This window comes from Zonotrichia leucophrys, chromosome 1 (assembly GCF_028769735.1).
Source record: "Zonotrichia leucophrys gambelii isolate GWCS_2022_RI chromosome 1, RI_Zleu_2.0, whole genome shotgun sequence".
Classification (NCBI taxonomy): domain Eukaryota; kingdom Metazoa; phylum Chordata; class Aves; order Passeriformes; family Passerellidae; genus Zonotrichia; species Zonotrichia leucophrys.
This window is the reverse complement of record NC_088169.1, coordinates 5,603,433-5,728,591: the sequence shown is the minus strand read 5'-3', so window position 1 is coordinate 5,728,591 and position 125,159 is coordinate 5,603,433. Positions and strand designations below refer to the sequence as shown.

The 125,159-nt window shown below is 44.2% G+C and overlaps 3 protein-coding genes across 9 annotated transcripts; 1 reads left to right on the top strand and 2 right to left on the bottom strand.

Moving 5' to 3' along the window:
- Nucleotides 1-16,274: 16,274 nt before the first annotated feature.
- On the bottom strand, nucleotides 16,275-24,640 carry NDUFV3 (NADH:ubiquinone oxidoreductase subunit V3). 3 transcript variants are annotated; one of them, XM_064705906.1, is made up of 5 exons: nucleotides 24,543-24,640; nucleotides 24,366-24,444; nucleotides 22,438-22,558; nucleotides 20,199-21,046; nucleotides 16,275-16,556 (listed from the first exon to the last, which is right to left on the bottom strand). In XM_064705906.1, the coding sequence occupies exons 1-5, from the start codon at nucleotides 24,591-24,593 to the stop codon at nucleotides 16,405-16,407; spliced, it is 1,251 nt and encodes a 416-aa protein (XP_064561976.1). In that variant the 5' UTR covers nucleotides 24,594-24,640; the 3' UTR covers nucleotides 16,275-16,404. The 3 variants fall into 3 exon arrangements, with proteins under 3 accessions (XP_064561976.1, XP_064561986.1, XP_064561995.1); XM_064705916.1 differs by lacking the exon at nucleotides 22,438-22,558 and having other exon boundaries at nucleotides 20,199-21,125; XM_064705925.1 differs by lacking the exons at nucleotides 24,366-24,444; nucleotides 24,543-24,640 and having other exon boundaries at nucleotides 20,199-21,125; nucleotides 22,438-22,551.
- A 56-nt stretch (nucleotides 24,641-24,696) lies between these two features.
- On the top strand, nucleotides 24,697-47,584 carry WDR4 (WD repeat domain 4). The gene is made up of 11 exons (XM_064705890.1): nucleotides 24,697-24,827; nucleotides 27,637-27,699; nucleotides 28,481-28,627; nucleotides 31,314-31,470; nucleotides 31,970-32,082; nucleotides 34,846-34,906; nucleotides 36,503-36,601; nucleotides 41,561-41,625; nucleotides 42,278-42,461; nucleotides 43,348-43,417; nucleotides 46,439-47,584. Exons 1-11 carry the CDS (start codon nucleotides 24,706-24,708, stop codon nucleotides 46,618-46,620), a joined length of 1,263 nt encoding a protein of 420 aa, XP_064561960.1. The 5' UTR covers nucleotides 24,697-24,705; the 3' UTR covers nucleotides 46,621-47,584.
- An 18,691-nt stretch (nucleotides 47,585-66,275) lies between these two features.
- On the bottom strand, nucleotides 66,276-124,150 carry PDE9A (phosphodiesterase 9A). 5 transcript variants are annotated; one of them, XM_064705838.1, is made up of 18 exons: nucleotides 123,455-124,150; nucleotides 108,093-108,163; nucleotides 105,561-105,638; nucleotides 104,647-104,690; nucleotides 97,444-97,498; nucleotides 96,500-96,570; nucleotides 91,959-92,043; nucleotides 87,035-87,116; nucleotides 84,795-84,869; nucleotides 80,799-80,885; nucleotides 76,298-76,402; nucleotides 74,387-74,469; nucleotides 73,048-73,204; nucleotides 70,702-70,815; nucleotides 69,964-70,068; nucleotides 69,074-69,202; nucleotides 68,781-68,876; nucleotides 66,276-67,273 (listed from the first exon to the last, which is right to left on the bottom strand). In XM_064705838.1, the coding sequence occupies exons 1-18, from the start codon at nucleotides 123,521-123,523 to the stop codon at nucleotides 67,223-67,225; spliced, it is 1,557 nt and encodes a 518-aa protein (XP_064561908.1). In that variant the 5' UTR covers nucleotides 123,524-124,150; the 3' UTR covers nucleotides 66,276-67,222. The 5 variants fall into 5 exon arrangements, with proteins under 5 accessions (XP_064561908.1, XP_064561935.1, XP_064561916.1 ...); XM_064705865.1 differs by lacking the exon at nucleotides 108,093-108,163 and having other exon boundaries at nucleotides 66,278-67,273; nucleotides 123,455-123,574; XM_064705846.1 differs by lacking the exons at nucleotides 104,647-104,690; nucleotides 105,561-105,638; nucleotides 108,093-108,163; nucleotides 123,455-124,150 and adding an exon at nucleotides 99,486-99,582 and having other exon boundaries at nucleotides 66,278-67,273.
- Nucleotides 124,151-125,159: the final 1,009 nt, after the last annotated feature.

Here is a 125,159-nt window from a genome sequence, read left to right as displayed (position 1 = left end):
CCCTTCCAGCCCCAAAGCTGCGCCCCCCCTGTTCTCCCCAAACCCCCGAACTGCGGGGTCTGAGTGAGGGCGGAGCTGCGCTGTCCCTCAGGATCCTGCCATGCTCGAAATAAAGATGCTGACCACACATCGGGTTTTTTCTACCGAAACTCCGCTTGGGAGGAACCACTGCTGTCACAGCTTCTTCCCCCATGAGTTACCTCTGTTAAATATTCCCCCTTTTCCCAAACCATTCCTATACAAGTGTCAGGAATGTGCTTTCAGAAGGGTGCCCTATGGCTTGACCATTTTGCTGTTGGGATATTTAAAAAGAGACTCTGCTGTGCAAAAGGGCTGGGATGCCTTTGAGTCATGCATGTCCGAGGTGATGGATCTGTCATCTCCACCTTGTTCCTCATTCTCAAGGCTTTTGAAGGATCATCCCCACATCACCTCGCTGGCTTTGAGAGCAGAGAGCAAGGGGAGGAAGAAAGTGACACATAAAAAGCAAATCTCATTTTAGGGAGCTCTGTTGAAACCCAAAGCAGTTTTGCTTTCAGGTCTTGTACTCTCTCTGCAAAGCCGCCGCTGGGAATCTACTTGATTATCCTGTTCCCATTAAACTGGGAATACCCTACATTTTTTCATGGTCCATGTCTTTCTCTCTGGTTTAACAGTAGCAAGCAAACTTTTTTTTTTTTTTTTTTGTTTTCTTTTGTTTTGCAGAACACTTTTCTGGGCTAGGCCACTTTTTAAAGATCAGGCTTATAGTTTGTTAATACAAACAGCTACTTAAATGTTCCCGCAAGCCAGGTCTGCCCTCAGCCTCAGTCCCCTGCACGTCACTGCTGTGTCCAGCCAACACAGTTGCTTCAGGAATCTTGTCACCCTGTCCACACTGCCACCATTTGTCCACTGACAAAACAGTTGCTCCATTCCCTTGCCAGACTGCCTGGAGCCTTCTCAGGAGTTCCTTTTCCATTGCCATTTTCCCCTGCACATTCAGAACCATGTGGACATCGGTCTTGGGAGCAGAGAGGGAACTTCTGCACCAAGCAGAGAGGGTGGAACTGAGCTGTGCTAATCCAGAGTGCTCAGATGGGTAAATTGTGGCTCAATCTCAATGGGAATGATTTATTTAAACAAGAGTAGGAAAAAAAACCCCAAAAAAACAACAAACTCAACCAACTCTTAGTTTGTCTCATTCACAGGAGAATCTCTGATTCTGCTCCTGTGCTGCGTAACTGCACCTCTCATACAGTTCCTGTGGCCAGGTTGGCTGCTCCTACCACAAGTTTCAGCTCTCATTATCCCTGACACAGTCATTAGTGACACATTCACTAAACAGTGCTTAAAATTAACTGCTTCCCATGTCCAGACCTGCCTCTTCTTCAAATTTGATTCTCCCTGCAACCCCTTTGTTCTCCTTCTGCCTCGCCTGCACTTCTTTGGATGGGAGTTCACTGATTTCTTTTGAGAGCGAACAGATTAAATTAAAACTAATTTAGTTTCTGTTTAATCTCTCCTCCCAGTGATCTTCAAAGCCTTTCTTGATGCCTTTCCCAACTTGAATTTTCTTTTCTCCTCCTGCTTCCTTTTGCTTTTCCTTCCCTTCCTGACTTTCTATTCCTGAGCTCCCCCCTCATGCACAACAGGTGTAGAAATTCCTCATCTGCTGTTCCCCCTCACCCCAGTAATCCCATATTTTGGTCGCCTTTGTAGTTAAAGTTACTCCATCCATTACACTGCTCAGCTTTTTACTCTTTATGTGATTTCACTAGATGTTTAACTCCCTTGAAATTAAAGCTTGTTATGAGAATGAAGAAAGCCTGGTTCCCCACACATCTGTGCCTCATCGTTTGTTAAACTTTAGGGTGTAAGGTGCAAGTTTTAACTGAAATCTCTTCCAAAGTTGTGATTTATTTAAGATTCTCTTAAGCCAGTGCATGCTGTTGCCCAAAAGTTCCTGCTGCAGATTTTCCATGATTAGGGGAGAACATGATACATCCTCCCTGCTCCACAACTTATTTTCATGAAAGTCACAGGAACTAAATTATTCTGTCAGATTTAATCCTGTCTGAAGTGAGCCAGTAGATTCAAACATTATTAAATAACATGGATACACCCTCAGATATACCTCTGCCTACATGACATGGCCATATAAACCTCATTCCCATAAGAAAATAACCTAAAAATCACTCCTGATCAAGCTTGTGACTTCCAGCTCACTGAAAGCTCTGATGCTACTCACTGTCAAGAGGTCCCTGCTTTTCAATTTGTCTTCAGTCATCTCTGATACAGCTTCTGCAGGCTTAGTTTTTAAAGGTTAAGCTTAATTTTTAAAATATCACAGCTGAAATGTCTCCAGGAGATGAAGATTTAAGAAAAGCTTTAAAAATTACAGGACCCTTGAGAGAAGCTGATAACTTGGAAAGCAGGAGCAGCAGGAGAAAAAGAATGAAGAAATAACTGAGATGAGTGATCCAAAAGCAAACAACAAAAAATCCCAACAAAACGAAACAGAAAGAGAAAGTACAGGTGCCTTTTCTTTCTGTTTCTGATTGCCCAAACAAACAGTGTTGTCCCTTATCAGTTCTGCAAAAGAACAAGGATCCAGTCCATGGGATGGAGAACAGGACTCCTGAGGGAATTCTCCATACTGCAAATCTTACAAGGATTATTACACAGCTGATGAGGTTTTGTGCTCAGAGCTCCCATTGGTATGGGTGCACTCACTTCAATGCAGTGCTGAGAGGGCTGCTTTTTTTTCTAAAAAAGCAAAATGTCAGGGTGGATGAAATGTCACTTTAATACTTTGTAATAGCAAATTACAAATACATAAAAATGGGGTTTACAATATTCAAGTAAATAACACTCAGGTTCTCTCACTTCTGTTACCTTCTTCACATTGTACATATTAAATGGAATTATTAAGTATAGCTCTATTTGAAGCATTCCCAGAGAGGTTTGTGGGGTCAGGACCTTACCTGACTACTCAGAACATCCCCCAATATGAGCACTTATTAATTAAGTATAAGAGCACTCCTCACAGCTGGCACAAATAATTGCACACACTGAGCTATTGAGGTCCTGCCTCATCAAATGAGACAAGCACTTTCCCAAATCCCTTCTCTTAAACACACTTTCAGTATCTCTTTAGGCACAGTAGGATTGTGTAAGTGTATTGGGGGGCAAAACTTTATCCTACATACAACTGCTAGAAAAATGAAGCTCACTCTGACATCCTTCAGCAATTACCAAGCTATGAATATTACAACTGTGTGCAAAACATAACATTCACCTGCATTTAACCTGTTCAGATCACTTCTTGTGCCTCTTGACTGTGTACTGGCAACTCTTTCATAATTAAGCTTTCAAAGGCAACATTTACATAAAGGTGAAGGATGGGCTTCCATGCAGGTGGCAGTAATCTGTACTCATAACTTGTGGAATAAGGCCTGTAATTGCAGTGATAAGACTGGAATACTCTAAAGAGAACAGACTTTCCCTCAGATTTCCATAAAAATCAGGTGAGTTTTTAAGTGTTGATCTCCTGACAATGGGAGGCCTCTGCAGAAAACCAGTTTCTCCTTTCGTCATTCCAAGGGAATAAGAGGATGTAGTAAGACATGGCAACAGCTTAGATGTCCTCTGGCTGTTTGGAGAGCATTCCCAAGAGCAGCCTTGGTGTGCCCTGTGTGCAGGCACAGCACATTCGCAGCTGCAGCCACAACTTTACGTGCTACAGGAGGAGCCTGGAAAAAACGTGTGATTTACTTTATGGTGGATACAGCTTTTAAGATCTTAAAGCCGAAATTAATGAGTTAACTCAGTCTAAATAAATGCTGTTGCCTGAACTAGATCATGGAGATCTGTGTAACTCGGCTGGGAACACTCCCTCTGGAGAAATTAGGAGCTCGTGTCCCACAGCAGGGCTTGGGCTCAGACCAAGAGCTGGCACTGCAGTGCAGCACTGCTGCAAGGAGTTTCTGTGCAGGCACCAGGGATGCCATCCTTTGGATCAGCTGTGTTATATCAGGCTTATATTTTTCTACTCTGTTCAGTAGAAAAACCAACCTACTTACAGCCTCCTAAAACAAAAGGAAAAATTAGAAATGTCTTATTCAATATTTCTCCTCATGTTAAATCAAATTTGAATTTTCCAGAGCTGTACATTAGCTGAATCACTGGCTGCACACTACTCACTCCATCTGTTTATACGGTTGAGTCACTGCATTACCAATATTTTAACACGTTACTTGGAAAGAATTTTGGGCGATCTGGAGGACAACCCCCCAGAGCTCTGTAAGATAATGTTCCCTTCTCTGGGCTCTGTAGCACCATGCTCTACTCAATGCTCCCTTTCTGCTACCAGAAGGATGTTAATTGGAACAAATGGCTATTTTAGGAATAAAAGCACAGCTTCCACTTAAAAGCTGAAGATTGAGCTGTGCTGTAGAAATCCACTGTCACCTCCCTGTGTGCCATGTCTTGCCCTGGGAACTGTGCAAGGAGTGCCATGGTGATGGAACAAACATCTTTCACAACCCAGCATATCTTTTTTCCACTTGAGATACTACAAACAGGTTATTTTCTGAGGGCAAACTGTTTTTAACGATGCCAAAAGCTGAGGGCATTTCACTGTTCAAAGTTTCTTCCAAAAATTTATGTAAATTAAAAAATCATTTAAAAATTGTATGTTAAAAAAATTATTTACCTCTGTGTAGAAGGTCAGGAGGGGCCAAAAAACAGGGCTGAAATACAGAGTCAGAAGGGCAGAGGTGGAATTGCTGACACGCATTTTATTTTACGAAAAACATAAAAAGAGAATATTTTGTATGAATGTCACCATGGAGGACTATGAATGCATTCATGTTATTCTGGGGGCTGAGAAGCAGAAAGTGAAACCAACTGAAATAAAAGAAAACCAGTGAGACTAGTTTTACTTTTCAGACCAGGAGTTAGATCCAACCCTCGCAGAAGTCGGTGGAACAATTCCCACTGGCCTGAGCAGGATTTGGATTCAGCAAAGTGAAATGCAGCAAAAATGACCAGGAAGCACTAATGAAAGGTTCTCAAACACTGCTCTACAGAACACTTTCTGCAGTCCATAGAGACGTGACTTCCCTCTCCATTACTCATTTACTTCCAGCTGCTTTTATGAGTTTCTGCATTTTGGAGCTCTGAAGGGCTGAGAGGTGTTGGTAGCCAGGAATGGGAATGGCCAGCCAGCAGAGCTGGCTCTTTTGGAGATGGAAGAGGAAAAGGAATAAAGAAGGGACTATCTGAAGGAGCAGAAGGCCATTAAGCTGAGAGGATTAGGTGGCCTTCAGTGAGGATTAGGTGCTTTGCTGCCTAATGCAACTGTCTAGCCAGGCACCTGAGCTCCCAGCACAAGGCAGAAGCAAAGCTGAGCCCCTCACAGACGTCTGCACAGAGCTGAAAGCAAATAGGAAATGCCAAGGGCAGAAGCCTTCCACAAACATTCCCCTTCTCCTCTCTGCCAAGGTGGGATTTGTGGAAACCACCACACACCCCCTCCCCTGGGGTGAAGGCAGCCAAGCCCATCTCTGATGGTCCTGGAGCACTTGCACATCTTCTCCAGGCCCACACTGACATCCCAGAGCTGACACACGCTCCTACCAGCACATCTGGCTGAAGCCCAGAGCTTTGGAGCAGCCAGGCCTCTGGAGCAGGCTCTGGATCAGCTGATGGGTTGTGTTTGGGGCAGCATTCCCATGAATGCTTTCAGGCTCTTCCTCAACACAAGGGGCTGCTGTCATCTGGGTACAAGAACAGCACAGGCATTAGGTCAGAAAAGACCTCCAAGATCATCAAGTTCCACTTTTATGGATGTCCCTCTTGTCAGCCAGAGCAAAGCACTGAGTGCCACATCCAGATGTTTCTTGAACACCCCCAGCGATGGGGACTCCAACACCTCCCTGGCAGCCCCTTGCAATGCTTGGCAGCTCTTTCCATGAAGAAATTCTTCCTGATGTCCAACCTGAGTCTCCCCTGGTGCAGCTTGCACCTTTCTGAATCAGAAGTTGCCATCAGAGCATCATATTCAATGGCCAGTGGCAGACTTCTACTCCATTAATTCCTTTATTCCCATTTTTGAACAGATTGCAATTCTACAATGTCCTTTTGCCTGCCAGTTCTCTCCTGGAGTCAGATTACCCAAGTCAGCCTTTCGTCACAAGAAAGAGCAGATACAAGAGACTTTCTAGACAGTTTTTCTAAGATTTACTGATAAGAAAACATTCTAGGAAAGAAAGGCTGTGTCAACACCTTGCAGAGCAGTAAGGTCCAGAGATCCCCATACTGGCTCTGCATGAAACAGCCTTGGATGTGGAAGCAGCAGAAGAAATGCCAACCTCAGGCTGTGCCTGGGTTAGCTGGGAGGCAAATTGGCCTGAGACTGAATGCTGTGCCAGCAAGGCAGTGCTGCTCCTGGGATCCAGGCTTGAATCCCTGCCAGGCTCTGCTTCTTCCTCTGAGGAAGACTGGCCCATTCAGCCCCAGGCTGGGGATGGGCAGCACAGAGATGCTTTGTGCATCCTCCCAAAGCTCTGCAGTGCCTGCAGCTACAGACCCAGCTCCCCCATGGACCACCAAACTGGGCAGTGACTTTTCAGTCCTTTCCAGTTTGCAGCATCCTATTCATTTCCCAGAGCAGGTCAGAGAGATTTAAGCCTCCTCCCACAGAAGGGGTGCACAAAACCCACAGATCCCACAGCCCACACCATGGCTGTAGGGCCTCCTGCACTGGGATTCCTCCTCACCACACACAACGTTTATTCACTGACCAGCACAGAAAACAACAGAACAATGCTCTGCAAGGGGATGTTTAGGTTGGATATCAGGAAAAGCTTTTCACCCAGAGACTGGTTGGGCATTGGAACAGGCTCTTCTGGGCAGTGATCACATCCCCAAGCCTGACAGAGCTCAAGAAGCCTTTGGACAATGCTCTCAGGGACATGGTGGGATTCTTGGGGTCCCAGCTCACAGCTCCAGGCAACAGCCAATGCAGCCCTGGAGAGGAGAGCTGTTAGCAATTCATTCCCTTTTACTCATGTAAGGAGCAAGTCACATCAGTAAGATTTTTCTTTTTTAAATCTAGTAAATGAAGTTCATGTAGACTGCATCTCTTTTCTAATATTCTGTATATTTTCAAAGAAACAAAGAATCCCAGAATGGTGTGGGTTGGAAGAGACCTCAAAGATCCTCTTGTTTCACTCCCCTGCCATGCACAGGGACACTTTCCACTAGACCAAGTTGCTCAGAGTTCCATTGAATCTGGTTTTGAGCACTTCCAGAGATGAGGCAGCCACAACTTCTGTGGGCAGCCTGTGCCAGGGCCTCAGCACCCTCACAGGGGAGAATTTCTTCCCAATATCCAGTCTAAACCTACTCTCTGTCAGTGTGAAGCCATTCCCCCTTGTCCTGTCACTCCAGACCCTTGTAAAAAGTCCCTCTCCAGCTCTCTTGTAGGGTCCCTTCAGGTATTGGAAAGCCACAATTAGGTCACCCAGCATATTTTGATAGCTTTACTGTCATAAATACAGCACTGATCATGGGCAGAGAGACTACACTGGAATCAGCAGAGACCCTCCAAAAGGTGTCAGAAACAATTCTGCTTCTGGCTTTGCAGGTTCATAGAGCAGGGCCAGCACTGCAGGCCATTTCATGACTAAACCCTGCTCTCCAGAAGTAGTTTAAATTAACAGGAAAGGCAGCAATGAAATCCACGTTTCATTGAGATGTGACTCTTGCTCTGCCCCCTCCCCATTTCAGGGATTTACAGTTCAGCTGCCTCCAGGGTTTGCTTCCCTCAGTTCTACTTTCTGACAACTATCACCAAACCCAGTCAAAATTGTGCTTTTGTTTTGCACTGCCTTCTCCAATTCTCTTCTAAAAATGGTCATGCTTTTGCTTTTCCAGTCACACAGGAATCAAAAAGCTGTTTCAACCCCAGCGTGTTTGTCTCAGTACAACATCCCACATATAAAATGTGTGCCTGCTTTGCATGTCAGTCTTCATTATTTTCTTTACAGATACAGGGAAACAATCATGAGACATGTAGTGTATTTTTCTTTCCTTTCTTTCCTTGCTTTTTCAGGATGCTGGCATTCCTTTGGCTCCCGTGCTCCAGTTTGTGCAACAGACTGCCTTTGCACAGTGAGATTCAATCCTGTCTGCTTTTTGGGACATTCTTGCTTTTTGAAAACTTGGGAACAAAGTTTTACATTATCAAAGGTTTGATGTTTTGTGTTTTTTCCCCCCAGTTGGTGTAACACAAGCTGCATGCAGCCAGAATCTGTGGTGAGTATAAATTCCAGCTGCTCCCCTGGTCAGTGCAGTGTAGGACACTACTGAGGCAGTTAAACATGGAAAAATAGAAGCTTTCAGAGCCTCCATTTTCCTGTCATACCTAGAGCCAGCCTTGCCCCTTTCTCATGCTCCTGTTCCGTTTTGTATCACCACCTCCACTGCTGACAGTCCTTTTTTCAATGGGAATATCACAGCTGCAGCCCCTGCCAGAATCCCTTGGCAAAGGAGCTGCTCTCTGAGTCAGAGCCTAATGCCATTACAAGGTCTGCAACAGCTGCAGCAGTCAGACATCTGCAAGTCATTTGAACATTTTATGATGAATAAAAACTATCCATTACATAGACCTATACATTATATATTAACCCTAATACTTATTCAGTTACACTAACAATAACCTTTTCCCTCTGCATGCTGTAAACTTCTTTGGCTGCAGCACATGGTAACAGGGATACTCAGAGCTCCAGTCTGGTGGAGCAGTCCCTGTGTACATATTACCTAACTTTTCTACCTATTTAACCATGAAATGATGGAAAGAAAGAAAGAAAGTGAATGCAAAGCTATAAAAACTCATACCATGCATAAGGAAACCATTTTTATATAATTGCATGAGACCGCATACGAACAGAGAGGATACAAAACAATGAGAAATGCAGAGGAAGAATGAGAACATGGACTCAAAATGTAGAGTGAAGAGATCTGATTATGATATGCACAGATCTCAGAGCCATCCAGATGTCTCCAGCCAGCAACCTGATCCTCAACACTGCAGCCAAACCATTTGAAATCTAAAAAAATCAGAATACCGATGACAGAGGAGCAAGGCTCATGGAAAAAGAAACTGGAGTTCTGAGTAGTTAAAATCCTTTAAAATAATAACGATAATAAAGAAACATAAATGTGGTTTCATGAAGGAAATATATCCACAGCCACAAATTATGAAGTCAGCCCTCCAGGACATTGCATTCCTCGTGCAACCTGCTGAGCTCGCTGCACATAAAGAGGTGTAAAATGCACTCACTGGCTGGGTGACTTCAGCATGGAGCCCCATGTGTGACTCCCTGCCTCTGAGTCCTCTACATATCTACACTTTACAACACCAAATGCAAACTGGGCAACACGTACCTCTCCCTGAGTTTCACCATCAGAGTTTTAAAGAGACAAGGAGAAAGTCTGGCATGACAGAAGTTACCATAAATTCTGCATGAGGTTCATCCAGAGCCAGAATTTTCCTAGCAATCCATATGCACATCAATATGATTTCATGTTTGTTCGTTTGTATCATTTGCAAATTCTTTGGGTTCTCAGAAATGCACCCCTACTGCTTCCCATTCACTTTTAATCTGTATTTCACGTGGCAGTTTGGTGCCCATCATAACAGCAGGATTGCTTTGGAAGCAGAATGTCAATTAACTTCCACTTTCGCACCAAGTTAAATGTGTGGATTAATAAACTGGAGAACAGTGTAGGTTTAAGTAAGAATCAGCCATTAGAATTGCCTTACAGTTAGAAAAGTGACTTTTAGGAAATGTTTTCTTGACTTGATCGGCTTCCTCTGTGCAGTCAGAGGCCAAACTGTTTATTTCACTGGCAATCCATCTTTATTGCTTGTGTTGGCTTTAATGTTTCCATTCAGACAATCCACACATTAAATATGAGAAAGGCCTTAATATCCTAAAATCCTAATAAGTTTACAAACCATTCATTTAAAGTGGATTCAAAGGGAGTCCAGCAAAGTTCTTTTTTTTTTTTTGAAGGGTCAGAAAAGCATTACATTTCAAGGATGAAAACTTTACCTCTGACAGATGGGACACTACTCAACGTGACCAAATCCCTGCTATCATTTTGTGGAGCACCTAAAAATCTTTTAAAAAAGGAACAAATTTTTTTAAAAAAGGAACAAAATTTTTTAAAAAAGGAAAAGAAAAAAAAAAGGGAAAATCCTGGCCCTTCTGATGGGGACAAAGATAACTTACCCAGCGTGACGTGACGCAATGATGCCTTTCTAAGTCAGCAGCCAGCCAGCTGTCTCCCTGCTGCTGCTCCTGCTTTTCCCATGCTCTGGAGGAGCAGGGCTGGAGCAGCCAGGCCACTTGCACAGCCGCTGTCAAGTCAAAGGGCAAGAGCAAAGCTTAGAATAAACACGTTGTTTTCACCCGCTCGCTTGAAGTGCTGCCAAATCTCTAAACATCAGCACGCATAAATCGGTGAGGATCACGGAGCCCGAGGCCCGAGCAGCAGCTGGAATCTTGTAGCTGTTACCTGGAATCCTAAAACAGCTTCCCCATTCCTTGGGGCTACGTGGAAAAGCTCAGAAAACACAATCATAAAAGTGCAGCCAACACCAAGGAAAAGAAACCCCCAATTATTTCTTTCCTTGGTTCTCTTTTTTTATAGTCATCTCAAATTTGCAGCGATGGAAGCAGAGGGGGGAGGAACGGGGTGTCCTTTTGGAGATCTTTAAAGATGCTGGTTTTCCAAGAAGAAAGCAGCCATTGATTCTAGAGATAAATACTGGAGTTATTCAGAGGGGAGGAAGACTGAAGATAAGCAGCTCTGGGCCCAGCAGTGAAACCCAAACAGCAGGAGCTGAGCAGCTGCAGGAAGGGTAGACTGGCCGATTTTTCTCAGTCCAATGGTGACCTTCAAGAGGCAGGAGTGGGGCAGAGTAGTGAAGTTCCCTCCCTGAACTCCAAAATTCAACAGCTTTGAAATGGTTCTTCAGCAAGGACTTGAGAGAAAAAGCTCCTTCTCCACATCCAGCTGCCAAGAGAAAAGGAGTTGAAAAACACCCATTTCTTATGGCTAACGGGAGGGTGATATAAAAGATGGAGTCCATTGACTGGTGTCCAGAGACAACAACCTGGTATGAATTCCAGCACCAGTCCACTTCCCAGCAGCTGGATTTCTCACCAGGGTGGATTGCTGGTTTTGGACACCTCCCCATTTTTTTCCTGTCTGTTAACAGTCTTCCACTAGTAAGTATTTGGAACAGTTGTAAAGCTTTTTTTGTATCTCAACGGCCTCGCCATTGCCTGAATGCAGTTTCAAAATCTCTGGCATTTCTGCCCAGCCTATCTGAAGTGTATTTTTGTCACGCTGTTAAGAAGCACTGCATCTCCTGGGAGAACCTCAGCTAGCTCAGAGCTCTTAAACAATGTGTGCCCCCAAGACAGAAGTTGTGAGGAAAAAATGTTTCCCATGTTTTCCTCGTTTTTATTCTGGGTTGCTCACTAAATAGATGTGATGTACAAAGAGAAAGTTGGGACCACTAACTCCTCATCTATAAAGTAAGGATGAGAACCTAAGGAATTATGCAATTTTCCAGGCAGCCAGAGGTCTCACAAATGATCCAGTCCAACACCTGAGTCATAAGGACTCATAAGGACTCATTAGGACCATCCTTGCTCTCAGTTCCTGCATTTTCCTTCTGTTCTCTGAGTTTCTTTCCAGCTCCCCTCCCTTTCCTCCCAGTCCTCAAACCATAGGATGCAGCTCACTTTTAGGAATACCCCAGGAGGCTTTGGGAAACATCCATGCAGTTCAGAATGGCCTTGTCTGGAATGATTTTAAGCTAAATTAAAAAAAGCATGGGAGATGCCTTTTGGAAAAGGAGCACCTGGAAATGAGCAATGGAAGTGTGGAGGGTTGGTGCTCTCAAGTCCCTTTCCAAGCCTCCAGGGAAGGGAAACTCTTGCTCCCTTCTTTGAGGCACAACATGAGCATTTGTGTAGCACAAGGTGTGCCATAGGTTGCAGATTTCCTCTCCCCTGCCAGAGAGAGGCTGTCACACATTTTAGAAACCAGTTGTACCCCCATGGACAAATGGAATAGCAAGAGCACCTCACTATCATGGACAGAACAGAAACAGAAAATGAAGCAAAATCCACAATCAAAACTAGCAAGCATAAAAAATCTACATGAGCTCATTTTTTACATTACTGCTTTAGGAAATGGCTCTTTGGGAAGGGGCACTGCCACTTGAACCACATTTCAGACTGGAGTAACAAAAACAAGCCCGTGAAGAGTTTTAGGTGTTGATTTTAACAAAGACATGTGGCCTTGGCTCTGTGAGTGTTAGAAGTTAAAATGCATATAGTCTGTGGTGCTATGGATTTACAGAAACTTGTTCCTGTCAATCTATTTTGCAGTTAAAAGTTTGTAAAGAGGCCAGGAGAGACCAAAACAAATTTTGAGACTGACTCCACACACTCAGCCAAAGTTTTTGGGATATTTCATTATAAATTCATGTACTTAAACTTATGTCTTTAACTATGCATTGATACATTCTACCCCAAAACTGCCACATATCCACGACTTCCAGAGGTGGGTATGAATTTCTAAGTGTAATTGAATGTGTGTAGGCAAAAATAAAAAAAGGAGGAGCTCAAAAATATTTGTAAATTGTATTAGGAGTGATCCTGAACTGAACAATGAGGATAATATCTAAGCATTGAAATAATAGAATCATAGAATAAATTATTTAAAATTGCACTAAAAAGAGCCACATGAGAGGAGAAGGAATATCTGGGAACTTGGTGGGATATTTTGTTTAAAATCCTAAGAGTTTAATGTTACTCAGAGGTCAGAGGATCTCTGGTTAAGGAGTCAATCACTCAGGTGTTACAGAAGTAGCCTGGTATGAAGGGGACAATAAAGGGGGATTCCTGCCTTTAATCACCTCCTTGGAGAGGGCAGAAAGGACAAAATCAGGCTTGTCAGAAATGTGGAGTAAGGAGCAGCATCAGGAGACAAAAAAAATTCTAATTCTAAAAAAATTCTAACAGGTAAAGGCTTTTTGTTTGTCTTTTAAATCACAGGAGTGTCCAAATGCTGGAGAAGGTGACCAGAGAGCCTGCAGGATCTCCATCCTTGAGTGTATTTGGAACTCAACTGGACAAGGTCCAGGACAAGCTGATCTAACTGCAGCTGCTGCAGAGCAGAGAATTGATCATCTCAGGATTTCCAAGCTCAGTCTGCACAATTCTGATGTTTTGATGCTACACTGGGTACTGGGAGTGTGTTTTCTGCTCACTCATTGCACATCAGCCACTGAGTTGTTTTTGTTTTTTAATTCCATCAGGAATTCCAATTGTTTGGAGCAGACAAGCAATGGCATTTCTTGTGGTGAGAGAAAAGACTGGGGCAGGTTTTTAGGGCTCAGTGGATTTGTTCTGGTTGTTGAACACTGGGGACATTCTGTGGAAGTTCTGTCAGTGCACTCAGTGAAAAGTCTCATTTGAAAGAAAACTTGAAGAGATCCTTATAGATTTCAGTTCTCATCATGACTGGAGGCCACAGGAAGCCCCAGAAGGAGCAGAAAACTCTTGAACTTGTAATACCTAAAGCTGTAATAGCACAGGCTGTGTTTGCAGTACCACTTCTGGACCTTGGATCAGGGGTTTCCAATGCCTGTCCAGAACCTGATGAGTTCCAAGTTACTTTGAAAGATCAAAATGTGAGAAAATGATGAAAAGCAATTTTGTGCAAAATTGCACTTAAAAAAATACATAAAGTTTAAAAACCATCCCCTTTGATAAGGAAAGTGGTAGCTTCATATTTCAGTGAGAGGAAAGTGAATTCCAATTTCCAGATTTTCTTGTACTCCCCCAGTAATACAATTTACATTGAAAACCCCACTTCTGATGTCTGTGCTGGTTCTGAACAGCTGGCTTTCACAGTAACTAAGCTGAGACTTAATTTCTTTCACATTTGAGGTTTTCCAGGAATTATGTTAGCATCCTGGATTATACATTCTTCCAAACAAGATCCCTGATTTATCTGACAAGTGCCTAGCACAGCAAGACAAAGTTCCTAACATTACAGAATTTGAGCATATTGTGTCACATCCTGCTTGAAATTTAAATGTTAGCATATGACTCAAGCACAGCAACATCTGATAATAGCCAAGGACAAAAACATGAAGCCTTTTTCATTGAAATCCAGGAAAACACAACAGTGGGAAAAAATTCTTGGTGCCTTCCTTGCACAATCTGCCTTCCCAGGGCAGACTGGTTCACTGAGCAGGGCAAACCTAAGACATGCAGCACAAGAGTTATGAGGTTGTTTGACTTCCAGCTTCATTTAGAGGTGCAGAAAGATCACCAGAAGACACCAAGGCAGGGTTACATGTAGAAAAGGCATCCACCATTAATTTCTGCTGTGATCTTGAAACAAGGGTAGCAAAATGCTTGTCCCCAAACCAGAGAGAATCTCCTTAGTTAGAAATGGAGCTGAGCAGAGGGTGGGAATTGACTGATTGCAAGATACATTTCTACCTCAACCCACTCCTCCTGGGCTGATGCAGTCTCTGTTTAGAACACCAACCCTCCTGAGAAATAAAAAGGGCACGAGGTGAGCAAGTCTGACTCCCAGCAGCCAGCGGTGACAGCTACTGTGGGCAGCCAGAGTAAATACACATTTCACTTTTACTGCACAGTCTGACAATCTGCAGCCTCCTTCTGCAGTCCCAGAGCAGCTCAGAGCAGTTCAGCACCAGTGCAGCTCTGGGGCTCAGGTAATAACAAATCACAGCAGCATTACTGGGGCCTCCTGTGGGCCCTTCACAAAGGAAGACCCCAATTCTTTCATGTTTTTAATGCTAGCAGCAAATTTCTCTCCCTTTTACAAGTACAGACTACATGGGACCACTGGTGTCTCCAAGTGACTTTCTGCTCTTTATTCCTCAGCACGTGGATTTATACATTAACAGATTTCTAAATTTCAGCTGGAGTCACTAACATGCTCTTTATTTTTTACAGGACAATAAAATTGCTTGCCAGGGGTTTCTGACTTAAAATTCTGCACAGCAAATTGATGTAGGCCTCTTGATCCTTCTTACCACATTTTTGCCAAGTTACAGTATAAAATATCTGCTCTACTAATTGCACCCAGGGATTCACATCCAATATCCAGATAGACTCCTAAAGCTGACTCTGTTTTCCCTTTGATCTTGCCTGGTCTGTTGCTTGAGAGAATACAGACAGGTGATGGAAAATGCTGGAGTTATTGCAAGAACTGCTTAAAGGCCAATTAACTCCAAAAAAGCCCAAAATGACCAAGAAGCCAAAATGGAACTAAACCCACAACAGCTGGCGGCCATCAAGGCGATTTTCCCAGAAGGCAGAAGAGTGTTACTAATAGGATGGAAACACAGAATTTACTGAGACCAACTGTGACTGCTGATAACGTGCACTGAGAAGTGCCTCATGGCTCACATTTGCTGCAGAGCAAGAATGAGGCTGGACAGCAATTTGAACTTTTAGTGTGGGGAAAAAAAGAAGTGGGAAATTAAACATATTCCCAACAATTAGTACCAGGAGTTGTTTTTACCCCTATGGTGTTTTCATGACATTTAAAAATAACAGTTCAAGTGTTTCTATCCATAGAAATAGGTTTTTTCCTCAAAGTTTAATCAATGCAGTAAAAGTCTATTAGGAACTGCCCACTGAGATTCTCATACATTTAAAATTATTTCAATTACTGCTGGAGCCCCCAACAGATGATTAAATAAAGTTGTATGTTCTGTTCTCCCTTTACAAGAGCAGAGGTTCTGAGATGTTTCAATCACATTACATAAACTTGCATTCCTCCACTAACACAAAACATTCACTCTTGCCACAGGAGACAAACACTTCTTGTGCTGCTCCCAGCCAATGATTTTAACTCCCAAATCCAGAGTAAACATTACCTCTTCAGAGCTGGGAGCACATTTGTGTGCAGGGAGCACAGCCCACTGCAGTACAGGGACACCCAATGAAACAGGAGCTGAACCCCACAGGAATCTTTGATGTGGTCCTGTAAGAATGGTCAGTATCCAAAGTTTGGAGACACTGAAAAGACTTTTTTACACTATCACCAAATAATATATATGGAGAGGTAGAAAAGATACTTTTATTCAGTGATGATTCATTTGCAGTTCACTCATAAAAGACAAGAAGTGAGGGACTCCAACAGCCAGGAAGAACTGTTCAAAAGCCCAAGTTATTAAGCCTTTATTATTTATTATCTGATTTCAATGATACAGATGAAGCAACAGTGCTAAACAGAACAATTCCCCATCCTGCCTGGGTGTTTGCTGTAGGTGTGGCTGTCTCAGTGCCTTGGAGATGGTCTTCCAGAGGATGGCTGAGGCTGCCTGTACTTTGCAAGGATGGCAACATAATCGTGGAAGGTGAACGTGTGGTAGTCGTGGTGCTGCAGGTTCTTGTAGGTGGAATTATCCCACTCCTCCTCTGGAGCAGGCTCTGTGAAAACAAACAGCAGCTGGTGACTATGAGGGTGTCACACCAGAGGACAATGTTTTTAAGCCCTGAGTCAGCCTTAATAAATTGTCAGATCCCTTATCCAGTCAGTATTTGAAAGAAATAAGTCAGCAACTTGAACAAAACTTGAAGAAAAGGAGAAGTTTACTAAGTCCAGCTGGTGGCTAAAGCAGCACATGCAGTGGGGAAGAGGATCAGCACAAGGAATCTCAGACAGGTTTTGAACCCAAACCACCACCCAATGCTGGGGGTGCACAGGGCAGAACATTCCCTTTATCTCTGCAAGACATATGGCTGCATTTCCTGGCTTTCTCATCTTTGCCTTGGTTTTCAGTCCAGCCAGAACAGTAGGTGACATTCTTAGCAAACCAGGAGGGGCAAAGGAGCAGTACAAATGATGTATCATCCTGTCAGACCACGAGATACAACTCCCAGAGCTGCTTTACAGATTGAGTTCTTGCCATGGGGAGAAGCAATGGAATTAGCAAGATCTCCACCATTTAATTTCAAATGTGGTTATACCAAACAGTAATCTTTCAAGAGCCTTTGATGTAAATTTATTTTCTTGTAAATATAATCTTCTAACCTTTGTATTAACTCTCCTTCAAAAAAGAATAACCCAATAAAGTTATTTAGAACTCATTACTTCCTCTAAAGCCAACATTAATTCTTGTGCTTTTAGAATATTATGCAGATCTAGGCAGTATCATTTACATAAAAGGTTCTTACACAGGCTGACTTTACAACCAAGCAAATTGCAAGAAATAAAACTTTACTCCTAGTGTTAATTTATTCTTGCATACCCAGAGTTTTAACAACAGAAGAAGACACACAGTGTAGTGAAAAGCTTTGTTGTAGAAATTTATGTGTGGTGGTTCAGGTTAGATTGTATTAAGCCCTTATTTTAAGAGGTCCATCTACAATAAAAACACAAGAACTTGAACACCAGGATTTCCCTTTACTCATGACACAAATACTGCAGTGTGGAGCTGTCAGATTAAGAGAAACATCCATAGCATTTAGCAAGGCTTGCTTATAAAACTCAAGGTAGTAAGTGATGGTTCCAGCAAAGCATGACAGGAAATATCCCTGTGCTGCTGCTCAGCTCTCCTGACACAGCTCACAGGAGGGAGATCAGGGAGAAAAGGCAGATGATGCTCTTTGCTGCAAAGAGCCCCAGGAACAGGCAGGGGGAGGCAAGAGCAGCTCAACCTGCAAGAGCCAGATCCAAATTCAGACAGATGTGCAGGAAGGGAGGCAGATGGAGCCTTGTTCTTCCTGCCCAAACACACTGCACTTGGCTTCTCAAGGAAAAATTTATTCCTGAGTTCATCCTCCCCTCACTTCACCCTTCATCTCTGCTTTGTCTCCTAAGGAGCAAGCACTTCTTGGGATGCTCTTCTGAAATGAATCACAGGCCCATTCCTGAGCTCCCAGCTACAACCTTGCTCCTCACTCAGCAGTTTTTGTTCAAGGCAGCAGTTTTTGCTGACTGCTCTACAAAGGGATGACATCACCTCAACATCCAGGTTTGCACTGAGAAAACTTCTTTTTACATCTTTTGTGTGGCTGCTGCAGAGATTGCAGACATAAGGACACAGGGGCAGGGCAGAAGTAGGAGTTACAGTGGGACAGTCAGCTGTGAATGTTCAACAAGGAAAAGCAGTGGCTGCTCTCAAAGAAGGAAGAGAGAACAGGATACATGTGGAGAAAAAAATGTTTGAGCATCTAGAACTCCACTGTGGATGAATGGTGAGAAAAGCATCATCTGTAGATAAAACAAAGAGCCCTCCCCAAATTTTTGTTATTTTTACAAGAAAGCTTATGCTGCTGACTGCAAGAAGGAACAAGCAAATCAAAATATCATTTGCCAAGAGTGCTGCATTTTGGTTTATAAACTGCAGATTTATTTAGGTTGGAAAAGACCTCCAAGATTGAGTCCAGTACAGAGTGCCAGTTTCAGTAATCTGAGCTGCCATCAAGGAAGAAGGAAAGGAAACATGAAATGATGAGCAAACTGACCCCTGAAACAGAAGGCAGGCCTTTTACTCAGCACCCTCTCCTGGAAGCTGACATAAAAGTGCAATTACATTGTCCCTTAACCTGGTCAGGCACTTCAGAGTCACAGAATGGCTGAGGTTGGAGGACACCTCTGTAGGTCAGCTGGGCCAACCCCAAATGCTCAGGCAGGGTCAGCTACAGCAGGAGCCCAGGGCCCTGCCCAGAGAGATCTGGAGTGTCCCCAAGGATGGAGACCCCACCACCTCTCTGTGCAACCTGGGCAGTGCTCCATCACTCACAGGAAAATGAGTGTTTACTGATGTTCAGGCAAAACCCTGTGTTGCAGTTTGCACCCACTGCTTCTTGTCCCACCACTGAAAAGCCTCAGCTCTGTCATCTCTGCACTCCCCTTGTTATTTCCATATATATGTTATTTCCATATCTGTCTAAACCTTCTCTGTTCTAGGCAGGACAGTCCCAGCTCTCTCAGGAGAGATTCTCCAGTCCCTCCATCACTCAGTGGCACTTTGCTGGTCTCTGTCCAGCATTCCCACATCTCCCTTGCACTGGGGAGCCCCACAGTGAACACTGCACCCCAGTGCACCTCAGCAGGGCAGGAGCTGCAGCTCCCTCAGCCTCCTCCCAGCTCACCCCTGGTGGCCTCTGCTGCAAGGGCACATTCCTGGCTCACTGCTGTTCCCTTGGCCCCCAGGGCCTTTCCTGAAGGATGATACTAATCAACCTTAAATTAATGCTGCTTTTACTTCCAGCAAGCAAATTCTTTAATTCAAAGTAGCAGTCAGAAAAGGGGTCTCAAGAATGGCAGATTTATATTGTCTAAGATGAAAAGCAGAATTTCAACAGATCAGGACAGAGAGACATCTGCTACTGAGAGAGACAAAATGAGATCAGCAGGAGCATCAATGAACAGGAGGGCAGGAAATGAGAAGGGTAGGTCAGACAGGGAAGCACAGCTGAGGAGATGATTGTGTGATGGTGTTTCCTGAAAACACAGCCCTGGCTCCTCCCAGCTCTCTACAACACTGACTCACTACTTCCACACGAGTTGCTTTTGCAACCTTCCAGGCTCACAATCAGCAGTGCCTGTTTCTGGCATTACACTATGGTTTCTCGAAGTCTTCTGAAATCTGAAACATTGACAGCTTGGGAAAAAACCCATCAAAACAAAGCCCCCCAAAAAACCCAAAACAAAACCAGAAAGATGGCAGGGTTTAAGCATCAATGAGATGGCACCAAATTTGACTCATGAGAATGGCAGCCACCAAAGCCTTCCAAGAAAAGAGAAGAAGAATGAAAACAAGTGTTGTCATATAAAACCCATGATTGTGCTCACAGTGGAAACAATCTTGTTTCCATTTTATAAGTAACTGTTTTATGAAAGTATAAATACAGAGAAATGAAACCACTTCCTTTCCCAGCATAGCTGGAGACTGAGTATTACTGACAGCTTATAACAATTAGCAGTGAACAATTTATCTTCCAGAGAGTCACTGCCACTCTGCCAGCTTCAGTAGAAAGATCAGAGAAGATGTAGAAACCCTTTAAAAAAGTCAAACCCTAGCCCAGATGAACCAATAGAGTTCAAACAATTGAAAGCTGTACCCTCTGTTGTGCTGCCTTCTCCAGCCTGGGCTCCTTCCTGCGTGGTCTCCTCCTTTGCTGTGGTGCCCATCACCAACGTTCTGCTTCCAGGAGCCTCTTCCACTTTAGGAGCAGTCACTTCTTTTGCTTCCAACTTCTGTGCCTCCTTCATCTTTTCCTTCTCTCCTCTGGATAGCAGATCTTGCTTTTTGTCTTCCTGAGTCACTGCTGAGGCTTTCAGTCCAGTGGACTTTTCCTCCACATGATCAGATTTAGCAGTGACATCGCTGAGGCCCAGACTTTTCAGCACGTGTGGTTCTAAGCCCGGCTTCTGATCTTTTGGAGGGGATTTTACTTTGGGGTCTCTTGCTTTGGGTTTTGATGTTTCCTGGCTGACTGATGTTTTAGAAAAGCTGACCTGCTTAACAGGAGAGACGTCAATCTCTGGTTTGCGTGGCAGCTTCTTAATTCCATATTCTTTGAGGGATTTCTGGGACAATTTCTCTTTTGTCAGTGTGGATGCCTTTACTGCTACATTCTCAGAAAAGATGGGATCTCGTCTGGGAAACTCAACTTTAGTTTTAGTGGCAACTTTTGAATCACCAACACTTTCATCCTCAGAATCTGAGCTAGAATCTGAGCTGGATGAAGATGAAGACTGTTTCTCAGCTAACTTTTTCCTCTGGCCTCCTCCTCTTGCAGGTGTGCTGAGCTTTTCCCCCTCACGGGAGGAAACAACTCCTCGCTGAGGAAACGCAACCTGAGTTTTTCTTGGCTTGGGCATCCTTGTGTCTTCAGCAGATTCTGCAGCTTCCTTGAGGGTGGTACTAGAACTGCTCTCACCTTTGTCTGCAGACAGCAGGAGAGAGCTGGAAGACAACATTTTACGAAATTCAACTGGTGCCTTCATGGCAAGCAGCTTGGTGCTCCCCTGTGGTGCCGCTACATCTAGGAAACGGCATAAAGAGGATTATCATCATTGGCTCTGACATCACTAGCACTGAGCTTAGTCACAGTTTTAACTTTCAGACATAATCTGCTACTAAAATAAACTGAAAGTAATTATAATGCTAGATACAGGCATTGCAAAGCAGAAAGGTTTTAGACTTTTTAAGTTAAGGGAACTGGAGTTCTACTAGCATGGAACAGTTTTTGCTGCTGCGATGCTGAAACTCGAGAGACAAACCCTTGTGTTCCTCTCTTTGCCAGACCAAAGCCAGGCTTTACCAAGAGCTGGTTTTCCCTGTGCCTCAACTCTGCAGCACTGGAAGAGGTCTGCAGACACTTCCCTATCCCAGGTGAGCATTAGGATGGCTCAGCCAAGCTCTTCAATGCTGCAGAGACAGCCCTGGTCTGTGAACAAGCCAGCGAAGCAGAGACAGTGAAGAGCCACAGCCAGAGCTGCTTGCAGGAGTTACCCTGGGAGCAGAGGCAGGGATGAGTCCCAAAAGGAAAAGCAGCAGAGTGAGAGACACTGAGGCCATCCATGAAAATGTTCCTTGTTCACTGCCCCATGAGCTGCCCCCACAGCTCAACACCATCTCCCCAAGCCCTCATCTCCTCCGGGCTTCACTCCCTATTGCTGCCTTGAGACCTTTGTTAAAGGGCTCACAGAAGATCTCCTGATGCTCCACGTTTGTTTCTGTCTCAGATTCTTCTCCCTCATGGATACCTGCACTAAACTAAACTCTCCAGACAAGGAACCAACACTTGAAGGAGAAAGCAGCAATTTTCAGGTCCTTTCAGGGAATACATAATATCCCTTGGATGTTTATCATCCTCAGGAGGCTGAGCAACAGCAAACACTGTTGTGGTTACAGAAAGCAGGAGGTGAAGGAGGGCTGGGAGCACACTGAGAAGATTCACCACAGCTGAAATTGGCTACAGCAAAGCCAACTCCATTACAAGTTGCACCCCTTCCAACCAGCAGCAAAATTCAACAGATTCCAGCCCATTGTGCAGATTTTTCTGCAGAGTTTAGAAATCCAGATCTACTTTATATGCCCATAAACCAAATACAGCTTTCCCTTCACTGGTATTGTGTGGTAATACCTTGTATGATTCAAGGAGTTATTACCATTAGTTCTGAACAGAAGCAAGTCTTTAGCAATGTCTAAATGAAAACATCACAGAAGAGACAAGCACATGGAAACAAAAGCAAAGTATTTAAGAAAGAAATGCAAAGACTTATCATAACAAAACACAGTAAAAGAAGGTATCAAGTTTACAGGTAGTATTTGGAATAATTTGAAGCACATACTTCTCTCTGCCAGATGGAAGGTGCAGGATGGGAAGGAAGGGCAGGGGGAGGCAGGAGGATGGGCAGCCACCTTTGGAACAGGTCTGACTCCCTGACCCAGCCAAACAGCAGCCTGGAGAAACTAACACGTGAGGAGGAAGAGTCACTCAGGATGGAAGAGCTCCTCAGAGAAGCAGAGAAAAGGTTAAACTAACACAAGGATGGCAAAGGAAGGATAGAAAAGGGAAAGCTGAGCAAAACCTGAAGAAGTATTAATGTTAAAACATCCTAAGAAACCAAGTAAGCAAGGAAAATTCAACTTGACCATTAGTGACTGGGATAATACTTTAAACAGTTCAGTTTGGATAAGTTTGGATAAATCTTTCATCATAAAGATTTTATGATGAAAAGCTGAAAGATCCAACACAACTGATCCACTTTAATTAGGGTATTTCAAACTTTGCACCAGCTAACCTGTACCTGCATCACTATGCCAAAAGAACAACAGCCCCAGATCAGTCACAGAAACACCATTCCCATGTGCTCCCCCTGCACCATCCCCAGCAGGAATCTGGGCTGCTCACACTCAGAGAGGTGTCAGGCAGAAATCACAGCTCTACTTCCCATCATTGACTCTGTGTGTAAACACAACCATCTTATCAAAGCAAGGAAAATGTGCACATCCTGTTCCAGCCAGAGTCTGGCAAAGGCAGCTGCATCCTATACATCTTAATTCTGTACATCTTAATTAACCTGGAGTGTTTGCAGGGGGAGCTGCTGGCCTGAGAGAGCTCCTGACACCAATCAGAGCTGCAGGGCAGGGAATCCAGAAACTGATACCAAAGTGCATCTCAAACACACTTAATGCAAAAAAATAAATCATAATAAAAAGCAATTTGCTGTTCAATCAATCTATGCAGTGAAGGCTTTCTTAATGCAACAGCCAGGTTTTTATTTGCTTTGGCATTTAAGGAGGTGGCAGAAGTCTGCCTTCAGCTGCTCTTTCAGTCATCTTTTCAACAGCAGGCAACAAGTCTGATCACTCCTACATGTGGTTCATGGAGCTTTCCTGTTTCAGCACCTGGATCTCTAATTTGGGACAGGAAACCTCACTGAACCACTGAGCCTCCTTTATACAAACAAAACATCAGTCTCTGAAATTTGTATTCCTGCTCTGACTCAGGGATAAAAAGGGCTCAAATACTCCTCAATGCAGGATGCAGGGCAGCATCCAAACCAAGGTTCAGCCTTGCAGATCCATGGGACAAGAAGCATTATAACCAAATTTAACACACAGGGCCATGGCAGCTTCTTACACCCCTGCCTGGAGCTGCTATTTGGGATATTTGGATTTTGGAAATCCTTTTCTAAGTCCTTTTATTTTTTAACCCTGACAACACTTCAAAGGACAAGGACAAACATCTAAAGTTAAAAACTAGATTTTACACCTCATTAGAAACACTTCCAGGGATGGGGCATCCGCAGCTTCTCTGGCCAGCCTGTGCCAGGGCCTCATTTTACTCTCACAGTAAAGAATTTTTTCTTGATATCTGATTTAACCCTAATTTCTTTCAGTTTGACGTACACATTGAACAGTCTGACACTGCCCTATCCAGCCTGGCCTTGAATATTATTAAGGTGAAGGTAAACAGGAAAGAAGTGACAAACTCATAAATATAAGACTCATAACTATAAAATTATATATATATATATATATGTATATATATATGGCTTATAAATATACTCCACACAGCCAGACCTTGACTTTTACCTTTATTACTACACAGTACATTTTATCAGGCACCCTCGTTTACATGGCGGTGACCTTTCAGCCCTTGTTTTTCCCAGCTTATGCAGGGCCTCTTCCGAGGCCTGACCTTGCCCAGCTCTCCTCACCCTTTCCTTTTACTGACACCCCGATACCTCTCACACCCAAACCCCTCTCTTACTCTTTGGCGGCGGCGGCGGCGGCGCCGTCCCGGTGCCCACCGGCTTCGTGCAAAGCCCCCGCGCCTCCAGCTGCAGCACCTGCACGGCACAACACAACACGAGTTAACAGAGCGGGAGGAAATCCCGAAAGCTGAGGGGGTGCGGGGGCAGGGGATCTCCCGGAGGAGCCCCTTTACCTCGCCGATCACCGCCCTCCCGCCGCCCCTCAGCGCCGCGGCCGCCGCCATCTTGCCCGGAGCCCTCACGGCGCCTCCGTGGCCTTCAGGTGGGCGGGGCTAAGGCGGGGTGACGTCACGGCGGCGCGCGGTGACGCAATCGCGCGCGTGGCGGCGCGGGCGCATGGCGGGCGGCGATGGCGGCGGGCGCAGCCCCGGGTCCCGGCCGGCGCTGGCGCTGCGCGGGGCCCTGGCGGTGGCGAGCGGCGGGGGGCGGCTGCTGGCGGCGCGGCCCGGCCACGGCGGGTCAGTGCGGGGCGTGCGGGGCCGGGACAGCGCGGGAAGCGGGGGGGCAGGGCGGGTCCGAGCGGCAGAGGCCGCCCGGTGCCCCCTGAGGGGGTTCGCAGGGCCCGTGTGGGCTGAGGGAGGTGCTGGGGTAGGGCAGGAGCCGCTGGCCCTGCTGCGGTTCGTGCCTGTCCCAGCTCCTCGGCAGCGTGTTCTGCTACAGAAACAGCGCTTTTAAACTTTCTAGCCTTGGCGGCTTTCTGTCACGGTTTGCTTCCCCAGGTAAACTGTAGCATAGAGAATATATAGATATACACACACCGTATATATATATATACAGATACATAGACACAGACACATACATATATATACATGTATCTTATAGGTATATAACATAGTGAATATGTGTATATAGCTTATAGAAAGCATATATAAGTATACATAAACCCACATTTTTATGCATAAAACCATATTATTATACATAAAATATGGATACGTTTTATGTATAATAATAATGCCTAGAATGTGTACAATATTACTTTTTATATATATACCCTATATATATGTACACACACATATTATATATATACCATAGTGTATATGTGTGCATAACTTATAGAAAGCATATATTGGTATACATAAAACAACATTAGTATGCATAAAACATGCATTATACCTAAAACTATAAATGCCTGGAGTATATACAATATTATTTTATATATATATGTACACCTACACGTATATATACATATATATGACATAGTGTATATGTGTGCATAACTTACAGAAAGCATATATTATTATGCATAAAACCACATTTTTATTCATAAAACATGCATCATATCTAAAACTATAAATGCCTAGAATGTATACTATATTATTTTATATATAGATATACACACACCCTATATATATGTATGTACATACACTCATATATGCATATATATTATATATATAGCATAGTGTATATGTGTGCATAACTTTTAGAAAGCATATAATATACATAAAACTACATTGTTATGCATAAAACTATATTATTTTACATAAAACGTGCATTATACCTAAAACTATAAATGCCTAGAATGTATACAATATTATTTTATATACAGATATTCACACACCCTATATATATGTGTACACACTCATATGTATACACATATATTATATATGTATGTACACTACATATATATACATTTATATATATATAGCATAGTGTATATGTGTACATAACTTATAGAAAGCATATAGTTTTATACATAAAACCACATTATTGTGCATAAAACTATATTATTATACATAAAACGTGCATTCTACGTAAAATTTAAATGCCTAGAATGTATACAATATTATTTTATATATAGATATTCACACACCCTATATATATGTGTATACACACATATGTATACACACATATATATGTACACTACATGTATATACATTTATATATATAGCATAGTGTATATGTGTACATAACTTATAGAAAGCATATAGTTTTATACATAAAACCACATTATTATGCATAACATAAAATGTGCATTCTACGTAAAATTTTAAATGCCTAGAATGTATACAATATTATTTTATATATAGATATTCACACACCCTATATATATGTGTATACACACATATGTATACACATATATATATGTACACTACATATATATACATTTATATATTATGTGTACATAACTTATAGAAAGCATATATTTTTATACATGAAACTACATTATTATACATAAAACCACATTATTATGCATAAAACTCTATTATTATACATACACCATGCATTATACTGAAAACTATAAATGCAATATTATTTTATATATATATACACACACATATATATGCATGTGTAATAATGGTCTGTTTTATGTCCTTAAGGAAGGTGGATGTAAATATCTCCAAGGTGGGTGCCAAAAGGATGGTGTCAGACTCTTTCCATCTGTTGCCCAGTGACAGGGTGAGGAGCAGTGGCCATGAAATAAAACACAAGAAGTTTCTCCTCAACAGAAGGAAGAAGTTCTTTCCATGGAGGTGGCAGAGCTCTGGAACAGCTGCCCAGGGAGGGTGTGGAGTCTCCCTCTCTGGTGACAATCCAGAGCCGTCCCTGTGTCACTGTTCCAGGGGGCCTTGCCTGGGCAGGGGGTCGGGCTGGGTGATCTCCAGAAGTCACTGAGTGATCTCCAGAGGTGCTTTCCAACCCAGATGATTCTGAGGTTCTGTGTGGTGTCTGAAGGGAGGTGTCAGAGGATGGGCCAGGCTCTGCTCCGTGGTGCCCAGCAGTGGGACAAGAGGCAAGGGGCAGAAAATGATGCCCAAAAAGTTCCACCTGAGCATGAGGAAGAACTTTGTTATTGTTAAGTGACAGAGCACTGGATCAGATTGTCCAGAGAGCTGTGGAGTCTCCCTCCCTCTCTGGAGCTGTTCCAGAACCATCTGGACACAATCCTGTGCTGTGTGCTCTGGGATCCTGCTGGAGCAGGGGGTTGGACCTGGTGACCCACTGTGCTCCCTTCCAGCCTGACCCATCTGTGATTCTGTGACTGGGTAAATGCTGCTGGCAGATGTGCTGAGTCTGACAGAAATACAATTCATGCAAAATGCTTCACCAGCAGGGGAGGATTTCCTTTTGACACGTGCACACAGCCCAAAATTTTATTTTGCCACAGCTGTAACACTCTGAGACCCACTTGGGCAGAGGTGGTTCTAAGATGGGGGGCAGTTGTGCCCAGTAACTAAAATAAGAGAGTTTTACAAAAGAGTTGTCACTCTCCTTAGTTAAGCATGGTTGTTCTAGTGCCAGTAATTTTAGGTTTGTTTTTCCTTGCAGTGATGAGAATCTCTTCGTGTTCGATTGCAGCAGTGCAGAGAAGCAGCCCTTAGGAGAGAAAGGGTGAGAAAATCTCCTCTTTTCTGGAGGGTGCATCCCTGAGCTTGTGTGGCTGTGGAGGCACTAGAAGGAAGCCACAGGATAACTCCATGAGCAGTGAAGGGTTGGTTTTGCTAACCCTGATGGATATATATGGATCTGTTTTTTGTTTTTATTTCATCCAGAGTTTCATTCCACTGTGCACCTTTTTTCTCTTTACTAGCAGTGGCAAAATCAAATTCAATAATTCTGTCTCTTGCCAGTCAAGACATCTGTGGAAAAGTCCTGCATTTTTTTGTTAGATATCAAAAACCAAAAAAAACCCACAAAACACTTACATAAGTTCTCCAGATCTATTCTGTAAGTCACAAGAATTCAAACCACACACAGACAAAAAAGTATTTTTCTTAGTTTAGATTCAGCCACTGGACATTGTTTTACTTGTAGCCAAACAAGAAACATTTTAATGTTTTCCTCATAATTTATATCAAGATGTGCCAGCATCTTATGTTTTAAATGTGCCCATCTGCTGGGCACATCTCATGTTTTTAGAAAAGTTCCTGAAAACTTTTTAGAAAATTTTTGTTTTCTAAACAGGCTTTGATCCAGGCTTAGACCTGTCAGTTTCCTTTGTCTTGGTTTATTTCTTTGCATTAATGTCCATGTTGGCTCAACATTTTAAGCAGAAATAAAACCATTTAAAGTTTTACTGTGTTCCTCACACTCCTGGTGGTTTGGGAATGACCTCCTGAGGGAATTTAGTGGCTGTCAGGTTGTGAACTGTTGGTCCCCTTCTCTCTATTAGGCAGGATGAAAAAGGGACAGATAAAGGAAGTGATGACATCCTGGCTTTTGCCTTCTCCCCATCAGGAGGTTATTTTGCCTTGACAGATGACAGCAAACGCCTGATTCTGTTCCAAACAAAGCCTTCCTGGGAATGTCTCAGTGTCAGGTAAGGAACTGCAGTTATGGCTGGTGGATTCAGAGTTCTAAAATGGGAGCATTTGGGATGTTGATATTTGTTATTACTTCGCTTCCTTTTTTTTTTTTTTTATTTCCTTCACACAAACAAATTTAATGTTTTTGGGAATTTGGAGTATTTGTCAAGGATTGATGTGTGGTCTTCCCCTCACCAAGAATGGGAGTGCAGATGTTTAATATCACTGTCCAAGGAAGGATAATCTCTTTCCTTACCCCAAACCCAGTGTTTTTTAGCTTTAAGAACTAAAACTCTACCCACTCTTGGGACACTGGTGTTGGGCCTGTGAGACTGATGCCCAGCAGTTCAGTGAGTGTGTTCCTTCTGAATCCCTCTGTTCCTTCTGATTATGAGGAGTTTTGGGGAGTTTGTGAACTTTTTCAAAAGCTGTCATCTTTTCAAGAAGCCCATCTTTAGAGATGCTGCAGCTGCTTTTCTTCAGTACATTCCTCTTGAGGAAACAGCCTGTAGCTGTCCACCAGAGGTCCTCCAGTTCCAAGTTTTCTGCTGCTGCTGCTGCTTGTGATAATTCTCTGTAGAAAAACCAGGATTGTGAAGGGATTCCTGAGAAAGTAGCTGAGCATGTGGCATCTCTGCTTCTGTTGGTCTCTGACAAATGTGAGACCCTGGTTGCAAACAAAAATAAATTCAAGTCTCTGTAGCTTGGGTCTGTGTGCAGGACACAGGATGCACCCTTGGTGTTAAACAGGGTTGTGGTGAGGAATGGTCATGGCATGAAGCTGTGCCAGGGGACATTTAGGTTGGATTTTAGGAAAAGGTTTTTCACCCAGAGTGGTGTTCACTGGAACAGCTCCCCAGGGAAGTGGTCACAGCTCAGGAAGGGCTTGGACAATGCTCTCAGGCACGTGGTGGGATTGTTGGGGTGTCCTTTGCAGGGCCAGGAGTTGGACTCAGTGATCTTTATGTGTCACTTCCAGCTCAGGATGTTCTGTGATAAAACCAGAAATGCCCAATTCTGTTCATTCTGTGTCCTGCTTTCCCTGCTGCCCTGCCTTGTGTGTCTTGCCTGTAACATGCCACTGGATAATGGTTTGGTGTTTAATTTCTGCTGAAAGTTTAACCAGGACCACAGATTTTTTTGGAATGTCATTACCTCATATTGGGAAAATGGGAATACAGGCAGAAGGCTTTCTGCATGGATAACAATGCCAAAGTTTGAGCAGTGTGACTTGTGTTGGTGTTTTGTAGCAAGCTCTATAAAGGTCTCACACAGTGCTGGCCTTTGTAGTCAGCTTGTGTCAGACAGAGAGGATCTTTGGAATCTTTGTGCTCAAGATCACAGGTGGTACAGTGAACTGGGAGTGAGACTCTGGTTGGCAGAGTAACCTTTTTTGGAACTGGGTTGCCTGTGATCCTGTTGTTGTGGTGTGTCACAGACATCTTTTATGAAAAATCCTTTCCTTAGGATTTTTCCTCCTGAGAAGCTGAGAGGCCTCAGGAACAAAGTGTAAACATTGAGTGTCTGCTGCTGTGGAATGCAACAGGTGCATCTGTGATTGGTCCCATGTTGGTTGTTTCTAATTAATGGCCAATCACAGTCAGCTGGCTCAGACAGAGAGCCCGAGCCACAAACCTTTGTTATCATTCTTTCTTTTCTATCATTCTTTCTTTTCTATTCTTAGCCAGCCTTCTGATGAAATCCTTTCTTCTATTCTTTTAGTATAGTTTTAATGTAATATATATCATAGAATAATAAATCAGCCTTCTGAAACATGGAGTCAGATCCTCGTCTCTTCCCTCATCCTAAGACCCCTGGGAACACAGGATCCCTGGTCCCTGTGACCCCTGGTCACAGTGGTGTTCCTTTAAACAGCCACTAAAAAGTCTGGGAATTTCTCTCTTCCTACCTGAAGCATTGTGTATTGTCCTCTTGCCTCCACGTGGCCACAGAATTTCAGAGTAGGTGAATAAAATATCCATTCCTATGATCCTTGGTGCCCACAGTCCTGTGCTAGCCCACAGGATGTGTTTTCTGGCATCTGTGCTCCTTATGTTTATCTGAGTAGTTGTAAGAAAGCTGATACCTGCTGCACTGGCAGCTGGAGCTATGAGATGGTGGCAAATGATGAGGGAAACTCAGAGTTCAACTTCAGAGCTTTGTCTGGACAAAGAACACAGAGCTTGTGCTTTTGACTTGGGATATGAGGAGAAAAGAGTTCCAAGGCTCTCCATCAATGGCTTCCCTTTGCAGCACAGAGTGGTAACTGGAGTAGCTCCTACACAGTTTTTAAAAGTGTTGCTGCAAAGGACTCCTAATAGGACAACTCCTACCTTGTCTTTTCTAGGTGTTTAACTCATGTTTTTATGATGTAGAGTGCAAGGAAGTCTACCAGCCTTCATTAGAGCCCTGGCATGCTGCCTGGATGAGGTGCTCAGTTGAGAAAATACCAAAGCAAAATGCAGTCATGCAGCTTTTAATGGTCTCCTGTTCCTCTCCCCAGCCCAGGTGTTTGCTGTTACATCAGTCACTCATTTACAGACTCAAGGTGCCATTTCAGCCCCTCAGTGTTACTCTCACTGCTGCCATTTCAGTAATGTTGCATCTGAGAATTTTCTGCCCAGCCTCTTGGTCTGTTTAACTCCAGGCTTGCTGAAGCTGCCATGCAGAGCTGTTCAAGCTGTGCCTTTTGTCTTTCAGGTTTGTGACCAGGAGATGCACATCCCTGGTTATCACAGCTGCAGAGGATAAGATTTTTGTTGCAGATAAGTCTGGTGATGTCTATTCTTACTCAATAACAGAACCTAAAGCTGATGGAAAACTTGAGCTGGGTCATGTCTCTCTGCTCATGGATGTGGTAAGTGTGTGTATTTGCAAACCTGCATTGGATCTCTCATTGTTGCTCTTGTCCCTGATTTGTGGTTTGCTCTTTTTTTTTTATTATATAAATGAAATGTGGTCCAGATTTCTTCCTACTGAGTTTGTGTTGGCAGAGTTTGGTAAGGAAGAAAGCTTTTGAGTGTTGAGGAAGTCTTCATGTTACAGTGACAGAAGTTTTGGTGACAGAGTGTCTAAGGGAGTTCATCCTCTCTGCCATGCCAGCTGAGCTCTTTGGTGTAATGAGTTTCTTTTTAAGATGGAAAGGGTCTTGCAGCTCTACTGCTGGGGCTCAGTGGCTTTCACTGGACCTGGAAGTCAGTGTTGCTTGTCACAAAGATTTATGATTCCATTGTTGGTGGGAAAAAGTGGCCTTGTGTCTATACCTACCTTTTGGGGTGAGGAGATTTTTTTTTTCTTAGCTAAGGAGAATTTCAAGCCTTGAACTGCTGGCACTAAATCTCTCCCTCTGCCAACAGGCCCTGAGTGCTGATGATCAGTATATCCTGACTGCAGACAGAGATGAGAAGATCAGAGTCAGCCTGACCAAGGCTCCCTACAGCATTGTGTCCTACTGCATGGGCCACAGAGAGTGAGTGCCTTGTGTGCAGCCATGCCCTGCACAGCCACCTCCACCCACTCCCAGTGGGTGAAATCTTCTCCTCAAATCACACTAAACAACAGCTTGGTCTGTGGTGGAGTCATGGAATGGCCTGGGTGGAAAGAGACCTTTAAAAGTCACCCAGTCCAACCCCCTGCCATGAGCAGGGACATGTTCAGCAAGATCAGGTTGCTCAGAGCCCTGTCCCAGCTGGCCTTGAATGTTTGCAGGGATTGGGCTCCACCACCTCTCTGGACAACCTGTGTTTCACCAGCCTCATTGTAAAACATTTCTTCCTTACATCTGTCTGAGTCTACAGTGAGTTTAAACCTGTTATCCCTTCTATTGCAACAGGTCCTTCTAAAAAAGTCTTTTACAGCCCCCTTTAGGAAGGCTGCAGTAAGGTCTGCCCAGAGCCTTCTCCAGGCTGAACAGCCCCCAGTTCTCTCAGCCTTTCCTCACAGCAGAGGTGCACCCCAGGAGCTCTCTGAGCTTCCAGCCTCTACATCAGCAGTCTCACACACAAGTTTGGGATGCTGCTGTGATTTGAGATGCTCATCTGATGTGAGCAGTTGTTTTGGTAGTGCTTGACATCTACTTTTGGTTTTTTTTCTTGTCATTTAATGTGGCATAAGACCAATTAGCAGTGCAATTGTCCTTGTCCCTGCTGCATGCATGGAATTAAACCACCCACTCATCTGCTGGGTTATTTGAGTTCTCCTCACCACCCATCCTGCTGTGTGGGATTTTTCATGTGAATCTCTAAAAACACTTCTCACTGCCCTCTGCTTGTTTTTGTGGCCTCCTCTGGCCCTGCTCCAACCGGTCCATGTCCTTCTTGTAGCCAGGGCTGCAGAGCTGGACACAACCTCTGGGGCCTGAGCAGAGCAGAGGAGCAGAATCATCTCCCTCCACATGCTGCTCACAAGAGGCTGCAGAAATGGTTAGCTCAGGATGGAGCCTGTCTTAGTCTTAGGAAGGGAAGTCCCTAGGAACTGTCATTAGAGGTTTGAACATATGCTAATTAAATTAATGGCATCTCAGAGCAGAATTCAGGCTTGTTAGGTTGTGTGGTAATACAAAAAAACCTGGCTGTGTCACCAGGGTGGATAGAGCCTGGGCACCAGACTGCAGTGTGCTGGAGACTGCACTGTGAAATAAATACAAGGAAGATGGAGAGAGTCTATAAGAGCTTGGAGTGACAGGACAAGGGGGAATGGGGGAATCTGCAGTGTGCTGGAGACTGCACTAATAAATAAATTCAAGAAGGTGGAGAGGCTCTATAAGAGCTTGGAGTGACAGGACAAGGGGGAATGCCTTTGAGCTGACAGAGAGTAGGTTTAAATTAGGTATTAAGAAAAAATTATTTTCTGTGAGGGTCGTGAGGCACAGCATGCCCAGAGAAATTGTGGATGCCCCACCCTGGAAGTGTCCAAGGTGTTCATTAGTGGTTGCAGAGTGAAAAGCAGTGTAAATTAATTGAAATGTATTCCAAAATTCAATATTTAAATTAGAAATTAATAAAAAAGGGTTACAAAAAGCAGTAATTGTCTCATTTCACAGTCCTGGATTTTTTTCTCTCAGTGGGGCTCATGGTGATTCTTGCTGGATCTGTTGTGCCTGCTTTGTTCTGGAAGTTTGTATTACAGTGACCAAATCTCTTCCTTTTATTTTTTCACTCTATGGCTTTAAAGCTGTGCCTGTTTTCAAAGGCAAGACTGTCCCATTCAGGTCATGTTCTGCTCAGCTCACTGTGTTTGAAGTTGGTGAGCTCTGAGATAATAATGATCCCCAGAAGTTGAGGTCACCACTGTGTGACGGTGGTCACAAGGGTTTTCAGGATGAAGAGAGAGACGAGAATGTTGATTCCATAATCAGAAGGCTTGATTTATTATTTTATGATATATATATTACATTATGACTATACTAAAAGGAAATAGAGAGAAAAGGTTCTCAGAAGGCTGGCTAAGCTGAGAATAGAAAAGAATGAATAACAAAGGAGCTCTCTCCAACTCTGTCCTAGAGAGAGCTCGGTCCTTGATTGGCCATTAATTATACACATCCAACATGAGACCAATCACAGATGCACCTGTTGCATTCCACAGCAGCAGATAATCATTGTTTACATTCTTTTTCTGGGGCCTCAGCTTCCCAGAAGGGAAAATCCTAAAGAAAGGATTTTTATGAAAAGATGTCTGCGACACCACTGCTCACCAAAGACAAAACTGGATCACCAACTTCTGGAAAACAGAACTTCTGGCTGAGTGTAGGCACTGGTAAACTGCCACATGAAAATTCTCTAAAGATTCCTTTTAAATCATCTCCCAACTGTGTCTGGGGAGATGTGGCACTCTGGAGGCTGAGCCATCACTTCTCTGTTTTAAAGGATCTGTTGATTCATGTTTTTAATGTGCATCATGAACCGAGAAAGGGGAATTTGCTACCTGAGTAAATCTGTCTCCATTGGCACTTTTTGATCTAAATGACAATGTTCTCAGCTGGGAGGAAGTCAGTAGAATTCCCTGAGTGCAAATGGGGAAATGAAATTCTTTATTAAGTAGAAAGTCAGTAGTTTGTGTAGTGCATGTTTGCTAAGTACTGCTGACATTTTCTTCTTCCTCCTAATTATCTTGCTGTGGAAAATCTGTTTGTTTATTGTAAGGTTCTCTTTCAAACTGCTGTTTTCTCTTACTGTGTGTGTTTAAAGACCAGGGTGTCAAGCAAGAGTTCAACTTTTGACTGCTTTTCCTTTAGGTTTGTAAGCAAAATACTTGTAATACCCAACTGTCCTGACCTGCTCTTGTCAGCTTCTGGGGTATGTATTGCAATTTCTTCAAAAAATACTGGGTTTTTGTATGTTTGGGTTTTTAAATTATTATTTATACTTGTGTTTAGGCCAAATTCCTTGGGATACTTGGAATAATCTGTCATGGTTTGCAGCATGGCCTCCCTCCTCCTCCTTTTTCTTGGTTCTGCTCAGTGTTCAGCCATTCTGTTGCTGGATCACTAAGAACTTTTTACAGTGCTTATAGTAAAGGCATCTTTGGGATGGTGAAATTACCATTAACTGTTGCTCTGGAGCACAGGCATTGCCTTTTGGTGAGAGCTGTAGAAATGAATGTTCCCTCCTTCCTCCCTGCCTTTTCCTGAACTGATGCATCCTGCCATGCCACACATGTACAGGATGGAGCTGGCCTAAAAGAAGGAACAATATTTGTTCCCCAGACTACCAAAATGCACAGGAAACAAATAATATTTCATGTGAAGATCACAGTAACTCCTGCATGTGGTTTCAGCTGCTGTTCTTGCTTCCCTAAGCTCTTGTCCTCTAAATTATTGAAGCAGTCCAGTGCTATGCTGCACATGGCTGTATTTCACTCCTAGCAAATGCTGGGGGTATGTATTGCAACTTCTTCCAAAAATGTTGGATTTTGTATGTTTGGGTTTTTAAATTATTATTTATACTTGTGTTTAGGCCAAATTCCTTGGGATACTTGGAATAATCTGTCATGGTTTGCAGCATGGCCTCCCTCCTCCTCCTTTTTCTTGGTTCTGCTCAGTGTTCAGCCATTCTGTTGCTGGATCACTAAGAACTTTTTACAGTGCTTATAGTAAAGGCATCTTTGGGATGGTGAAATTACCATTAACTGTTGCTCTGGAGCACAGGCATTGCCTTCTTGGGTGAGAGCTGTAGAAATGAATGTTCCCTCCCTTCCCTCCCCTGCCCTTTTCCTGAACTGATGGCATCCTGCCATGCCACACATGTACAGGGATGGAGCTGGTCTAAAAGAAGGGAAACAATATTTGTTCCCCAGACTACCAAAACTACACAGGAAACAAATAATATTTCCTGTGAAGATCACAGTAACTCCTGCCATGTGGTTTCAGCTGCTGTTCTTGCTTCCCTAAGGCTCTTGTCCCTCTTAATTATTGAAGCAGCTCCAGTGCTAGTGCTGCACATGGCTGTATTTCACTCCTAGCAAATGCTCTTGGCTTTGTTCTTCCAGAGAGGTGTTTAGTCTCTCTTCAGGAGGTTGCTAAATCAAATGACAATTTGCTTGATAACAAGAGCATGGGGCAGAGAAGGGCAGCCTGAAAGAATTGCCATTAAAATGCTGAGCACATGCATGACTGTGCTGCTTAAAACAGGCTTGAAATGCCCTCCTCCAGCTCCCCAATTTCCACTTCAAAAGGAGAATTAAAATTAGCATGATTGAATAATTTAGAATGCAGGGGGAAATTATGTTAATTAAAATGCTTTATCTGCAATTTGAGGTCTTAACTAAGTGACTATTTAGCAGCTTCTGTGGGGAGCTCTTCAGGGAAGGAGGGTTTAGCTGAAGGCCAGGAGTGGCCTCTCTTTGCCTGAGTGCTGATAGTAACAGACTTGTGTCCACTTCCATCTGTCCAGGACTCCACTCTGAGACTTTGGCAGTATAAAAGTGGAGAAGAAGTGCACTGCTGCCAGCTGAGTGCCATCTGTGGGCCCCAGGCAACCAAACCAGACCAGGTATGTCCATGAGTGCCAGAGCTTTTGCTGTGCTCCTGATCCTTGGCACTGCCAAATGTCTTGGTTGCATTTTCCCTTCTGTCACTGGGTTTAGAACTTAGAAAAGCTGTTACAACAGCCTGGGATTTTGAGAAGACAGTCCCTGAAATCCATTCCTGTGTTTTGTGTGAATTTCTAAACTCTGCCAAGCAGTGATCAAAAGAAGCTGCTTGTAATTCTTCCCAAATTCAAGTTCTGCACAGTGGACAAAGGCTTCACTTGAAATTTTTTTTCCACCAAAACCACAGGTGTTATAGTCTCCTAGGCAGAAAACATCCTGTGACACTGGGAAGACCTAAACATTCACCCATTTTTTTTAAATGCTTAGAATTTCAAGTCTTAAAGTTGCAGTTTTCCTGAGCAAAAAGAAGCTTTGTAATATTTTTAACCAGTGACCTGCAGTAGTGCCCTCTGGAGTCAAAACTCTGGGCTTGTTATTTTAGGTTCTCTCACAGCTGAACAGTGTCCAGAATTTAAATGTGTGAGTCCTACAAAAATTGGAGGTCTCCTGAGCTTCCAGCCTCTACATCAGCAGTTTCACACACACAGTTCTGGGGTGCTGCTTTGATTTGAGATGCTCACCTGATGTGAGGAGTTGTTTTGGTAGTGCTTGAAATCTAGTTTTGTTTTTTTTTTCTTGTCATTTCATGTGGCATAAGACCAATTAGCAGTGCAATAGCACTGTCCTTGTCCCTGCTGCATGCATGGAATTAAACCACCCACTCATCTGCTGGGTTATTTGAGTTCTCCTCACCACCCATCCTGCTGTGGGTGATTTTTCATGTGAATCTCTAAAAACACTTCTTTCCCTGCACACCACAGCTGCCTCCCAGTTTTCAGGTGACAACTGGAAGGGAAAACCACTGTGGAATCCATATCCAGGCAGAAACTGGATTTCAATTCTGCCTTCCCTCCTTTGTGCTGTGATTTTGCTGGTGGAAATGTGTTGTGCTTCACCTCCCAGCAGCTGGGAGCCACTTGGATCACAGCTGTCCCATTTACATACTGGGAATCCTGGCTTTGGCCAAGGGTTGGGCTCCTGGGTTCCTGCTAGCAGAGATTTGGGTGATGTCCATATGGACAATCCAGCCTGCTCCTTGGACCCTGTAGTCTTCTGGAAAACACACCTGAGGCACACACCTCTCACACACATTCACAAGGTCTCTGCCTCTTTTCAGCTTGATGCCAGTGCTTGAAATCTTTGAAAAAGCTGTTCTTGGGGTTTTAGGCAAGTGAAAAATGTACGAGATTGAGTGACAAGCCCATCTAGCTGGTATCCACTGATACTCTGGGTGCAGCATTTGTTTTAGAGGGAATAATGGGTTTATTTTAAAACAGTTTGCCTTCTAGATTTGTAGGATCACTGAGGACAAGTAAGCAACTAACTGAAGTGGGAAATTCTGTGACTAATATTAAAAATGCTATTTTGTTCCTTAGACTAGCTTAGCATTATTAAGATGACTTGTGAGTAAATTTACAGTGCTTGAGCTCACACTGAACCCTAATTCCACTGATTCCAAACAAGTTAATAAAAAAAAATATTGAACTGTATAAGAAACCTTGAATGTAGCATTGGATAAAATAACAAATGTCAAAAAACTTGTTGCTGCAGGTAGGAACTGATCTAAGAAAACCTCTCCAACTCTCTTAGAATGTTTTTAAATGTAGTTTAGTAATATTTGCCTTGTCTCCCTTCCATAAAATCCCTTCCATAAGATATTCCACATGTTGATACAGCCTCAGGAGGAATTGGAGGTGCCCTTTGCTTGAGGAGTTTCCATTGAGCTTCTTTACCCCAGTGTGAGTAAGCAGAGACAGAAAGGGAAAGCCCATAAACTGTGGGTTAATAATTAGAACACAGTCATTAAGTAATAAACTTTATTCCTGCAGTGCTTTGCAGTTTTTCCATCCACTGCCACGTGTGGTGGTGCTGTTGGAAGGCACATGGTGGCCTGTGACTTGTCTCTGTGAAATCCTGGACTCTGCTCACTCTCACAGGTGTTCTGCAGTGAAAAAACTCCTGTTCTGCTGGCATCACAGTGCTGGAAGTGCCAGAGGTGGCATCTGGTGGCAGTGTTTAGTCATCTGTGCATCCAGGTGTGTCACAGGGCATCTCCACAACCCAGAGGGACATTCATGGTCTGAATTTAAGGACACAATCTCTTGAGCCAGCTTGTAACAACACAGTGTGTGCAAAGGACTCTGCAGCCAGGGATCAGATGGGGATAGAAGTGCTTTTTCTTTTTTTTTCTTCTGTGTATTGTTACATTTTATTTTTACCATTGATAGCCAGTGTGAATGCAGTGGAGCCTTAAACACAGCTTGAAGCTCAATGGGGATGGAATCATCAGTAATGGTGGGACATGTGAGCACAAAACTGTGGGCTTGTTTTGCTTGGCAGATGATGAATATGTGTCTGTTTGGGGAATGTGGGAGTGTTTTGAGCAGTGGAGCATTGGTTTCAGCTGATGGCTTGCAGATCCTCACTTCATTTTCCCACTAGAATGGGAGTAATTCTCTTAATTCCATAGTGCTATATAAATATTTTCCTGCTTCAGAGCTTTCACCTCATCTGATCCTCTTGACAGCAGAAGCTTGTTTAAAGTCCAGAACATGAATTGCACAATTCTACCCCAATGCACCAGTACATTAATTTTTTATAGGGTCACTCTTCTCACAGATGACATCAAAAGTTAATTTTAAGGTGTTGGCAGGCTGATAACAGTGCCATATAAATGCTGTCTTGAGTTCAGAGAGTATCAAGTGAACATCTGTTTGTCACAGAATGTTCTTGTAGCCCTTCCTTAACTGATTTCATAGCCCTGTCCTTGACCATGATACTGCTGTGGGTCTTGCATTCATTTTGCTGATTTTTTAACTTACCCACACATGGAAAGAACTTGGAAAGAAGATGCATTTTCTTGTCTGTTTCCAGCTGTGAATAAAACCTGGTTTAAATCAAAACAGCCTCCTCCTCCCTCCTCCAGTGGGGCTGGGAGAGAGCTGCTGCCTAATTCAAGTTCACAGAGCCCTTTGTCTCTCTCACAAAGCTCTTGGCTGTGTAGGTGGGCACTTCCCTGCATGTTTGTCAGGCAACAGGCAGAGAGGCAGAGCTTTGTTATTAGAAATAAATAGCACAGGTTTCACTTTTATATACATATATACATATATATCTATTTTGGCTTGTTCCTTTAAGTGTCTGAAGAAGCCACTCATGGCTTACAGTAAATGGGAACTGTCAGTTCCACTCCAAAGCTGTGCTCTAAGTGGCTCCATCCTGCAGAAACAGCATTTAGCCACATCAGCTACACAGAACCTTTCTGGTTCAGCCCACTCATCCTACCTGGTTCTTGTTCTATGTCTGTGTGAAACAGGGGTCCTGGTGCTAAATATGGATTGATAACTTCATATTCCTGCAGAGTAGCAGGAGATCAGTCCCATCTGTTCCCAGGAGCTCTGAACCACATCAATCCTTTTGATAATATTTTTTATTAAAAGCTCCTCTTCTGTCCAGACAGGTGGTTGAGATGAGTGAGAAGTATGTGCATGCTGTTCTTGCTTCCCCCTATGAAATTGTGTCACACAATTTTTCTCATGTGCTGGAGAAAACAACATGAATTAATTCTCTTTCCCACAGTTGGTTTATCTTTTAGTGGTTGCATCATGTGCTGTTGACAAAATGGTTAGCTTCTGGTGTTAAACTTGCTGACTTGAGTTTTTGGAAGCTGTACAGCTTGTTTTGCTTTCCTACAGGGTTTGCAAAACTGTGAAACAAGCACCCTGACAATATCTATACATCAGCTGGTAGCTGCAAGGGTAAAATCCTGTGCTAACTCCCAAATTTACCCTAACTTAGTGAACCAGAGCTTCTGTCCAGTCACCAGTGTTGTGTTAGGGAAGAAGGTGGAAGTTAAAAAAAATGAATATTTGAGGATACATCAGAATTCTGCCAGCAGAATGTCAAAAAGATGTATTTTCCCTGCCCTAAAGGAAATAAATCTCTGCTTCTCTACTTGGAAGGTTTTAGTCATCAGCAGTGTTGGTGTTGTCACTGCTTATAAAATACACTTGAGAGCCAGCCTTTTGCTGCTGCAGTTTTGCTGTTCACATTATATAATAGATACTTTGGAAAAAGCACCCCAGGACATCATTTTGCAGTTTTTCTACGCCTCCCAAGTTCTTCCCACTCCAGGAGCCTCAAATGAGTTGTTTTATATTTCAAGTAGAATGGTTTGTGCAGCAAAGGTGCTGCTTCTCCCAGATAAAACAGGAGCGTGATGTGGGGTTGTTTTTTTTTTGTTTGTTTGTTTGTTTTTGTGTTGGTTTTGTTGTTTGGTTTTTTTTGGTTTTTTGTTTCAATGAGGAAAATGCCTCAGGCAGGCCTTCCTTGTTGTTCAGAACACATTTTCTGTGGAGCAGGATGGCTTCACCCAGACTCAGGTTGGAACAGGCAGCACAGCAGGGATATTGGGGATATTAGCCATGCATCACTATCTTCGTTTTTTAACCAACACAACAGCAGCTAATAGCTTGTGTTTGTAATGTCTGAGCTGCTGGAGTGATACTCTGCCTGAGCAGGCTTAATGTCAATGTTTTTGCCATTAGCATTGCAGGAGAGAATGTTTGGAGGTGCTGTGTTTTCCTTCATCTGCTGCGTTGTCTGCTAAGAGTAGTTCACTCACACCTTTACATTTGATTTTGGGACAGTGTGGAAGAGAGAAGTGTGGAAAACTTTATAAAAATAGCAAACACTGGTACAAAAATAGCCTTGACTGCAGTTAGAAGGTAATTAAATTGCTTAACTTGCTGTAAATTAAGACATCTGCTAAATTTTAAAGGCTCATAATGCAATGGAATGTGAATTTTCTGCCCATAAATGGCCTTAACTTACAAGGATGTTTTTTTTTCTATTCCTAATAGAAGTACACCGTGTCAAGGATAACCTACTGCTGTCAAGGTGGTTATGTTGCCATTCTGTGTGACAGGTAAGAGCCCATGGAATAATGCCTAAAATCATCACAGCTACTGCAAAGGCATGAGCAGCTTGCCCTGAGCCTGGAGTTCTTGGTACTGTGGATCTCCAGGTGTCCAGGAATGCCTGTGGCCTCCCAGGGAGCCTCTGGGTCCTGGACTTGCTCTGAGTGCAGAGGGGAGTGCAAGGGTTACCTGGCTCAGTTAATTTTTGTGATTCAAACATGATTCAAACAAATGATTCAGTTTGTGATGCCTTTCCCTCAGTGGAGGAAACACAAGGATGGGATGTACAAGAGCTGATGTTTTATTTTGGCTGGTATATTTACCTTCATTGCAGCCCTGTAGGCCAGTGTGTCACAGTGCAACACTCCTCATAAAAGTCCTTAGTAATCCTTCTGAAATTCCCTTTACTACCCTTTCTTTTAAAGAGGAGGCAGCACTGGCTGCTTTTTCTTTCACATAACACTTGAAAAGCTGTTTGGTACTTTGGGTATTTACAGCTTCTGACTCAGACCATGTAAGCAAACAGCATCTGAAGTGCTCATTCTAACCACTTGGCTTTGGCTCTGTTTGGAATTGGAGTGGGTGTCTGTAGTTTGCTGTACAAGTGATGGCTGTAGGTGGATTTGGTAATAATGGTAATTAAGTTTTTCCTCTCCAAAGTATTCCCACAGTCTACATCTTTCAGCTCGATGCCACTGCCCAGCAGCTGCTTTACAAACAGCAAATCTCCCTGAAGCACAAAGGCTGGGACATTGCATTTCAGGAAATGGGAGACCTGTGGATTTTGCAGGAAGACAAGGAAGCTCCTCTTCTTATGTACAGAGCATGTGATGGACAGTGGAAGGTACTTTTTTAATGCTGGAAATCCTGTGTTTGGTGATGTCTTGAGGCCACAACAGAAGTGGAGTTTGCTGTTCCATGAAAGCTAAAAAGGCACCTTTCTCTCTGTCTTGAGATGGAGTAAAAGCCATAGGTACACATCTCATTCTTCTTCCCACCTGTGTGTGATGCAGAGGTGTCAGGAGCTTGTTGTGAACCCCAGTGTGTCAGTTCTGAGCTAAAGCTGCCATCTGCCCCAGCAGCATCAGAGTGCTTGTCAGCACTCACTGCTTTAAACCATTGCCTGAGCTTTCTGTGGGCTACACTTGATGATTAAAAAAACAAAAACAAACCCAAAACCTACAAAATCCCTTTGGATTTGCTCAGGAATTCCCACACAGCTTTCCTTGTGCCTGCCTCTGAGGGATCTTTTCCAGGACAAGGCATCCTGGGAGCAGTAAGGGAATTTTATTTTCAGTGAGAACAGGGAATCAAATTTGGGGTATGTGCTATCAAGTTCTCTTTTATTGCCTATTAAAAACTGGAAACTCATTTGTTATCCTTGTAAGTCCCCAGCTAATTATGGTCTGGTTGTGAAGAGGTTTTAATGAAACTCCTGAGTGTGTTCTTTGACCCTAATGTGTTTCCTGGGATATTTCTTTTCCTCACAGATTAGCAAGTGGGAATCAATTTCTTTGTTCAAATTGCAAAGCTTTCCTAGCAGAACTTGAGTTCTCAGGCCAGGTTTCAATAACAGTCCTAGAAAAAGGAGCCTGGAAGAGATCATGGAGGTTTTACACCTGCTCTGTTTCACTGCACACTTCTGAGAGCTGGTGCATTTTCAGCATACTGTGGAACATGAAATTGTCTATTAATCTCAAAATAACATGCAGCCTTCCTTCTTTTCACAGGCTGTAACTGATGACAAGGGATTACAGAAGATGTCAAAATACATTCAAGACAACTGGACAGTGTTTGAAGGTGAGAAATTTGGCCTAAAGGTTTAGGGAATGCAGTTTTTACAGCTGAAGTATAAAATTTAGAACAAGATTGGAGTTCAGGTCAGTTCAGCTGGCTCTTAAAGTCACTCAGTCTTTTCTCAGTTTCATCACTGTCTGGTGTGGAAGTCAGTGCAGATAATGAGGTGTGTTGAGGGCTGTGTTATCACAGAACCATGGAGGTATTTAGAGCTGAATTGCAGCCTTATAACTTTTCCACAGACACCTTATCACAGGGATGCATCAAACAGCCTCTGGCAGAGCTGCTGGAGTCTGTCTTACTGCTGTGGTATCAAAAACTGGTCTGTGTTGTCTTGTCTCCTGCCTGGGTGTGAGGCTTTATCACAGGTACAGTGGAGACAGGATGGAACAGCTCTGCTGTAAAGGTGGGCTCACCTTGGCAGGGCAGGATGTGGAGTCTGATGTGACTGGAAGGTGTGACCCTGGATGGGACAGCAGATGACATTGCTTAGTGTCTGGCTGGCTCATTCTGTTCTTGCTTCCTGCCCCACCCCCAAGTCTCTGTCAGAAAAATAATTTCCTCATTCAGACTCACCCTATGTTTCCAGGATTTTTTTGGTTTTTGTGTTATAAAAAACACCCAGTTGAAACTATAGCAGTGGTTGTGGTTGCAGGGTAGAGAAGGGCTGTGGCATGTGCTAAAATCTCAATTATGTATTGAAACTTCAGTCACAGAAATTTCTATCCTGCACTTTGCTGGGAGACTGGAATCTTCCTTAAAAACATGGTACAGATCCCACCAGTCTTATGGTCTGTTCATGGGAGCCATATGTAAAGATGGAAGAGCTGCAAGAAATGTTCAGTCTGGTGTAAAGTCTCCTTAATATCTGGTACTGGAGGTTTAGCATGTAGCTGTCATTAAGTTGGTTATTAAATTGTGATTAAGGTGGTGCAGTCTGTGTAAGTCAGGTGTTCCTTTGGAAGGGAGATGTTTGCATGGAGATGGTGCAGGCTTGATAGTTACAGGCAGGCAGACAATTAGGAGGATGAGGGCTGAGTGGAAATGAGCACAGAGGAGGAGAGAGAGCAGGCAGGGGGAGAGGTTCTGGGCATAATTAGCACGTGGAAACTCAGTCACCAGCTCCTCTGCAGCTGGGAAAGGAGCACAGCTCACATGACAGGGTTCATTAGTGTTAATTAGTAAGGGGAGGCTCACTTGATGAGCACTTATTCCAATGCATAATTAGTGCTTTAAAGGGAGTTACGTCTTCTGAAACAAGTGATCATTACATTGTATTCAGTCCCAATCCTTGCACATTGTCCTTTTATAAGCTTTTCTCACTTGTCTGAGGATGTACAAGAGCTGAGGGATATTTTATTCTGTAGGATTTAGGATGTGATGGTCAATCTGAAAGTATTACAGAATCCCAGGATGGTTTGGGTTGAAAGCAACCCTTAAGACAGCCCCTGCTGGGGGCAGGGACACCTTCCACTACTCCAGGCTGGTCAGAGCCTCGTGCAGCCTGGCCTTCAACCCTTCCAGGGATGGGGCATCCACAGCTTCTCTGGGCAGCCTGTTTAAAGTGCCTCACCACTCTCACAGGGGAGAATTTCTTCCTAATGTTGAATCTAAACCCACTCTGAGTTTGAAGCCATTCCCCCTTGTACACATGAACCAGTTTGGCATTGTGCTGTAACTGATCCCAGGAGAGGATTTAGTGCAGATTGATCAAGTGGAGAGCAGCATGGCTGTCCAAACTGGCAGCAATTTCTCCCAGGGCCAAAGGCCAGTAAAGCCTCTATGAGTGCAACACCCCTGACAGTGAAAGCTTGAGCTTTGCTGAGGACCACAGAGGGAAACTTGATTTGTTGGTCTGCCAAGAAACAGGGGGATGCTGCATGTGGGTTTCTGTGGAGTAGCACACTTAGCTTCAGGACCAGACCTTAGCAGGTACTGCATTTCTCTTTATTTGTCCTTTAAAAATTGTGATTTTTTTGGGAAAAGAGGAGAACTGGAGATAACTGGCTTTGTCAAGTGCCATTCCAACAATTTTTTAGAAATATGGACCCAGCCAGCTGGTCTCATTCTGTATTCTCTACAGAAACAACCTGAGGGGGGATTTTTGGATAGCAGTTAGTTCCCTGCTAAACTCATCTAAACCTGCAGTCTTGGGGATGCTGTGAGGAATATTACCCTGAATTCACAGAAGGTGGAACATTGGAACACATGCTTGGGAATCTATGTGCTGTATAGAAAATGACTATTTGAAATCTGCTCCTTTGTCCTTCTTTGAAGTTAATACTCCAGGTGAAAAGCTAGATAAGCACAGTTAGGTGGCAACTCCCTTTGTAGTGCTTGGGTCTCAGGGAGCAACATCAGCAGTTGGAAAACAGAGGCCCTGAAATTTGAAAGTGTCCAGTGTGTGAGGAGGGCTGTGGCCTCTCTTTGCTTCACTGTGAGCTGCATGACTCTGTATGATTTTTTTAGCCTAAAAGTGGAGGCTGTACCTGGCTGGTGAATGCTGAACAGGTGCTTGCCCACACAAACCAGGCTTACACAGTGTAAATGTTGATATTTAATCACAGAATGGTTTGGGTTGGAAGGGAAATTAAAGATGATCTCATTCCATCCCCCTGTCATGGGCAGGGATAACTTCCACTATCCCAGATTGCTCCAAGCCCTGTCCAGCCTGGCCTTGGACACTTCCAGGGATGCAGGGACAGCCACAGCTGCTTTGGGCACCCTGTGCCAGGGCCTCACCACCCTCACAGTCAAGAATTTCTTCCCAATATTTAATCTAAATCTGCCCACCTTCAGTTTAAGGCCATTCCTCCTTGTCCTGTCACTACATGCCTTTGTGAAAATCCTTCTCCAGCTCTCCTGGGGCCCCTTGAGGTATTGGAAGGCTGACACAGTGGATAGGACCACAGTAAATGAACTGGAATGCCACTATCTAAAATTACAATCCAGGAAGTCATCAATGAGACCTCTGAGGGAATTAACAGCTGTGTTAATTAAACACCTTGCTTTGCCCACCTCCAGGTTTTGTTGGGGCAGGGAGCTGCTACAGCCACCTGTACAAGGCCTCCTTTGATAACATGGATGAGTACCTGCAGAGGAAGGAGAAAAAGTTACAGCAGCAGAAGAAGAAAAAGCAGGATGTGCAGCATGGTTCCAGTGAACAGGCCAAAAAAAAGATGAAGACTGAAGAGCCATCACTATGACTGCTGTGAGCTTGTGATCTTTGCCTTGAGGAAAGGAAATGATCCAGCTGTGGACTGTTTTTATATGAAAAATTAATTATGCAAAAGGACTGGTTTAAAATTTGATTCAGGTTTTCAGGCAGGCTGATATGGCAATATCCTGTTTGCAGCAAGTAATGCATTTACAACATTGCTAAACTTTCTAGCAGAATACAGTGTCAGTGGCTCAGTCCTGTGAATCTCTGATGCATGTTGTATGAACATTGGAGATGGTCTTTTCCTTGAAACAGGATGTTCTTTTTGCCTACTGTGTTCAGGCTTTTTTTTTCAGGTGGAAACATGCTGATTAAAGTGGATGCAACTTTATTTTTATTACTTTTCATTTGGGTTATTTTGGGGCTTTTTTTAAAAAACTTTTTTTAAAAAGTCTGCTAGTTAATGTAACTAACTTAGTGTGCCTGGGTATGGGAAAGGGAGTATAGAAAAATTCTTGCTGGGTATGAGAGGTTTTAGCTGAGACTTTGTCTTCTCTGTTTTTATCCTTTAACTTTGCTTCATATGGTTGGGATTTTGCCTAACTTCTAATCCATTACTTCCTACTTGTGGAATATCTTTGTAGGAAGAAGTGCAAAAGTTAATTTTGTATGCTGCAAAGTAAAAGTAAAATGTGTCAGTCAACATTGTGCTATTGGAAGCTCTTGCCATTGCAATATGATCCTACTGGTGTCTGTGAAAATCATTCCAGAGGCCTGGGAGCAAAATTTGGAGTGCATCCTGCTTTTTCATGGAGAACTTTTCCATTTTAATTATCCAAGAGCTACATCTTCTTGAGAAGTTATCAGTGAGGGCCTTATGGGCCCATCAGGGGGGAAGATGATGTGTTCATCTGCCAGATGGTGTCATGTTCATGTGGAATATCATGTCCTTCACAAAACCAGCTGTGGAAATCTGTACAGTCCATTAAAAATACTCAGAATTAACCTGTGCACTGTGAGTGGTTCTCTCTGGAGTGTCTGGACACAGAGAATTTTTGCATTCAAATGCAGATGTGGGGCCCAGCTGCTTGGTTTGCTGAGAACTTCTCCCTTTCTCCATGGAAGATGCTGAATGTCAATAATAGAGCAACAGGTAGGGAAATTTCTTGGTAGTTCACAGAAATGCCATGCTGGGCTGAAAAACCTGTAAATTCAGTGTTCTGAAGGAAGGTGTGGGGTGAAACCTGCTGGGCTGTACCTGGGACAGCCAGTGCAGTGCTGCAGCACTGGTGATGAGGATTTTTCTTGGTTCTCAGGAAAAGGTGAGAAGCTGCATCTGAAGTGCTTTATATTGGGTAGGAGTGGTGGCTTGGCTTTAAAACTTGGTGGTTCTTGTGTTATTTAATTGAAGAGAGGCTCTAGGGAAAGCAGTTGGGGAAGCACTTAAGGAAGAGTGTAGCTTTTATTTAGGAGTAGATTTGCTGGTGTGCAGATTCTGTAAGATACCACCAGAAATGGGCTTCTATTCACACTGCCTGTGAACCAGACAGGACAGGAGGAAAAGGTTCTGACTAGATCTTTAGCTAGCTGTGAAAAAGAAATCATCTCATGATGAAGCTTGCAAACTCCAACATTTCTTAACAAATTTGGATCTGCAGCAGGAGCCTGTATTGGGTCACTTCCAACCCATTTTCTCACTGGAGGAAAATCTGAGGAGGACACAGGTAACTGCCTTCAGTGGTTGGTTTCAGATCCTGTATGTCAGTATTAAACTTCTGAAGGATCAGAGGCTGCCATGCAATTCCTATTCCTGTGAGGGATATTTTTCCCCAGCACAGAACAGACCTTGACAGTGATCTCCACTGGCTGCAGGCACTCCTGTGATCCTCACCCTGCTGCTCTCCTGGAAGAAATCCAAATTTTCTTCCAACACTTGAACTCATGACAGATTGTGGTGTGTGGGAGTGACATGAGATGTGATATCTGGCAGATGGCTCAAGCCTTTTTGTTCTTCCTGCAAGTTCTCCTTTCCTATTCCATTTCATGTTTCCTTTTCTGCACACAGCAGCTCCTGAGCTTCAGTTGTGAGACCACGTGTGCCTGGGCATTGCTTTGAAGGGCTCTGTGCGAAGTGATCAGGGAAAGGAAGGTCTAAATCCTTCTTTTAGATGTTTTCCAATCTGCCTTGTCCAACTGGAAAACACAAATCATTAAAAGGGAGTGGATACCACTGCTGCAGAGAGGAAGACAACACTCCTTTCCCTGGAATTTGAACTATTTATTTCTAGTGGTTAAACCTGAAGTCACTTGCTTGTGTTTATTTTGTGAACTTGAACCAAGGCCTGTCTGTGTGCCTGGCAAAAGGGAATAGGTCAGTGAGGGTGTAGTTTTATAGCAGGACTGGAAACCCTCAAACCATTCCAGGAATATTTGTAGGCCACAGAAGTTCACCCCACGCTGCACTGGAGCTTTTTGTGGTGATTGTGCAACTCCCCTGCCTCTCTCCAGAGCACTGACAATCCAAGGAGCTTTTAAAAATGCAGGTAGGGGGAAAGGTGTTGCTTTTCCTCAGTATTTCAAACCAAAACAGATCCTTTCAACTCCTATTGGTGGGATTTCACCAAACCCCCTTGAGCAGCACATAGTTGAGCAGAATGCTCTTTTATCTTTCAAAGCAGGAAGGAGCCCTAATCAAATGCAGCCCAGAACTATGCTTTGGAACAGTCCTTACATTTTTAAGAAAACTTTGAAAACAAGCTTGTTCTGTAAACAAAAATGACTGTAAACAAAGATGTTCCTTTCTTTAAAAAGAAAAACCCCAATACAATGCAGTTGCTTTATCTCCAGGCTAATAAAAAGTTGCTGCCAATTCCAGTGCACTCCAAAATCTGCCTCAGCTTTCTTTGCTGAACTGTCTTGTGCAGAGTGCTTTGATCTGAGGAGGAAACACCCTGTGAGTTTAACTTACTGCCTGTCCCTGCTGCCATCAGTCCTGGTGAGAAAGCAGACTAGGGTGACTTGGAGTGTGGTGAGGGAAAGCACAATGTGAATTGTCAATATCTGTGGATGCAGAGGCTGGAAAGAGAATTAAATATTGATTTTAAATGTATTTGCACAGGTTATCCCCCATTTCTGCACACAATACTGCTTTCAATATTCTATTTCCCCTCTCCTGTTCTATAACAGAGGTAATGGGTGTGTTTGCACAGGTAGATGTGCCCATGGGCATGACCTGGACATCCAGGGGAGTGGCTGCCCCTCATTTCCTAACCAGTTCCAGTATAGCCCTGGCTGTGAACACCTTCTGGAAAATTTATTAGAGTCAGGGCATTGGGAATGGGAGTTGGGTGCTGCTGGTTGCTTAATTCAACATTGAGTTCAAACAACTTTATAGCTGGGTGGAGGCAGTAACTCCAGAGAATCAGCATGAAACAAATACAGGGAGAAGCAAATTGAACTCAGCCATGGAGCCTCCCCTGCTTCTGTCAACAGCCAGGCTCCAGATCCCCATGGAAAGCTTTGTACAGTTCCTCACCTGTCTGAGATTTATCACATTTACACCTGCAGGCAGGATGCAGTGTTTCTGCATGTTGCCATAGGGATAATCAGAATTTAATAGTTTTATCTGGCATGGAAATTTGGATTTTCGACTGCCAGACCTACTCATACATATACATATACATATACATGTATATATGTGTGTGTGTGTATATATATATACATATATATGTATATATGTATGTATATATATAAAAAACCACACACATATATATTATACACATGTATATATATATGTATATATATTATATATAATACATGTATATATATGTATATATACATACAGATAGAAATATATACATATATACACACAAATATATATAAAAATAAATATGCATAAAATATATATGGATAAATATGCATATTTAGAGAGAGATAAAGATGCATATCTATATGGATATATGGAAAAAATGATATGGATAGATATGGATATATGTATAAAATAAATAAATATATAGATATAAATATATCTATAAAGATAGCCATATATAAATATATATAATTATATATTACATATATATATGTAAGAAACCCCTCACCAAACAAAAAACCCCAACTATTCATGGACCCAAACTTCTTTCTTAGTACAAAACAGATCCTCACCATGTGTTGTATATTGCTGTTATATCACCCTTTGGCTTAAGCTGCATATGTACTTGGGAAAGGAATTATTCTGCATACTGCACATGGCCCTCACTTCCTCACCCTCTGTGGGACAAAGGGACAGCCTCAGCCCTGTGAAATGTCCAAGAACAGCACAGGTTGGCACTTTGGAGTTTTCCATGCCTTGTGTTAAAGAAAACACAGTATAAACAAGTAGCTGTGCTGTTAATCCTTTCTGAAGTGACTACAGGAGGGAGACAGTTATGAAACACAATATTCAACGTGAAAACACAATTAAAGCATCCATTTTTGGCATTCCATCTGTGCAGGTTTTCAGGCTTGCTGCTTGATCCACTGCCTTTACAGCTGTGCTGCAGCCCACCAGCGTTTTGTGCTCTTAAATAAGAGCTGTGTTACTGTATTTTCTCATCAGCATCTTGTCAAGATGGCAGCATCCCATATAAATTCTGGTTAGTTTTTTGTAGTTCTGGATGTCTTGGATGTCTCCACTGACATTTCCCCTTTATCACTGCAATATTTCACATAGCAGTGCTTCATTTGCTTTCTAATATTTCAAAGCTCAAGAAGGGCAGAATGTGACACACCAGCTATATCAAATTAAAAGCAATATTACTCTGGGTTTTTTTCCCTGTTTCCTGGCCTGTGGAAGAATTCATATTATTATCTACATGCATTTAGTTCTACCTGAAGTAATAACTCATCATTGCCTCTAAAGCCAACAGTATTCAGGAAATAAACAAGCCATTTAAAAGTGAAAGCTTCTTATCTTCAAGGAAATAATGATTTAGTCACTGTCTCTAAGATTTGCATGTACTGAACTTCTGGAATGCTTTACTGGGAAATTCTGTTATGTAAACAAGGCAGAACTGTTCTGTGGCATGCAACTTCTAGTAAGAGCAATATAAATCAGCAGGTGCTTCTCAACTTCCCTGGAATCTATGGGAGTTTCTTTAGGGGGAAGAGAAACTTTTACCTGCTTGTTTTAATAGAGAGGCACAGGGACTTTGGTCATTACATCATAAAATTGAATTTAAGCCTTAAAATTGGATTTAAGCCTTTTCCCTCTATTGCTACCACCTTCATTAAAAACATAAAAAGGTCTCCAAAACCCCAAAGTGACAAAATAACCCCAACAAAGCAACAAAACCAGAACCATGGCAAATTAGAGCAAAAGACCCCAGTGATCCCTCTGCTCAGTGTAAAGCCACCCAAATAAGATTTGAAAGATTTTTGGTCAAAAGCAGTCATATCAAATCAAGCTCTGTCCCTTCTCTCCTCTCCATGGACCAGCCAGGAGGAAGTATCAGCACAGGTACAATCTACAATAAAAAGAAAACATAAAAAGAGGGAAATCCTCCTGTTTCACCAGCAGAGACCCCTGAGCACTCAGAGCACTCAGGTTTAGCAGCTCTGTTTGGATGTGTCAGGCATGGAGAAGCTGCTGCTCCATTTTCATTTCCTGTAAAAAAGCAATGGGTATATGACATATTTTTTGAAAAATATTTTTGCTAGGATTTTTCTCCTGAGAAGCTGAGAGGCTTCAGAAAGAAATGTAAATAATAACTATTTAATGGCTGTGGAATGTAGTCTGGAGATGGTTTACCAACAGGTGCATCTTTGATTGGTCTCACGTGGATTGTTTCTACTTGATGACCAATCACAGGTCTAGCTGTGTTGAGACTCTGGTCAGCTACAAGATTTTATTATTCATTTTTTTTCTTTGCTAGCTTTCTGATGTCTTCTTTCTTTTTTCTTTTAGTATAGTTTTAATATATAATATAATATAATATAATATAATATAATATAATATAATATAATATAATATAATATAATATAATATAATATAATATAATATAATATCAGCCTTCTGAAACATGGAGTCAAGATTCTCATCTCTTCCCTCATCCTGGGGACCCTGCAAACACCACCACAGGTATATTCAGGAAGGCACTGGAAACAAGTTGATTAAATGAAAAAGCAAGAGGGTTTTTTTCACTCTCAGATTTTGTTGTGCTTTCTGGGAAACCCAGCAGCGTTGTGGAGGTACCAGAAGGGAAATAAATCCATGTGTGAATTAATCATAGCTACAGTGGGTATTTTCACCCCCGACGAAAGAGGAATGATGATGAGGACTCCATCTTATCAGAAGGCTAATTAATTACTTTATTATACTATATTATTCTATACTATATTTCATTATATTACAGTATATCTAAACTGAATCTGCCAAGCACTCAACTTCACAGAATCTTGTGGCTGTCACCCAACAGTCCTGACACACACACAAACACACACACTGCCCAGAATGCCTGATACCAGAGATTTCCCTCTAATGTATAACCCTCCTTTTTCATTTTTAATTCTTATGGAATTTAGGGTTTTGTCTTCCCCATTGTTTCTTTCACCTCTCAGTGTCTAATTTCATTTATCAGCAAACCTAAAGTTTATTTGTAAAAGCAAAGATCTTTTTCTATTCATCAATCAGTGGAATCCTTCCCATTGTTTCTTTTATCTCCCAATGCTGGTTTTATCAACCAGCAGACCCACAGCTTGTTTGTAAAGACAAATCCACTATTTCTCTCAACCTGTTCAGTGATTCTGTGGTGTTTTCCTGCCCCTGGACAAGAGGCAGGGGGTGTCCCTGGGAGCTGATCCCACCCTGGCCATCTCTAAGCCATGGGGGACATTGATGCCAGAGAAGCCCAGCTGCCCTCAGGCTTTGCTCCAGAGCTGGGGGAGCCCCCAGTTTGCAGCACTGAGCTGCCAAACCCTGCCCAGAGAGAGCTCCTGTCCACCTGCAGCACACCACACATGTGGGGGGACAGAATGTGAGAAAATAAAGATTGTGCAGAAGGTAATCTCACCCCTGAGGAGCTGCAGCTGCACTAATCACCAAAGATCAGGAACAGGCCTGCTCTTAACAGGCCACAGCTGTGTCCAGTGAGGATGAGTGCTATAAAAGAGTGGGTTAGCTGGGTGAGGAGAGAATTGGAGTTTGTTGTTTGTGCTGAGAGGAGGTGCCCATGAGAAATCACTGAGAAGGTATGGGAGCTTTGCATTAAGGTGACAACACACCCACACACACACAGCCCCCCAGCTCAGCCTGACTCAGCCCTTCCAAACCTAAAAAAAAGGGAATTTAGATCTAGTGAGCACCAACTGCTCCTTTTTAACCTTGACAGAGCAAAGCCAGCTCCTCTTGGAGCAGACAGGGCTGCACCACCCTGTGGGCACTGAATTACCCAGCTCTGACTCACCTGAGAGTGGCAGTGACCTGTGGTGACACTCTGCCCTGCTCCCAGGCAGCACTGGGCACTGATTTCCAGGGAAATCACATGTGATGAGTAAAGCACACCCCATGAAAAGAAAAAGCCTTTCCTGGGGATGGCAGAGGCTGCCAGGGTTCTTTGCTTTGTGAGTTCAATGGGCTCCTGGTACTCAGCTGGGCTGAGCACAGTGTTCCCAACTCAGCTCATCCACTTACAATAAAATGACTAATTCATGAGGAAACCGTATCTAAATTATGCTGGTTTAAATTCATCAGAGGGGAACACAGGGATCTAGGGCAGGAAGGGAAAGTCTTCCTGGAGCTGAGGTTTCAGCCTCTGGGAAGTGAGCAGAGCCCCTCTGTAGAGTTTCCTAGAAGGATTCTGTCTGTTTGTCTGTCTGTCTGTCTGTCTGTAGAGGAGCTGCATCAGTCCCTGCACACCCTGCCATGGGGAGGAGTTGTCCAATCAGAAAATCATTCCTGAGCTACAACAGGAGAAACAAACTGGGGCCATCACTGCCGCTGCCACAGGCCAAGCAAGAAACTTCAGCCAAAAAAAACCCAACAACCAACCCACCCCCCCCCCAAAAAAAAACAAACAAAAAAAGTGCAAATGGCTTTGCACTGGCAACTTCTTTCTGGAGGAGTGTAATTAGTGTTTTACTGCTTGGGTTCTTCATGCTGGTGACTTTCCTGACTTCTCTCCCAGATGATCAGCACTGTGTTCACCCAGAGCTTCAGAGCAGGACCTGCACAAGGACTGAGGTGGGAGGAGGAGTTTGTATTTTGGGATACATCCTGAGAAAAACTAAATCACAATAGTGTACAGAACTGTGACTTAAAAATTGGGAAGAGAAACTGCTGATGAGTAAAAGTTTGGAATAGAAACTGCTGAGAAAGCTCATGAGTACCCCTATAAATACCTGTAAGCCTCAACTATTGGTGTGCAGTTGGAGGGAAAACTTCCCCCACTGTACCCAGCGCTGTATTGCTCATACTTTACCATATTAATTAATAAATTCATTGCTGCTTGAATATTGGCCTAGTCAAACTTCTTATTTTTAACAGCATGCAGTGCAGCCCTGAAATTAATGCCCCTTTTTGGGTTATGTGGTCAGCTCCTTGAGGCAGGAACTGTGCTTCACTTCCCACCTGCAGCCTGCTCAGCAGTTTGGAGCTACCATGGTTTGAGGCCTTCTCGCAGAGAAAGCAACATGCAGGATTGGAAGTGGAAATAAAATTAATATCATCTGCTCTAACTTCTCCCAGGAAAAGGAGACAGCCATTCCCATCTTATCCTGGCAGGGATCTGTCCCCTGGAGAAAGATGGATGAATTTTAGACTGAGAGGCTCCCAGAGCAATGTGACAGTTCTGTGGAGCCGTGTGGATCAGCACTGTGGAAGTGCTGCTAGAGCCAGACTGAAGGAGCAGGGTTTAGATTTGAGAGATTTAGTCTCAGATTTGAGGTCAGAGTTGCAGCTTGGGCCAAACCCATTTGGGATGATTCACACCAGAGACCTTCACTATGAATAATAATAATCACATCTGTGATTATTGTAAAATTGCCAACTGGTAAATATCTGCTTGATATGGAGGGAGAAAATACTGGAAAAACTTCATGGTGGACGCAGTGTTGAGAGTTTGGCAGACATGTTTTATGAAAATCCTTTCCTTAGGATTTTTCCTCCTGAGAAGCTGAAAGGCCTCAGGAACAAAATGTAAACAATGATTATCTGCTGCTGTGGAATGCAACAGGAGCATCTGGGATTGGTCTCATGTGGTTGTTTCTAATTAATGGCCAATCACAGTCAGCTCGGACTTTCTGTCTGTGACAGAAGCCTTTGTTATGATTCCTTCTTTTTCTATTCTTAGCTAGCCTTCTGATGAAATCCTTTCTTCTATTCTTTTAGTATAGTTTTAATGTAATATATATCATAAAATAATAAATCAAGCCTTCTGAAACATGGAGTCAGATCCTCATCTCTTCCCTCACCCAAAAACCCCTGTGAACACTGTCACACAGACGGGGTGAGCTGTGGCTCCATTTCAGCTGCTGTGGTTTTAGGGCATTTTTTTTGTCTTTCTGGTGGCTCTGCCTGTGGAACCACTCAGGGCTGGGTGGCTGATGTACATTTCTTATGGATTCATATTCCTGGCAGAGGTGTTGGAAGTGATCAGTAGCTTTTGATAGTTGCAAAATTTACTGCCAGCACCATGTAATCACTGAGAAAAGTGGTTATTATCCTCTCCACCCCGCTAACTCCTCGGGGATAAAAATAATCTGAAAATTTTGTGTAATTTTCTTCTTTGATCCTCCCTTGGCAATTCTTTAGAGCAGTGCTTGTGCAGCTGGGAGTGGGGAGACTGATGTGGGTGTCATGTGAAGGATTTCAATGTGTTCTGTGAAGGGATAATGAAATGAAACAGCCCTCAAAGATGGGGAGTCCTTTCAAATGATTAGTTCCCTTCACCTGTGTAGAGACAGACATTAATATTCTTCTGGGACTTTGTGAACAGCATGTACCAGCATGAAAAGAAATGTTAGGCTCTTATACATATCCTTGTTATTATGCTGCTTTTCCTTACATGAGAATACATTTAGATGGGCTCAATAGAGGCTCTTAATGGAGTAGAGTAGCTGATACTATAATGCTGAAAAAATGAGATGGTGGAGAAGATGAAAGGTTTCAGCTTAGGGCAGTGTGGGACATGGCTGGGGCTGACGCCAGCTGGTGAACCAAGCTGTGTTTGGGCAGGAGGAGGTAAAACCATGCCTGATGTCCTTCCTGCAGCCATCACAAGGCAGGAATCCACCTGTTGGGCCTCCTGCACCCATGAATCTCTAACTGGGATTTTGTCCAATGAGCCTGGTCTGCAAATTAGTGTGCAAACCTTTGTTAAAGGTTGTACTGCAACTTGAGAAACACACCAGCAGCATGGAGACATTTAGCTGGTGTTCAGGTGACCTCATTCAGGTGCTTGGCAGCAGTGTCCAAGGCACCCTTGTGCCTTTGATTTAGCCCTTGGAAAAAACAATTACCAACCTTGTATGAAGGATTACAAGCCATGAAAGTTTAAGCAGAATGATAGTGAATTTATCACAAGGTGAAAAAGTAGATTTTGGGGTTTTTGGTATGGGGGATCAGGGGACAAGATGGAGGGATCTGGGCATGTCCAGCCTTTCTTCTTCTTCTTCTTGGCCTCCATCTTCTGGGTGATGTTGGCACTCACAGATTGGTTTAGAAGAGAAGCTCAGTGTCTAACATAGGTGATAGGTATTGGAAAGTAATTGTAAAACATTGTACACGTAGTTTTTAGTATAAAAAGATAACACCGCCCTGGGGGCAGGCAGAGTGCCTGGACTGTCGTGCTGAGCAGACCTTGGCAGGACAGGAGAAAGAATTTTATAGGTAAGGAACAACCTTGAGACTGAGAAATGAAGAGCTCTGACTCCTTCTTCAAGAGCTAGGCTGGGAAAAGAGACTTTCTAACACATCTTGGGGTCACTCTGAGTAGCAGAAATCCCAAGACAGTGATTCCTCCTCCTCCTCTGGGCAAGGGAGGAAGGAAGAGGGAGCCCCAGAGCACAGAGCATCCATGGCTGTATCCCAGGCAGCAAGGGCAGCAAGTGCCACACACCCAGAGCTGATTCAGGCACTTCCATCTGCCCTGCTGTGCTCACAGCCAAGCTCATTTTCCAGGCACTTCTTGCAGGCACCAGCCTGCAGCTTCAGGAAGACTGCCCTGGGTAAATGCACATTCAGAGAGCACATTTTGATAGGACTCAAGGTGGTGAAATGAACTTTTTGCTGGTCTCTGAAAAAGGCTCAAAAATAAAATTTAAAAACCTCAGGCAAACCCCATCTGGCAAACAGGCTTTGATTTTGACCCCACGCTATGGAGTAATAAATCCATCTGTGAAGCAAAGCACAGGACTGAGTTCTTTTATTGAAAGAATGTCAATGTGAATAAAGGTTGTAATTCACTTTTACAGTCTGCAAACACCATTCTCACTCTGCAAACTCTGAGTTCCTCCTGCAAGTCACGCCATGGAACCCCTCTGCACGTACAATGTGACTCTCAGAGTGATTATTGTCTCCCTGGTTAATGAGTGATCATTGTCTCTCCTGGGATGAGAAAAGACCTTTGTCCTGGAGATAAATTCAGAGGTGTCACAAGGTTGTTGCACTGGAAATAATGGACTTGATCTCAGCATTGAAAGGAGTAAACACTCTGAGTTAGCCTGCACAGTTCATGTTTGAAAGAAAGAGCTGCACCATACTAACTGGTGCAAGCTTTTAATACTAATCAGCTTGTAACCTTTTCAATTTAATTTTAGGTATTTTCATGCAAAAGATGCCTGGATTTGTGGAACACCTACATGAAGCCATGTGAATGTCTGTAATTCAGTGCAGTTCAAAGCCGTGGGAGCTGCTGAGTGCTCACAATTTTCTCTTCAGTAGAAACAGTTAGATAAGTACATAAATAAAAATGTAGGCTTAGAAATGCAATTTTTTCTTGCCTTTTGCATACAGTTGCCAGTGGATGAGCTGTCCTAGCTCTGTTTTATGGAGTTGCAGCCATCAGGCAGCACCTGATGCTTCCTGCATGGGTGGAAAAGGCAGCTTAGAGCACAGGTCAAGGATTAAATCACCCTGCAGGGTGGAGAAATGACACAGATGGGAGGATAAAATGAAAGACTGTAAATAAAGGGGACATTCCTGTACTTTTTGTCCATTACAAGCCAGGATCTCCTTGGCTCTGGATGACACAGCCTTGACTCAACAACCCTAAAATGGGTGAAGTGTCCTCTGCAGGGAAAGGAGCTGGGAAGAGTCACTGCCCTGGAGATCTGTCCTTGGCAACACACACAGCAGGCAGGAGGACGAGGAGGATCAAATCTTGGGTGAGGGGGAGAAAAATGAAGAAGAAAAGAAATGAAGACATGAAATCATCCTTTACGACACACACTGCCCTGGTGAGCTGTCAGGAGGACATGGTGGTTTAGACCCCATAACACTTAGGAATATATCTTTTAGACTTGTGACCCCAAAACCTTTAGGAATATATCTTTTAGACCTATGATCCCATACCATTTAGGAATATATCTTTTAGACCTGTGACCCCAGAACATTTAGGAACATATTCTTTTAGACCTGTGACCCCATAACCTTTAGGAATATATCTTTTACACCTATGACCCCAGAACATTTAGGAACATATTCTTTTAGACCTGTGACCCTATAACCTTTAGAATATATCTTTTAGACCTGTGACCCCATAACCTTTAGGAACACATTTCTTCAGCTCTACTCCCCAATAAGAAATCCCCTCCCTGAGGCCAGTCCTGGAGGCACCAGTGGGTTCAGTTGCCCTGGGCAGCTCTGGGGAGTGATGGGAGGGCAGCTGCCACTGGGGAAACACCAAATTCCCAGTGTGGGCAGGGTTTGGTGGGTGTTTAACCTGCTGCCTGCACAGCTCCCTGTGCTCTATCCATGTCTTTGCTGCCCAGCACCCTCCAGGGATCCCAGCCCCAACCATGAATTTCCATGGCTGTTCCAAAGCCTGGCAAACAAGCTATTGTGGGCTAAGGATTAAACCAAGACGAAGAATTCCAGTGGATCAGCTTGAACCTACCAGATTGCTCCTTATGTCTTGAAAACCACTGTCCTTTCACCACTTACTCTTTCAAATGAGAAACTGAAAAAGCATCATTGCCAGAGGTAACCCCCCTCCCCCAAAAGGAGACAGGGAATAGAAATTAAGTATTAAAGTATAATATTTATAATCTAATTAACTAATTCTTGCCTGTAGTAGTATATTCCAGAACTGATTGCAGAAAACTGCCATGAAAAACTAATTAAAACAAACTTCCTCAAAAAGAGAGTGGCTGAAACTAACAGGAAAGAGGTCTGTGCCATGTACTGTGATACCCAAATAAACCAGCCAGAAATGGTGGAAAAACCTTCTAACAGGCATGTAAGGAGTTTGTTTTTTTAATATAACTCTGCCTGAAATTAATTTTTTTTTGGAAGGGAAATAATAATTCAAACACATAAGCACTGTTCTGAATGCTCATTTCATTTAGCTGGGGCTTGCTCAGTAAAGAAAATGAAATTTCAGGCTTTCAAGTTTGTACTGGTTTTTGGGCTTTTGGGGTTTTTTGGTGGGGAATTTGCTCATCAAAAGGGAATTCTTTCTACCTTCCTCCCAAGCCTGCTGGTGCTTAAGGAGTGTTTTGGCAATGCCCTGAATAACAAGCTGTAATTTTGGCCAGCCCTAGAGAGGCAGCAGCAGCACTGAGGCACAAATTGGCTCCCAGGGCTTACCCAGGGCAGCTGCTAGCTGGGCATTCCAGAAGGCATGGCTTGGGCACACAAATTTGAGCAAGATTTATGTGGTTTTGTGTTGATTTTCCAATGCCATTTTCCAGCCTGGAGTGTGTCCCAGCTGTCTTGAGCCCAGAGTACCATCAGTGGGCTGAGAACAAGAGAACAAGGTTTTTTTTGGTTTTATTTTGTATAAAATGACAGAGCTGCTCCAAGTCCCTGTCAGTTTGGAGCTTGAGGGCCGAGGATCTGCTGGGTCTGCCAGCCAGGCTGTAACTGTGCTTCCACACAGTTTGGAAAGCAGATTTTTCCTCAGAGACTTTACAGCAAACGTTGGCTGCGACAGCGCCGGTCTGCACTTTCCAAACCCTCCTGGTTCTAAGTTTGTCTTGCAACAGAGCCAAGAGTGGTGTTACAAAATTGTCTGCAGATAGCTGCTTTCTGTGTGTGCTTGTGCCTGAGTACACCTGTGATTCCTGACTGCCTGCCAAAATAGCCAGAAAGCTTTTCTATGTCTGTGAGTTTGATTTCTCACTAGGCAGGAGCCAGATTTGCTGCACCTCAGTGTCTGACCTGTTGGTTACAGCTCCTTCCTTTATGGGGACATCCAAAAAGTGGGGTTGGCCACAAGTTTTTATTTTCTGGTAATGGGAATTGTTGGGTTTTGCATCCAAAAAACCACAAGGTGCTTTACAAATGTGGATTGTTTGAAAGGAGACGGAAGCCCTGGCTTGCTGACTCATTCTAGAAGGGATTTGAAGACAGTGGCAGATTATTAAATTTATTATTATGATTTACTGGTGAGAGGAATAGCAGATTTGTCTTTACAAACAACCTGGTAGATAAAACTAGCACTGGGAGATGAACAATGAGAAGGATTCTACTGATTGATGAATGGAAAAAGATATTTTGCTTTTACAAATAAACTTCAAGTTTGCTGATAAATGAAATTTGACATAGAAAATGAAGGAAAAAATGGGGAAGAAAACCCCCTAAATTCCATAAGAATTAAAAATTAAAAGGGATGGTTATACATTAGAGGGAAACCTCTGGTATCAGGCATTCTGGGCAGTCTGTGCCTCTCAAGTACCTCAGCCAATGGGGAAAGACAGAAGGGAAATACAGCTGGGAAATTGGGATAAAAAGGAGGCTGCATCCTCCAAAAATCTGACAGATCCCAGGGGAATGCCCCATGGCCTCTTCCTTTATTCCAATAAAGTAAAAGGACTCCTCTGTCTCCTTTTTGGACATAAACCTCTGGTGTTTGTGGATTAATTTTCCTAACACTGGGGCTTTTTTGCCATCACAGCATTCACACATAGACCTACAAGGTCCTATTTTTAATCCCACAGACCAGGTGTCAGGACCACGGACATCCCTCTGGCTTTCCTGAGCAGTCAAGACTCCTGCCAGGGGGCTCAAAGACCCTGGCACAGAGTCCAAGGTGCCCCTGTGGTTTTGATTATGACCCATGGAGCAAATTACCAACCTTAGATGAAGATCTGCAAGCCACAACAGTTTAAGTAAAATAATAGTGAAGTTATCACAGGGTGGAAAAGTAGATTTTGGGGTTTTTGTAACAGGGGTTCAGGAGGCAAGATGGAGGGATCTGGGTGTGTCCAGCCTTTCTCCTTTTTCTTCTTGGCCTCCATCTTCTGCTGTGATGTTGGCACTCACAGATTGGTTTAGAGTAGAAGCTCACTGTCTAACATAGGTGATAGGTATTGGAAAGTAATTGTAAACATTGTACACGTAGTTTTCAGTATAAAGACATACCACCCCGGGGGCAGGCAGAGTGCCTGGAACTGTCCTGCTGGATGGACCTCGGCAGGGCAGGAGAAAAAAAATTATAGATAAGATACAATAAACAACCTTGAGACTGAGAAATGAAGAGCTCTGACTCCTTCTTTGACTACCAGGCTGGTAAAAGAGACTTTCCAACTTTTCTTGGGGTCCCTCTGACCAGTGAGAGATCCCAACAACCAGGCATGAAGGTAAACTTGCTCTTCAGATGTTTTTAGAGAGAAGTTTGCAGCAAAAACTTGTTGTTAAAATGGGAAAATTGAACAGTGCATGGCAGTGCTTCTCCTGACAGGCTCAAACTCCCACATGGGGCAGATGCTGTTATTGCTGCTCAGAGCAGCTCTGAGATGAACAATTTCCATGCACAGACACTCCTGTGGCATTACATGGCTCCTGTATGAACAGACACTAAACCTCCCTTGTAAATTGGCTGCTGTGGGGGCACTCCCATTTTTAAAAAGCTGTTCCCCTCCCAACACATGCAGCCTCAGTTTGATCTGATTATCAAACCATAATAAAACACAGAATAATGGGCTGTGGGATCTCACAGCTTTTTTTTTTTTTTTTTTTTTTTTTTTTTTTTTTTTTTTTTTTAAAGAAGTAAAATCCCAGAGCTCATCATTAGTTTCCCAGGATAAATGGTGTGGGATTGTTATAACCCATTTCATGTTCAGCTTTGATCACAAGTCTAGGACAGCAGTGCAAGGCTGGGGAGCACCTGGCACTGTCATGATGCTGAAAGCTGCAACAGGTCAAGAAAATTCTCTGTAAGACACCTACAGTAAGCAGAAACAACACTGAGACACAAAACCCACTCTTAAGTCATTGGAACAGGGGGAGAAAAGATTAAATCACACTCAGACATCTGTCTCCCTGCCTCAAAAAAATTTCATTCTCATGCTGAGTCTGGTTTTAAAATGTCACCTTGAAAATGTGTGACATTTTAATGGGCTGATTGCCTGAGATTCTCAAATCCTTTAATTAGCATATGAATCACAATGTTAAATATTGTGGGAAAAGCATAAGAAACTAGAATTATGAAAGAATGCCTTGCATTTCCCTTGGTTAAACATATCTTGGGAGGACTGTCTCATAGAAATCTAATATTACAAAGACAAATGAGATTTAAAAAAAAATACTGTGGTATTCCCATTTATACCATCAGCTCGTTGTGATTGCATTTTTTTTTTTTTTTATTTTACAGCTGCCTGTGAAAGCAGCCTGGGTGTTGCCTGTTCTTTCAAAAACCCTCACAGCCCATGACAGCATCACCGCAGCCACTGCTGCAGCCCTGAGGATGGGCTGCATTCCCTTTTCCCACATTTCTGATGCAGCTCCAAAATATTCAGCAGGATTCCATCAACGTCTTTTGTTCATCTCTCTCCAGTAAACAGGGGTTTTTTTGGTTGCTCCTAAAAATGTTGCAGGCCAAAACAAACCATCAATTCCCAAAAATCCTTCAGTCAGAGAAAGCCAAGGAAGAAGCTCCTTTGTGCCAGGACTGTAGGGAGCGAAGCAGATGCATAAATAATTGCTGGATTAGGGTTTGTGGTTAGAGAAAACCCTTCCAGCTGAAACAAAACTTCCTGTAAGGATCTAACTCTCAGGAAGTTTTGGTGGGAGGAGGGGGCAGTGAAGTTTGCACAGCAGCTTTTCTCATCTGCTGTGAGCAGCTCAGTGCAGGAGCTGGCAAGGCCTGAGCAATTGTTGATGGCTCCTGCACAGGTCATCCATCTGCCCTGGGACAGAAATCTGCCTGAATGGAGATGGCAAATTCCATTTACTTGTGCAAAAGTGGTGAAGAATCCCACAGAGGAACAATCTGGGAACGTACTTTGGATTACAAGATTGAGGAAAGAAAAAGGGCACAAACCACATGTTGTAGATGCATAATGAGAGGACTGGCTCTCACAATTAAAAGATAACTATTGTGTGAATATTAAGAAAAGCTTTAGTGATGCATAGTTATGTTATTGTAGTTTAGATGTCCTCTGTTCTCCCCACAGTTCCCTTTCCCCCCTCTCTGTATTGTTGCCATCAGCCTGGGCTGTCTAGGACAAGCAGAAGAAGCTGCACAGGCGTCCCTGGCATGGGGCAGCTGGGAATGGAAGAGCTTGTCACTGGGGCATGGCAACAGCTGCCCTCCAATCCAGTTACAAGAAAGCAGTCTGCACTGATAAATGGCACAGAAGAGCTGACTGACAGACTTTGGAGGGGCCAGGGCTGGCTGATGCAGCCCCCAGGGGTATAAAAGCCTGAGCATCCATCTTGAAGATGAACTGGGGATGTGGTGTGCATGAGGGGCAGTTCCCAGTGCTGCAGTTTTTTCCTTATGTAGTCCTTTTTTGTATTTTTAATAAACCTCTTTAAATTTTCAAAGTGAGCAATTGTCTCTCACACCACATAAATCAGATTCTACCTTCAAGTATCAGAAGTCTGAGGTTAATCAAAACTAGGGTGTAGTTCATCCATTCATGAAGATTCTGTGTGAGTTGGAGCTGACCCTGGGCTTGGATCTTTCCATTTCCCTTGGGATCTGTTCAAATCCAGGGATCAGAGCCCTTTCCAGTTTGCAGCAGAAAGCCCAAAACCACACACAAAAAGCTGTTTAAAGGAGGAGGCACCAGCAGACAGAACCAGCTGTGAGTCCTGGGTCTCTGGTAGGAACAGAGTAGAGAGATGGAAGTTTTGGAGTAATTTGGATCTCCCTGAGATATTGGAGAGTAACTGCAATAACACAATTTATGTGTTAATGAAAGAGACCAAACACAGGAAATGGTGCTGGGGGAGAAATGAGAGATAAACTCAGGATTGATGTGCAGAAACAAGAGGAGAACTATCTGAATTTCCAGGGCAGGAGGCAGGATTTGCTGTTCAGGGCTGGTACCAGAGATATGCCAGAGAGGCTGAGCTGCCTGAAGTGTTTCCAGGGCCATGGGGAAAAGGATTTTCCCCATTCTGCTCATCCCTCTGACAAAACAGCTGCAGCTTTGGGATTTACAGAGCTGGGGGAACAAGGGGAACCTGAGCAATGTCCATGCCTGTGACTGTGTCCTGGGTTGACTATATGATGCTTTTATCTCCAATTGTCTCGCTCTGTCTATGCTGAATAATAAGTTTTTCACCTTTAAGATGTGTTCCAGAGAGTGAAGGGGGAGAGAAGAAGCTGCAGTTTGTGTTCAGGCACTGCACTCACTCCTCCACATTCCTGCTCCTGGCCTGTGCTGTCTGCGGATGGACAGACAGCAGGACAGAGCTCTCCTTTTCTTTTAGTTTAGCTAGCTGAAGCAAAGAAGTTCCTGTACTGTGGTTTTTCCCTTTTCTTTGGAGCTGTTTAAACCTGCCCTGGCCTGAAGACCCAGGGAAGCACCGGCAGCTGCACCTGAGGCCCACGGGGCCGGGCCGGGCCTGCGACATTTCCATCACTAAGAGACTGAGCGAGCTGAGCTACAGCCCATGGAGGGACTTTCTGAGTTTGTCATCTCTTTTAGGGCAGCAAGGGGTTTTATTGTTTAATATTGCTTAGGTTTTATTGTTTAATAAACAGGTTTTTTCCACTTTTCTCCAAGGAGGTATTTTCTCCCGGACCGGTTGTGGGGAGGGGCCGATTGAATCTACTTTAATAAAAGAGCCCCTTTGGGGATTCTCTCCCAAATTTGCTCTGAACCAGGACAGACTGCCAGTGTGGGAGATCTCTGCTCCCACACCATGGTAGGGCCTGAAACCCTCAGAAAAAAACACTTTTCCCAGGTGGAAGAGACCAGGTGAGCAGCATGGCTGTGGCTTGATTCCTGGGGGGGGTTTATTCCACCCTTCCCTTTGGTGAGGTGGTGCCCAGTAATCAATCCCAGCGCTGTCTGCTCTCACTGCTGCAACACCTGGGCACAGCTTGGCTCCCAACCAGCACTAAACCATCCAGGGTTTCCATGATGTACCACAGGAATAATTCCAAGGCTTTCCATGATGTACCACAGGAATAATTCCAAGGCTTCTCCTCCAAGGAAAACCATCCCTCCCCTCCCCAAGCCCCTTCCCTTGTACTCATTATTTGTGGTCTCTCATGGACTCTTCTCATGTGAACACATACACAAAATGAAGCAATAACACCCATTTCTGTAGAAGAATATATTATTTAGCAGATCGGTTTAAAAGTTAAAAAAAAAAAAATCTGTACATCTTTGAAGGTGTCTCTTGTTGGTTTTTTTTTTTTTTGCATCAACAAGGATAAAAATGTGTGTTTGCACCGAGGTTTTTTAGCTTTGTGCTCCCTTCTTTGCTCATGCTGAAGGATCCCATGGTGTCCAGCTGTACCAGGCCGCAAAACCACCCTGCAAACTCACAAAGGTTTCTTCTGATTTCTTCTAATGTAGAAAAAAAACAAAAAGAAAATTGCATCCACTATGTTGGGCTTCTGAATGTACTGTGAACACTATAAAATTCAGAGAATAATGAGGAGAAATATGTCATTAGGGCCTACCAGGCAAACAAAAATGCATGCCTGGACCCTTGTCAGTGTATAAGCATCTGGTGAGCTATGCTGTAATTAGCATCCTGCTGTACACATACAGAGAATATCTTGACTAAAACAACCCCTGGTGCCAGGGGATCATGTCCCAGAAAAGGCTCCTTGGCTAAACTCTGATTTGTCTCTACAGACTGTGGGCAGCTGGGTCACCAGGAAGGCAGATCTGCTGAAGGATGGAGCTGTGCTGCAGCCTGAGCAGTGTCCACAGGGAGAATCCTGCCAGGAGGCTGTGATGGGAATACTGGAGCCTGGGGAATCCTGCCAGGAGGCTGTGGTGGGAATGTTGGAGCCTGGAGAATCCTGCCAGGAGGCTGTGGTGGGAATTCAGAGCCTGTAGAGGGAATTCAGGAGTCTGGGAGCCCGCGGTGTCCGACGGCAGCAGCATCTCTGTGAGGAAGCTGCAGGCTGTGGGTCCATCTCTCCCTGCATGGTCCCACTTGGATTTTGATGTAGCCACCACCTCTGCTTGGCTAATGGAGCATTTCTCAAAGCAGGGCAGCCTCAAGGCTTGTGGTTTATTTGTTCAAAGGCTGTTTCCTCTCACTTTTCGGTACTGCCGGTGGTCAGACCTTCACTTTTCTGTTTCTGCAGCTGGAATGAAGAGCAGAGCAGGATTAATCCCCCTGACTCACACTCACAGTGCTGCTGTGAGTCCCACACTGAGCTTCCCACAAGGCATCTGCAACATTTCCTGGGAAATAATAGGCAGCAGCTTGGAATATCACAGTCTTTGTTTCATCCAAACAGCTCTGGATGAACGTCCTGGGCAAGCAGAACTGTTTTTCTCATCAGCTATTGTACCAGGCTCTCAGATTATTAATTGAGTCCTCTTGTTTCAGAATATTTCTGGATTCAAGCAGCTCCTATTTTTTAAGGCCTCTTACAGTGCCAGTACGCTGCAATTAAAGCTCCATCAGTTTGTATAGAAATGCTGTTTTGACAGATTCTGTAAACCAGGAGTAAAATCTCAGCTCAACTTGAAAGTTGAATGAAACTCAGAAAGTCTGGCAGTTGTATTTGAGTTCTTTTGCCCTCCTTTGACAAATGCTCCTGTCTAAATGGAAAAATGCCCAAAAGGCTTTGTTCTCCTTTAAAATTTAGTGCCCTCAGAGCCTGTGCTCTTTGATCAACCAGCCTCAGTACTTGAAATGCTGAGGGGCTTTTTCTCCAGAGCACTTGGGAAGAGACGGGAGCTGCAGCAAAGCCTCAGTTCCACTCATGGATGATCAAGTGGAGGAACCTTTATTACCCACACATCAAATATCAGCACAACTGCTGCTCCAGGGCACTTCCCACCTTATTTTAATGATGGAGTGGCTGATACTAGCCTGCCTACATGGTGATTTTTTTCATGTCAGAAACTCCCTACTCTGTGATGCTATTAGGGCAGGTTTTGTAGTGGATCTTGGCAGGGAAAAGAGGCACTGGAAGAGGTGTGCAAGAAAGGAGTGCAGGGCCATTGTCACAGGCTGCAGGGAGCTGGACCAGCACTCTGACTGCTGCCCTGGGCACTGCTCTCTGCCCTGCCAGGCTCCTGAGGCAATGCAGACCTGCTGAGAGGCAGCAGAGAGATACTCTGTACATTAAAGTCCCCAATGGGTGATTAAAGGGCTTCACTGGTTTTTAATCCTCCTGGCTTTGCATGACTGAGTGATTCCTCATAAAACACCAAGCACATCCTTGATGACACACAGGTGACTGGAAGTTCCTTCCCAGAAAATAAACTCATGCACTGGTGCTGCAAAGCTTGAACTGCCCAACCCCAGAACATTTTACTGCAGTGTAACCCAAGCAAACTCCTTCCCAAGGGAGGGCAGATCCCTCCAGGGAGAGCTGTGCTCCCTTCAGGGGTTATCCCTGGGTTCTGTGCCTTGCAAGCAGCCCCTGTCCTGTGCCCATACTTGTGTGGTTCCTGGTGGACTCTGCAAGGACTTGTGACACACACCTCCCTGCAGGCAGGTGTAGTGAATGCGTTTCTCAGGATAATGATTATGCCATGAGCAATCCCACTGTTTCAGAATCGAGCTGCTGCTTAATTATAATGTTTGGCTTATTCAATTATAATGTTTGCAGTATCAAGGACATAATTGGAGTTTACCTCTTTCATAGCATCATCTATCTGTTTTAACCCCTCATAGTGGTCCCTGGATTCCCACAGAGGCTGGAGCATCACCTCCTCCACTTCTGGGAACAGCTAGGTGGGAACAAGAGAAAGACTATCAGCATTTCCTTTTGCATTCCTCAACTTGCTGCAGCATCATTTAACCGTACATGCTGGAAATGGGGTGTGGAAGGTACATCCCCATTTCCCTGGATAACCAAACCCCTGGTGGGGAAAACACTGCAGCCCTGCTCTCCCCCTCTCTGGTTTCTGGCCCTGGGTGACTTTACCTTGGTCACTGTCTCGAACATGGGGATGAGGACAAACTTGAGGAAGCCAATCTGTGCCGTGGGTTTGGTCACTTTGTCGCGGTCCATGAATGGCGCCACCGGGAGCCCCTCGGACTTTTCTCGGTCACTCTGGAACAATCAGAGAAATAACCCAGAGATAACAAACCCAGAGATAACAAATCCAGAGATAACAAATATTAATCCTGTTTAGCAGGCTGTGAGGAGAGCAATGCAGCAAGCAGATGAGCAGCCCTCAAATGCAGATCACAGAGGTGTCTGTAGACAGCACAGAACAGGGATGTGCTGCCCTCAGGCCAATGTCTCTGCTTTGTGTGGAGCAGCATCTGAATAAAGAGAACTCTGTTCAGTTATTTCTGCTCAGCACCAGCATCAAAGTGTTCATCTCCAGGCTTGCAGGGTGGCTGACTCCCTTTGCAAACCCACTGGACTTGTGAGGTAAAATATTTCAGAGCATTCAGAAAGCTGGTAATGGCCCTTGCTGCTCTGAAAGATAAAGAATAGTTCTGTGATTTCCTCATTGTTCTCCAGAGAGTGATTATTTTCAGGTATTCAAACAGAAATTATATTTCATTCTTTACTAATGATTAAAAGAGGAAATCAGTTGTATTCACTTGCTTACTGAGCTGGTTCTTTTGCTGGAATCCTTCTCTGACTTTGTGTAGTAGAAGCTTTGCATGGAATCACAGAATAGTTTGGATTGGAAAGGATCTTAGAGATCATTCAGTTCTAACCCCCTGCCATGGGCAGGGAAACTTCCACTAAACCAGAGAGTTCAGAGCTAGAGCCAGACTGGGCTATCAAACAGTGAAGGGTTTGGAAATAGCAGAAAATTGTGAAATTGTGCAATTGCAACTCTCCCTCTCTCTTACCTGCATAAAATACTCCTCCAGCAAGCAATCTACCCAGGGCTCTGCCACCTCCATTGGGCGGACCTCGTTGGAGATGTCACAGCATTTTATCAGCACCATCTTCAGCTGAAAGAGGACAACACTTAATTCAATGCTGCACTCTTAAAGCGAGCCCTTTCCGCCTTTCCACAACTCCTGTCCTTGCAATGCACTGGGAGCCAAAGCTTTCAACCAGAAAGGACAATTTCAGGATTTAACCAGAGGTCTTAAATTATCTAGATCCTTTTTCCCTCTCTCAGCTGCTCTGTGTAAATCATTTATCCCCTCTCTGGGATGTGTCACAGTGGGATGTGCATTTATCTGCTGCAGGAAGAGATTCAGTCACAAGTGACCATTAAGGTTTTTTGTGGAACACTCAGAAGCAGCTGGGAAAAGATTTGCCTGGAAATCAAACACAGCTGCACTGGGGAATGGAGGAGACTAAAGGTTTTACTCATGGATTTTTTTTGTAAAGGATGGTAAAAATTTGTGGCCTAATAGAGTAATTTTTTTTTTTTATTTTCCTGATGAGACTCCAGGATTCCTAAAGCTGGAAAAATCTATTTATTATAGAGCACTTCCAAATTGTAATTATTTTTTGGTGTGGGATGGATTTTTTTTTATAATACATATTGAATATCAGTTTTTCAACAGACTAAAGTTAATCTATGATCTTTCACTCCATGCACAGAAAAATAACAATCCACAAAACCTCCTTACACAGGTCATGTGTTCTTCATTTGTGTAATCAAAGTTTTCCATTTTTTCCTTGAAAGAGTCCAGTATTTCTGCATGTCTCGCCATGTCTGTAGCCAGGATTAACGTAATTATCCCCTAGCAAAGAAAACATGGTCACATATTAACTTGACATTCCTTACAAGGTCTGCTAAAGCCAAGCAGGGTCTGTCTTGCACACAAAATGCCTCAGATGCACTAAATTGCTCATGCTGGAAGGGGAAGTTTCTGACTTGGAACTGCCAAGGAAATGGGAAGAGGGTTGTAAAGAGTTTGTGGTACATGAGGATCATGGTTTTATTTGATATTCCAGAGACACTGAGGTTTTCCTTTCTCATTGACTAATTGTAGAAAAGCAAACTGTACAGCAGGATGTTGAAAGCCACACTCTGGCTGCCAAAATCCACTTTCCTCTCCTTGGAAGGCACTGTGGGTTTTGCTGCTGACTCGTAGAGGCCCTGAGACAGAAATCATGATGTGGATGCCAGCTGTGCCCATTCTCTTTGGATTAAGGGCTTTGAAACATTTGGATGAGGACAGGGAGCTCTGTATCCTCCTTCTGTGCAGAATTTATGATGGGAAAACATGTGGTTAATTTAAAGTTGTGGGTTTTCATACAGAACAGTCCATTTTGGGCCCGTGCCAGTTTCCCACACACTGGCAGAACCAGGAACTCCAACCAGCTCTTATTCTGCTTCTTCACTTGGGGTGTAAAGAAGGTGTAATGTGGAAATTAAGACTGAATTTTGGCCCTTTGAGCCCTGATGGGAATTGTAACATTGTTCAGTGCCTCAGAGATAACTGTGATGGCTCTTAGTGCATCAGGGCCTCTTCCAACAGTACAAGTGCTCTACTGCTGCAAATCTTTCCCCTTTTGAAGCCCCTCTTAAAATTAATACAGTGTTACTGTAAAGCACAAACTTCTGCCCTGAGAGCTTAATCCTTCTCCAGTCAGAGCTAATTGGCTCCTCCAACAATCTAAACATCTACCCTCAAAATGTCTTAGGCTTTAATAGTCAGGATGCACTTATTATTCCTCAGCAACTCATTGCAGGGAGTGCTGCTGTGGAAATTTTCCAAGAATCCCTCTCAGATCCTGTCACTGTGATGTTTTATGAAAAATCCCTTTGCCACGATTTCTTCTCCTGACAAGGTGAGAAGCCTCAGCTTCTCCATGTTTTCCTCCTCTGAAATGTGATTTGGAGAATTGTTTACCCAGCATGTGAATTGTTTTTAATTAATGGCCAATCACAGCCAGCTGTGTCAGACTCTCTGAGTCTGTCACAAGTTTTTATTATTCATTCTTTACTGGCCTTCTGATGTATCCTTTCTCTTTCTTTAGTATAGTTTTAGTATATCATTTTCATAGAATAGAATAGAAATTTATAAAATATTAATATATATAAAATAATATAAATATATGTAAAATAATATCATCATACAATATGTAATATAAATAAATAATATTATGTAAATAAATAGAAATAACAGCATATAAATAAATATAAATAATATATAATATAATATAATATGATAAATAATAAATATAAATATAAAATTGTAAAATATAAATATATAAAATAATATAAAATAATATAAAAATGCTATACTTATATAATACATAATATAAATAAATAATATTATATAAATAGATATAAATAACATATAAATAATAAAAATAAAAATATTATAAAGATAATATACATAATAGAATATAATAAGATAATATATAAATGATATAATATAATATAATATAATATAATATAATATAATATAATATAATATAATATAATATAATATAATATAATATAATATAATATAATATAATATAATATATAAATTTATAATATAATAAATAATATATTAAATAAATTATATAATATAAATATATAAAATTTAAAAGAATAGAAAAATAATAGTTATATAATATATAAATAAATAATATATAAACAGTAAAATTAAAATTAATAATAAATAAATATTATATATATTATAAAAATATATATATAATATAATATAATATAATATAATATAATATAATATAATATAATATAATATAATATAATATAATATAATATAATATAATATAATATAATATCAACCTTTTAAGAACTTGGAGTAAGATTCTCATCTCTCACCTTCTCCTGGGTGAGATGACACCACAAAAACCCTCAAAACACCACAACAAGATCCTCCCAAGTGTGAGGGGCTTTTTCAGCCCCGCCCTCCAGGGAGGATGAATCCCTCCCATCTCTCCCATCCCTCCCATTGCAGAGCAGGGAATTCTGTGTGTGTTTATAACCTCAGGAACAGTGTGTCCAGCATTCCTACCTGTCTGATCTGCTTGAACTGGTCCTGGTCCACGTTGGAGAAGATGTTGAACTCGGGCTGGGAGATGATCTGGAAGGCCACGGCGCAGTGGTGGTTCTCCAGCGGGGAGATGTCGTTGTAGCGCACGGCCAGCTCCGTCCGCGCGTTGATCTGGTACCTGAGGGCAGGGACACCCTGAGCAAAACCTCCCCAGACACCCCCCAGCTGCTCCAAACCACCTGCTTGCATTCTTTTCTGTGCTTATTCAATGAACTGCAGTTTTGGGGTTTTTTGGGTTGTTGGTATGAAGTCAGATTTTCACAGAAAATAGATATTTAACATAATCTCAGGCGTTGATTCCCTTCAGTGGGTGAATACCAATAAAGATTATAATATATAAAATATATTATAAAATAAAAGTATAAATATATACTATATACTATATACTATATAGTATATAGTATATAGTATATAGTATATAGTATATATTATATATTATATTTAAAATATATATAATATAGATATAATATATAAAATAATATATAAAATATCCAAATACCAATACAAGAAAAAAGAACCCGAAAGGTTTTTATTCCTTTTTTAAATTTTGCCACATTTCTAGTTTAAAATGTCTAGTTTAAATTTCTAGTTTAATATTTTGCCACGTTTCTGGTTTAAAATGATGTAGAACAAAACCCGAAGGAACTGGTTTTGGTTTTTTTTATTTTGAACAAATCAAAAACTGTTTTGACATTTTTTCCCCCTCTAAAAAACCATCTAAACTGGTTTTTTTGTTTTGATGTAGAACAAAACCAGAATTGAACTGTTTAATTCAACCCCTACTAATGGCAGATGCAGAGATTCTGATCCCAGCCAGAACTGGGTTCTGCCCTTATTTAATGAGTGGTTACAAATAAATCATATTCTCTCTCTTTCACACACACACAAAAGTGTCTGTTGATCATCAGCAATAATTTCCTCACATGAAAATAAACAGAGTAAGGTACACTTCATGATTTATTATTATGAAATAAAGTGTAAGCTAAATCCCCCTTTGAATTTTAGTGTAATTATTCCATTATAATAATTTATAGCTCTGTTACCAGCTGTAAAATATTTCACCTTGGTTTCTCAGGAGTTAGGGGAGAAAGTGTTTGAATAAAAATCTGAAAAATAAACCATTTTCCTTACAGAACCAGCTGGCAAATCCCAACCTTTGCTTTGGCCCACGTGAGTGACCAGCAGTGGGAAAAGGTCAGGCTGTGAGAAGGAAAAGCTGATTTACCAAAAATTGCCAACCTTCCAATTGTTGTCTTCCCAAGAGATTTTAATTGAAGATAAAGCAAGAGAACAGACTCACGTGTTGTTATAGCCTGGATGGTCCAAGTCATGGCACACTGCTGCAGTCATGAGAATCAAAATGTCAATTTGGGAAAATTTCTCCTGTAAAATACAAAACATGAATTTAATGATTTCTACTTCCCCTATCCCTGTAAATCGAAAGAAATAAAGAAACCAGACATGTTTACTTTTTAGAGAAATGCAAATCTGAGCAAAATGAAGCATTTTTCCTTAGATGAGTTTACTTCAGTCAAGAGAGAGAAATTTGCCTTCCCTTCCAGTCAAAGTGACTCAGATTTGCCTTTGTTGCATGAAATAACAGCAGCTCAGAGGAGGCAATTTCCTTGAAACTTGCTATTACTGCAGAGATGATATAAAAGCTCTGAGACATCAGTACAGTCTCTTAGAAGTCATTTGAGTACCCTAATTAGGTAAAGGGAGGGCTGGAAGATGGTTCTGTTGCCACTGCATTCTGCATTAAATAAAGTTACGAAAAGAGCAAGAAAAATGAAATAGTGTGTTCCCATGGCTTTTGAACAGCATGGACTTACATTAAAGCAAATTTTGCTTCATACTGCTAATGGCAAGAAAACAGAATGAGGCCAGTAACTGGTATGTGTAACTATAAGGAAAAAAGGAGGTTTTTTAAGTGAAAAAAAGCAGTTTTGTAAAGAAATGAAATGAATATATAAGTGCAGGTTATCCAGACAGTGAAATTAATTGATTCATATAGTTTTGGACAAAATAAAGGTCAAATGTGTGTCCTGCATATAATACGTTCCAGGCTACAGGACAAGCACAGGTAAAAACACACATTTGGAGGAAACCTTTTGAAGGAACATTTTGTGCCCCAAAGAACAAACCCACAGACCATAACTCAGTAAGGGTTTGTCTGTCATTCCTAAATGTTTCACTCCATCAGAGTACAAACTGTGGACATTCAGGAGGTGCAGTTACCTCCCCAGCAGCCTGAGAAAGCTGTGCAGGTGCTGGGGGCCAGGAAAGGAATGCAACACCTCTCCTTGTGTGCCTGAGTGTCAGATTAAGTTAAGATTATCCCTAGAGATGGGGTACCTGAGAAGTGTTTAAAAAACTTTTATTCTCTCCTCAGTTTCATATGAGTGAAACAATGCAGATGTTATAATTCACACCATCACAATCTTGCGCTCCATCTTCTGCTGTGATGGTGGCACTTTTGGATTGGTTTAGAGTAGAGACAGACTGTCTAACATAGGTGATAGGTATTGGAAAAATGTTGTAAATAAAGTACACGTAGCTTTTAGTATAAAAAGATGTCAGAATTCAGGACATCCCTCTCGCTGTCCTGAATTGCTTGAACCCCTGCCAGGGGGCTCAGAGACCTTGGCACAGAGCCCAAAACACCTGTGACTTTGAGTATGACCCATGGAAAAAATTATCAACCTTATATGAGAATCTGCAAGCCATGAAAGGCTAAGTGGAATAACAGTTAGTTTGTCACAGGGTGAAAAATAGATTTTTGGGGTTTTTAGAATGGGGATTCAGGAGGCAAGATGGAGGAATCTGGGCATGTCCAGCTTTCCTCCTTCTTCTTCTGGGCCTCCATCTTCTGCTGTGATGTTGGCACTTTTGGATTGGTTTAAAATAGAAGCTCACTGTCTAACATCGGTGATAGGTATTGGGAAGTTATGGTAAATAAGGTACATGTAGTTCTTAGCATAAAAACACAACATCACCCCAAGGGCAGTCAGTGTGCCATGAACCAACCTGCTGGACAGATCTCAGCAGGCTGGAGAAAGAATGTGATAGATAAGAGAATAAACAACCTTGAGAATGACAGCCAAGGAGTTCTGCCTTCTTCTTTGATCTCATGGCTTGGAAAAAGAGAGTTTCTAACACCTCGGGGTCATCTCAACACCATAGCCCTCATAAAGCCACGGAAGGGCTGTACCTGGAGGCTGCAGAGCGAGATCATGCTGTACATCATCTGGGTGACGCAGAAGCAGTGCCGGAAATTGTGGAAGGGGTTGTTCCTGTAATTATCATGGATGCACAGCTGCAGACAGAGGGAATGGAGCTGTCAGAGGTGGCAGAGATGTTCACCAAGCACTGTAAATCCTTAAAGAAGTCCTATGGTGGAATAGGGTACTCCTCAAGCCAGGTCTTATGAGCCCTTGGAGATCACACCCAAGATAGCTGAGCTACCTTAGAAGGCATAAAATCAGCAGGATGCCTTCTGTGGTAGTGTTGGAAACAAAAAGGTTTTAATAAAAGGCAAAATAACAAAACTCCTTACAGAGAAAAACCGAGCCAGATGGAAGAAGCTCTTTCTCCTGGTAAAACACCTCACAAAAGCCATTTAGTTTCTTTGTTCTCCTCTTTTGCTAGTAAATTGCTCAGGCTGGACTTTTTGGCTCCTGTCCAATTGGCGATCCTTAAGTTTGAAGTCCCCCAAGTCCTATGAGGTGTCTTTTTACCTAATTGAGGAAAGAAACTTCTAGGCTCTTTTCCTTTTTGAGGAGACAAAGGATAACCCAGTTACTCCATCAAGAAGGTGTACATTCCTATACTGTGGGGCCCAGGATTATTCTCTGCTAGGACAGAGTGACAGCACAGGGGCTCTGACACTTTCTGCCTTCCTGGCAAAGATTTGTGCTATAATACATATTATTATATTGGCTTTTTGCAGATATTAAAATAGATTCTATATGTGGGGTGTTATAACTTAGTTTTAAAGATACAGTTTTTATTTCTGTTGTTAATTAAGCTTAGACATAGTAGTGAAATAGCTGATTTAAGTATGAAATAGTGATGTAAGTATGCTTGTGTTAAAATGCCTGCTTGGATGGGATAACATCCAATGAACACAGGATGAGGACACCTGTACAGATATTCCAATTATCAGCACTCATTGTCTGAAGATAGTGTGGACCAAGGCCCAAAAACTGGAGGTGTAAAAAAGGACTAGAACCACAGCCAAGGAATGAGCATGCTTTAAAAAGGTGGATCCCAAGCAGGAGATGTGCTAAACAATTCTCAGAACATGTAAACTAGTTTGGGGGAATGTTTACCATGCATAAGGGCTTATGAATATGCAAAGGAATGATGTAATTAAAAGGTATTTAAGAGGTATCCCCAAGATAACAGTGTGCTCTTAGCTGAGTGCCAAGATGCACCCAGCCATAATAACCTTTGCTCCATGGTCCTTGTCTCCTATTGTCCTTTATTAAACTTTTAAATTTTCACAGGAGAGTGAAGGTGTTTTTCACATTTGTGTGTTCCAAGAATTCACCAGCAGGTAAAGCTCACAGAAAATCCCCTCTCATGCCAGCCAGCAATGGGCAAACATCCCAGCACAGCTGCATCTCTGTCCTCTGCTCTCATCCTGAATTTGTGTTTCAAACCTTGCAGTGGCTAAAGGGGGACTGTAAAGGGCTCAGAGCCCACCCTGTCCCCCTCTCCTGCTGAATACAAACTGCAGCTCTGATACCTTGAGGGCTGAAATGTGGCTGTCACATCATTTCCCAGTGCTCAGAGGTGGCACAGGGAGGATGTGAATGCACAGCAGGCTGGAGCACACCTGGGTGGGTTTTCTATGTTGGGTTTCTATGTTTCTATGGTGGGTTTTCTTTTCTGTCAGCCTGGGAGGGATTGAGCTGTCATGGGCTCACAGGAGCCATTCTAGTGTGGTTTAACTTTCTACAGATCCTGGCTTGGTTGCCCTCATTCCTCAGCAGGATAAAGCCTGTCTGTCCCTGTGTCCTGGCTGGTGCCAGGCTGGCAGAGGGAGGCTGGCACAGCTGGTCATTGACACGTGCCATGGCCATTATTCCAATGCTGCTCTGGTTTTCTGTCCCTCACAGAGCAGCCAAGAGTCAGCAGCACTGCTGGAGCCCTCTGCTGAATCCTCCTCCAAAGCCTGGAGAGCCCTCATGCTTCAGTTACTGAGCCTGATTTAATGACATGGACAGAATTCCAGCTAAATCAGGAATTTACTTCAGGAGCCCTCACACCCCAACAGGATCAAACACCTCAACCCATCACCTGACTTCCAGGAGACCTCAAAGCTCTGGATGAGGTCAAGAGAAGTGTGGTATTTTCAATGTTTATTCAATATTTGTGTGTTCCATTGCAAAAGCTGCACAGATCATTCTGCAGCAAGGATTTTAGAAACACATTTAATTTTTTTAAAATTACTTAGGAATGGCATGATATGGTTGTCAGCTATCCCACAGCCTACACATGGCACGGCCCAAAGCTGCATGGGTGTAATGTGCACATCCAGCACTGGAGCCCAGAGCTTCCTAGGGCACTCCTGACTCAGGAGGGATGGAGTGACTGGGTTGCATTAATCACTCTTTCCTCCTCTTTCTGGAAGATTTCTGTAGCCAGTGGATGTGGGAGAAGCATGAGGTGGCTTTTTCTCTCGCACTCGAGTTCAAAGTAATTGGTGATATTTTTGCTTGATGCTTGGGAGGAATGATGAGGCGGATTTTATTAGAAGGTTAATATAATTAATATAATATAATATAATATAATATAATATAATATAATATAATATAATATAATATATTGAATTTATTAAGTTTTTCATTGGAGTTTAGTTTATTGTATAGTATTTTGTGATTGTTGACAATTTTGATATACATATATAGGTATATATAATTCAATAGCCAATTATATATACATACATATGTATAATTGGTTAGTGAATTAAAATACACTAGAATTTAATAATTAATTTTTTAATGTAAATAATTTTTATAATGTATTTTACTTGTGAACAAACACAGGTGCAGCAAATGAGATATGAATTTTTTCTTTGAGGTTTAGAGAATATGAATTTTAGAAATGTTTTGGGAAGCTGTGCTTTGCTTTTTTCTGTGAAGAGAAATGTGGTGGCACAAAGTGATGCCCACACTGGGCCACTTTGGAGCAGAGCCCTTGAGGCTTTTAAAAATAATTTTTCTTTCTTCAAGAAGATGGGAGACCTCACCCTGCCTTACCATTGTAGAAAATACACAACAAATTCCCTTTTTGTTGCTCAGAGTCAGGCTGTCTGAAATGTTGTGGTGACAAATTGCTTGGAGACACAGCTCGGGGAAGCTGCCTGCAGCAGGGTGTGGGTGGGCTGTTGGTGTGTGTTGACATATCACCTTGCTTCCCATGTTTTTGGGCTGTGAAACAGGAGGAGGAGGAGGAGGAGATCTTCTGCTTTATCTACTCTGTGTTACCCTTGTTTGTGTTTGGATTCATCCCACCCCTTGTCTTCAGCTGCTTTAGAGGGTCAACACCACCCAGCTTTTCCTTTGCCTTCTTCAGAGGGAGAGATTTACCAGATTTTGATAATTTTTGGTGCTTCCTTGAATGCAGTCAATATTATTTTTCTAAAAAGGCTTCACCAGTACTGGGAATAAATTTCAGATGATCCTCCTGCCTTCTGTGGTGACATTTTATCTTTTATTACAGGCTCTGCTCAGCCTTGTGCCCTGTTGTGTCCCTCCTGCAGGAGGACACCCAGCAGTGACAGCCCCATGTGCCTCCTGTTGTGCTGTAACACCCAGACCCAGCCTTTTCTTTGTCCTTTCCAGCTACCTCCTGATTTTATAACATTTTCAGGAGTCTACATCCATCTAAAACAGTGCCCTCAGGGAATTGGAAGAGATTAATGAGGTGTAAGTCTTTATTTTATAAAACATCTGTATGATGAATTCACACCATGATGTTTTTCATTATTGTCTCAATCCATTTGTGAGACACAGAGGAAAGTTTTTACTAGTTATAATTCCTCAGGCCATCCCTGGATGCTTTTTAAACAATGGTTAAAATATTTACTGGTTTGCAGTTCTCTAGGAACATGATGTGTTTTTTCCTAAGAAAGCAAATATATTCTTCAGCTTTTCAGCAAACACTTTCTTTTGCTCTCCTTTGGACCTGAAAACTCATTGCTTTTTAAATATTCCAGTGTTTCTCCCTCAGCCATCTCACTTTTGGTATGATCTCATCTTTCTCACATTTTGCATCTCTGCAACATTCTCACATCAAAGACTGAAGCACAGAAAGTTACCTTCTCAGCAATTCCTTTTCCTCCCTGACTTGCTCTTTCCTCTGCTCCCTGTGATTTAGTCCTTTGGATGATTATTGCACTTTCTAGCTATATCTGAAGGCACTTGTCTTGCCTCCACTTACAGTAGGTATCAAGAGCATTCAGCAGAAATGAACTGCTTTCAGTAACAGAAACCTCAGCAAATGCATGCAAAACAGTTAAAAAAAGACTCATTTGTGACCACAAGAATGCAAATATTTTCTGAAGTGCTTAAATTTTAAGAATTTGTATAGACTGCTTTCATTGGGATTGCTCATCCCAGGCATGTTAATTCCATGACTCAATGCCTTGTTTATTGATTCTTGAATGTGAAAAACTGCGAACACCAGTAACTTGAAATACTCACCAGCCACCTCTTCAGGGTGATGGGATTGATGTTGAAGTCTTTTACCAGCCCAAGGTCGTGGTACATGTGCTCCAAGCAGCTCAGCATCTGCAGCCAGGAACAGGCAGGTTATGGTTGGCTTTGTAAACACCCCTGGAGGACACCCTGTGAAGTGAATTCCCCCCTTGCCAGCATCAAAAAATTGCAGAGCCCTCTTTAGATGAAAGAAAGATGTTCAAAGGCTGCATGATTAAAGTGCAAGAGGGGAGGCAGAGAGGGCTGGAAGCTTTTTGAAGCAGACACGCTGCTGTTGACTTCACAGGTTTTGTGCAGGGCTTTGAATGTCACACCAGCCCTCTTCAGAGACTGTGATTTGTGGGTATCACAGCAATTCCTGCTCACAAATAAAGCATTGCCATTTTCCCAGTTCAGCTGGGATGTGTCCCATTGCTCAGTGAAACCAGTGGGAGCTTCTCCCTGGCTGCACAGAAATGGATCAGGCTCCAGCAGAACAGAAAATGACAGCAGAAAATAAGAGATCCCTGAAGAAACATTTAATTCAGACATTTGTCAATACCTTCTTTCTTTATGACTTCTTGTGAGCTCCTAACTCCACTGTCTTACCTCACATTTCTTGTTTAAAAGATTTCCCATTATAACCTCATGAAATTGCAGCAGTTTTGTGATTATCCCCTCATGGAGACTGTAATTATGAATCCCTACAGCTGAAATGCAGGCACAGGCAGCTCTTCTGGGACAACATCTGCTCTGCAGCAGCAAGGGGGATTCAGGTAATTTAGTACCACCCCTCACATTTAATCATCTGGGTTTGAAAGAATTGAAAACAGAAGATATTGATAATCTCAAATAATTGAAACTATATTGATAATCTCAAGATATTGATAATCTCAAAGAATTGAAAGCAAAAAATATTGATAATCTTAAAGAATTGAAAACAAAAAATATTGATAATCCTAAAGAATTGAAAACAAAATACATTGATAATCTCTAGATATTGATAATCTCAAATAATTGAAAACAAAAGATATTGATAATCTCTAGATATTGATAATCTCAAAGAACTGAAAACAAAGGATATTGATAATCTGAAAGAATTGAAAAAAAATAATTATAATCTCAAAGAACTGAAAACAAAAGATATTGATAATCTCAAAATGTTGATAATCTCAAAGAATTGAAACAAAAGATATTGATAATCTGAAAGAAGTGAAAACAAAAGATATTGATAATCTCAAAGAACTGAAAACAAAAGATATTTATAATCTCAAAGAATTGAAAACAAAAGATATTGACAATCTGAAAGAATTGAAAACAAAAGATATTGATAATCTCAATCTAACATCTTCTACCAGTCAGACATGAACAGGTTTCCTGGAGTTCAGGAGTTTATGTGTAAATGCATTCCCATTTCTGAAGGCCCAATCTGCAGGGGATGGAATGTGGCCATTGTGTTAGAAAATGAAGTTTTTAGACTGTAAAACAAACCAGGGGTTTCAACATGAGGGGTATAATGTCACAAATACAGCCCTGGGGGTATTTCTAGTTAGTTTTCTGTTATTTAGGCTCTTAGAAACTCACCAGAAAAAATTATTTAATCAAATGAAACTTTATATTTATCCAGGGAAATATAAATGTAAATCATGGAGTAACAACAGGGCTGATTTTGAGTAATCCAAACAGGAGGAGATTTTCCTGCAAGACCTGAGGGGCAATGCCATGAGCTGAATGCTGCTCAGATCACAGGGACAGCATTTTGCTGAAAATCCCCTTGTCCTGGTAGAATATATGTTTTGCAATAAAAGACTTTCCAAGACAAGAAACTTGATCCAGAAGTGCTGAATTAGAAATGCAGCTGTTGCCAAGAGAGCTTTAGGTGAGCGAGGAGGAGACTCTCAGTCCTAAAACCCCCTGAACACAGGATAATTTCAGTTTTAATGTTGAGATTTCTTGGTCAGCAGCAAAAGCTGGAAATGGGACTCTTGTAAGGCTTGAAAACTGAGAGGGCATTTGAGAAGGAGCCAAGCTTGCTGCAAGGCTGTGTTTGCTGAGATGTTTTTCTTGAGTGAGATTTGCTACTGGTTTTACATTATATGATAAACTGGTTTTATACATTATGTTATATTATAGATCTGGTTTTACATTACATTATAAGCTGTTCACTCTTAACATCCTTCTCCTTCATGCTTCTGGAGGTTTACACATAGAACCTTCCAGAACCTTCTGCAGTACAAGTGATGAACCATGAATAACACTAATAGCAGTTTAAAAAGGAAGAAAATTAGCAGTTAAAAAAGAAAGAAAATTAAGTAATTTAGATGATTGCTGCTGGGGATGCTGCCAGAGCTACCCAAGCCTTTCTCTGGTTTAAAAAACCAGCACTAAACCCCTGGTTTAGTCCAGTCCTCCATTATGTTTTTCTTGAGTGAGATTTGCTAGTAGTTGCTAAATCTGGTTTTACATTATATTATAAGCTGGATTTAAACATTATATTATATATATCTGGTTTTACATTATATTATAAGCTGTTTTTTATACATTATATTATATATATCTGGTTTTATATTATATTATTAGCTGGTTTTATACATTATATTATATATATCTGGTTTTACTTTATATTATAAGCTGTCCACTCTTAACATTCTTCTCCTTCACACTTCTGGAGGTTTACACATAGAACCTTCCAGAACCTTCTGCAGTACAAGTGATGAACCATGAATAACACTAATAGCAGTTAAAACAGGAAGAAAAGTAATTTGGGTGATTGCTGCTGGGGGCGCTGCTAGAGATACCCAAGCTTTCCCTTGGTTTAAACAACCAGCACTAAACCCCTGATTTAGTCCTGTCTTCCATTATGTTTTTATTGAGTGAGATTTGCTAGTACTTGCTAAATCTGGTTTTACATTCTATTATAGGCTGGTTTTATACATTATATTATATATCTCTGGTTTCACATTATATTATAAGCTGTCCTCTCTTAACGTCCTTCTCCTTTATGCTTCTGGAGGTTTACACATAGAACCTTCCAGAACCTTCTGCAGTACAAGTGATGAACCATGAATAACACTAATAGCAGTTTAAAAAGGAAGAAAATTAGCAGTTAAAAAAGAAAGAAAATTAAGTAATTTAGATGATTGCTGCTGGGGATGCTGCCAGAGCTACCCAAGCCTTTCTCTGGTTTAAAAAACCAGCACTAAACCCCTGGTTTAGTCCAGTCCTCCATTATGTTTTTCTTGAGTGAGATTTGTTAGTAGTTGCTAAATCTGGTTTTACATTATATTATAAGCTGGATTTAAACATTATATTATATATATCTGGTTTTATATTATATTATTAGCTGGTTTTATACATTATATTATATATATCTGGTTTTACTTTATATTATAAGCTGTCCACTCTTAACATTCTTCTCCTTCACACTTCTGGAGGTTTACACATAGAACCTTCCAGAACCTTCTGCAGTACAAATGGTCAACCATGAGTAACACTAATAGCAGTAAAAAAAGGAAGAAAATGAAGCAATAAGGAGATATTAATTGGCTTTGAATGCAGCTCTGCAACCTCTTCAGAACAAGCTGCAGAAAAAACGCTCAGCTGAAGGGGTGTGAATCAATGCCTGCACCTCTGCCTGCTGCTTTATTGATCTGAGTGGAGTTATTGATGATGTGCTTAAGCACACACTTCACTGGGGATTGATTTGTTCAGATAAAATGGCATGGGAGAACTCATGTGGCAGTAATGACAGTGCACCAGTTGAGGGACTTTACTAGGAAGAGATTAAAGACCAAATAAAGAGGAGCCAGGAAATGATAAGCAGAATAATCTACCTGGCATCTGCTAGGAAGAAGCACTGCATTTCTGGTGTGGTATGGAAATGAAAAAATATTGAGAATAAGTGGCAGAAAAGGGGGGAAAACCCTGCAGACTGTCTCAAAGGGATCTTCTGGCCTTTTTGGCTCTCAGAATGTGCCAACCCTGCCAACCTGGCATCCTCACCTCGTTGGGCTCCCACAGCCACACGTCAAAAGTCGGTTTCCGCAGAGCCTCGATGGTCTCCTGGGACAGCATGTACTGCAGAGAGAAAGGCAGGAGGGTAAACGAGGGTGTCCCTGCCATGGGAATGCTGCTGGCATATCCTTGGGGCTCCCAGGGTTCTATTCATGAGGGATTTATTCACATTTCCCAAGGAGAGAGCAAATGATCTCTCCCTCTGGCCACCCAACCCTCCTCACCCTTCTCACCAGCTGGCAGCTGCTCACTGGGGCAGATCCTTGTGGGGCAGAACTTGGGAGAAAAGGGACAGTGGAGGTGTTTAGGAGAGGGTCATGGCTAAACCCAGCACAGAAAATCAAAGGCACAGGGCACAGACCCATCCCTGCCCTGGTTGTGCTGCCTGCAGAGCTTCAGCAGCACTCAAAGCTGCCATTTGGGGAGGGTGGTGTGAAGTGTCTCTGCTTACAGTGCTAAATTAGCTGGTGGGGATGATATGTTTATTTTCAGATGATTTATGCTCTCATTTTGAGTGTTTTTTCAAGAGAGCCCACAGTTTCAAATTGGTTGTCAGCCTGCAAGATTCAAGTGATTTTTTATCATTACGCTCAAAGCCTAAAACAAAATCAAGCTCATTCACCAGTTATGGCTGTATAGAAAATGGAAAGAAAAGGAATGTGCAGGGTTAAAAGACATGGGGATATCAGGACTCTACAGATTCATCTTTTCAGGATGCAATGTATCAGTGGTTTTGGGACTCAAAGTCCTTGTGGCTTCAATTGGCCCATTTACCATGGCTGTCTCTAATCTGGGTTTACTCTCCTGAGCAGGTGAATGACAATTTCTGAGCCATCAAATTGATAATTTATCCAAGGAGGATAAATTATATGGATAATCTATCCAAGGAGGATAACAACACAGAAGATTTTCTTCTTCAAAAAGTGAGGAGTTTTGCATTTGCCCACACAATGCACATTTAGTGAGACTTTCTGCAAGAAAACTACAAATTAGCAGTACAGATTTGGTGTTGCAACAACATCTTCCTTCAGCCTCACTGACATTGGACAAATCCAGCACCTGACAACTGATAACAAATTTTGCAAATCTCCAAAACCCCAAACTCCCATGAGTTTTGCTCTAGGAATAATGCAGAAATACAAAAGTTTACTCTGCAGTGGTTCAGTGCAACTCTTTATTCTTAATTCAAGATCCTAATGCAGCAGTCCATCAAAGTTTAATCTGACATATATACTTATCAAGGGAACAAAAGTGGCTTAGAACTGATGTGTTCTGTGAAATCATGTGTTAGTGTCAGGAGCACAAGCCTCCTGGGCAAAAGTTAACCAAAAGAAATAGAAGTGCCAGAGTCTGTGCTTCAGTGGAGGTCACTTCAGTGAGGCAGAGCAGAACAAAGAGCAGAATTTATTGCTCTGCTGGGCTCTGAGGATAAATGTGCACAGACCCACGTCCACGTCATAGATCTGCATCACACAGGACTGTGAGGATTCAGCTTTGGTGTGTGTGAGGAGATGCTCATGGTTAAACCATCATTTGCAAATGGGTGAGCTGGTGTTTTGTCAAGGTCTGAGCTGGGCACTGGGCAGGCATAACCAGGCAGCTTTAAATAATTCTTGTGGCCAAAGACTGCAGGTTCTGGGATTCAAGACCCTGTGCTCTTCATGGTTTCAGCCTCATTCATCACTGTGGATTTGTAGTAGTGCTTGCCCAGGAGACATTTTTCTTCCAGCATTACTGTTTTCTCTAGCAAATACACTAACTCATTTTCACAGGGACAATTAATCATTTTGGAGAGAATCCAATGTCGCATTTTGTCTTTGTTTCCCTAGGTGAAGCATCCCCATAAATTACTTTTTAAATTAAAAAATAATCTATTAGGAGGAAACAAGCAGCAGCTCTACTTTCAGTCAGAACACAGCATTACAGGGTGTTTTTGATTGTTGCTATGAACGTGGAGAATAAACAAATATAACTAGACAAAAGAGTGTTAAATGTTGATGAATGCACAATGTTCATTAACATTTCAAGCACTAACGAGCTTGCAAGTATTAAAGACTACTGAGAATTAAACTTTAAGTCACCATGGGCAACTGATGGCTTTTTCCATTGGCATTTTGGATCAGATCTTGGATTTAGAATAACAGGGAATTAATGGCTAAGGAGTCACATATTGTAAAGCAGCACTTGTCAGGATGGCAGGAATATGGGAAGAGAAAATTGTGTGGTACCTTTGGGTAGGATGGTACATCCCTCCGTGGAGCTGGCCTCTTGTTTTCATCCAAAAAGCTGTACTTGCAGGGACAGTTAGTCCTGAAATGAAATATTCATCTCTTAACATTGAGGGAACACAAGCACAGTGCCTCAGTGGCCACCCCTCAGAGAACCATCCTGCTCCAACACCTCTCCCTTTCTAATGCAGTGTTGTCCAAAATGCTTTGGAAGCGTGATCCTCCTCAGGATTTTCTCCCCTTGTGCAACACCTCTGTTGCCCTTTCTTGGTCTATTTGCATTCAAGAGAGAAGGATCCAAGTTCAGGCATGTATCCATGAATATCTGTTTCAGATTGCAAGGCAAGATATATTCTATTTGCCATCTGTATGGCAGTTGTCTGGTCAAGTGGGCAGTTTGCCTTATCTCTTCCACACCTAATCCTCCCTGGGGAGGAGACACATGCTGATAAGAGACTACTGAATGCCACTGCATGACTGATAAGAACTACAGCATCCCATTGGGAGATGTGAGCCCAGAGGGAGGAGCCAAGCATTCCTAACTGGATATAATCTGGAGATTCTGGAACACCAGCACAGCTTCTCCACTGGATTCCCAGAGGAACATCAGCTGCCTCTTTTTCCACTGGATCTTCAGAGGAAGAATACATCCTTCTCTACAGATCTCCCTTGCTCCAACAGAACCACCCCTGACACTGCAGGAGGGCTGCAGCCACAATTCCAGTGGGACTGCTGCCAACACCCTGACCCACAGGGTGTCATGTTGTGTTCTGACTGTCAGTGTTGGTTTAGTTTACTGCACTGTTTATTTTATCCTTTTATTTTCTTCCCTATTAAAGAACTGTTATTTCCTGCTGCCATATTTGTTGCCTGAGAGCCCCTTAATTTAAAATTTATAGCAATTCTGAGGGACGGTTTACATTTTCCATTTCAGGGGAGGCTCCTGCCTTCCTTAGCAGACACCTGGCTTTCCAAACCAAGACAATACCCAACCACTTCTCCTTAGACTTCCAGTGAGCAGCTTGCTGTCCATGGCAGGCATCCTTCTCCAGGGCTGCACCACATTGGCCATGGTGATTTTATTCTATAAACCTGTGCTGATTCACTGCTGAGGGCACCCACTGAGCCTTGCTGCAGCCCATGAGAACTTCCACTTTGATGCTGTGACTTCCTTGGCTGCTGCCCCTTGTGTGGGACAACAGCAGAGAGGCACAGACTTGGCAGACACCTCTGCTTGGCTCCCTGATCCTGGAGAAAGGGAGCCACTGCAGGCAATTACAGGTAATTAAAACTTGCCTGGTTATTAACACTGCCAGTTATCTACTCTTCTTTCCTCTGCACATGGGAAAGCCAAGCTGATGCTTTCCCATCTGAGCAGACGCCCAGGAGGGGCCTCATCACTCTGCAATTCCCTGCTGAGGCTGCAGCCAGGGGAGGGCTGGGCTCTTCTCCCAAATGGCCTCAAACTGTGCCAGAGGATGGACAGATTGGACATCAGGGAGAATTCCTTCATTGAAAAGATGGTCAAGCACTGGAAGGGGAGGTTTGGAATGCCCATCCCTGGAATTGTCCAAGGAAGGCCTAGATGTGACACTCAGAGCTCTGGGCTGGGGACAAGGTAGGGATCAGGCCCAGCTTGGCCAAGATGGCCTTGCAGGGCTTTTCCCAGTGAGCTGTCCACATGGACTTTGTTAACTCTTGTGTGAGGCTGATCTTCTTGCATTTTTGCATTTGTAGAGCCATGGAATGATTTGGGTTGGAAAAATCCAGCTGCACCCACCCTGCCGCGGGCAGGGTTGCTGCTCACTGGCTCAGGTTGCTCAGGGCCCCATCCAATCTGGCCTTGAGCACTTCCAGGGATTTATCCCTGGAGTCCTAACATTTGGATTATCCTCTCTCAGTTTTCAAGCCTCCTGCCAAAGGAAGCAGAAATAAACCTCCCAGAAGAAGCCAAGCAAAGCATTCCATTAACTCGGTTTGGGCATTTTTGATTATTACATTTTGCATTGTATCTCTTCTGAGTGATTCTCTTCTCTGTTGGGAATTAGTCCAGGTCTCTTTTCTCCTCTTAACATTGATGTCTGCTGTCATTTCTGGTGTCAGTGTCAGAATCCTGTGAAAGTTATGTCATTTCACAGCTCATGGTGGTCAGCTGACATCAACCAGCTGCCTTTTCCTGCCTTGTTTAAGGAGATTCTCACTTGATGAAAAGCTGTCTTAATCATTCCTAAAGCCCTTTCCTCAAAACTCCACTGTGTGGGGTATTAGTAGGATAAAAATAGTGAGATTGGGGCATTCCTTGCCCTAATTGGAGCTGACTGCCAGGGTTAGCTGAGGGTCAGCCAGCTATCTCTAATTCCCAGCTGTAGTAGGATATTGAAGCCTTCATCCCAGCACACTGGGGAGCACACCAGAGCCAGGATGCATCAGACCTTCACAAATGCAAAACTGGATCTGCAAATGATCATGATTTTAAATGACACCATAATGCTATTAGCATCTGCCAGTGGTGAGTGCAAAAAGCAGACAAGCAAAAAAAAAAAAGCAATTTGAGGAGGATGCAAATGGAGCTGCTTTGCTCTTCTGAGCAGAGAGCTGCACAATTCACTGTGCTTTTATAAACCTGGCTGCCCTGCCTTACTCTCTCATTTGATAATGTAACAGCAAATATAAGAAAAGGTAAACACCCATACAGCTGTGTACACTGAGATCTTATTGAAGGAATACAGGCACTCACAAATATTTATGTACATCAATTAAATTTACACGGGATCCCCAACTGCAACCACAATGCATTATCTAGCAAACGACACAGCACAAGGGATGACAGGTCCAAATGAGAGCAAATAACATTTCCACTTCTCTGGGATGCCTCTGCTCCCACACACATCCCATGCCAGCAGGAGAGGGTTTGCTCAGCCACCCTGGGGTGGGTGAAGCATCCCTAGGCTGGGGTGACCTGGGGCTCTGGTGACTCGGGAATAAGGAACCTCAGCTCATTCCTCAGCAGCTCCTGATGGGAGCCACCAAGGAGCATCATCATCTCCTCAGACTTGTATCCACGTCCAGCTGCTTTGGCTCCCACGCCCACAGGGTGAAGATAATCATGGGCAGAATTCTGCATGAGCAGGAGGAACCTGTGAGCAGCTGGGAGGAGGGAGAGGCCGCTCAGGGTAACCAGGAGGAGCTGTGACAGAGCCACTTGGGCACAGCACCAAGGTGAAGCTGAGCAGAGCAAGCCCTGCTCCTGCTCCTGCTCCAGAGACAGCAGCTGTGAGTGTGAGCCCAGAGCAAGCCAGGGTGGGTGTCTGTGCCCACCTGAGCCCACTTCCATCTTTAGCACAGCTTCCCACCATCCTCACTGTGCTGGTCTCATTTTGGAGCCTGTCACATCTCAGCACCAGCCCTTGGTGAAGGTGACACCCCTGCTGGAGCTGGCTGCACTGAGCAGATGGAGCACCCCCCATTCCAGCTTTTCTTGTTAGCAGCCTGTTTAGACCACAAAATGTAGATTGGAAGGTGACAGGATCTGGCATGGGAATTAGTCATGGCTGCTGGGACAGTCTCGTACTCCCTGATGTGCTGTGGTGGTGACTGAGTGAACGTGAACTTGCCATAACTTCTTTTTTTGGAGCTAATTCCCTGTCCACCTGTGCATCACTGCTCATCACCATCACTGTGCATCACAGTTCAGCTCTGCCAGCTCCCTGCCACAGCTGAGGCAGAGACACATGGGCACACACGTTCCTCACATCACACCCAGCACAAACCAGCACACATGCTCCTGCATTGGCTGCCAGCCTGGGCTTGGATTTTTCTAATGAGATTTCTCCACACACCCCAAAAAGAAATGATGCAAGTCACAGGGCAGACTGCATTCCACCCTGCTGAGGCACACAAATCTGAGGTTAATAATGTTACTCTGCTTTTATGCTAATATGACAGCTGAGTTTGGCCTTGGACTTAATGGCAATGAATTATCATTGTGCCTCCTGACATATCTGCATGGCAACATTTACAAAAACGAGTGATTATAAAGCCTGAATCTTTTAGCACATTTCCCACTGCCCTCAGTAGGAAACAGTTTTGATTAAGGATCAGACAATTTGACCCCAAGGCTGTCAAGACAGCAAAGTTACATTTGCTGAGAAAAATCCCCTTCACCCCCATTTTGAGCAGCAGGGTATATTCCTCTCCAGAAAAATCCCCTTCATCCCCATTTTGAGCAGCAGGGTATATTCCTCTCCAGAAAATCCCCTTCATCCCCATTTTGAGTAGCAGGGTATATTCCTCTCCTTCCCAGGAGTATTCCCAATCTCAGAGTGATTTGTTTGTCCTAGTGGGGCACTTCAGTGACACAGGGGGTGTTTTCCAGCTGAGACCACGCACCGTAGGAAATGCAATTTTTTTTGCTGCTGTTTTAATTACAGCAAAACCCAGCTCCACCATCACAATGAGCCCTTGCATTAGAATGCAAATTCCCAATTTCTCGTTGAATTTGAAACGGGTGATTTATAATAGCATGAGATCATAATTAGAGGAGCTGCTACATATTTATTTGGTAATCTCCCAGAATATATTGGAGCTGATTCGAGTGCTAACTGGTTCCCAACCAAAAGCTGCACTGTGCAGAAGTTCTTTTCCCATTCTCTCCCTCTCTCTCCCAGTAAATCTGGATGAAGAATTCCCATTCTGTATGGTGACAAATAACTCCCAGGACCTTTTTCTCTATTCCCATGGCCCAAGCTAAATTAACTGGTGAATGGCTATAAATCTTCAAATAGTAAATTAAAACTACTGTCATTGATGTTTATTGGTTTCCTTGCTCTTTTACTTCTAAGCCCAGGAGATAATTCTGAGTGGAAATGTTGCATGAGGGTTTGAAACCAGACACTCCTGTGGTTGGGTGCCAAGCAGAACTTACCTGCTGCTCCTTGCTGCCATTTCCTCCCTCATCTTTTTAATGTCACGCTTGCATTTCTCAATCTCCACCACCTTCAGGCCTTCCACTGCCAACAAAGGGAAACAACAGGGCTGTCACCATGGCCAGAAGTCGCAGGGTCTGGTTTCACAATGGTGCAAAACTTCAGGGAGCTCTGCCAGTGGGGTTATCCAGCTCCCACAGGCTGCCTGGGCTCTCCCACAGGTGAGAGGTGCTGCCAAAGCAAGAGGAGACCCTGGAAACCCACAGGGATTCTCTGCTGCCAACGCAGATAGAAGCCACAGAGCTTGGATTCACTCGATGGCTAAAACATCTCAGCTTCTGCACAGCAGCAGGCAGCTCCTCTGGTGCCTTCACTCCTGGGCTGCAGAGCAGGAATCAGAGGAAATCCTGAGCAGGAAAAAGCCCCACTCCCCTGATGGGATGATAAGCAGGGCTATGCAAACACGTCCCGGCAGGATTAGAATTCCCATTAAGATAAAAGGTTTTAATTCGGAAGTTCATGCAGAGCATTAAGGAGCTCTGGGAGGCATTGCTGGATACAGAAAAACCAAAGTGAGAATGCAGGGGGGAGAGAAAAATGTTGAAAATTTGGCCCTAATGATAGATTTTTTTTTTTAAGCTATTGAAATCCTGTCACTTCTTTTTGCCAATCAATTCTGTAATCAAAGGTTATTTCTACATGCAGCACAGAAAATCCTATATTTCCCTTCTGCATGTAATTGTGAGAGCCATGAGGCAAAAAGTTTGATTGCCTTTTTATGCAGCAGGGCACTTTATTCCCCATAGCTGAGAGAGCCCAATGCAATGAGAGTGTGAGAATAATTCTCCCTTTTCTTTCCCCCTCATTGCACTGTCAGTATGATCAAGGACACAGCTCCATTTATTACTGCATGTCATTCACATGCAATCATTTCACAGCTCATTTGTTTACTGAACTCCTTGTTTGCATGGAGGAAAATCAGTATTCAGCAACTTTCTTAGAAAATCAGTCTGGATCTCACTTATCTGGAGAGCAAGTGATAAAGCCCTGCCTTGAAGGGCACAGCTCTGGAGATAAGCAGAGACCTCAGTTTTGTTTACCCTTAGGAGAGTAACAACAAAGATTGCAGCTGGGAAAAGGGAAAGAGGTGTGTCTGATTATTATATTATTATATATATTATTATATATATTAATATAATATAATATAATATAATATAATATAATATAATATAATATAATATAATATAATATAATATAATATAATATAATATAATATAATATAATATAATATAATATAATATAATATACTATAATTATAATATCTATTATATTATATATTATTATATATATTATAATATTATGTTATATTATTATCCTGATATAAATTATTATATTAGGAGAGGAAAGGGAAAAGGGGGTTAGTTTGTTTTTGTTTACAGGGATGCTCTCTTAAAAATCCCATTCAGGCATTTATATTTTTTCATCTGTCATTGTTACAGTCAATTTTTTTGGGTGATCACAATGTGGTGATGCAGACAAGCTGCTCATTGGATATCTTAGTTCTGGATGCTTGCATTTTTGGGTGCTTTTTTCAATTGCTGATGGTCAGCTGTAGCTGACCTGCAGGTCCTGTGCTGCTCTGTACCACACTGGTGCATTCACCTGGGAGAAATTCCATTTTCCAAGGTGTCTAATTGGTGGCCAGTGCTTATTTGAAGCAGTGGGAGCCAAGCAGAGCTATCAGTGATGGGGAAGTGAGGTAGGCAGCTGCAGGGAGGAGTTCTGGTGCAAAATGGGCAGCCCTGAGCATTTTTTTGTGTTGCATCTCTTTGGTTTTCATCCCAAATCTCTCTGGAGGAGCAGAGAATTTACATAATTATTTTCTTAAGGTAGATGTGAAGTGCTGACAAATTGCAAAGGGTTTTTTGGCAGCTTCTTTGTTCTTGTGTGGGCTGCTGTGCAAAGTCAAGCCATGGGACAAAGCTTTCCCAGTGCTTGCTTTGCACGGGCTCATTTTCCAAGGAGAACTGACAAGATTTAGCTGGGATTTAAAAATCAACTAAAAGATTTGGCTCCCTGAAAACACATCTCTGGTGAGGCCTCTAGGAATGGGAAGGAAGCTGAGAACATTTCATGGGAGGTGCAGATGTGGTGCTGTCATGAGCACTTATCCCCACACACACACACACACACGTCCCCTCTGGGGAAGAAATCCTGGAGAGCACATGTGGAAGTGGTGGAAAAGGGATCTCTGAAGGAGGCAGGAGAAAAGGCAAAATAAAAAGCACAATTCTTTCCACATTTGGTTTGCAAATGATAAATGGCCATGTCATGTGCACTGATTAAGGGCTCAATACATTATTCTGCAGTGAGAAATACCTTCTGAAAAGACCCTGTGCTGTCTACAGAAATCCTTGGGCTGAATCCAGCAGTGAAACATGGCTCAGAGCAGCCTCTGGGAGCCCAACTCCGGCAGGGAGGTTGGACACTCCCCCTCTCCCACGGTTTTGCTTCTCAAACATGACAGCCCAGGGAGTTATTTCAGAATGCTGCAGAATGGGCTCTGTTGCAAACTCTGGAAGTCTGGTGTGGAGCAGAGGGGCAGCCCAGGGAGTTCCTTCCCATGGATTGCTCCATCAGCTGCTGGTTCCATCAGCAGTGGCACCCACCCAGGGAGAGAATCCTCCTTTGGGGAGCAGGGAATTCATCCACCTGCATGGCTCTGGGCATGCTGCCTTCCCTAAACCAGCACTAAATAAAGTGCTGCAGTGGGCAGGTGCTCAGTTTTTCCAGCCAGGAATGGCATGGATGCCTTGGTTCTCTCCCTCCTGTGCCAGTGCTGAGAGGCAGAGCTGTGCCAGGGATCCCAAAAGCAGCCCCTGGCTGGCTGGGATTGTTCCTTTCTTGGGCTGCCAAGGGGACACAAAGACCCACAGCTTACCTCATGTGCTCTAACCCATGGCATTTAGCCCTGAGCAGTGGAGCTGGGCAGGAGTTTGAAAATGCAGAATTGCTGAGCTCATTTTTATTTTCTCTTTTTTTGGGGGGGGTCAAAGAATAAACCAGCAGAGCCTTGGGCGGAGCAGCAGCCAAACAGACAGGGAGGAATTCATAGCTGGGCTCATTTCTGGGGGTAGGAAAGCTGCAGGTTGTCCCCTCCATGGACATCCCTCAGCACCAGGAGCCGGAGGATGGGGTGGCCACAGAGAGAGGCTTCCCTGCAGCTGTTCCTCAAATCAGGACACTTCTTCCTCCCTCTGCTGACAGAGGGATCAGTCTCCCTGAGCAGCTGCAGGGTCAAGGTAGCTTCTGGTCTGGGGAAGTTTCAAGAACCAGAAACTCTTTTTTTTTTCCCAGACAACCCTAGTGGGAAAGTTGTTTCTGCAGCTGTAGTGCTGGGAAAGGCTCCTGACTTCAATTCTGAGCATCCTCAAGGACAGGGGGTTTGAAGTCACAGCTGGATGGCAGCACTTTATTCACACCCTTCCCTGCCTCTCTGGGACCTGTGTTCTGCCTGATGTACTGAAACAACTCAGAAACTGCACAGGGGGAAACAAAACCACCAAAAAGCCCAGGAAAGGAGCTCATTGAGGGGGTGAATTGAATTTGGCTGTTGCACTGTAACAGTATGGTTGTGTTACAGTGTAAGGAATCACTGAGGGAGCTGGGGGTGCTCAGCCTGGAGAAAAGGAGACTCAGGGCTGCCCCCATCACTCTGCACAGCTCCTGAAAGGTGCCTGTGCTCACCTGGGGCAGGGCTCTTTCTCCAGCAGCTCTGACACAACCAGAGCACACAGCCTCGAGCTACACCAAGGGAAATACAGGTTGGAGAGCAGGGAAAAGGTTTTTATGGAAAGAGTGATAAAGTTCTGGAATGGCTGCCCGGGGAGGTGGTGGAGTCTCCATCCCTGGGTGTGTTTAACAAAGCCTGGATGTGGCACTGGGTGCCAGGGTTCAGTTGAGCTGTTGGGGCTGGGCTGGACTCAATGGTCTTGAAGGTCTCTTCCAACCCAGGATTCTGTGAATTCTGTGAGGGATGGGACTGAGAGCAGCAGGAGAGTGTTACCCCCTGGAATTACAGACCAAAGAGCCCCAGTGAGGGTGGGATCAGCTCCCCAGAGTCAGAGGATCAGGGGGTGCAGAGGGATGGGGAGGTCACTGCTGGGTGCAGGAGGCGACAGACCCCTGGGCCATGGGGGACATGGGAGGGCTGGCCAGGGGCTGGGAGGTGGAGATGGACAGAGGTGGTGGAGACCCTGTGCCACAGGGACATGGGAACAGCAGGACGTGGCCCCAGCCCCAAAGCTCAGTGGAGGGTTCAGCAGCCCCTCAGAGGTGGGACAGGAGGAGCTCTAGGCGCTGGCAGCACCAGCCAGCCCACCCTGCTCCCCCCATCCCCACCATCCCCATGGGCTGACCTGTGGCCTTTGGGGTTCAAAGCTGGCCAAATTACAAGGGGTTAGAGAAAGTGGAGGAGCAGGACAGGTCAGAGGTCACAAGGCACCAGTTCCCACTGTGATAGGAATAAAGGGACACTCACATTCAACCTTTTTCTCCAGCATTGCCAAGTGATTAGCTACTTCCGTTTTCAGTTCATTGATTTTAAAAACCCTGGAAAGAAAACCCTCATGTATTAATGTCATACATTTAGTGCTCTACCTACCCTAGGTGCTAAGGACTTCTGGTAGAAATGTCCATATTTGTGTCTCTATGACTGATCTGCCCAGCCTCATTTTTCATAAGGAAAAAGCAAATTTTCCATGGAAATGCTAACACTGGGGCAGAAAATACACCTGGGTTTAATTTCCAGAAAAATTAACAGGAGACATTTTTTTTATGGGCCTGGGAATGTCCTGTGGCTCTACAACACTTCATGTGCCCCTCTCTCAGCAGTGCCTCGCTACTGTACCCCCCAGGGAAGCAAAGTTAAATTGGTAATTGTTCAATTGGTAATTCATAATTGTTCAATTGGTAATTCATGATTGTTCAATTGGTAATTCATGATTGTCCAAGAGCAGCGTCTCGGTGTCTGCAGGCGCTGAAACCTCCTCCCCCCCTGCCAAGTTACGCTGCTGATTTCTGGGACTGATCTGTCTTATTGAAACCAGCTGGGATTAAATAAGCAGCTATACAGATGTGGAGAAATCCTCTCTGAGGAGAGACATTTTTGGGTGATAAAGGGCAAAACGAAACAAATCTGATGATTTGACTGCTCCACGAAGGAGCGTTTCTTCTGCTTCCTAAGAGGGAAGGAGCATTTACTACTTGGTCTCCTTTTTAGATCAAAGATAATCACTGAAATTGCTTTTGGTTTGAGCTACTGTATTGCTGTCAGCAGGAAATAATGTGTCCCAGACCTAAATTTGGCAGGCAGAGTGGGATTTGAAAGATGTCTTAAATGCCCCTCTGCCTCCTGTGAAAATTTCACTTCAAGCATATAGAAGAAACAGCATTTTAAATTAATAATGATGTTCAGTTTCTTACCTCGAGAACTGCTCAGCAATCTGTCCCAATAAATTCTGGAACAATTCTTCTTTCTCTGAAAAAAAAAAAAATAGAAGGAAGACATGATAGGCAAAAAAAAAAGAAAGGAAAGAAGACACCCTCAGCCCTTCTGCAAAGTGCGCTTCCAGTTTTGATGGGGAGGCCAAAAAATTGTTTAGGTGCTTTGAAGAGTGACAGGGTTTGGAAATGGCTCCTTGTCTCACCTGCCTTTCTTTTCCTGCAGATTACAGCCAGGGTTTCCCAGAAGCTTTATTTTTGGGAGGCTGGGTGTCTGAGAGGTGGCTTGTTTTAAGGCAGCACTTTCTGGAGAACAGACCCTTTCACAGACCTTGGGTGGGACACCAAGAACCCCACCTGGCTTTTGAAATTTCCTGCTCACAGTCGGTGTCTCTATACCACCAGCACTCTGTGACAGAGTGCCCATAAACAACCCCACAGCCCATAAACAACCCCACAGCCCATGAACAGCCCCACAGCTCATGAACAACCTCACAGCCCATGAACAACCCCAGAGCTCATGAATAACCCCACAGCCCATGAACAACCCCAGCCAATGAGCAACCCCACATGAACAACCCCACAGATCATGAACAACCCCACAGATCATGAACAATCCCACAGATCATGAACAGCCCCACAGCCCATGAACAATCCCACATGAACAAACCCACAGCCCATGAACAGCCCCACAGCTCATGAACAGCCTCACAGCCCATGAACAACCCCACACTCATGAACAACCCTACAGCCCATGAACAACCCACAGCTCATGAACAACCCCACAACCCATGAACAACCCACAGCTCATGAACAACCCCACATGAACAATCCCACAGCCCATGAACAACCCCACAGCCCATAAACACTAAATAAAACCCAGCCTGCCTTTCAGTCTTATCCTGGAGACCATTTATTTTTTTCCTGGTGCAAATGCCTGAGGATTGCGCTGCCTTGCATAAACTCCAGGCAAACACGAGATGACAAAGTGCTGTCCCTGCAGAATGAGCTCTGCCCTTCCTGGTTTGTGGGATGGACACAGCAGGGTACAACTTTCCCAGCCCCTTTTCCCTTGAGAACACAGCCTGGACGGAGCTGCCACAGGGATCCTGTCAAGATCCCATTGTTCCCTGAGTTCCTCCACACTGGGAGTCCTGTGGGCTCTCAGGATCTCCTGCTGCCTCAGGAAAGTCAGGCTGATGAAGCCCCCGCTTCTTCCCAAGAAAATCACAGGATTGTAATTCCCAGCACAAGGAAATGCAAACAATCCCTCAAAGCAGGACAGCACATTTCAATGGACAGCACACTTTAGGAAGGAAGAAGTATGATAGCAATGTTTTCCCATCTTTTAGCATGTCCACACAAAAAGAGGAAGCCCAAATCACCTTTGCTGAGCCCTGAGATGCTGTTTTGGGATTGTTCCCTCTTTCCCTCAGCAGCTAAAGCAAACTGCCCCAAAGTGCTGCAGAGATTCCTGCACTGGGGGTGTGCTCAAGGAAAGCAAGCACTGAGTGCACTCAGAAACACACCACAGATCTCAGAACACCTATTTATTTATACCCACATACAAACACCCCATGGCATTTCTGCAGGTACTTCTTGTCCTTTCCCAAGGGAACACAGCACCTCACAAGTGCAATCACCCAGGCAAAACACATCAGACAGAAATACAGCCCAGCATTTACCATTTATTTCTAAATAACAGCTCTTGTACCTGTTGAAAGGATTTGCAATTCCTCGGGTATTAGAGACATCAGCAATACTTGTCAGTAGCATTCACATCACAGGTCAAAACAATTTGCCTGTTACCCCCTGTGCCTCAAAACTGGAGCAAACATTCTGTGCTCTGAAGGTCTCAGATCTAATTCCTTCTTTTTTTTCCCTTTTCCCTCCCCCAGCTCCCAGCAGAGAAAACAGAAATTGCTTCTTCTCACAGAGACCCATTTTCCATTTTTTCTCACAAAACCCAAGCGCTAAAACAAAGCAAACGCCGCGTCCTTTGTAAAGAGAGGAGGAAAACTTACCGTGGGCAGCACCTGGGATGGCACAGAGTCCAACAGGGAAAACAAGCAGGGAAAGCGGAGAAACCAACCCCTGTCCTCTCCCTTCGAGGCTGCTCAGCCCTCTGACAGTGGCTGGAGCGCGCCAGAGACTGACAAGTTCCCTATAAACACTGTTCCAGCAAAAAAAATAAAAACCAAACCCCAACAATCTTACTTTCACTCCCTCCCCCTGTCAAAACTCACTCAGAGGACTAAGAAATTCCCATCCAGGGAACAGTCAGCTGCAATCTGATGTTTATGGATGTAATAAAAGACTTTCAAAATGAAGATGTATGTTTTTATAACCCTAGGGTGCAGTAAAGATATATGACTAAGAGTGGCAGCTCGCCTCATCTTAAAGAGACAAAGATCCATTTCTCTGCCCTGTTCCTTTCCGAGGGAAAGACCTCTGGTAACCCCGGGTTCTGAAGAAAATGAGACATGGATCTGACATAATTTACTCTTGTTTGTCCCCTCCTTTGTAGAACAGGAGGGCTAAGGGTGCTTTTGCTCCCTTCATTACCCTCTGTCTCATGTTTTTATACCCCTGAGCAGGGCTGAAGCCCCAGATTCACACAGATACCTTTTCCCTTGGATTGCTTCCTTTGTTTTGCTGCAATTCCCCCTCTGAAAAGGAAATCCTGCTGCAAGCAGCCCTGGCAGCAGCTCTGGGTGCTTTACTGAGAGTCCTGTTGCAGCATCCCCCAAAAAAATTCCCTTTCTTGTTCCCTCGCTTCAAACCAGCAATATTTACAGATGCAGGTGTTCAGCAAGCCAGGTATTTGCACAACACCCTGGGTGTTTTGCAGCTGACAAAAGACAACCAGAACCCCCCAGAAGATGCTGCAATGGTTAATGCTGGGCAGAGCTCAGGCTGCCCAGGGCTCTGTGCCACTCCTGCTCTTTGCCCTATGGCCTCTGCCAAGCTCAGCAGGGAGCTTGGCCAGGACACCGTGGAGAGAGGAGCTGTTCTGCCTTGTCCCCAGCAGGTTCTGGGAGTAAAGCAGGTGTGGGGGATTTGGCAGCAGCGTTTGTTCCTGTGCCCCTGCCGTGGCTGGGTGGGAGGCTGGCAGGGAGAGCCCAAATTCCCTGTCAGCCTGGCACCAGGGGCACTCTGAGCAGCTCAGCTGAGCTGCCCTGGCACAGATGGGTTATTACCGACTGGCAGGCACCCTCTGCCTTCACCACCCTGCTCACAGAACCTTTTCCTGCACCCTCTCACCCTCTGGGATCACGGCCAGGGAGACGCCTCCATCCTCTCGTGACTCCCTTTGTCACCCTGCCACCCTGCCAACTTCTGCCAGCTTCTGCCACCCTGCCAGCCTGCCACCCTGCCAGCCCCTGCCAGCCCCTGCCACCCTGCCAGCCCCTGCCAGCCCCTGCCACCCTGCCACCCTGCCACCCTGCCAGCCCCTGCCACCCTGCCACCCTGCCACCCTGCCACCCTGCCAGCCCCTGCCACCCTGCCAGCCCCTGCCAGCCCCTGCCACCCTGCCACCCTGCCACCCTGCCAGCCCCTGCCACCCTGCCAGCCTCACAGCCTGTGGGCAGGGAGTCCCTGGGGCTGGGGGAATGGCTTGGATTCCCTCTGGTTTTTCTGCTTTGGCCAAGCAAGGCTGGGAGGCCACGGGCATCTCCCTTTCCTTGCCAGCGTCAGGCTGGTGAATCCCTGCCCTGTTTCTCACAAATGCTCTGGCTCAGGCTGCTGTCTGCCTTTCACTTTCTGTGGTTTGCTTGGATCAGGGCAGTCAGGGTAATTAAAGAAAAACCCACGAGCAGCCAGGTAGACAAAAGCCACAGGAAGGGGTGAATTTCAAGCCCAAGCCCACATCCATGAATCTGTCACATGGAGCCCCAGATTGATGTAATTCACAGCTCAGGTTAATTCGGGCTGTTGCATGCAAATTCCCCATCAGGTGAGCAATCCCAAAGGAGTTGGCCACATCCCAGTGCACGGAGCAGCAGTGGGAGGAGGATTTTTCTCTCTCTCAATCTCTGCCTCCTCAGTCTTGCCTGAGCTGAGAGCATGAACAAGACTCCAAAAGGAGAAGAGAGAGATGCCAGAATATGAAGATTTAGACCCAGTGACAAATTTCTCTCATTTTACCAATACCAAACCACACAAGATCTCAGGTATTGAATCATCCAGGGGGAAAATCATCCCAGTGCAGCAATGTTGGGCTTTACTGCCCTAACTTTGGAGCAGTAGGAAATTCCCTGAGAATGTTTCCTGTCCTGTCAGGAGCACTTTTGACTCCATAACAGGTCCTTCTTCTGCACAATCAGAAATTAAACAGATTTCAATTTTATCCCTCAAGAGGGTGCTGCTAATAGGGTTTGTTCATTTAATTGTCACCCCTGTCAAATCTAGAAGTGCCTGAACCCTGCTAATTAGAACAAAAACGCAGCCATCAGTTTGTGAGCTGTGAGCCAGTTCCACCAGGAGGACACAGACCAGAGCCCTTCTGCTGGAGGGAGGGACAGGATGCTCATTCAATGGGTTTGGAAATTAAAATACCACAGAGAAAAGGGTTTGCCACAGGGGTTTTGATGCTCTGCTTGGATAGCCAAGAATCTTCTGCTCCAGGACCATAGGAGGAGGGACAGGGTCTGATCCAGCAGCTTCAGGGGCTCAAAGCCAGCCAGCTCGGACCTCTCGAACCCTAATCCTGATCCTAACCCTGATCCTGACCCTGACCCTGATCCTGACCCTAATCCTGACCCTAACCCTGATCCTGACCCTGACTCTGATCCTGACCCTAATCTTGATCCTAATCCTGATCCTAACCCTGATCCTGACCCTGACCCTGACCCTGACCCTAACCCTGATCCCAACACTTGCAGACAGCTGACCCCTGACACATCCATGGCTGCTGCATCCCACACTCTCTGGAATAATAATGATGTTTTTATTTCTAATCCTCTCCCATGACTATGGCCAGGAAATGAAGAACTGTTCCTTAGTAGGACTCCAGTGGAGATCTCCTCTGCTGGACAGCAGCCACTGCTCATGTTTTTCTTCCCTAAGGATTGAATTTCCCAATCCCACCTTTTACAGACTCTGTTCCCTGTGCCATTCTCCTGCAGCTGCTTGGGAGTCTGCTGGGAGAGGTGCATTACCTCCCACCACTGTGAAAATTGGGGTGACCCCCTTTTTGGCACCCATTTGGATGAGCTGCTTTGGGAATCAGGCAGAGTTGTGTGAGAAGTGAAGAACAGAACAGAGCTGGGTTGTTTTTTTTTTTTTCTTTTAATGAAAAGGAACAATTTCCCACTCTGTTTATTCTTCCTACTGTCAGCAAAATGTCAGGAATGCTTAAGATTAATGACCAGCCATGTGAAAGAGAAAAAAGACACCAAGGAACATTAGTTCCATCACACTCAGCTCAACTTTCTTCCTCTTTCCACAGCAGACTGTCTTATGTTTTGACAATCTATGGCCAGGATTTTTCTTGCCCTTTTCAGCTCAAGATCTTTGGAAATTCTTGTTTTATGAAAAGCGGGGAGTGAAGAGAGATCTTGCTGACACAGAGAGCTGTGCTCTGCACAAAGCAGAGCCATGTGCTGTCAGCTGGGGATGAAAAATGAGGGCCTTGGGAGAGTGTGAAAAGTCATCCACGGTCCTATAAAAATACACTGCTAGCTCCATATTAGGGGAATAACAAAAATACATTCGAAAAGGAGTGTGTTTTCTAGAAATCCCCTCAATCAGCTCCCCAGCTGGTGTAACTCAGTGGCATTCCCTGCTGGAGCCATGCTGGCTCCATTTCTCTGCCATGGGGTTACTCACAGCAGCTGGGACACAGGGCCACGTGCTCCACCCCACCTTTTCTCCTGTGATAAAACAGGAGCAGCAGAGTGATGCTGCTGTTGCAGGGTTTGTCACAATAAGGAAACACTTTGGGAGACAGCTCCTTCCCCTTTGCAGTCACACGTGTGTGACTCCCTGCTCCTGGCAATCACTGACATGGGATTTGTTTATGGCTTCTCACAAATCTCACTGTGGCTCTTTCCTGTTCCCTACCCTCTGTGCTCTCTGCTCACCTTTGCTCCCTGCACAATCTCACTGCTGCTGCCTCTGTGTCCTCCCCACATCCTCCTTTCCAGATGTTTCTGCCCCTGTGCTTCTCCTTGAAGAAGACACAGTGCTTTTAATGAAAGGAATAATTTCAGAGTGTCAGACACTCTGTTTCCATCCATAATTCAGAACCCTAAGCCAGAAGATGAGGTGAGACCACCAAAACATCATCTCTCCTGTCCCGACCAGCTCACCCACTCCTGCACACCACTTTTTCCAGCCCCAGGCTTTGTCTCACTGCTGTTCTGTGTTTCCAGGACAATCACAACCTCCTGCCCTTGGTCTCTCCTATCTTCCCACTTGACTGCTCCAAGGAGTGTCCCCAGCTGATGTCCCCTGTCCTGCTGCAGCCCTGCCAGCCTCTCCCTGTGGCTCCAGAGTGTCCTGGTGTGAGTGGCAGGAGACTGAAGCTGCACAGATGAGAGAAACCACGAGCCAGATGCTCACAGGGATTGCCCCAAGCCAAAGTTCTGCTCCAGTGTCTGAGAGCATGGTACTGACAGCAAAGAGGAGTGGGAGAAGAGGCATTCCAGCCCTGCCTGGGGCTGGGGAATGTGCTCCAGATGTGTTCTTTCACCCAGGCCCTCCTTAATCTTGTCAGGTGAATTTAAATATTTATCACACTCACAGCTACCATGCACACAGCAGAAATTATGTTCTCTCCTCAGCCATTTGGAAATAACACCAGGCTCAAATGTTGTGCCCAGCTTTCCAGCAGAGGAATGGGCAGGTTTAACAAAACACTGCAGGGCAGACTTTCATTTTTCTTGCCTGAAAATCCCCACTGCTCCATGCAAGGCTTTCCCCAGGGCATTAGAAGTGCTGAGTCAGACCAGAGCAAGTTCCCTGAACTCAGCCATTCACCTGATCCTCACATTCATTGAAATTCAGGCACATTTTTTAAGCTTTTTCTGCAGGACACTGATCAAACACTTCTTATTCTGCTGCAGCTACAACAATGACACTGACATCTTCATGGCCACATAATTTCCACATGCAAATGTTTGAAAATTCAGCTTTACTTAATTCAGCTTTAGTAGATTCAGGTCCAAAGGGTCATTTTACCTGAGAGCTGCTCAGTCATAACTGGGATCACTTTGTATGGAGACCTGGAAGAGCCACAGAGGGTTGATGTTAGCAACACTCAAAATGCAGTTTGTATTTCACATCTGTGCTCCCTGAGAAGTACAAAGAAGTATCTGAAGATATCCCAAGCTCTCTTAAAACCTGTGAGTTTGAGTAAGCAATGGGCACTTTTTCTGAACACACAACCCTCTGATTTACAGAGAATTTAGAAACAGAATTATTAGATTCTCTGATTTAGAAACAGAATCATAGAACCATAGAATTTGGGTTGGAAGGGACTTTAAAAATCATCCAGTCCCAGCCCTTTGCCATGGGCAGGAACACCCTCCAGCCTCCCAGGCTGCTCAGAGCCCTGTCCAGCCCGGCCTTGGACACTCCCAGGGATGGGCAGCCACAACCTCTGCTCTGTGTTTGTGCCCTGTCCTGTGCAGGAGCTCCCTCTCAGCTGCTGGGGCTGCACCACACAGTGCAATAAAGGCATTGAAAAGTCATCATGGAATGTGGGCCAAAGCCAGCAATGAAGAGACCTGAACTCATCACTCATCACAGGCTTTGAGTTTGCTTTTTAAGTAATCTGCTGGTTGTGCCCTAGCAGAGCAATCAGGAGTGGGGGAACAACAGAGATGTGACAGCAAACAGAGAGGGATGGGAATAGATATTCTACATTAAATACCTAAAAGTAGGATTTTTCCCTCTAAGACAATTACTCCTGCTTTAATAAGTAAAAGTTTTGCAAAAAACCAAAAATCTTTCCAACCATCACTTGTGCTACAGGCCAGCACACATTTCTTCTGCCATCCCCTCCCACTGCACACAAAAACCTTCTGCAGGCAGCCCCTGCATTGCCCTGGGACTGAGCCTGCCCTGGAGGAGCAGGTGGCAGCAGGGCTCACCTCTCTGTGTTGGCAGGCATCGTGGGGTCAATGGACACCATGCAGTTGTCTGCTGTCAGCAGGGAGATGGTGGTGTTCCTGAAAAGCAAGTTCCAAAGAGGGTTATGTGACCTGGAAATGCCAGCTGGAATTCTGGGCTGCTGCTGCATGGGATGCAGAGCCATCTTCCCTCCTGCAGATGCTTCTTTTCTCCTTGCTCCTGGCCTGGTAACCTCTGTTACCCCAGAGCAGAGAGTCAAAGCCCAGGGCAGGGAAGGCTCAATGCTTCACCCATGAAAAATGTGAAGTGTGATAATTTTTGATCTCAGAGCAGACCTTGCTCCCTGCTAATTCATTTATTCTCTTGACTCACTGAATAATAATTTCTGTTAAAAAGCTGTATTTTGTGATAGATTGACTCAGCAGCTAGGTATTGACTCATCCCATACAAATGACTTTTGGTGTTGTGAATGTCTTGAAGTTATTTAGTTATTCATTTACCAAAACAAACAAAACAAATATCTTGCTGAATATGGGGTCTTTCTCTTTTTTAATTACTGTGCTAAGGGTGATCTCATAGGCTCAGATGTAAACCTTGGAGGTTTACTTTGGCTCCAGGATCCTGGTTGAAATGCAATTTTCCTTTGACAATCTTCTGATGAAAATAAAATGCCAAATGTGCAGTGAACACCCTGACTGTGAGTGATTAAAATTGCTGAACAAAGTTTCCTGGGTGATGGAGTGGAAGTCTTTGACATCACAGGAAAATGAGAGTTATTAACCTCTCTAATGTCAAATAGGAGGAAATAGAACAAACAGCAAAGGGCATTAATTCTGTCCAGCAGCTTATGCAAATTCAATTTTATCTTTCAATCCTCAGAGCTGTAGTCATGCAGTAAAACCATGATTAGAAGACTGGCTTATTTTTCTCCTGCACTTTTCCTGTACTGTAAAGATGTGTGTCCAGAGACAAAGACTTTGCCTTGTTGCATACAGCCTGGGCTGCTCTAGATCCTTATTGAGACAGCAGATTTCCCCTTCTGGAGGTGATTAAGGGTTCTGGAAATGATTGAGGTGTTTCCTTCCCCTGCTCCACTGCCTGGAGGTGATGGATGGATGGATGGATGGATGGATGGATGGATGGATGGATGGATGGATGGATGGATGGATGATGGATGATTGTGGGGATACCGGCTATGGGTTTCTCTGGGTCTGGATTGATGGCACTTGAGATGGTGTTTCATGTTCACACTCAGGTGTTGATTATTTCTTATCAGTAAAACAGTCTCACTACTGTGAGTTCTGCAGCTTTTCATTAGTAGGCACAAAATGGCCAGCAATCTCCTGGTACAAGGTCTTTTAAGACTAAACTATCCAATGAAGAACTGACACCTGGATTATTTTCCCTTTTACCCCAATAACTGATCCCACAGAGCTGCAATGGGGACTTTTCTGCCCAATTACAAAATGCCACCCAAACCCATGGAGAAGGAGGAGGAAGAAGCATGAAGAAGAAACCCAGGATGACACCCTGTGCCCTCCATCTTGCTTCCATCCACAACATACTAAAAACCCCAAAACCTCAATTTCTCACCAAGTGACACACCTACACTGCTCTCTATAATCTATTTCACACTTTTGTGGGTTCTGGCCTATCTTAAGTCTGGGAAACTTTCTCCATGAATGAGGGTCAGAGTCAGTGCTGCCCTGGGGGTCAGGGCATCCCAGAGCAGACAGAGAAATATTCCCAGTGCCCTGGGGTTCCAGAGATGATGAATCTATGGATGGATGGATGGATGGATGGATGGATGGATGGATGGATGGATGGATGTTACACCATCCACCACATCCCAGCCTTTCCCAGACACCCTCCCATGACCCTGGACCCCTCTCAGCACTGAGGTTTCAGTGGACACTGCTCTTGAGATTGAAGGGAACAAATCTTATTTGGATTTTCCCCAAATGGAAAATCACAGCAGGAGGGTTACGGGGACTTTGTGAGACAACATAAATTAGGAAATACATGGCCTGGGCAATGGATTTGGAGATATTTATGCTCTATAAAATGGTTCAGCTGGGGTGCTTTGTGTTTGACTATCCCATACCTGGGATTAGATTTTAAAACACCTTAAGAGAAAGCTTATTTCCTGGTGGCAGTACTTCTTGTTAGCCCCAATTTTTTTCCCTTAAAAACAGGTTCTAAACATGTGCCTGCATTTCACTCAATATGGGCAAAAATGTAGCACTGAGATATAAGTGGTAGGTGTGCCCAACCTCTGTGTACTCAGGGCTGTATTTCTTCAATTGCTTTTATTTTAGATTATTTCTCCTCTATTCTACTCTATTCCACTCTGTTCCTCATGTGCAGCCAACACCAAGGTGGCTCAATTCCCTGCCTCCATAATTTCCAGCTCTTGATTGCCCCAGTTTCTTCTTCCAGCAACAAGAGACAAACCTGAATAGCAGCTAAATAAATCATTTGGGGCCTGTCTTTAAATTGTTCCCAAAGGAAAGAAACAAAAGTGAAATGAATGTCACAAATGACAGACCAACCTCGGTAGCCCTGTTGCAATGCAGCAAAGGTCCATAATATCTTTGGAATTGCAGTATTTACTGAAGATCACCTTCCAGAGGAAACAGCAGCAGAGGGGGATAAAAAAGAAGAAAAAGAGAAAGGATGGTTAGTTCCCACAGAGATATGAATCCTGTTCAGGCATGCACTGGGCTAATTTTAAGGCACAGTCTGTGATTTCAATTATCTGGTTTGATTTGTGAGCTGGAATCTTTCTCTGCTCCTGTGTAATACCTGTGTGTTTGTCAATAAAGCAAGCAAGCTCTGGAGACCTAAGTGCTGTTCAGAAGTGGAGCGATAACCTGTGTGAGCTGAGAGCAGGGGGCTTCCTTAAAATGCAGTGCAACTGTGGGATGAAAACAGCTGTAAATTAAAGAGTGTAAGAGCCTAGATTTAGGAAGAAAACTGCCCAGATTTGAGCAGGTCATGGGATGGTATAAAAGGGCACTGCTTTTTGGACCACACCAGCTTATACTAGGTTGAAAGTGAGCTGAGCTTGTGCCAGAATTCCTACTGACTATCAGATGTTCCTGTTGCTAGGTCAGAAGCCAGACCTGGAATTACAAAATTTGCCACTGTTACCTTCCCATCTCCCCAAACACCTCTTCATCCTCCCACCCTTCCACACACACCAGGCAGCCCCAGTGCAAAGACTGAGCAGCACATCCCCTGTCCCATTTTTCCATTCAGTGACGCAATCCCAGCCACAATTTTCCCCAAGACTCCTGTGTCCATCAGGACTTGCAGGTCATGGTCCTCCCAGCTTTTTCTACAGTCAGAAAACACTTTAATGATACCATTACAGCACTTCCCATCAGTCTCACTATGCCCCAGTGCAGTATTTAAACTCTGTAATCTAAAGCTTGTTAAATTACTTTCCCTGGATCTTATCATGGGTGAGTGGCAGGCCAGAAACAGAACCCAGGAGTCCTAATTTGATGTCTTGTTAGATTAAGAGACAGCACACTGCCTCTGAAAGAAAAACACTCAGGAATTCAACGGCAGCACTCTGCATGAGGAGTGTCCCATTTCAATAATTGTGTGTTTATAGGATGTCTGTCCTTGTGACTGAGGTCCCTGAGGTTGCTCCCAATCCGAACTCACTTCTCTGTTGGCTGCACGTTGCACTATTGAATCTTCCATTGCTCTAAATCAAAATCTTGTTCCTAGTGGACTTATTGAGGAAAACAGCCATTGAAAAGGATCTCTGCTGACAGTGAAAACAGCCAAGTGTGGGTGGAATAAAAAGAAATTGCAGACATGAGAATGAAGGATGGGGCTTGAATGCTTCTGCCAGTGTTGTGCCCCTTTCCTCAGAGAAACTCTGAGCTCCTCTGAGTGACTGGTGGAGGCAGAAATTAAATGCCTCATTGCAGCCAGACTCTCCTTAAAGTCAGGAACAGCAACAAGCAGTGGGGATGGTTTATCCAGTGGGGATGGTTTATCCAGTGGGGGTGGTTTATCTAATAGGGATGGTTTATCCAGTGGAGATGGTTTTTCCAATAGGGATGGTTTATCGAGTGGGGATGGTTTATCCAGTGGGGATGGTTTGTCCAGAGGCTGCTGGTGTTGATGGGATGGTGCAGGGGCTGGCAGGGGGGAGCAGTGGTGTGGAGAGGGGCAGCTTCCCTGCCCAGCACTGCAGCCCTCTCCTCTCATATCCCATGGGAAAGAGCCCCAGAGCCTCTGGGCTCAGGATGCAGCAGCTCAAAGGCACTTGCGGAGATTGACCTAAAGGCAAAACTCAGGAGGAACAAGAAATTTGCATTTTGCAGATGAACAGGGACGTCAAGATCAAAGTTCTCTCCTTGTGATTGTTGGAAATGTGATTTTTCCGCCCCCCTATAACCACTCCACATTCTCATGCACAGCTTCTGGTGCCACCCACCACAGGCATGAGGGGTGTGCATGTCCACAGAGCAGCCTGGAGGCTGGTGACACAGGAAATAAGGAATGTGTCACCTGGGATGACAGCTGGGAGGAGACAGGGGGGCTGTAGCTGCCCTCCCAGATTGAGCAGGCCCTGTGTGTTCAGTGAGGTGAGGACCACACTGAAAAATAACAAGTCATCATCTCATTAAATACTCATCTGAAAGGTGTAGGTGCCAGGAGGTAATTAAGCCTGCAGCTTCACTTTGTCAGCCTTGATTTTCAGGGGCTGTAATTCCTAAATTGTCACAGCACTGGTGTGACATGGTTCCCCTGCTCCTCCAAGATGCCCCTTCAGGCTGCCGGGGAACTCCATCACCTGGAAGTGTCACAGGGTGACAATCAGAGCTCTTCCACTGTAAATGGGGAAGTTTTGGGAGATCCAGGGTGTGCTCTGCTGCTAATGCCTGCTCGGGGCTCAGGGCATGCTAGCCTGAAGTACCAGGACAGCCTGGACAGCATAACAGGCCTGGCTTGCCCTGGGGGTGCATAGAGACTTCAGCAAAGCTCCAGTTTTCAGTTTTCACTGGTGGTGAGGAGCATTCTCCCTCCTGAGCAAAGCATCAGGGTTTTGTGGCACAGACGAGGATGATGGTGGTCACTTCTAGAGGTGGGTGTGACCTACACCTACACTCACACCCACCTTCCCTGTGTTCTGCCCCAGGTGAAATTACTCCAGGGAATGTCTTCATGTGGCATTCACATTTTCTGGAAAAATCCCTTTACCCAGAATTTTTCTCCTGGGAAGGTGAGAAGCCTCAGAGAAAAGGAAAACAATTCTTATCTCATTTGCTTCTCCTGTGTTGTGCTCATGTGGAATGTTTACCTACAGGTGATTGCTTCATTGGATTCTGGTGTGAGTTGTTTTGACTCATTGGCCAATCAGCGCCAAGCTGTGTCAGGACTCTGGAGAGTCACGAGTTTCCATTATTATCTTTTTAGCATTCAGTAAGTATCCTTTCTGTGTTCTTTAGTATAGTTTAGTATAGTATTCTACCATGTAATGTAATGTAATGTAATATATAATATAGTATTAAATTAGCCTTCTGAGAACATGGAGTCAGATGCATCATTCCTGCCCTCGTTGGGACACTCCCCACAAACACAACACCTTCAGGCACCTGATTGCTGAGGCAGGGAGTGACTGTTGCTGGGGAAATGGGTGTGTCTCAAAAGTCAAGACTGACCCTTGGTTATTAAAGCAGAGAAGCAATCAAAGCAATAAAACATAGCCAGTGGAGTTCACATAGGGCTGAAATCCTGCTCCTAGCAGAACCCAGCATCCTGACAGAGTGATAGCTGCTGAAATTGACTGGCAGAATATTGGAGTACAACTGGTACAGGCAGTAACTGGGCAGATGATGTTAATTGTGGCTGAACAGAGGCCAAACGCTTGTGATGTGCCAGGAGTGCTATTTCAGGTATTGAGGTTTCTTATTCTGGAAATCAATTATTATTGACCAGGAAAGACAAGAGAGGAAAAGATAAAAAAATTATTAGGGAACATTAAAGGTGAGAAAGTTGGCCTGACTCATAGAAAGCAGTAGGAGCTTTCAACACACTGAGGATGAATTTTAATGCTTCCTTTTACTCCATGCAGTAGTGAAAGAGTGGGAAGGAAACAAAGCCTGTGATACTAGATCATGAGCCATCTCCATACATGCTTTTCAGTTTTCCATACTTGGCATTTTTACTTGGATTTGCTAAAACTGGGTTTGTGAATCATCCATCGCAGTTTCATGCTCATGTCAGGATGCTTGTCCTCAGCTGGTTGGTTTTTTTAATCAAAAAGCACATGCTATTAAAACTTCCTTCTTTTGCAGCCTGCTGAGCTGATCTGAGCATCTCCCTTGTGCTCTGAAGCACAGCAGCCAGCCTCAGATGTTCTGTGGGAATGTGCAATTGTTCCTGTGATTGTCACCAGCTCTGTGCTCCCAGCAGAGTCGATGCCAGTTGTGCTGATGGAACACAACTGGAATAATGTGGTTTGGAGGATGGGAGGCCAGCCCTGGGTGCTATTGATGGCTCCAGCACAGAACAGGACTCCTGTGTGCCTGCAGCCCATTATCCCTGGGGGGACATCAGCAGCAGGAAGGCAATGCAGGGACACTTGGCTGGTGGCCACACTTTGGTGGCACCCATGTGTGACACGTGGGCTGTCCTGTGACCTGCAGCTCTGAGGACAGGCAGCCCTGGCACTGGGGGTCAGACAGAACATCTCAGCCAGCCCTGTGCAGATGTCTCAGACATGTTTCATGGAAAATCCTTTCCTTAGGATTTTTTCTCCTGAGAATCTGAGAGGCCTCAGAAAGGAAATGTAAACATTGATTATCTGCTGCTGTGGAATGCAACAGGTGCATCTGTGATTGGCCCATGTTGGTTGTTTTTAATTAATGGCCAATCACAGGTCCAGCTGGCTTGGACTCTGGTCAGTCACAAGATTTTATTATCATTCCATTCCTTTCCTTTTAAGCCTTCTGATGAAATCTTTTCTTCTATTCTTTTAGTATAGTTTTAATATATCATTTTCTTTTAATAGATTATATATAATAAAGTAATAAATCAGCCTTCTGAAACATGGAGTCAAGATTCTCATCTCTTCTTCCCTCGTCCTGGGATCCCTGTGAACACCACCACAGAGATGTCCCTGCTTGGGCAGGTGTCCCCAAACCTTTGCTGCTCAGCCTGAGTCTCCATGATCACACATTTCTGGCACTGTCTGAGGGTCTGATCCCCAAATTTCCTCTCCCTTCAGAACTATCTCAGCTGTCTCTGACCCATTTTAGTCCCCTGTGGGTGATAAGCCACTGCTGATATGTCTCACAGGACCTCATTCCCTGCATTAATGCCTGGTACTGGAAGATCTCCTTGCTCAGGAGGAGATTGAGATCTTGCTTAGCAGAGGCCAAAATTGGGAGAGCACAGCAGCTCCTCCAGCTCTGGTAGTGGGCTTAAGATCATGCATGTGTAGGGTTCCCTGTAATGAAATTCCAGATTTCCTCATAGTACACATTTTAAAAGTGCATAATCATGCAAGTCAGCCCAAAAAATCAAATCCAGGGATGAAGAAAAAGAGGATACAGGGGACTTGGATATTGCCTGGCAGCATGAAAGTCTCCTGCAAGCCAACACACAAGACACTCAGCTGCTGAAAGCAAAGGCAGAACTGAAATCAGGTCTGAGCAGTGACAAACCACGTGGGGAAAGGACACAGAGGCCTCTGCTTCAGCTTGCAGATTGATGGCTAATTGCCAAGAAGAAAATCAGCCACACATAAGCCCTGCTAACTGCATTTCCCTTGGGTTTGTGCCAGGAGGAAAAGGCTGGATTCCTGGAAAGTCATGCAGCATCTGCAAACAGGGTTTTTTATTTCCCCCTGAGAGTTAACATGATTTCATATTTCTGTCCTTGCTGCTGTTATCAAAACCTCTGAGATGGTGGATATCCCATTCCTGGGAAAATTCAAGGCCAGGTTGGATGGGTCTCTGAGGAACCTGATCAATTTGAAAATGTCCTTGCTCATTGCAGGGGGTTGAACTAGACCCTTAATTGTCCCTTCCAAACCAATTCTATGATTCTACCACATGTAGAATAAAAAAAAGACAGGAAAAGCTGCCTTCTCTGAATGTTTAACTTGTTTGTGCCAAGGAGTTTCCATCAAGATCAAGGAGCAGCCATTCCATTTAAGAGGGCAATATTCCGTGTGCCTTAGAAAGCACCGTGATGCAACTGGGGGAAAAGCACAATGAATAATGACTGAGGCTTTTGGAGTGGAAATAACATTTTGATGAGGCATGCAGGGACTGCAAAGTAGGACAGCACAGTTTGATGGGATGCCTGGTTCCTAGCCTGGCCCTCAGTTCTGTGGGACTGGTTTCTTTCCTGGAAACAATTCTGCTTTTTTTTTTTTTTAAACATTTTTTCTGAAATAAGGAGCCATTGTCCCTTAATCCACAGTATCCACCTCTGGTCTAGGACAAGGATTTAAAAACTCCTCTTGGGAAGAGCAGGGATAAGAGCCCTGGTGCTCTGGGCTGGCTCCCCACTTGGAGAGGAGCTCAGATTAAGGACTGTGATGGAGATTTTGCTAAAGGACCATTGTGCACAGGCTTTGCAGCCTACCAGTTTACAAATAATCACATTAAATTTTGCTTTCAGATAGGATAGGCAAAACCACAGCTTACAAATCCAATTTCTGTTCTATATTTGATCCTCAGAACAGCTAATCCTCTCTGTAAACAGTAAACTCTGTCCAGAACATTATCATGTTCTGATCTGCTCTCTGTAATTGGGTATTCTTTCAAGAATTTAATTTCTGTTTGATTATTTTTATTTTAGCCTAGTAAAATTCCTAAAGAGATAATGTAAAAATATTTTTTAAGCCAGTGTACCCTCCGTTTCCAGTTCTACTTCATTTCTCCTGGTCAACCTGCTGTCTTCAATACTTTAGCACTTGGTCATGTCTTTCATTCAGCTCAGTGAGCAATGTTCAGAGTCAGGGCTGAAATTGCAGGCTTTAAACCATCTAAATTGCAGTCTTTCACTAATGAGAATGGGGGATACTGTGTCAGAAAATATTCTAGTAAAACTCAGTGATGTATCTTGCATGGACTGTGAAAATTGCTGCTGTTTCTGCAAGAGCAGCTTTCAAGGAGGATTTCTGAACTATTAAGGCAGAAGATTCATGTGAAATTTTTAATTGTGATTTTCCCTGTCTTTCCAGAGGTATTTGTCATCCATAATAAAATGAAGAATAATCCAGAAGTTTTAGGTATCCCTCTGTAGGAATCATTGGAAGGAATTCATATTTCTCAACCCATAAGCAAACAGATCTTCCTCAAAAAATATCCACAAATGTCCTCTCTGTCATAGTTCCCAACATCCAAAAGAAGCTTTACCTAAAATCCCATATTGAAAAACATTCCAGCTTTCTCATTCTTTAAACTCAGATACAAACACAGCATCAGCCCAACTATACCCAAACTCTCAGTCTCCTTTTTTTATTTCTGGCACTAATTAACAGCTGATATTCAGAAAACCACTCATTTATCTGAGCTTGGAGTGTTAGGAGCATTAAAAATAGGCTGCCAGATTTGCCATCTGTTTGATGCAGTGGGAGCTGCTCTGGGAGAAGAACAGAAAACCAGAGCATGTGTGCATGTCCATGTGTGGGGGAGAGAACACGAGAGCCTCAGCTGAGGGTCTGAGCAGGAATGAAAACTCCCCCGAGCTCTTCAAACACTGACTCTGATAGGGGATGAGAAGTGTGGCAGATATTTTATCCCAAAAAGCCACAGCTCTGTAATGCTGCTGATTCACACAGTTTTGGGCAGGGACATGGCTTAGAATGTTCATTTCACCACCAAATGCCCGTGTGGTGTTTGTTTGATGTGATTTTAACCATCCCCGGGCTCAGCATCTCTCTGCCAGGTGCCCTCTGGTGCCAGCAGGAAAGGAGGACAATCTCCAAATCAGCCCAAATCACCAAAACCCTATCTGGGATGGGATGAATCATCCCTGGAGATGCCACCTGCCCCCTCAATGGCTGCAGGGCTCTCCTGGAGCAGCCACCCCTCCCTTGTGCTTAACTGGGGTCAATCCCATTCCTTTCCCTATACATTGCCCTAAATTAGGGAACAGGAGCTGCCAGACAGAGCTGATGTACCAGGATCCTGAGGCATGTGGCATGTGGTAAGGCACAGTTCCCACCCCTGTAACATCCCTGAAAAGAGAGCTGTGGGAAAAGGGATTTTCCTCTTTTTAGGAAAGAAAAATGTCCATGGTGCACTCCTAGGGCAGCCCTGCAGATTGGCACTGAGAGGAGCAGCATGGCAGAGGTTGGCTCTTCCCCTGTGAGCAAAGAAGGATCTCAGTGATTTTTAGAGTCATCAGGGCTCATAGAAAAAGGGAGATTGCATTCAGGAGAGACTTGTGTAACCTACTGACTGTACTAAGGGGCATATTGCAAATATTGCCTCTGTCAGTGCTAATTATTAATGGCAGAACACAAGCAGGAATGAGCAAGGCTGATTGTGAGGGGCCAGGCGAAAAGTTCTCTATCTTCTGCAGCAAAAATAAAAACATTTCATAAAATTCTTTATTCCAACCTTAAACAACACAAATGTCTATATACTGGCTTTTCTTAACACAAGAAGGGCACACATTTGCTGCTAATGGATTCTAAGTGCAATTAACCCTGCAGCACACGAAGGCATGAGGCTTGAAATGTTTTGTAAACTGGATAATAGGGATGCTTCAGCACCAAATGTTCTCAGTAGTTGTGAGTGAAAGTGCTTGTTTCCAAGCTGCTCACACAATTAAAGTCTGACATTGGCACTGGCTTGGTAATAGGGGACTGTTAGAAGGAAAATGGTAATTAATGGAGTGAGGAAAAGCAGGTTCGAGGAGAGACCAGCAAAAGACTGGCTGGAATCTGTATAAGCAAGTTCATGAGGAAGGTTCTGATGCTTTGAGAGGCTGCCTGGAACAGAGGCTGGACAGTGTTAAAGGAATAAAGCAGGGATTTTTTAAAAAGCCTTCAAAGGATACACCTTGGGCAGTACAAGAGCCTGGCTGAGGCTACTCCCAAGATGGTCACGAGTTTTCACACTTTTGTAAGTTTTGGTCCATTTTCATATTGGGGTTAATTGTTACAATTACAGCTTCAGGTTATGCAGTCCCATCCTCCCAGATTGCTCTCCTCAATTCCCTGCTGTTTGCACTTTTTGGGCCTTTTTGTTGTTTGCACTTTTGGGCCCAAAGCTGCAACAGTGTCCTTGGTTCTCAGGCTGGAAAAGGATTGTTTTGTCTGACTGAACTGTGAGGAGAACTTGCTGACACTTTATATGAAGTTCAGAGTTCTGTACTAATGCAGTACAGAATCTGGAAAATATGAAAGTTAAAATTAAGGCATCAGTTCTAGAAACAGAATGATTTTGTCCTGTTTGTGAGGAGCCAGAAGAGTTGTTTATGAGGAGAATGAGCTATATTTGGCTGCTCTGAACCCATAGGTAACACCAGAGTTACCTATGAGAAAAGTGTTAGACTGAGAGTGTTAAACTTACACTTTGTCTGGACTAGTGTGAACATAAACTGCAATAAATACAATATACTGAGTGTGACTTCACAAAGATAAACAGCAGTAAACAAGCCTTGCTGGGTGATGGGTGTGGAAGAATTTTGGAGCTGTGCTGGAATTACAGAGCTGTGCTGGGATCATGGTTTGTTCCCCTAAATGCTCTGAGGAGCCCCCACTGAAGAGGAAGGAGAAGGGGGAGTAGAGGAGAGAGAGGCCCATGTGTGACATTATCCTTCATGTTTTAAAAAGCATGAGTTGAAGCCACTTTTAGTCATTAAAATGTTTATGTGCTGCAATGTGACAGAGTTCAAGGAACCTGCTGCTCATTTCGCACTGCTTTACACCAAGTAAAGTTGGAGTTCACCAGGGCCAGCTGCAGTGAGGATGCCAAGGCCGGCCAAGACCTGGCCAGACTCAGGCTGTTCCACCTTTTCCCTCCCACACCCACAGAGCTCTGCCAGCATTAGGAAAGTGGCCTTAATCCCACAAAAACATTCCTATGGCTCACCGTGCTCAAGCAGGATGTGGCACGGAGCATCCCCCAGAGGTGCCCATGTCCTGACTGCCATCAACACCCACCCTGTGCACCCCTTTGGTGTTTGGCAGCTGGAAGGGTGTTCCCCTAAATTCTCAGTGCAAACAGACACAGCATGGGCTCCATGGGCTTGCCTTGCTGTGTTGAAAGAGTCGTGGGGGTGCAAAAACACTTTATCGCCTCAAAGGGACCATCACACCATTGTTTTTTCTGCTGTGTTTTGTTCTTCATCTGAATCCAGTTTTGCAGGTTAAAAATAGCCTGGTGAGCCTTGGAAAAATCTGTTGGCTTTGCTAGAATCTGGGCATTCATAGCACAGATGCTGCTGCTGTAATTGAAAGGAAAATTTCACGTGACAGAAGCGATTCCTGCGCGCTGATGTTTTGATGCAACAACCCTGGTGTTGCAGACATCTTTTATGGAAAATCCTTTCCTTAGGATTTTTCCTCCTGAGAAGCTGAGAGGCCTCAGGAACAAAATGTAAATGATTATCTGCTGCTGTGGAATGCAACAGGTGCATCTGTGATTGGTCTCGTGTGGTTGTTTCTAATTAATGGCTAATCACAGCCCAGCTGGCTCGGACAGAGAGTGTGAGCCACAAACCTTTGTTATCATTCTTTTCTCTTCTATTCTTAGCTAGCCTTCTGATGAAATCCTTTCTTCTATTTTTTTAGTGTAGTTTTAATGTAATATATATAATAAAATAATAAATCAGCCTTCTGAAACATGGAGTCAGATCCTCGTCTCTTCCCTCAACCTGAGCCCCCTGTGAACATCATCACACCCTGGCACCAAAGCTCAGTCTGAGCCTTGTCCTCTTCTTTGGGGACCTCAGGCCAAGAGGGACAATGGCTGTGGATGGCTCAGTGTCCTGCAACACAGGTCAGTAGATACCCAGAAATCTTGAACTCAAAGCATTTCTTTGAGGAAAAGGAAAAAAAAAAGGAGCAGCAAATTTTCTGCTTAATATCCAGAATGACTCAATAAACCAGCAAAACTACTCCAAAATTCTTTACTTGCTTTCTGGGGAAAATACCATTGAGTGATTTCATAGAATCCTTGACAAAGACAACAGTCATCTTTTTTTCCAGTTACTTCAGGCTCTGTAGCTCTCTGATTTTCCATATTTGTTACAAATGTGATGTTGATTAAGACACTGGAAACAGAAATCCTCTTGAAAGAAGCATTTTTCTCAGATGAACTCCTTAAAACTCTTCAAGCAAAGCCACTAGCCTGTGACATTTAAAAAGGAGAGCCATGGAGCCATCCTGCTGGGAATAAGGCCACTGGCTGGTTCTGCTCTGCTACCATTTAAATCTCAAAGGTCAAAAGAAAATGTTCCCAGTAGTTTCTCCATGGAAAAAAAAGATTGGGCATGAGCTGGGGAATGTTTGGTTTTGGTTTTTTTTTTTTTTCCTGGTGGATTTTTTAATTCAAAACCAACTCAATAGGAGTTTTTCTCCAAAATGAAGCCAAAGGGTTAATAACAGTATGAAGGAAAATAAGACTCCAGATCTGGCTTAAATATCTGGCTTAAATTTGGCACTTCTCCACTGATATTGGGGGTTTGGGTGCTTGACCCCATCTAGTGGCACTCCAGGAACGAGGAGAAACCCCAGTCCATGGGGGTTTGTTGAGATCACCTTATCCTACATGGAACAGAGCCAGGGCTTCTTCCCTTTGCTCTGCTGTGCTCTCCTGGGCCTGGCAGCAGAGCAAGGCTGGGCTGGCACATGGAGGTGATTCAGCCCCTGTGTGCTCAGCCCCAGCTGCTCCTGAGCAGTGCAGAGGGAGCTGTGTGTCCAAGCAAGTGGGTGATGGACTGCTGGCTGAGAAGATCCTTGGAATTCAGGACACCCCTCTGGCTGTCCTGTATGCCAAGACCCCTGCCAGGGGACTCAGAGACCCTGGCACAGAGCCCAAGGTCCCCCTGTGGTTTTGATTGTGACCCATAGAGACAATTACCAACCTTAGATGAAGAATTGCAAGCCACGACAGTTTAAATGGAATGATAGTGAATTTATCACAGGGTGAAAAATAGATTTTTGGGGTTTTTAGAATGGGGTTCAAGGGGGCAAGATGGAGGGATCTGGGCATGTCCAGCCTTTCTCCTTCTCCTTCTTCTTCTTGGCCTCCATCTTCTGCTGTGATGTTGGTACTTTCAGATGGGTTTAGAGTAGAAGCTCACTGTCTAACATAGGTGATAGGCATTGGAAAGTAATTGTAAACATTGTACACGTAGTTTGTAGTATAAAAACACAACACCAACCCGGGGACAGGCAGAGTGCCTGGAACTGTCCTGCTGAACAGACCTCAGTTGGACAGGAGAAAGAATTTTATAGATAAGGAACAATAAACAACCTTGAGACTGAGAAATGAAGAGCTCTGACTCTTTCTTCAAGCGCTGGGCTGGGAAAAGAGACTTCTAACACATCTCGGGGTCACTGACGAGTTAGAGATCCCGAGAGATCCTTTACAAATAAATAAACTGAGCAGCACTTGTTTCCCCCAGCTGTGCATCTCCTGACATGGGTGCTGGACAGGAAAAATGTTACGCTGGAATTTCATTTTTCACCCAGCTCCTTTGAAGCTGTTTTGTGCAGAGCCCTGGATCTGGAGAATGGCTGTAATCCCACAGCCTTTGATATTCCCTCCCTGCATGACCATACCTCTGCCAGCCTGGGGTCTCACAGGTGGAATCTGCTGGGCTGGGCCACCTCTGGTCCCTCCTAAAGCTGCCCCAGCTTGGAGAGGTGTTCAGCCAGCTCTGGAGGAGATCCCAATGCTGTGGTGAAGGCAATTCTGTGCCTCTGGAAGGTCAGTTTAGCTCAGTGCCCTCTTCTCCAGGCTGAATAGACCGAGTGACATCAGCAGCTCCTCATACAGCTTCTCCTCAAGGCCTTCACCATCCTCATGGCCCTCCTTGGGACACTCTCTAATAGTTCAATGACTTTTTAATATTATGGTGCCCAAAACTGCCCCCATCACTCGACGTGAGGGTGTCCCAGAGCAGAGCAGGACAATCCCTTCCCTTGCCTGGCTGGCCATGCTGGGCCTGGTGGCCCTGGGACTGGGATGTCCCTCCTGGCCAGGGCGCTGCTGATTCATATTCAATTTCTCTCAACCAGGACTCCCAGTCCCTTTCCTTGTGCTGGCCTTCAGCATCTCACTCTCCAGTCTATGCACACAGCCAGGGTTACCCCCATCCCAGGTGGAGAATCCTTCATTTTCCCTTGTTGAACTTCATCCAGCTGGTGACTGCCCAGCCCTCAGATTTGTCAAGGTCTCTCTGCAGGGCCTCCCTGGCCTTGAGGGAGCCAACAGCTCCTCCCAATTCAGTGTGATCAGCACATTTATTTAGCATTCATTACAGCCCTGTGCCCAGGTTGTTGGTGAGGGTGCTGAAAGGCACAGGAGCCCTCCAGAACCCCACCAGTGACTGAACACCAGCCTGATGTCACCCCTTCACTCCAAACCTTCGTGCCTGACCTGTGAGCCAGCTGCTCACCCACCACTCCACACATTATCCAGCTGTGGGCTGGACATTTTGGGCTGCACATTTTGCCCACAAGGACATTGTGACAGACAGACATGGCCTTCAGCCCTTCCTCTGGGACGTGCTGGCACCGTCCTGCTTTCCAGTGGGCTGATGGTGCCTCCTTTATTTTAATAACTCCTGGGAAGGATTTCAAAGCCAGCCAGCTCTTCTTTCATAACCAGCAGGTCCCTCTGCCCTCACTGCTGTGCCCCTCTGGAGCTGCCAGCACACAAACCTACTTAGTTTAGCTCCACTCTCCTGGTGCAGAGTATTTACAGCTCTCACCTGCACAGTGCAGGGTCCCGGGGGAGGCAGCCGGGTTTGTCCCTTCCTTTACCCCGCACCGAGGTGAAACAGCTCCTCCTCCTCCCAAAGCCAACAGCACACCCTGCGGCAGCACCGCTGGAAACTCAGGATGAGGCCATGGAAACGCAAAAATTGGCTCTGAGCAGCTGCAGCCACAAGCAGAGCTGGGGAAGGATGCTCGGTCCCCAGTGCCAGCTGGGGTTGGAGCTGAGCCCTTCCAAACTCAACAAGTGCTGCTATAATGAAGCTGTTCCTCGTTATTGGTGGACAAGAAGCTTAGCATTGATTTAATGAGTTCCCCTCAGAAGCCTCCACTGCTGCATTCCTTGGAAGATTAAGGGCTGCTGTTTTTTATTCCCCCCTCCCTTCTGCTTCTTTCTAATGATGTTACTGAGCAGGCAGGAGAATCTGAGCTGTGCCCTGCTTACCGCTGGGTGAACCCCATTTACATGGCTTTTTTACTTCAGGAATCCTTCCAAACATTACACGGGCGGGATTTCACATCTGACAAAAGAAACAGTTAACATTGACCGAGATTAAACCCCCTTTAATGCTGCCTGAGTTTGCATTTGCCTGCTCATGTGACTGCGCCTCTCCCGTGCCTTTAGTGCTAAAAGTACTCTCCAGAGGCTGGTTGGAGAAATGCTGTATTTTTTTTTAAATCCAGCATAGATGACAAACACTGTGCGTTACCGACATCTATGGAGACACTCACCACCCTTCCGAAATTTCAGTACAAAAATTATTTCAGAACAAAAATTTCAGTACAAAAATTTCAGTACAGTTTTTGTACTGAACTGTACAGGTACCAGGAGGCTCCATTCAATCCGTGCTTCACGGGGGGCACAATTTATTGAACAACCAATTTATTAAATGCAGGAAAAAGAGAATCAGAGCCCTCATCTCAGCAGGGCCGGCAGGGACAATCTCACGGCAGCACAGGGACCAGCATCACCACTAAGCTACGTCTGAGATGGATCAAGGGGAGCAGCTTTCTCTGGGGGACCCGGCACAGATCTGGATTCTCCAAGGTCTTGTTCTCTCTCTCGCTCTCCTAAGTCACAAAGGATGTGACTTTGAGCGGTGGTAGTGAATTTCCAGGGCAGTGTGGAGGCGTGTGGTGGGATGGGACTGCGAGCAGCAGCTCTCCATTCACTCACACACCACAGGGGAGAGAAAGGGACACGGCATCGCTGCTGCTTCTTTACAAAATCAAAACCAAAAGGCGACATTGGTTGAACAGAAAATTTAGAGCAAGGAGGCGAGAGTGATGCGAATATTGCAAATCAGAATTTACTTGCTCCGGAGCTCTCTGTTACAGAAAAGGCGCTTGGTTTGCGGCCAAAGAACCGCTGACAAAGAGAAGGGGGGAAATAAAAAAGGCTTGCAGAAAGGCGTCGGCATTGTTTGTGTTTAAAAGCAGCGGGCTGTCAGCCCGACAGCGTGAGAGCTCTCCCTTTTAGCCAGGACACATTCGGAGAGAGCCAGGACACGTTTCTCCCTGCGCTCTGACCCGTGCTGAACCAAACAAGGCAGGCAAAGTTTGAATTATCGGCGTTACCGAGCATTAACTTGGGCAGGGGCGGCGGAGGGTCCCGCACCCCCGGCACTGCCGGGCCGAGCGAGGTGCCCGGGGGCAGAACCAGCCCCCAGGAGCTCGGAAAGCTCGATCCCTGCTCCCACTGCCTGGAGGGGACACCTCGCCCCGGGCTGAACTTTGTAAACACAGAGCGATGCTGCTCCGGGAGGGGAAACCGAAAGCGAGCATCCCCACGGCGGCAGGGAGAGCTGGCAGCGATTCGGTGTTGGCAGCGCCCAGCCCTCCCCTGTGCCAGCCTCCCCTTCCCCTTTAAATAAACACCCGTGCACGAAGCAGCAGGCACGCAGGGTCCCCCCCTTCCCTTGGAAAAGGGATGCGGAGCCCGTCCGGGAGCGGCCGCAAAAACAGCGAAAGTACCTTTTGGATTCTTCCGTCAATGTCCAAATAAATGCATTTGGGCCGGTAAGTGGAGGAGGCCGATCCCATCTTGCCGCGGCTGGGCTCGCAGCGGGCTCGTTCCCGGCGTCAATCAGAGCAGAAAATCAACTCTGTCCCAGCCGGCCGAGCCAGCGCTGCCCGACAGTTCGGTGTCCCCGCTCCGCTGTATCCCGCCGTACTCTCATTCTGGGAAGGTCCCTCCTCTAACATGCATGCATTTTGCTGTGCCTCTGTCTCTCCCTGCCACCTCCTTTTAGTTTTGCCTCGCTCCGGATCCAGCTGCCTCGGACGGGGAGAGGCACGGGCTCCAGATGCTGCCTGCGAGCCCCCTCTCCATCCCCATAGCAACAACCCCGTGGCTCTGAGGCTGGGCATCCGCCTTCGGGCTCTGACCCTGGGACTCACCAGCTCGGGATCAAGCGGCATTTATCCCCCAAGGGGGCTGCAGAGGAGGAAACACCCCTTCATCGGGGTGCTAAGAGATATAATTTAATTTTAGGCTGAAATAGGACCGTATTTATTAATGAGTGCCTCTCCTGAGCTGCTTGCACAGTGACACGCTCCCGTCTGGAAGTGCCCTGTGCTGGAAGTGTCCTTTCAGACACCCAGCCGAGGCTTGCACCGTCTCACTCCAAACTCAGCAGCTCCATCTCCACATCCCTCCCGTTACCATCTCAGGGACAGAAGGCGCTTTTTTCCCCCTCTGTAAGCTCCAGCAGCACTGAGAAACCACAAACCCCATCCTCTCGCCCACCGCCATCCGTGCCACCCCCGGAGCGGAGGGATTTGTTTTTTGGGGGAATGTGGAGCCTCCTGGCAGAGGCATCAGTCCCGAGGAGGGCAGGAGGGAGCGCAGCCCCAGCGATGCTCCCGGAGAGATGCCGGGTGCCCTCTGCCGGGGCAGCGGAGCCGGGCACGGCTCGGGCACGGAGCTGGGAGGCAGCAGAGAGGATGTACAGGCAGCACACAGCCTGTCCTGACAGCATGAACTCTGGGTTTTCTGGGGATTTTGATGGAGGGGCTGCAAAAGCATTTCCTGGCCTCTTCTGTGCTGTGCGGGTTGGGGCAGAGCAGGGATGCTCACCCTGCCCACCCTGAGCCCTCTGTGCAGCCAGAGAGAGACAAAACCGACCCCAGCAGAGGCCAAAGGGCTTGGCTGTGCCTTCTCCTTGGCTGTGGCTTCTCCTTGGCTCTGGCCTGTCCTTGTCTGGGGTTTGCTGCCCCAGGGAAGGCAGGCAGGGCTCTGCTGCTCCACAAAGGGGATTTGTAGGGCCGGAGGGCTGAGTGGGTCCCAGAGCTGCCTGGCAGTCAGAGCTGGGCTGGCCCTTCAGGCTGAAGGCAGTGGTGCTTCTGAAGCTCTCAGAGGCAGCAGCAAGGTGGTTCTTTTGGGGAGTGCAAGTTTTGCTTCACATCATTCCTCTGCCAGCTTGGAGCAGGCTCTGGGAGTGTCTCAGGACAGAGCCCTGGGCACTGCAGGGGTGTCCTGGGGGCTCCTGTCCCCTCAGCTGTGCCACAGCCTGTCCCATACCCCACTACCCGCTCAATTAGCCTCTGGGCTGCATTGCAGTCTGTCCATCCCACAGATTATCCTGGAAACTCTCCCAGAGGCTGATCCCTCACATTGCCCCACAGGTGATCCCTGTGGCTGTTCTGAGCTTCTCCCACTTCAACAGCCCTTCCACAC

Bases quoted from the DNA above. Each gene is read 5' to 3' on its own strand.
- NDUFV3 (XM_064705906.1), bottom strand. From the start codon at position 24,593: ATGGCGGCGGCCGCGGCGCTGAGGGGCGGCGGGAGGGCGGTGATCGGC. The intron at 24,445-24,542 runs GTAAAGGGGCTC...TGTGCCGTGCAG, and splicing joins GGAGGGCGGTGATCGGCGAG to GTGCTGCAGCTGGAGGCGCG. The intron at 22,559-24,365 runs GTAAGAGAGGGG...CTCACGTGTTAG, and splicing joins GCCGCCGCCGCCGCCAAAGA to TTTCTCCAGGCTGCTGTTTG.
- WDR4 (XM_064705890.1), top strand. From the start codon at position 24,706: ATGGCGGGCGGCGATGGCGGCGGGCGCAGCCCCGGGTCCCGGCCGGCG. The intron at 27,700-28,480 runs GTGAGAAAATCT...TCTCTCTATTAG, and splicing joins CAGCCCTTAGGAGAGAAAGG to GCAGGATGAAAAAGGGACAG. The intron at 34,907-36,502 runs GTATGTATTGCA...CCATCTGTCCAG, and splicing joins TGCTCTTGTCAGCTTCTGGG to GACTCCACTCTGAGACTTTG.
- PDE9A (XM_064705838.1), bottom strand. From the start codon at position 123,523: ATGGGATCGGCCTCCTCCACTTACCGGCCCAAATGCATTTATTTGGAC. The intron at 104,691-105,560 runs GTGAGCCCTGCT...TGGCTCTTCCAG, and splicing joins ATGCCTGCCAACACAGAGAG to GTCTCCATACAAAGTGATCC. The intron at 97,499-104,646 runs GTAAAATGACCC...TTTTTTTTTCAG, and splicing joins TATGACTGAGCAGCTCTCAG to AGAAAGAAGAATTGTTCCAG.